Source organism: Pristiophorus japonicus, chromosome 6, assembly GCF_044704955.1.
Source record: "Pristiophorus japonicus isolate sPriJap1 chromosome 6, sPriJap1.hap1, whole genome shotgun sequence".
Classification (NCBI taxonomy): domain Eukaryota; kingdom Metazoa; phylum Chordata; class Chondrichthyes; family Pristiophoridae; genus Pristiophorus; species Pristiophorus japonicus.
Window position 1 is genome coordinate 192,499,020 of NC_091982.1, and position 144,179 is coordinate 192,643,198.

Here is a 144,179-nt window from a genome sequence, read left to right on the forward strand (position 1 = left end):
CCAGAAGATTTGTCAAGCATGATTTCCCTTTCATAATTTGGACCGATCCTGTCACTGCTTTTCAAATGTGTTGTTATTTCATCTTTAATAAATTGATTCCAACATTTTCCCCACTACTGATGTTAGGCTAACCGGTCTGTAATTACCCATTTTCTCTCCTTCCTTTTTGAAAAAGTGGTGTTACATTAGCTACCCTCCAGTCCATAGGAACTGATCCAGAGTCGATAGACTATTGGAAAATGATCAACAGTGCATCCACTATTTCTAGGGCCACTTCCTTAAGTACTCTGGGATGCAGACTATCAGGCCCCAGGGATTTATCGGCCTTCAATCCCATCAATTTCCCTAACACAATTTCCCGCCTAATAAGGATATCCTTCAGTTCCTCCTTCCCACTAGACCCTCGGTCCCCTAGTACTTCCGGAAGGTTATTTGTGTCTTCCTTAGTGAAGACAGAACCAAAGTATTTGTTCAACTGGTCTGCCATTTCTTTGTTCCCCATTATAAATTCACCTGAATCTGACTGCAAGGAACCTACATTTGTCTTCACTAATCTTATTCTCTTCACATATCTATAGAAGCTTTTGCAGTCAGTTTTTATGTTCCCGGCAAGCTTCCTCTCATACTCTAAATTCCCCCTCCTAATTAAACCCTTTGTCCTCCTCTGCTGAATTCTAAATTTCTCCCAGTCCTCAGTTTTGCTGCTTTTTCTGGCCAATTTATATGCCTCTTCCTTGGATTTAACACTATCCTTAATTTCCCTTGTTAGCCACGGTTGAGACACCTTCCCCGTTTTAATTTTACTCCAGACAGTGATGTACAATTGTTGAAGATCATCCATGTGATCTTTAAATGTTTTCCATTGCCTATCCACCGTCAACCCTTTAAGTATCATTCGCCAGTCTATTCTAGCCAATTCACGTCTCATACCATCGAAATTACCTTTCCTTAAGTTCAGGACCCTAGTCTCTGAAATAACTGTGTCACTCTCCATCTTAATAAGGAATTCTACCATATTATGGTCACTCTTCCCCAAGGGACCTCGCACAACAAGATTGGTAATTAGTCCTTTCTCATTACACATCACCCAGTCGAGGGTGACCAGCCCTCTAGTTGGTTCCTTGACATATTGGTCCAGAAAACCATCCCTAATACACTCCAGGAAATCGTCCTCCATCTTATTGCTACCAGTTTGATTAGCCCAATCTATATGTAGATTAAAGTCGCCCATGATAACCACTGTACCTTTATTGCACGCATCCCCAATTTCTTGTTTGATGCTGTCTCCAACCTCACTACTACTGTTTGGTGGTCTGTACACAACTCTCACTAGCGTTTTCTGCCCTTTGGTATTCCGCAGCTCCACCTATACAGATTCCAGTTACCCTCTTCAAGCCTTGCTTGGTGGTTTGCACTGCTCTCTCTGCCTGACCATTGGACGCTGGTTTAAATGGGGCAGATGTGACATGTTTGATCCCGTTATGGGTCATGAATTCTTTGAACTCAGCACTGGTAAAACATAGCCCGTTGTCGCTCACCAGGACATCAAGGCGGCCGTGTGTGGCAAACATGGCCCGCAGGCTTTCAGTAGTGGCAGCGGACGTGCTAGACGACATTATCTCACATTGGAGTACGCGTCTACAACCACAAGGAACATTTTACCCAAGAATGAGCCTGCATAGTCGACGTGTACCCTAGACCACGGTTTGGAGGGCCAAGACCATAAACTTAGCGGAGCCGCCCTGGGTACATTGCATAACTGTGAGCATGTATTACATCTGTGAACGCAGGACTCTAAGTCCGCATCAATACCGGGCCACCACACGTGGGATCTGGCTATCGCTTTCATCATTACGATGCCTGGGTGGGTACTGTGGAGGTCATTGATGACGGTGTCTCTGCCCTTCTTGGGGATCACTCCTCGACTGCCCCACAGAAGGCAGTCTGCCTGTATAGGCTTTTCATCTTTGCGCCGCTGGAACGGCTTTCTCTCTTCCTGCATTTCCACTGGGACACTGGACCAGCTCTCGTGAAGCACACAGCTTTTGACGAGAGATAATAAGGGGTCCTGGCTTGTCCAGGTTTTGATCTGCCAGGCAGTGATGGGTGATTGCTCACTCTCAAATGCTTAACCATGGTTAGATCTGCGGGCTGCGCCATTTCCAACCCCGTGGTGGGCAATGGCAGTCTACTGAGAGCATCGGCGCAGTTTTCTGTGGCGGATGGCGTAGTTGTATGTGGACAACGTGTGCGCCCATCTCTGGATGCGGGCCGGTGCGTTTGTATTTATCCCTTTACTCTCAGAGAACAGGGATATAAGTGGCTTATGATCAGTTTCCAATTCGAATTTTAGCTCAAACAGGTATTGATGCATTTTCTTTACCTCATAGACACACGCTAACACTTCTTTCTCAATCATGCTGTCGGCCCTTTCAGCCTTGGACAGACTCCTGGATGCATAAGCAACCGCTTGCAGTTTCCTAGAATCATTAGCTTGTTGCAATACACACCCGCGCCATATGACGACGCATCACATGCTAGTACCAAACGCTTACATGGATCATGCAACACAAGCAATTTGTTTGAGCATAAAATGTTCTCGCTTTTACAAGGGCATTTTCTTGGCTTTTGCCACAAATCCATTCGTCCCCTTTTCATAGTAAGACATGCAGTGGTTCTAACAGTATGCTGAAACCCGCTAAGAAGTTAGCAAAGTAGTTCAGCAGTTCTCGAAACGACCGTAGCTCCGTCACGTTCTGTGGCCTCAGTGCGTTCTCGATTGCCTCCGTCCTCGCGTTGGTGGGCCTGATGCCGTCCGCCGCAATCCTCCTTCTCAGGAACTCCACTTCAGGCACCAGGAAAACGCACTTTAAGCATTTTAACCGGAGCCCCACGCAGTTGAGTCGACTAAGAACCTGCTCCAGGTTCTGCAGATGCTCGACTGTGTTCCGACCTGTGACCAAGATGTCGTCCTGGAAGACCACGGTGTGCAGGACCGACTTCAGCAAGCCTTCCATGTTTCTCTGGAATATCGTCGCCAATGATCAGATTCCAAACGGGCATCTGTGATAAACAAAAAGACCTTTGTGCATGTTGGTGCAGGTGAGGGCCTTCGATGATTCCTCCAGTTCCTGCGTCATGTAGGCTGAAGTCAGATCCAGCTTCATGAACGTCTTTCCTCCCACCAGCATTGCAAAGAGGTCATTGGCCTTTGGTAGTGGGAGCAGGAAGGGCTCACACACACCCAGTGGGAGCAGACCCACTGCTGGGACGGGGTCAATGGACAGCACAGCCACCACCATTGACAACCTGCCCCAGATCGGCCTTACACCCCCTGGCCACCAGGGCCAACACCAGGAGCGAGAGGCCAGTACCCTCCAGCTTTCCTGGCGGACCCTGGGATGACCAGACTTTCTTCACAAATGGAGGACAAGGAGCCCACACAGTCCTGTGGCCCTGTCCACCACCACACACTTACACACTTACCCACTCTACAGAGTATGTACCCTACCCACTGCTGCACTGGCTCCCCCACTGAGCGATCCCACAACAGTGACACCCACATGGTCTGTGTGTGGCGGGGGCGGGGGAATGTATGAGGCCAGCGTCAAGCACAGGGATCACACCTGGCACCCACACAACCCTCACCACAACCTCCCACAGCCCACTACTGATCACCTCCCCAGGTCATGGTCATAAGGACTTGAAAAATGCTTAGCGGGGAGTGTTGTTATGTATGCATGCCTTCAATGTTATGATGTAATGTTATGATGTACTGTAACACTGAATGTACCTTCACCCTGTACACACCTTACCTGTACACCAGAGGGTGCTGCTGCTGGAGACCGAAGGGTCACCTGCACACTGCAGGTAACCCAATATAAAAGGGAGCTCACCTCTTAGTGTCCTCACTCTAGGAGCTGCAATAAAGGACTACAGTCTTCACAGTTTAAGTACCATGCTCCTGCCTCGTGGAGTCATTAACAAGGTGCCTACATACACAATAACCGTGGAATGCAAAGATAAACCCCGGCTTCTCTTCACCACAAACTGTCGTTTCGTGCCGCTTCCACCCTCACTTCCAATAACAGGTGTGAGTAGCTCATGGACTTTTTTGTCACTAAGATTGAGACCATCCATTCAGCTGCCTCTGCCACTTCCCTCCCTTCCCCTAATGTTCCCTGCTGCCTTATCGCTGAACTCACATCTTTCTCTAGATTCTATTCCATCTCCCGTCATGCTCTCTCCGAGCTCATTTTGTCCACGAGACCTACATCCTTCTCCTTCGACCATATTCCCACCAAACTGTTGACCACCCAACTTCTCTTCCCGGCCCCCATGTTAGATGATGTTGTTAACTGTTTCCTCCCCTTGGGTACTGTCCCCCTCCCCTTCAAATCTGCCGTCATCACCCCTCTCCTCAAAAAGCTCACCCTTGACCCCTCTGTCCTTACAAACCAACGGCCCATATTCAACCTACCTTTCCTCTCCAAAGTCCTTGAACGTGTTGTCACTGAAATCCATGCCCATTTTCCCTGCAATTCCATGCTTGATTCCTTTCAATTAGGTTTACGCCCCGCCACAGTACTGAAGCAGCCCTTATCAAAGTCACAAATGACATTCTATGTGACTGTGGTAAACTATCCCTCCTCATCTTTATCAACCTATCTTCAGCCTTCAACTAGCTAACTACACCAATCCTCCCGCAATGCTTCCCCTCCATTATCCAGCTGGGTCATGGACTTTTTTGTCAATAAGATTGAGACCATCCATTCAGTTACTTCTGCTGCTTACCTCCCTTTGCCTGGATCCATTCTTATCTATTGAGAATCACCTACAATAGCTTCTCTTTGCACTCCGCCACCATTATCTGGAGTCCCCCCAAGGATGTATCCTTTGCTCCCTTCTGTTTCTCATCTACATGCTGTCCCTTGGCAACATCACCCGGAAACGCAAAATCAGGTTCAACATACATGCTGATGATACTATCTCACCACTGCGCCTGTTGATCCCCTCCAATGTCTCTGATTTGTCACACTGCTTGTCTGACATCCAGTATTGGATAAGTAGAGAAGACCAAAGCCATTGTCTTTGGTCCCAGCCACAAACTCTGTTTCCTAGCCACCGTTTCCATCCCTCGCCCTGGCAATTGTCTGGAGTTGAGCTAGACCATTTCCAACTTTGGTGCTGTGTTTGACCTCAAGATAAGCTTCCGACCACATATCCGCTCCATCACCAAGACTGCCTACTTTCACCCTTTGTAACATCGCTCAACTCCAACCTTGCCTCAGCTCATCTGCTGCTGAAACCCTCATCCAAGCCTTTGTTACCTCTAGACTAGATTGACGACTGTGAAGTGGGCGACTGGATTGGACGTCACCATAATCCAGGTCGCTGATTGGAGCGTGGGCAGGTACAGCAGGAGAGGCGGCAAGCATCAGAGGAGCAGCAAGATTGAGGCGAAGGGGTGGCGACAGATTGCAGAACGACGTGATCGGGGCCCCGGAAAGGCGTGAGTTTGGGGCTCAGGGACAGCACGGGCCAGTCCACACTGTGATATGTGTGCGCACTAGGTCTGTGCAGTAGAGCTAGTCTCCAGTCGTCTTGATTAATCCTTGCCACTGGAATAAGACCTAGCTCTGTCAAGCCCATGTGGTGGCTGGTATGCAATGGCCACCACACGTTAAAAAAATCCATGCACAGGTATTTTCCACCCTTCAATATGCAGTTCGCGACCTGAAACACCTGTGAACGCATCCCTTTTTGGTGGGAGCATGTCATCCTCGATATGAAGGACTGCCGAAGAAGACGACGACTTGACTATTCCAACACTCTCCTCGCCGGTCTCCCATCTTCCAGCCTGGATATACTTGTGCTCATCCAAAACTCTGCTGCCCATATCTTAATTCACACCAAGTCCTGCTCACCCATCACCTCTGTGCTTGCTGACCTACAATGAATTCTGGTCTGACAGCACCTCAGTTTTAAAATTCTCATCCTTATTTTCAAATCCCACCATGGCCTCACCCCCATCCCTATCTCTGTACCCTCTTCCAGCCCAGATGCCCTCAAGATCTCTGCGCTTCTCCAATTTTGGCATCTTGCACATGCCCAATTTAATCGCTCCACCATTGGCAGCTGTGCCTTGGCCTAAGTGCTGGAATTCCCTTCCTAAACCTCTCTGCCTCTCTCTCCTCCTTTAAGATGGTCCTTAAAACCTTTTTCTTTCGCACCGCTTTTGGTCATCTATCTGTTCTGTGGCTCGGTGTTATATTTTTATTAATAACGCTCTTGTTAAGCGCCTTGGGATGTTTTGCTACATTAAAGGCGCTATGTAAATGCACGTTGTAGTAGTACTTGCCCCAGTACTCCTGCACATACATTTTCAGTTGTTCAGGTGACAGCAACATGCTCCGGATTTTCTTCCTGATTGTTTCTGCAAAATCCTGCTCTGGCACATAATCATGATTGATCTTTAGTGTGTATTTTTGTTTACCATTATTTGGAGATACTATCACCCAAATCACCACAATTCTTTGAGCTGAAAATAAAGTGACAACAAAGTTATTTTACAATAGACCCTGTTTTTAGAAACACTTAAGGGGCATGTGTGTATTTGTGTGTTTGCATTTTTAAAAAGTACTACGCATAGTCATACATGTACTATTGAAAGAATAGCCACCTCACTTTACGACCCAAGAGAAAAAAAATGTATTGGAAGTTGATAGAATCTATGTGTAACTTTCTACCTGAAGGATGGTGCATCTAGTAGTAAATATAAATGCAATCACTCCATTAGACAAAGCAAAGATGAAAAAAATAATTACTTCGCCAAAACAAAAACACTCATCATCACAGATCAGTAGTGACACTAATCCCTTTCCTGAGTACTGGAAACATCTTTTTCTTCTGCTGCTCAGAGACAGAATGGAGCAGAGCCAGGAAAGAACATACAACACTTCTACCAACACTAAGTGTCATAGTTACTTAAGGAGCTGGGTGGCATCATGCAATGGAATGGTGTCTTTTATGTCTTGGAATCAAACCAACCCAAAACTGATGGGGTGGAAGTCTATCTATGTTGGCTGTATCAGCACCAAGGGAAACCAATCTAGTGGTTGTATGTCCACACTGATAATTCAGCACAAAATGCATATCAAATAGAAAATATACAATATACAATGACTGGTGACCAGTGAACTGGAAATACCAAACTGAGCTGATAGGGGAAGGGCTGCTCCACTCCGACTGAGACAACAGAATGATTCTGCATCAGACCCATGCAATACATGATCTTCAAGTATATAATACTGCTATCAGCCGCAAAAAGTTGAAGAAAAGTTTGTTGCACCATGAGCACAAAATTTAGAAAACAAAAACAAAAGGCTTGGGATAGTTTCATAATTTTTAAAAATTACATAGTATGGCAATTTGCCCAACTAACTAATGGAGAAGCAGGAGGATGAGAAAGGGAGAAGAGGAAGAATGAATAATGGTACCAAGGTTAGTTTAAGAATTTGACAGAAGTGGGGAATTAGCTATATGGCTCTTCATTATTAGTCTGTATAAACAGCACCTCCTCTGGATGGACAGTCATAACAAAGAGAACACAAAAAGTATGAAAACTAATTATCTCATTTGGAAAACATATAAGGTCAATAACAAGAGGGTGATTGGTAAAAGAACCAGAGACGACATGAAGAAAAACGTTTTAATGCAATGAGCGGTTAGGATTTGGAATGCACTGCCTGATAAGGTGGTGGATACAGATTCCATAGTAGCCTTCAAAAGGAAATTGGATAAATACTTGAAGGAGAAAAAATTACAGGGATATGGGGAAAGAGCGGGGGAGTGAGACAAACTGGATTGTTCTTCGAAAGAGCTGGTGCAAACTCTATGGGCCAAACGGCCTCCTTTTGTGCTGTACATGATTCTATGAAATGATGAAACAAGATGCCGGATGTTGAGAGTTTAGCATTTGGAAAGTGCTTTAATTTGAAGAATAGGAAAGACTCCAAGTCTGCAACTTTCTTCTAAATTTGGCACTTTCAGACAGTATATAATTACTGTGCCTCTCCGCCATACTTCAGTGCCTCAGCAGGGATTCCATCCGCTCCTGTAGCCTTGTTGTTTTTTTAGCTGTCTTATGGCTTTTTCTACCTCATGCAGTGTTGGGGTCTCACTGAGGTGGTAGCGGGTGGCATGCTGCAGTATGTTACAGTACGCGGACGACGCCTGCGTCTATGCACACAAAGAGGCTGAACTCCAGAACAGTCAACGTATTTACCGAGACGTATGAAAGCATGGCCTTACGCTAAACATCAGTAAGACAAAGGTCCTCCACCAGCCTGTCCTCGCCGCACAGCACTGCCCCCCAGACATCAACATCCACGGCGCAGCCCTGGACAATGTGGACCACTTCCCTTATTTCGGGAGCCTCCAATCAACAAGAACAGGCATTGATGACGAGATCCAGCACCGCCTCCAGTGCGCCAGTGCAGCCTTCGGTTGGCTGAGGAAAAGAGTGTTTGAAGACCAGGCCCTCAAAACTGTCACCAAGCTCATGGTCTACAGGGCCATAGTAATACCCGCCCTCCTGTATGGCTCAGCGACGTGGACCATGTACAGTAGACACCTCAAGTCGCTGGAGAAATACCACCAACGATGTTGCCGCAAGATCCTATAAATCCCCTGGGAGGACAGACACATCAACATTAGCGTGTTCGTCCAGGCCAACATCCCCAGCATTGAAGCACTGACCACACTTGATCAGCTCCGCTGGGCAGGCCACATAGTTCGCATGCCAGACACAAGACTCCCAAAGCAAGCGCTCTACTCGGAACTCGTCCACAGCAAACGAGCCAAAGGTGGGCAGAGGAAACGTTACAAGGACACCCTCAAAGCCTCCCTGATAAAGTGCGACATCCCCAGTGACACTTGGGAGTCCCTGGCCAAAGATCGCGCTAAGTGGAGGAAGTGCATCAGGGAGGGCGCTGAGCTCCTCGAGTATCGTCGCCGAGAGCATGCAGAAATCAAGCGCAGGCAGCGGAAGGAGCGTGCGGCAAACCAGGCTCCCCGCCTACCCTTCTCTTCAACCACTGTCTGTTCCACCTGTGACAGAGACTGTGGTTCTCGTATTGGACTGTACAGCCACCTAAGAACTCATGTTAAGAATGGAAGCAAGTCTTCCTCGATTCCGAGGGACTGCCTATGATGATGATAATTACTGTGCTGGTCATTCTGAACAGGTAGGTGAATATATAGGACATAGGAACATAAGTGTCATGTATTTCATCATCTTGCAATGACAATAGTTATGTAACTGTAACTCATGCACACTGTACCTGTACCCTTGAAATGCACACCCTGACCACAGGGGGTGAGCTTGCGGGAGACATTCCTCACCTGGGTTTCCAGGTATAAAAGGGGAGGTCCCATCCAGGGTCAGCACTCTTTGGTCCTGTGAATAAAGTGAAGGTCACAGAGTGACCGTGTCTGATATATACATGCCTCGTGTGAGTTTGTAACAAGGTGCAGAGACACTACATCTGGCGACGAGAAACGGGAATCACCGAACCACGAGGATGGCCACCGGTGGCAGAGGAACTGTGTGGATGAGGACTGGGACAACTTTGTGGAAAGACTCCAGCAGAGCTTTGTCACAAAGGACTGGCTGGAAGAGACAGCGGCTGACAAGCGGAGGACGCATCTACTGACCAGCTGTGGTCCACAGACATATGCGCTGATGAAAGACCTGCTCACACCCCAAAAGCCAGCGGACAAGTCTTTCGAAGAGCTCAGCCAGCTGATCCGTGAGCATCTCAAGCCGGCAAGTAGCGTACACATGGTCTGGCACCGGTTCTACTCTCACCGGCGTCGGGAGGGTCAAAACGTCTCGGACTTTGTGGCGGAACTGCGGCGTTTGGCCAGTCTCTGTAAGTTCTCCGATGCCTGCAGGGGGGAGATGTTAAGGGACTTTTTCATCGAGGGCATTAATCATGCCGGCATTTTCAGGAAGCTTATAAAGACCAAGGACCTGACTTTAGAAGGGACAGCGTTGATAGCTCAGACCTTTATGGCAGGGGAAGAGGAGACCAAGCTAATTTACGCACGCAGCCCTGGTTTTAACGTTGCGATGAACCAGGGAGTTAATGTTGTAAAAGTGATACAGAACCAAAACCGCAGGCAGGCAAGGGCAATTCGACACCGCCCAGGCAGCAACAAGCTCCAGGGTGGGCCCGCAACAGGGACAATGGAAAGGGGATCGGCAATTCACGCCATCACGAGGAACAATGCATCCCGTGATGGGACCAGAGTGCTTAGAAACAGCCAAACGGGCCATCAGCGAGGAATGCCTGGGAATAGTCTTTTTGTTAACAGCAATCTCAGCTCATGCTGGCGGTATGGGGGTAGACATACTGCCAAAAGCTGCAGGTTCCAGCTTTACACCTGTAGGGTTTGTAATGTCAGTGGACACTTGGCCTGGATGTGCAAAAAGGCAGTAGCGAGGCTAGTCTGCGAGACAGAGGAACAAGACGAGGGGTCTACAATGCAGGATGAGGCCTGGGGAACAACCATGGATGCGGAAGTTCAGAGAGTTCATGTGGCTGACGTCCACAGCTCATACACCAAAACGCCACCCATGATGATGAAAGTCTTACTGAATGGCATCCCGGTGCACATGGAGCTGGATAAGGGAGCTAGCCAGTCTCATGAGTGCCCAACAGTTTGAGAGACAATGGCCACACAGAGCTAGCAAGCCCAAACTGGAACGCATTGAGACGCAGCTACGTACGTACACCAAAGAGATCATCCCAGTGCTGGGCAGTGCAAACTTGGTGGTAACGCATAATGGATTACAGAACCGGCTGCCACTCTGGATTGTTCCGGGAAATGGCTCCGCGCTTTTGGGGAGGAGTTGTCTAGCTGAGATGAATTGGAAATGGGGGGATGTGCACGCCATTTCATCCGTGGAGCAAAGTTCATGCTCGCAGGTCTTGCAAAAATTCGAGTCACTGTTTCAACCCGGTGTCGGTACGTTCAAGGGCACTAAAGTAGTGATATGCATCACTCCGAATGCCAGACCAGTGCACCACAAAGCCAGAGCGGTGCCGTACATGATGCGTGAGAAAATTGAAAGTGAACTGGACAGGCTACTCAGAGAGGGCATTATTTCGGCCATTGAATTCAGCAATTGGGCAAGTCCCATCGTTCCAGTCCTCAAAGCAGATGGCTCGGTTAGGATTTGTGGCAACTACAAAGCCACCATCAACTGAGTGTCGCTGCAAGACCAATACCCGCTTTGCCACGTTGGCAGGTGGAAAGCTGTTCACGAAGCTGGACCTCACTTCGGCCTACATGACTCAGGAACTGGTGGAAGATTCCAAACTTCTGACTAGCATCACGACGCACAAAGGATTATTTGTCTTCAACAGGTGCCCGTTTGGCATTTGTTTGGCAGCGGCTATCTTTCAGCGAAATATGGAAAGCTTGCTCAAGTCCATCCCTGGAATGGTCGTATTCCAAGACGACATCCTTATAATGGGTCGAGACACCGAGGAACACCTCCGCAATCTGGAGGAGGTGCTATGCCGATTGGATCGGGTAGGCTTGCGGCTGAAAAAGGCCAAGAGTGTGTTTTTGGCCCCAGAGGTCGAGTTTCTGGGCAGGAGGGTTGCCGCAGACGGGATCCGGCCCACTGAATCAAAAACTGAGGCGATTCGCCGGGCGTCCAGGCCCGGCAACATGTCGGAGTTGCGATCATTCCTGGAACTTTTGAACTATTTTGGGAACTTTCTGCCGAACTTAAGCGTATTGTTGGAGCCGTTACACATGCTCCTCCATAAAGGTTGTGAATGGTTTTGGGGGGATTGTCAAGAACGGGCTTTCATTAAGGCGAGGAACCTGCTGTGTTCCAACAAACTGTTGACTTTGTATGACCCCTGTAAAAAAACTGGTTTTAACATGTGATGCGTCATCCAAGGATTGGGTGTGTATTGCAGCAGGGTAACGATGACGACCGACTCCAACCGGTGGCTTACGCCTCCAGGTCGCTCTCCCAGACAGAGCGTGGATACGGCATGGTCGAGAAGGAGGCACTCATGTGTGTGTGTGTGTGTGTGTACGGTGTGAAAAAGATGCACCAGTACCTTTTCGGCAGACAGTTCGAGCTAGAGACAGACCACAAGCCGTTAACAGCAAGGCTGTCAACGCTAACGCGTCAGCTTGCATACAGCGATGGGCCCTCACGCTGGCTTCGTATGACTACACCATATGGCACCGGCCAGGCACCAAAAGTTGTACTGACGCACTCAGCAGGCTCCCACTGGCCACCACTGAGGGGGCGTCGGAGCAGAGCGCCAAGATGGTCATGGCCGTTGAGGCTTTTGACACTGCGGGCTCTCCATCACAGCCCGACAGATCAAACTCTGGACCAACAGGGACCCCCTCCTATCCATGATAAAGAAATGTGTCCTGACTGGGAATTGGGCGCCCGCACACAGGGCGTGCCCCGAGGAAGTCAGGCCGTTTCAGAGAAGGATGGATGAACTCTCCATCCAAGCCGACTGCCTGTTATGGGGCAGCCAGGTAGTCATGCCCCAGAAAGGAAGGGAAGTGTTCATCAGAGAACTTCACAGCGAGCACCCTGGCATCATGTTAATGAAGGCCATTGCCCGGTCACATGTATGGTGGCTGGGGATTGACTCAGACCTGGAACACTGGGTTCGCAGGTGCACGACATGTGCCCAGCTGGGCAATGCCCCCAGGGAGGCTCCAATCAGCCCGTGGCCTTGGTCCACCAGGCCATGTAGACTATGCGGGCCCGTTCATGGGGAAAATGTTCCTGATCGTAGTCGATGCATACTCGAAGTGGATCGAGTGCATCATATAGAACTCGTGCACAACATCCACCACAGTGGAGAGTCTGCGTACGGTTTTCGCGACCCACGGCTTGCCGGACATCCTGGTCAGCGACAATGGCCCGTGTTTTACTAGCCATGAATTCCAGGAGTTTATGTCGGGCAATGGGATCAAGCACGTCCGGACAGCACCGTTTAAGCCGGCTTCCAATGGTCAGGCGGAACGGGCGGTCCAAGTCATAAAGCAGGGCATGCTACGCATCCAAGGACCCTCCATTCAGTACCGCCTATCGCGCCTCCTGCTGGCCTACAGGTCCCGGCCGCACTCGCTCACGGGAGTCCCGCCAGCGGAACTCCTCATGAAACGCATGCTCAAGACGTGGCTGTCCCTCATTCACCCAGACCTGGCAGACATTGTTGAGGGCAAGCGCCAGTCCCAAACCGAGCTCCATGATTGAGGCTCAAGGGGAAGGTGTATAGAAATAGATGACCCGGTATTTGTTCTTAACCATGCTTTGGGACCCAAATGGCTTGAGGGCACCGTAATTGGCAAAGAAGGAAACAGGGTCATGGTGGTCAGACTAAACAATGGGCAGATATGCTGCAAACACTTGGACCAAGTAAAGACAAGGTTCAGCATAGACACGGAGGAACCGGAAGAAGAGCATGATGAGATAGCACCCACAGCACTGCCAGCGTACGAGCAACAAAGACAGCCCTCAGCATGCACAGTCCCTGCGGCCAGCCCGGACAGGCCGGAATCATCTCAAGTAACAGAGACGCCCGCTGAAGCTCAGCCACCAGAGCCACAACTGCAGAGCTCCACGAGAGAGCGTCGACCACCCGATAGACTTAACCTCTGGAACTAAAAAGACTCAAGGGGAGAGGTGATGTCATGCATTTCACCATCTTGCAATGACAATAGTTATGAAACTGTAACTCATGCACACTGTACCTGTACCCTTGAAATGCACACCCTGACCACAGGGAGTGAGCTTGCGAGAGACACTCCTCACCTGGGTTTCCAGATATAAAAGGGGAGGTCCCACCCAGGGTCAGCACTCTTTGGTCCTGCGAATAAAGTGAAGGTCACAGAGTGACCGTGTCTGGTATATACATGCCTCGTGTGAGTTTGTAACAAGGTGCAGAGACACTACAATAAGTAAGTCCCTCGAGCCTGTTCTGCCATTCAATGAAATCATGGCTGATCTGCAACCTAACTCCATATACATGCCTTTGTCCCATATCCCTTAATACCGTTGGTTAATACAAATTTATCATTCTCAGATTTAAAATGAACACTGGATCTAGCATCAGTTGCTCTTTGCGGAAGAGAGTTCCAAACTTCTACCACGCTTTGTGTCCCCATCCCCCACAGAGACGGAAATCAGTGAAACTGATGAAAACTTGTGATTTTCCACGGTAAATATCTCTTAAATACCCCATTAAATGCTAAGCCTTGTTAGAATAAATGTAACTGAAATTTTTACAGCATATTGACGGGTAAACAAACATTCTGGCCCTGAAAAACTATTTTTTATATTTGTGGAGTGTCAAATTTCTCCATTATGATAAAAATTAAACATTTTTAAAAACGTCTAAATTTTAAAAAGTTTGTTCATGATATTTCAGCTTCTACCTCTGTGAGGGGCCCAATCTTTATTTCGTTCTCTGCCACATTTTTTTTAAAGTTCGTATAAAAGCAGCTTCTCACTTCTTGGTTTACTGTCTGTGAGAATTCTGCAATGTGATTGGCTGCTTAGACAGCTTGTTGACACGGCAGCATTGCACTGAAATCAATTGAACGTGGAAAAAAGCAAACTTCTCGCCACATCTTTGGGGCCAGCAGTGACTCCTTTGCTTCGCAGCTGACCGCAAATTACGGGCCACTGAACGGACAACACTGGGGAAATGAAAGTGAGATTTGACTTATCAAAAACAAGTCCTTACACTTGTGTTTGACAATATGCTTTGCTTTATATTCAAAAGGGTGTTGTACGCATATAAATGACACTCGCACTACTGCTGCTATAATCTGACATTGGTGCAGTCACTTAAATTCCCCAAACTGCCTTACTGGGGAAACTGATGCACTTTGTAAGACTGTGTGTGAACGAGTGTAGTTATGGGTTAGAAGCTAAATAATAACGTTAAACAAAATAATAACCATCTTTTCTCCTCTCTATCCCTTCGCTCGAGGATACTGCGGAAGAAACGCAAAATCGAGCACTGCCAACATTGGCTCAGGTGTGCCGGCGCCTCGCCGCCTTCTGCTGCTTGGATTCTGTAGATCCAAAGCCACAGAAACCACGTCCCCGCGGTCGACGCTTTTTGCACGCACCTAAGTTGAACTCGCCCTCATTCACTCACAGACCCCAGGCCGCACTTCCTCGTCCCAGCCTCAGGCTCCAATGGATCACGTCGGTCACCAGGGCTGCCCTGCAGGCACTGCTTCACCATAGCAACCGTTGGAGCCCGGCGTTCACCCGCGATGCGGGAGATGGCAGCGCCTGACGTTCATCCGCGATGCCGTTAGTCCAAACTCCGGCGCGCGCTCGCGCCTCGAGCCCAGACAAACACTTTGAAACGAGGAGAATCTGGAACCCTGACTGCGCGGACACTCTGTCAGGGACTTCCCATCATGCTTCGGCCGGCCCAGCATTACCAACACAGTGCCGGGGGTAAGTGGCAAGGCAATGACGGTGAAATATAAATCCGTATCCGCCACAATCCCGTCTACCTGAACGCCTTGTTCTTTAATTATTCGCTTTCTACACCGCCTACCCCCATTCGTTCGCAGTAAGCCAGCGTGTTGAAGTGTGCTGTGCGGAGAATGGGGTTTCAGCCCTTTCCCTCCAATCTGCGCTGCTGATGGTCTGTTGGAAGCTGTAAACAGTTTCTCCGAGGGGACGGTATAGGGGAAAAGGCAGGGGAAAATGGCGATGAGTCTGAGACAGTGGAGGCGATCACCAAAATAACTGCAGAAATTACAAGCCGCGGCTACCAGCTAACAGTGGCAGAACTATGTGTGCACAAAGATTTGCAGCAGGTAAGGTAAATGGAAATATCTGAGGGCTCCTTAGAAAAATCTAGCGCATATTTTTGTAGAATAGTTAGTACTGTAGGATGTTCAAAGCTCTCCCGTTAACTTTGATGATGGTACTTGGGAAGGTTATTTGCAGTGGATTTTTACTGTATAGGGACGTTGACATTAAAAGCACTGATGCTAGAACAATGCGATTTATTTTTGTTTTAGTACCCCATTGATCCCAGAGTTAGTTACCTGTACGTTGATTCTGAGTTGCAGACCTAACGTCTCGCTTATTTCCAATGGGAACATTCTAATGGTAAGGGAGGCTGCTTCCAATAATTGGGGATGGGAAAATACAATATATTTACCCGTTTCTATTGGTTTTGTAATATGTTACCTTTTCCTTTTTAAAAAAAACTCTGGAAATACTGGGATAGATTAAATGATTTTGTCACCTTACTCACGCAATGTTTCTTTCTAAAATTTTATGAGATCTCTATCTGCATATGTACTTAGCTAATGTTCCTTGGCACTGCTCACAGCGTCATAGGATATTGCGAGAATGTGACACTTCTAGGAAGTGGGTGCCATTCAAAATACTTTTAATATAAATGGGATCTCCGATGCCTGTGTTGAAGTGAATTGGATTGTTTTGGAGCAACTGAGTTAATTAAATAATACAAGAGCTCGATAGAACAACAGGTATCCTCGGAGTTAATGAAGTAAACAAATAATATTGGAGTGAATTAAATAAACAATTAATACCAAAATAAGTGAATGAAATATAGGAAGTCAGGAATTAATTTTGCTTACTTATCAGAATCACATAATTAAATAAATAAGTACAGTGCCGAGCCCGTCTGCAGTATCAGAACCACATTGGGGCCAGGAATGAAATAAATAAAAATGTCAAATCAGTAATTAAATAAATCATTACCGTGATGGTTGGGACTGTCGGCAGTTAGTTAGATGTGGAGTTAGCCACGTTTCCCATTGGAAGCAGAGGAATTAATTAAACAAAAAACAACAATGACTGTATTAAATAAAAACAAACAACAATTACTGAATTAAATAAAACTGCCAGCAATGACAAAAGCAGAAACAATAACTAAATGATTTTTTAATTAAAAAAACCAGAAATTACTTAATTAAATTAAAACTTATCAGATAGAGGGAAAAATGGTGGGCTGACCTGGTAAACTCTCGCCACATCGCACCTAATGACAGTGTGACTACAATTACAGTATGATAAGCAGATAGGCTTTTCTATTATAAAAATGTTGATGTGCCTTTTATTGCCCATGCCTATTTGCTGTGAGAAGGTTGTGGGGCATTTTAGAAGGCATTAATAGTCAACCACATATTGTGAGACTGGAGTCACTTGTAGGTCAGACCTGGTAGGAGTGGCAGATTCCCTTCTTTGGAGGACATTAGTGAAACAGTTGGTGTTTTGCCACATCTGATTTTATTTATGGGATGTCAAATAATACTATTTCTCGTTCCCCTAGCATTTCCAAACAGATGCTGCTGTAACAGTATGACAAACTTTGGCAATTGTGGTTTTACTATAATATTCAGAATCATTTATTTTCTTTAATAGACAAATTCTGCTTGGATACTGGAGGATGAAACATTGTTGAAGGTTGCAGTAGAAAATATTCAAATCAGATACATTCAGATAAGTTGCAGTGCTGTCCCTCACATTTCCTTGTGAATATATTTCAACCTACACTTTGGAAAAACACATTCTCCTGCATCAGAATGATACTTTCATTCTCTGTGCACTATTTCTGGTGATATCATAGGATTAAGCTGCTATGGATTTGCAAGGCTGTTAATGTCATAAAACAGCCCTCTGAAGCTCAGGCATCGAATAATGAATGCTTTATTCTGCCAAGTTCAAAATCCTGACCAAGGACACTCCTTTGACCCTCTGAAGCTGCTATTGCCACCTGAAAAATAAAGAGATAAGAATTGTACTGCCCAAAGGATACTCCCCATATCCGATCCCAAGCTGGCAACAACTCCATGGACAGAAACCCAGTTAAAACAAAAACACCCCCTCCTTTAGGACCAAGGTGAACTGTAGCACTAATTACCCAGTCACACTGCAACATCCCTTTTGGAAGAACCCAACCATAGATTTCAACACACTATCAGGACAACAGGACCACCCCCAAGAATCCTCCAGTGAATAAATACAACATGTTCAGCCTACAAACTTAAAGATTGTCTCTCCAAGGTCCTTTCTCCATGATGTTGAGGAACTGTGACATCTGTCTTCCAAGTGTTACAAATCTTTGATTGTTTCATACACAGTGCCCTGAGAGCAGGTAAAAACCTATCAACAAGCTAGTGAATGGTAATGAAAAATTGCAACAAATATAAATAGGTGGCTGGGGAACCTTGCACTTCATCAGCCACTTCATGAAGCTTGTGTATTTAGCTCGCATGCTGAGCCAGGTGGGAAGGAGGGGGAGCTAGTTGACCTTCAGCTACAATGCACTGGTTGTCTTTCTAAGTGATTTTTCACCTAACCTGTACCCCTTTGTCACAGAGAGCTGCAGCTATTGAGGGAGGTGAGGGAAATCAACCATGCACATGATAATTTAGGAATGCTCAACACGTCCTTGCAGATGCAGAGGCAATCTAGCAAGTCATGAGGAAGCCTAGCCTGCAAAATAGAAGAGAATGACACGCCCTGGACAATTATGGAATCAAATCCTAATTTGGCCAACATTAAAATAATATCCCTAAATGTTAGTAGACTGAATTACCCAATAAGAAGGAAACAAATCTTGACATACTGAAGAAAGAACAGTGTGGGAGAAATTTGGGAGTGCCTCATTTGGGGCGCTAACTTTTAAAAGTTGAAAAAATTAGAGGCAGGCACTAATGTTTTTTAACTTTTTAAAAAATGTTTTTTTTGCGCTCCAGGGAGGAAGTGGAGTGCTAAATCAAGTGCTCCACTTCCTTTCTGGAGCGCTAGAGGCAGCAGGTGGGGCAGTAGGTGTGTAGCGCTGCACAATGGGTCATGCAGCGCTGCCACATTGAAAGGCTCCTCCCCTCCCTTAAAGGGAAGGGCCATCGCTGCAGGCTCTGCAAAAGCAGAACTTGCCTGCTCCCTGACGCAGCCATGATCCGGCCCGATCAGCCCAATGCATTGCAGCAGAGAGCCGGGCTGATCGGTTGCGGGACAAAAGCAGCGAAACAAATTCAAAGAGAGCATTTGAGAATTTTTTTTACTTACTTCAGCCACCTTGCCTTTAAGCATCGTCCTCGAAGCGTTCAGCCTCTCAATGAACACAACCTGCAACTGCCGGTGTTTCCGCCCGGCGATGCTGCAGGGGGCGGAACCGAAATATGGGTGTGGGATGCTACTGGAGCGATGCACACGACGATGACATCACGATTTCCTGGCGAAGGAGCTCAGGGCGCAACGCCATACCGCTGCTGCAAACGTCCCACCAAATATAGCAGGAGTTGATCTTCCCGCCGCGCCCGGTCGGCAAATGCTTAGTGCCCCATTATCGACCCCCCCGGAGACTATGTCTGAATCACAAAAATTTCCACATTTCTTAAGAACATACAAAATAGGAGCAGGAGTAGGCAATCCGGCCCCTCGAGCCTCCTCCACCATTCGGTAAGATCACAGCTGATCTTCTATCTCAACTCCACCTTCCTGCATTATCCCCACGTCCCTTGATTCCCATAGTATCCAACGATCTATCGATCTCTGTTTTGAATATACTCAAAGATTGAGCATCAACAGCACTCTGGGGTAGACAATTCCAAGGATTCACAACCCTTTGAGTGAAGAAATTTCTCCTCATCTCAGTCCTTAATGACCGACCCCTTATTCTAAGACTGTGATCTCTAGTTCTAGATACCCCAGCCAGGGGAAACATCCTCCCAGCATCTACCCTGTCAAGCCCTTTAAGAATTTTATCAGTTTCAATGAGATCACCTCTTATTCTTCTAAACTAGTCTACTCAATCTCTCCTTATAGGACAATCCCCTTATCCAAGAATCAGTCTAGTGAACCTTCATTGTGCTCCCTCTAAGACAAGTATATCCTTTCTTGGATAAGGTGACCAAAACTGTGCACAGTAGTCCAGGTGTGGTCTCACCAAAGCCCTATATAATTGCAGTATGGCTTCTTTACTCTTGTCCTGAAATCCTTTTGTAATAAAGGCTAACATACTATCTGCTTTCCTAATTGCTTGCTGTACCTGCATGTTAACTTTCTGTGATTCATGTACAAGAACACCCAGGTACCTCTGAATACCAACATTTCCCAGTCTCTCACCATTTAAAAAAAATATATATTGTGCTTTTCTATTTTTCCTACCAAAGTGGATAACTTCACACTTCTCCACATTATATTCCATCTGCTATGTTCTTGCCCATTCAGTCAACCTGTCTATATTCCTTTGCAGCCCCTTTGTGTCCTCCTCACAGTTTACTTTTCCACCTAATTTTGTATTGTCAGCAAACTTGGATACGTTACACTTGGTCCCCTCATCTAAGTCATTGATTTCTGTTCCTTAACAAATCCTTAATCCATGCTAATATATTACCCCCAATCCCATGAGCCCTAATTTTGTTAATAACATCTTGCGTGGCACCTTATTGTATGCTTTTTGAAAATCCAAATGCATTACATCCACTGGTTCCCCCTTGCTGGTTACAACAATAGATTTGTAAAACATGATTTCCCTTTCATAAATCTTTGTTGACTCTGCCCAATAATATTATGATTTTCTAAGTGCCCTGTAACCACGTCTCTAATAAGAGATTCTAGCATTTTCCCTACGACTGATATCAGGCTAGCTAGCCTATCTCTCTCTCTCTCTCTCTCTCTCTCTCTCTTGAAAAGCAGTATTATATTTGCTGCCTTCCACTCCACAGGGACCATTCTAGAATCTAAGGAATTCTGGAAGGTCAAAACCAATGCATCCAATATCTCTGCAGCTACCTCTTTTAAAACCCTAGAATGTAGGCCCAGGGGATTTGTTGACTTTAGTCCCATCAGTTTCTCCAGTAAAATTCCTTTACTGATACTAATTTCTTTAAGTTGGACCCTTGTTTCCCCACAATTTACAGAATGTTATTTGTGACTTTTACCATGGCAGTTTTGTGTTCTGCATGGGGGGGGGGGGGGGGGGCACAGTGATAATGGGAGGTGTGTTCTATCCCCAGGCCTCAACAGGGTTCCTGCAGGCCTAAGACACTCTGAGCAGACAGTTATGACAGTCTGAGACTGGTGCTATGACCTGAGCCTTGTAAGTGTATAGCCCAGGTCTAAAAAAGCAGTCGTGGGCCCACAGTTTGGTAAAGCTCCAGGCTCAGTGGATCTGCTACTGAATTCTATAAAGCTCTATTTGCTGCGTGCTGGCACCGTGCATACGGAATCCCCATAAGCATGAATGGCGATTCCCTTCTTTGGTTGGGCCAGCCCACATGATCCCAGGGGAGCTTGCGAACCGCATGTGTCCCTGGGATACGTGGGCTTCTGCGCAGACCTATGCGTAGAGGCCCAAGAGTGCAAGTCGCCATGAATCCTGTGGCAGAAGGTAAGTATATAGACTTTTTGCTGGTCAAGGCATCAGCCCGCAGGAAGTCTCCGACCGCACATTCAGCCCCAATATATATTATATTTAACTTTACTCTTTTGTTTAGCCCCAGAAACAAAGATAAAGTCTACTTCTGGATCTCCAATGTGCCAACAGCCATACCAGCATACAACTTTATCCCAGACACTGAAGCCTCCTGCTATCCAGCCTCTGCTCTCAAAGCAACATCAGAACCTTCAGTCTACCTCACCTGCAATGATGCCACCATCCTCACAGTTGTTACCAGCACAAATGTTTAAACCATCTCAGTCAGAGCTTGTTCTATTGCCACAAGAAAAAGCATCATCCTTTGAAGTAGACCAAGATCCCATTTTAGCAGATCTCTGTAGGCCACTACTTTGTAAACTCTGCAATGTCTCCCTGAATTCAACACAGCAAGCACAGGCACATTACCAGGTGAGTGGGCCAGCAGGAAAATGTGTATGTGTGCATCTGTGTATACATTATAATGTTGAATCATACTATAGAAATAGAGATGAATTCTGAAAAAAAATTGTTACTCTAAGCCTAAATTTTCTGACTGGCATTATTTGTTTAAAATAAATGGGTTAATGGCACCATTGAAATAACACCAATTGGAAAATCTAGATTTAGAGCCTAATCTGGAACTGTGATTAGAAAGAAGAAAGAGAGACTTGCATTTATACAGCGCCTTATCATGACCACTGGACGTCTGAAAGCGCTTTACAACCAATTAAGTACTTTTGAAGTGTAGTGACTGATGTAATATAGGAAATGTGGCAACCAATTTGCACACAGCAAACCCACAAACTGCAATGTGATAATGTTTTTGTTATGTTGTTTGAGGGATAAATATTGGCCAGGACTCCAGGGATAACTCCCCTGCTCTTCTTCAAAATAGTGCTATGGGATCTTTTACGTCCACCTGAGAGAGCAAACGGGGCCTCATCTGAAAGATGGCACTCTCTGTACTGGAGTGTCAGCCTAGATTTTTGTGCTCAAGTCCCTGGAGTGGGACTTGAACCCCACAATCTTCTGGTGAGTGTGTTACCCACTTATCCACAGCTGACACTATCAGTCCCACATCTTGGAAGGTATTGTTTTTGCCCAGCTACCTTTCTTGACGTAGTAAGGCTTCCTTCTGTGCCTTAAGATTAAAAATTGCTTCTTTTAAGGTTGATTTGCATTTTTAATGGAAAACATTCATTAATTCTGAAGAAATCATAATCCAGTTAAGGAACTGTGAATGTAACCAGTTCTGATGAAGGTCTTCGACCTGAAACGTTAACTCTGTTTCTCTCTCCACAGATGCTGCCTGACTGCTGAGTATTTCCAGCATTTTCTGTTTTTATTTCACATTCCAGCATCCGCATTATTTTGCTTTTGTGTTTGTGTGAATGTAATCTTGCCTGATATCTATGCATATGTGAACATGCACACCAAAATACCAAGCTACGATTTGAAACTCTCACCGCATCCTGAGATGCACACTCAAAGCCATGTGCCGTCACATGCATGCTCTCGACCTCTCTCTTCAACAGCACTGACTCACAATCTCTAGGCTGTATTGGTCTGCAATTTCATTTTATCCTTCGCCTCATCCGGTGCTTTAACAGAAAACTTTTTTTCTTCCTTTCAATGTCAAGAATCGTAATCTTTAACAATTCTAGGACACCAACGCCCCTCTGAAACCTTCTTCCCCCTTCACTTTCCTCTGATCCCATCTCTTCTTCCAATCTCAACCCTGCTGTGTTTTCACTATCCCCTCTGACCTTCTCTTCTCTGACCCTGAACGATTAGTCCTCAGCAAAGGCCTAAGCTTCATCTCCTCAATGAATTTCGAGCTCGGCACAACGCTGAGCTCTTTTTCCATCGCCTTCGCCTCCGTGCCTACTTCTTTGGCCACGAGTCTCCCGCACCCCCCCTGCACAGCTGACCCTTTCTCCCGTTTTCAGAATTCTCACTCTACCTGGATGCCTCCCTCTGGCCTCTTACCCTCTCTAGATCTTTTCATTGCAAATTGCCAGTCTCAATTTCTCTGCTCCCCTCACTCCAACCTGCTCCCCTCACTCCAACCTACCCCCCCAAACTTGCAGCACTCAGATTGTCATTAAACCTGCTGACAAGGATGGTACTGTTGTTTGGTGAACCGACTTCTATCTTGCGAAGGCTGAATGCCAACTCTCTAACACCCCCTCCTACCTCCCCCTGGACCATGACACCACTACCGAACATTAAGCCATCATTTCCCAGACCGTCACTGACCTCATCTCTTCTGGAGATCATCTCTCCACAGCCACCAACCTCATAGTTCCCCAACCCCACACAGCCCACTTTTACCTTCTTCCCAAGATCTACAAAAAGCACTGTGTTGGTAGACCCATCGTTTCAGCCTGTTCTTGTCCCACGGACCTGATTTCTCCCTATTACGACTCTCTTTATTTTTTTCTCCCCTTGTCCAGTCTCTTCCCACCTACATCCACGGCCAGTTCTGACGAAGGGTCATCAAACTGAAACGTTAACTCTCTTTCTCTCTCCACAGATGCTATCTGACCTGCTGAGTATTTCCAGCATTTTCTGTTTTTATTTCAGATTCCAGCATCCGCATTATTTTGCTTTTGTGTTTATGTGAATCTTGCCTGATATCTATTCATATGTGAACATGCACACCAAAATACCAAGTTATGGTTTGAAACTCTATTTCTTTTCAAATGTGCTAGTAGCATACATGTTAAATACTGGGAGTGAATTTATAGATAAACAAGCCAATCGCCCATGGTGTTACACACAGGGAATCAAGACCAAGTGTAGTCTTCAGGTGAAGTTGGACTAGAGGGCGGAGATAATTGGACTACAGCAGCAGCAGGTGTAATTTAGTCATTTAAAGTAAAAAAAATTTGGCCTTATTTTTATAATACTTTGACTTTATATTGGGCCGGATTTTGCTGTAGAAGGAGGGAGAGAGAAAACAGGGAATTATAGACCGGTCAGCCTGACATCGGTAGTGGGTAAAATGATGGAATCAATTATTAAGGATGTCATAGCAGTGCATTTGGAAAGAGGTGACATGATAGGTCCAAGTCAGCATGGATTTGTGAAAGGGAAATCATGCTTGACAAATCTTCTGGAATTTTTTGAGGATGTTTCCAGTAGAGTGGATAAGGGAGAACCAGTTGATGTGGTATATTTGAACTTTCAGAAGGCGTTCGACAAGGTCCCACACAAGAGATTGATGTGCAAAGTTAGAGCACATGGGATTGGGGGTAGTGTACTGACATGGATTGAGAACTGGTTGTCAGACAGGAAGCAAAGAGTAGGAGTAAATGGGTACTTTTCAGAATGGCAGGCAGTGACTAGTGGGGTACCGCAAGGTTCTGTGCTGGGGCCCCAGCTGTTTACACTGTACATTAATGATTTAGATGAGGGGATTAAATGTAGTATCTCCAAATTTGCGGATGACACTAAGTTGGGTGGCAGTGTGAGCTGCGAGGAGGATGCTGTGAGGCTGCAGAGCGACTTGGATAGGTTAGGTGAGTGGGCAAATGCATGGCAGATGAAGTATAATGTGGATAAATGTGAGGTTATCCACTTTGGTGGTAAAAACAGAGAGACAGACTATTATCTGAATGGTGACAGATTAGGAAAAGGGGAGGTGCAAAGAGACCTGGGTGTCATGGTACATCAGTCATTGAAGGTTGGCATGCAGGTGCAGCAGGCGGTTAAGAAAGCAAATGGCATGTTGGCCTTCATAGCAAGGGGATTTGAGTACAGGGGCAGGGAGGTGTTGCTACAGTTGTACAGGGCATTGGTGAGGCCACACCTGGAGTATTGTGTACAGTTTTGGTCTCCTAACCTGAGGAAGGACATTCTTGCTATTGAGGGAGTGCAGCGAAGGTTCACCAGACTGATTCCCGGGATGGCGGGACTGACCTATCAAGAAAGACTGGATCAACTGGGCTTGTATTCACTGGAGTTCAGAAGAATGAGAGGGGACCTCATAGAAACATATAAAATTCTGACAGGGTTAGACAGGTTAGATGCAGGAAGAATGTTCCCAATGTTGGGGAAGTCCAGAACCAGGGGTCACAGTCTAAGGATAAGGGGTAAGCCATTTAGGACCGAGATGCGGAGGAACTTCTTCACCCAGAGAGTGGTGAACCTGTGGAATTCTCTACCACAGAAAGTTGTTGAGGCCAATTCACTAAATATATTCAAAAAGGAGTTAGATGAGGTCCTTACTGCTAGGGGGATCAAGGGGTATGGCGAGAAAGCAGGAATGGGGTACTGAAGTTGAATGTTCAGCCATGAACTCATTGAATGGCGGTGCAGGCTAGAAGGGCCGAATGGCCTACTCCTGCACCTATTTTCTATGTTTCTATGTTTCTATGTTTCTAACTAAGGGAGAAGCTAACGCCACTCACCGTCAATGTTCACTGTAATTTTTCTTGGTGCGAGGCCACATGGGTCATTCAAAATACTGCGCAAGCCAGCTGCGCGGGTTTCCTGGAGCGCTGCGCGGCTGCGCAACTTAAAGGGAACATTGGTCATCGTTATTAAAGTGCAAATCTGATAGCAACTTCTTGTAACTACACACACGCAGTTAAATGCAGAAATCAGGAAGTTACTGTTTTGAGTTACCCTGCTCCTCCAGAAGCCGCACTATACCGGTATCTTGCCAAGGGACTCAACATTGAAATACATGAAACGGCGTGAGGTTGGGTACATATGTGATATAGACCCACTAAACATGCCAGACAAAGTTAGAGCTTGTCCATTCCAGTGTAAGTACATTTTTAATGATGTGATATGCTTTAATTACTGCCAAACAACCTCTTTGGCACTGAAAATTAACTTTTACAAGTGTGGAGTCTCATACCTTCAGATTTGAATTATTGTTGGAGATTTAAAAAAAACATTTTCTTTCTGTCTCCTTCATCTCTCTTAATCCCATCTTTCTTTCCTTTCCCCTTATTTTGTTTTCTGTACATGATTTGGTATTGAATTCAATATCTTAACTGACTACCAGGTTCAGACTCTGCACTGCTCAATAACGATTCTTCAATCTGATTGGTTAAGGAGGTACACAGTTGCTTGTTCATACAGGGCCCAGATCCCCTGTATAAACCAACATTTCAAGCTTCTGGAGCCCAAAATAATGAGCAATAGTTTCACATATATATAATATATGGATGTATCTATACCCTCCCACACATGCTGATCAGATGATAGTACATAGTTTTCGCTAGCCTTTACCTAGTCCACAGGGGCATGGGGGGGGGTTAACATTGCTGGACCTCCTAGTGCATCCATTCTTGAGTGATGGGAGGAGTAGAGGAGATTGAGGGGCAGAGAGACAATGCAAAGGGGTTTAGAGAAGGTGAAGGCGAGATGAAAGGGAGGGGATGAGGGAAATGTTATGTATTGTCCATGTACATTAAATGTATAGTTACAATGGTGCGCCACAAGGGGCACTGTGGTGGGAGACCCGAAAGTACCTGCAAGACATAGTATAAAAGGCTGACCACCACACTTGAAGGGCACTCTGGAGTTACACAATAAAGGACCAAGGTCACAGCAGTTACTACAACACTAGACTGTGTGGAGTCAGTGATTTGAGTGCTACATAAATTACAAATTGGCGACAAGGACACGGACAAGCTCTTCACGCAACCATGGCTACTTTGGGCACGCTAAAGGATTTCACAGAGGGTAATGACTGGGATGCCTTTACGGAAAGGCTCGAGAACTATTTTACAGCAAACAACCTGACAGGACACGAACGCACTGATAGAGAAGCATAAGGCGATATTGCTGTCCAGTTGTGGCGAGGAGGTTTACCGTCTCGTCAGGGATTTGCTGGCAACCGCGAGCGCCAAGGACAAGTCATATGAGGAGCTGATTGAACTCATTCGTAACCAACTGAAACCGAAGGAGAGCATCCTCACGGCCAGGCACAAATTCTACCACCACTGCAGACCTGAGGGCCAGGATATCACAAAATATGCTGCGGACATCAGGAGACTTGCGGCGCCGTGCGATTTTGGCACACGCCTTGACGAGGCGTTGCGAGACATCTTTGTTATGGGGATTGGACATGAGGGTCTCCTTCACAAGCCGCTATCTACTGAACCTACAGTCAGCCTGCAGCAAGCCATCAACATCAGCCGGGCATTTATGACCTCGACTTGCAGCACCAAGCAGATGATCCACACAGTCTCGAACCCGGCAGGTACTATTCACAGGATAGCGCCTGTCACGGACAAAACTGCAGAACGTGGCTCTGCCCAGGGCAGAGAGCACGGACCTCCGGGTCCTGGAACTCAGAGTCCGTCGAGGGGGGCTAATCGAGAAGCACCATGCTGGCGCTGTGGAGGAAGCCATGGGTCTCACCGGTGCAGGTTTGCGGAGTATACGTGCAATACGAAAGGCCACCTTCAGCGTATGTGCAAAAGAGACACGACTCACCGTGTGGCTGAGGAGATGGTAGATGATCTGCTATCCAGCAAGGAGCATTGAGGATTGGCTCGACGGGCATCCCAGCCCCAGGTAGAAGATGATGATGTGTTTGGACTGTATACGTGTACTGACGATTCGGCCCCAGTGACTATGGAAGTCAAGATTAACGGAGTCCCAGTGAGTATGGAAGTGGACACGGGATCGGGTCAGTCGCTGATGAGTCAGGAAACTTTTGATAAACTGTGGATCAACCCAGCTGCACGACCCAAGCTGGTCCCAGTCACGGCAAAGCTGCACACCTACACCACGGAACTGATACCTGTTCTTGGCAGAGCGGATGTGCAGGTATCTCACGGTGGCCAGGCGCACGGTTTACCTTTGTGGATCATTGCAGGCGATGGGCCGACGCTACTCGGCAGGAAATGGGGAAGGTCCGTGGGAGCTGGGAAGACTTCATTCCTCCACAGACCGCTGTCTCCCGTGTTCACAGGCAGAGCAGGCCACCACCTTCGGATCGGATGGCAGCGAAGGAAGCGTGTGTGGGGTTGGGCAGAGCAGCGGCGGCTGTCGACTCTCCCCTGCAAAGTCTGAGTGAGAAAGAGGCGCTGGAACCAGCAGCAGTGCCGACCAAGCTGGAGAATAAAGAGGGAAAGCAGGCAGCAGCTTGGTGGATTTCTGGTAGCGGCGAATCTCCCTCAGATCCACGGTGCCGGGTCTGTAGCGATGAGGCTTCTTCACTCCGCCCGTGGCTGGAGTGCTCTTCTGGGCCGTTTTGGTGCCAGCTGTTTGCGGGGAGAGAGAGAGGGAGAGCAGGCAGCAGCACAGCGAGTTCAAGATGGAGGCGAGCCTCGTGGCAGCAGAGAGAGGCAGGCAGGCACCAGCAGAGCACCTAAAATGGCGGCATCCAGTAGAAACCTTGTGGAAAAAATCAAAATGGCGTCTTAAAAGGGAAATTTACCCGGGAGTCTTAAAGGGGCCTTACACCGTTGGTGGTCCCCACAAAGAGACTTTTGTAAGGGCAAGAGTGAGTCAAAATGATTACTGTGATTTGTATGATGACGTGATTTATGACGAGTTAATATTTTGATGCTAAAATGATTACTGTGATTAAAATGATTGGTGAAAAGAGTTACTATCACAATGCACAGTTAAAAGGGTTAATGGATCTGTGACTAACATGACTAATGGATTAACGCGATTTCTGATTTTGTGTGATTTATGCAATTGTTCAGCGGCTGCAGACAAGCCGCAAAAGGCAACTATTTTCTGAGAACGGAGGCAATGCACCAGTTGCCATACCCTGTCTCAGCGCAGCCCATTACCTCGGGCAAAAAGGGGCAGTATGCCGCCACCACACCTCACCCAGTGGAGTTGAGATTTAATAACTGTTCAGTGTACCTGCAACCTTTTGATATAACTCTTCAACACATACAAATGTACTGTCCATGTGTACCTACTTTCTACTGGAGATTATGTTTGTGTACTTGTATCACCCATGTAAGGCATGCACCGGATCGCAAGCATAATCTCTATATGGGGGGGTGGGAAGAGAGGGAAGTGGATGGTCATGGATTCTCACTCACAAATCAACCAAGACGAACCAGGCCGAGGTCACCGGCAATTTGCTTTTGGAACTGGGGGGGGGGGGGGGGAGTGAGATCTGATGTATTGTCCATGTACATTAAATGCATAGTTACAATGGTGCACCACAAGGGGCACTGTGGTGGGAGACCCGAAAGTACCTGCGAGACAGAGTATAAAAGGCTGACCACCACACCTGAAGGGCACTCTGGAGTTACAACACCAGACTGTGTGGAGTCAGTGATTTGAGTGCTACATACATTACAGGATTACAGGAAAAATGTTTCAGAAGAGCAAAAGGGGAAAAATGAAGGCAAGGAAAGGAGGGCGAAGGGTGAGTTAATGAGGAGGAGGTAGGAGAAAGGAGGAGAGAATTGAGTAGGGGGGGAGGTGATGAGGGGTGCTGAGGAAAGGAGGAATATTAAAATAACTTCCCATTTCCCCTATTCTACCCCCTACCCTTTCCCTCACTGCCTCTCCTTCCCTCCTCCCCACTGCACCTGATGCAGGGCTTGACTTTGCCTGGTGCAACACCCCAGGTTATTGACCAGCTTATCGTTAAATAGCAAAACTTTAGGTAATTTGGGAAGGAGAGAAGTAAGAGTTGCTTGGGGCATACGAGTTTCTCTAGTCACAGCTTAGGAGCAGTAGGATGTAATTACAGCCTGACCAGCTCGGATAGAAGATTTCTGTTATAAATGTGAAAATGCAATTTTATAATTGAAGTGTGTGCAAATTTTAATATATAATAGATAGATATTCTTTGCAATCGCACAACAATTCTAATAGCTGCAAAGTTGGGTGCAGTGTTACAAGAGCTTTTTTAGTCTCTATGTTAGATCTCTTAATTCCCAATGAAATACGAACTCCAGTTGTAGTTTTAATGTAACTTTATTCTGGCAGCAGCAACAAGCTTCTGGCTTTAAGTCCTTCTGAGACCACATGGCCAAAATGGCTGTACTTATACCTGGTTCAATTTACAGAAAAGAACTCGCCTTCTTTGACCTTATTGGCTCAATTGATAGTCTGTTAACCTTTAATTGGCTCGCTACCCAAGGTCCTAAAATGTCAAGTTGATTGATGACTTAATGCAATGTGGTCTGTGTTTTCTCAAAACTGCAGCCAGGCTGCAGAGCTTGAATTCTCTATCACTCTACATTGGACAATCTTAATAAGTCACTTAATTACTGAAGAATCATGGATTATTTATATTGTGTCACAAAAGCATGGTTAGTTGAAATGTTACTGTAAAAATAAAGCACAGATTTTGTACCTGAATACTAAAGTTTGTTCGCAACTATAAAACTGTTGGCATGCAAGAAAGTCATCATTTGCATTCTCAAATAGCAGACGGCTTCCTAAACGAGCCAAGTGAAAGAGCTATAGAATGCAAATCCTGAAGGCTTCTGTCTGATTTCACATGAAGGAGGCCAATTAGCTTCCATATCATCAGCTACATATATTGTTTCCTAGTAACCTGAAAAGTACTGAGACACCATCCACAGGTTCAAAATAGTTGTTACAGATTTTTAATTTTAACAGTTTCTTTCTATTTTTATTTTATGTGTCACCTTTATCTTGTCTCTCAACTGGAAATTAATTGAATAACCATGAATTTTTTCACATCAGTGGTACTAGTGCTGTGTCATAGATAGTGATGGGTGTGGTTATTGGGTGAAATACAAGGGGCCATGCTCTGACTTTGTGCTGCAGGCAAGAAGCCTTACCCAGCAGAAGTGTGGGTGTGCTTTATATCTATGAATCATGCACCTTAATTTTCAATATTTGGCTATGAAAATTATCCCAATGACATTTTTCTGTAAGCAAAGCATACTGCATTTTCATAATAAAAACAGAAAATGATGGAAACACTCACGAGGTCGGGCAGCATCTGTGGAGAGAGAAACATCGGGTTAACCTTTCATCTGAACTCGGCAGTTAGGACAAAAGATCATTGATCTGACATTACTTTGTTTTAATTATATAAGAAATGCCTTGTCATCTTAGTCTCTGTCTTAATTTGTCTCTTTCAAATTCATTTTGGAGACAATTGGAGATAAGCATAAGGAGGAAAGGGTGCAAGAGAAAAGAAAGCCATCCGTGGCTAACTAAAGAAATAAAGGAAAGTATCCGATTTTAAAACAAGGGCATACAAAGTAGCCAAAACTAGTGGGAGGACAGAAAATTGGGAAGCTTTTAAAAGCCAGCAAAGAATGATTAAATAAATGATTAAGAAAGGGAAGATAGACTATGAAAGGAAACTAGCACAAAATATAAAAACAGATAGCAAGAGTTTCTATAGGTATATAAAAAGGAAAAGGGTGGCTAAAGTAAATGTTGGTCCCTTAGAGGATGAGACCGGGGAATTAGTAATGGGGAACATAGAAATGACAGAAACTGTAAACAAGTATTTTGTATCGGTCGTTACGGTAGAGGACACTAACTATATTCCAACAGTTGATAGTTAAGGGGCTATAGGGGGAGGAGGAACTTAACACAATCACAATCGCCAAGGAGGTGGTACTCAGTAAGATAATGGGACTAAAGGCAGATAAATCCCCTGGACCTGATGGCTTGCATCCTAGGGTCTTAAGAGAAGTAGCGGCAGGGATTGTGGATGCATTGGTTGTAATTTACCAAAATTCCTTGATTCTGGGGAGGTCCCAGCAGATTGGAAAATTGCAAATGTAACGCCCCTATTCAAAAAAGAAGGCAGACAAAAAGCAGGAAACTATAGACCAGTTAGCCTTACATCTGTGGTTGGGAAAATGTTGGAGTCCATTATTAAAGAAGCAGTAACAGGACATTTGGTCAGGCAGAGTCAGCATGGATTTATGAAGGGGAAGTCATGTTTGACAAGTTTGCTGGAATTCTTTGAGGATGTAACAAACAGGGTGGATAAAGGGGAACCAGTGGTTATGGTGTATTTGGACTTCCAGAAGGCATTTGACAAGGTGTCACACAAAAGGTTACTGCACAAGATAAAAGTTCACTGGGTTGGGGGTAATATATTAGCATGGATAGAAGATTGGCTAACAAACAGAAAACAGAGAGTCAGGATAAATAGTTCATTCTCTGGTTGGCAATCAGGAACGAGTGGGTTGCCGCAGGGATCAGTGCTGGGACCCCAACTATTTACAATTTATATTAACGACTTGGAAGAAGGGCCTGAGTGTAACGTAGCCAAGTTTGCTGACGATACAAAGATGGTGGGAGGAAAAGCAATGTGTGAGGAGGACATAAAAAAGCTGCAAAAGGACATACAGGCTAAGTGAGTGGGCAAAAATTTGGCAGATGGATTATAATGTTGGAAAGTGTGAGATCATGCACTTTGGCAGAAAAAAAAATCAAAGAGCAAATTATTATTTAAATGGAGAAAGATTGCAAAGTGCTGCAGTACAGCGGGACCTGGGGGTACTTGTGCATGAAACACAGAAGGATAGTATGCAGGTACAGCAAGTGATCAGGAAGGCCAATGGAATCTTGGCCTTTATTGCAAAGGGGATGAAGTATAAAAGCAGGGAAATCTTGTTACAGCTGTACAGGCCACACCTGGAATACTGTGTGCAGTTTTGGTTTCCATATTTACGAAGGATATGCTTGCTTTGGAGGCAGTTCAGAGAAGGTTCACTAGGTTGATTCCGGGGATGAGGAGGTTGACTTATGAGGAAAGGTTGAGAAGGTTGGGCCTCTACTCATTGGAATTCAGAAGAATGAGAGGTGATCTTATCGAAATGTATAAGATTATGAGGGAGCTTGATAAGGTGGATGCAGAGAGGATGTTTCCACTGGCGGGGGAGACTAGAATTAGAGGGCAAGATCTTAGAATAAGGGGCTGCCCATTTAAAACAGAGATGAGGAAAAATGTCTTCTCTGAGGGTTGTGAATCTATGGAATTCGCTGCCTCAGTGAGCTGTGGAAGCTGGGACATTAAATAAATTTAAGACAGAAATAGACAGTTTCTTAAACGATAAGGGGATAAGGGGTTATGGGGAGCGGGCAGGAAAGTGGAGCCGAGTCCATGATCAGTTCAGCCATGATATTATTGAATGGTGGAGCAGGCTCGAGGGGCCGTATGGCCTACTCCTCTTCCTATTTCTTATGTTCTTATGAAGGTTATCAAAATGTGGAGAAAGGAAGAAAAGAGTTTGGAAAATAGGCATAGGCCAAAAAGCTAAAGAAAAGCAGGGCAAAGTTAAGAAAGGCAGCACAATTTTTATTTCTTGTGCGAGATACCAACCATATTTTGCTACTTGCTGGTGCGCATATTTTTGTACTTGTAGTGCAGAGTATCAAAATATATAAGCTTACTATGCAGAGTGTATATGTTCTCTCAACCCAAATAATTCAATAAAATGTATTTTTTTAGGGTAAAAACCACTCAAAGAAACTACGTAATTATTATGCTGGGCATCAGTGTGTGGCTACTCCAAAAGTGATTCATCCTGTAGATCAGCCAACCACACAACTTCATCCACCGGCATCCCAGGTAACATAAATATATGGTAGTATTGGCAAAGATCCAGATTTGGAGAAATTACTGAAAATTGTAGCTATTATTTGTTTCCTGCATAGCTGTATAATTCAATTGGTACTACTGTAATTGAATATTAACGGTATGTAAATAATACTGTGTTCGTATAGTGAATTTTCCAGCACTCACTGCAACTTGAAAAAGTAAACACTTGCATTCATATAAAGCACCCATTCATTTATATTAACCCTGGTTCACATAGAAACATAGAAATTTACAGCGCAGAAGGAGGCCATTTCGGCCCATCGTATCCACACCGGCCGACAAAGAACCGCACGGCGCTTGGTCAGCAGCCCTAAAGGTGACATATAAACCTATGAACAATAACGGAAAGGCAAAGAGCACCCAGCCTAACCATTCCGCTTCTCACAACTGTGACACCCCTTATACTGAAACATTCTACACTCCATCCCCAACCGGATCCATGTGATCTCCTGGGAGAGGAAAAAAACAGATTTAAAAACCCAGGCCAATTTTGGGAGAAAAAATCTGGGAAAATTCCTCTCCGACCCATCCAGGTGATCGAAACTAGTCCAGGCGATCACCCTGGCTGTATTCGATTCCCTGTAGTACTTTATCATTATACCTGCGCCATCCAACAAAAGGTCATCCCGTATAATCCCAGTTACCAGCTCTAGGTCCGTAACCCTGCAGGGTACTGCACTTTTAAGTGCCCATTCAACCATCTCTTGAGGGTGAGGGTTTCTGCATCCACCACTCTTCTAGGCAGCGAGTTCCAGATCCCCATAACCCTCTGCGTAAAGAAGCACCCCCCCAAATCCCCTCTAAACCTTCCACCAACCACCTTAAAACTATGCCCCTTCATAATAAACCCTTCCACCAATGGAAATAGGCCCTTACTATCCATTATGTGCAGGCCCCTCAAAATTTTGTACACCTCAATGAGGTTTCCTCTCAACCTCCTCCCAGCCTATCTAATCTGTCCTCATAACTAAGATTCTCCATTCCAGGCAGCATCCTAGTAAACCTCCTCTGCACCCTCTCCAGTGCAATCACATCCTTCCTATAATACGGTGACCAGAACTGCACGCAGTACTCCAACTGTCACCTAACCAAAGTATTATACAATTTAAGCTTAACCTCCATGCTCTTATATTCTATAACTTGGTCAATAAAGGCAAGCATTCTTAACCACCTTATCCATCTGGCCTGCTACTTTCAGGGATCTGTGGACAAGCACTCCAAGGTCCCTTTGTTTATCTACACTATTAAGTGGCCTACCGCTTAATGTGTATACCCTTTCCTTTTAGCCCTCCCAAAGTGCATCACCTCACACTTCTCTGAATTAAATTCCATTTGCTACTGCTCTGCCCACCTGACCAGTAGGTTGATATCCTCCTGCAGCCTATGACTTTCCTCTTCATTATCAACCACGCAGCCAATTTTAGTGTTGTTTGCAAACTTCTTAATCATACTCCCTATATTCAAATCTAAATCGTTGATATATATCACAATATATAACACAGAAACATCCTTCCAGTCACACAAACATCCATCAATCATTAGCCTTTGCTTCCTACCTCCAAGCCAATTTTGGATCCAACTTGCCACTTTGCTCTGGATCCCATGGGCTTTAACCTTCATGACCAGTCTACCGTGCGGGACCTTATCAAAAGCCTTGCTAAAGTCCATATATACATCGTACGCACTACCCTCATCGACCCTCTTGGTTACCTCCTCAAAAAATTCAATCAGGTTAGTCAAACACGATCTTCCCTTAACAAATCCGTGCTGACTCCCTAATTAATCCTTGCCTTTCCAAATGTAGATTTATCCTGTCATTTAAGGATTTTTTTCCAATAATTTTCCCACCACTGAGGTTAGGCTGACAGGCCTGTAATTACTCGGCCTATCCCTCTCTCCCTTCTTAAACAAGGGTGCTACATTAGCAGTCCTCCAATCTTCCGGCACTATGCCCAGATCCAAAGAGGACTGGAAAATGATGGTCAAGGCCTCTGCTATTTCCTCTTTTACGTCGCTCAACAGCCTGGGATGCATTTCATCCGGGCCTGGGGATTTATCTACTTTCAAAGCTGCTAAACCCCTTAATACTTCCTCTCTCACTATATTTATTTCACACCCCAGACAAATTTGCTAACCTTACACCAAAATCCAATTAGAGGAGATAAGTCCACTATTTTTTACTCTTACAAATTCTTAACAATTTGCAGTACAGTTAAAATTGGGTATCAACAAGAAATTTGATTATCTGTTTTTTAGTGATGTTGGTTGAGGGATTCGGCTCTTGAAATAGCACCATGGGATCTTTAAAATCCGTCTGAGAGGACAGACAGAGCTTTGATTTAATGTCTCATCTGGTAAACAGCACCGTTCCCTCAGTACTGCACTAAAATGTCAGCGTAGATGATGTAGTCATGTCTCTGGAGTGGGGCTTGAATCCATGACCTTCTGACTCAGAGGTAAATGTGCTACCACTGGGCCAAGGCTGCTACTTAAATATTGCTATTGTTTCAGACACCGAAGAAATAGTAACAACATAAAAGGTAAAATGCAAAACTTACGGGCCTTGCTTGGAGCAAGAACTACCTGAATCTTGCAGACTTTCATGCACATTGGTATTGCTCTGCCTCCACTAAAGCTGTTTGAGAAAACAGATCACTTTAACTCAGTTACAGTGACATGACATCCCCATAGCTGCATAAACAGCTATTTTTAGTTCATCTGTTGTGGATTCCTCACAAATATCTCATGGGCTAAGTGTGCAAGTTGTCATCCTAGCTAGGATCCTTGTGGCCTCAGTGAAAGAATCCAGCCAATTTAATTTTTGAAAGAAGATTATGTCCAGAATGCATTACAAACAAAAGCCTGGCTTATTACTCACAATAACGTAATGCAGATTAATGTCATTCATAGGGGCAAGTTTATACTAATTGCAAAGCTCTTGCAGCAAGGTATGGGGTTGGATATTCAAGAGATTCTTAGTTGCACAGGGTACATCTAGCTTAATTTTTGGTTTCATTATGAACCACAAAATGAAGCTGCTACAGACACCCTTTTTGAAGGAAACATCTGAGAAGGAGATGGAAGAGATGCTGGATATGCTTATTAGATATGCCAACAGTGCCTCAAAGCATGGCACCTAAAATGGCCTGCCCTGCCAATCATCTTTTAATGGAAAGTACAATTCATTTCATTACAGAAGAGGCTCCACATCAGAGCTCAAAGAGCTCAGATTTAAAAAAAAAATCTTTGACAAATTGGTAAGACTGTAGATAGACTAGAGAATTTTGTAAACACATGAGAAAAATATTTACTCCCAACTCCTGTGACTCTGTTTTGCAAATATAATATTGGTGTTGTCAGAACTTACTGCTTAATGTTAACTTGCTCAGGATCTATCATCTATTATGGTGAGGATCAACTTGGCAACCATTATAGCCTGTCATCCGCCTTTGGTGGGAAATTCAGTTTATGAATATCGATGGTTGTCCAAGGTCTTTGAGGGGCATCTGGAAAATTAAATAGTTTGTGCGACTAGTAGTAACATGCATGGAGTATTTTTAACTTATTTTTAGAAATTGCCCAAACATTCAAAATCATGATTTCTTAACATGTTTTTAACTTTTCAGATGGACTGCTCTACTTTTGGCTTTGCAGCTTCATATTGTGATGGTAAATCCATCTTTAATGGTTTGACATTAGGATATGGCAATCTTAAGACCACATGTAAAATTTATACCTAAAATAATGTCTGTCAGGTACCTTAGGAAATGGTACCACAGCTTTTCTGCCACCATATGGATTCTTCTTAGATTTTTTTCTCATGGTGTTAGAGCTTTAGTATTCTCTGCAGACAAGACCAGGGGCATTCATCTATCTAGGCAGTTGCTTGTTTTATTTATGGACAAAGGTTTAGGCAACCATTACTAATCTATACTGACTAAACTGGGCTGTGGAATATACCTTCTTGTGACATCTTTAAGAAGGAATGAACTTGCATTTATGTAGTTCCTTTCCTGTTCTCAGGACAACCCAATACATTAATAAACAATACATTAATAAACAATACATTACTTTTGAAGTACAGTCACTATTGTTATTTAAGCAAACATAGTAATACTTTCCACACATTAACATCCCACAAACAGCAAATAAAATAAATTACTGGCTAACTTATCTTGGTCGTGATGAACTGAGGAATAAATGGTGGCCAGGACACCATTTCATGTGTATAAACAGATTTGGTTTAAATACTTTTGAAGTAAAATCAGTCTTGTTTTGTAAGCAAATGAGGTTCCAGAAACACAACTACTTGTATGTATATAGCACCTTTAACATAGTAAAACGTCCCAAGGTGCTACACTGCAGTATTATAAGACACAAAATTTGATACCGAGCCAATAAGGAGAAATGAAGGCAGATGACTAATAGCTTTGTCAAAGAGGTAGGTTTTAAGGAGTGTCTTAAAGGAGGATAGAGTGGTAGAGAAGTGAAGAGTTTAGCGAAGAAATTCCAGAGCTTTGAGCCTCGGCAGCTGAAGGCATGGACACCAATGGTTGAGCGATTAAAATTGGGGATGCTCAAGAGGCCAGAATTAAAGGAGCACAGTTACCTCATGGCGTTTGTGGGGCTGGAGGAGATTAAAGATAAGGAGGGGCGAGGCCATGGAAAGAAAGAAAAACTTGTATTTATATAGCGCCTTTCACAACAACCGGATGTCTCAAAGCGCTTTACAGCCAATGAAGTACTTTTTGGAGTGTAGTCACTGTTGTAATGTGGGAAATTGGGGGAATTGAAAACCAGGATGAGAATTTTAAAATTGAAGCGTTGCTTATCCGGAAGCCAATGGAGGTCAGCGAGCACAGGGCTGATGGGTGAACGGAACTTGGTGCGAGTTAGGACACAGGCAGCAGAGTTTTGGATGGCTTTAAGTTTACATAGGGTAGAACGCAGGAGGCCAGCCAGGAGTGCATTGGAATAGTCAAGTCTAGCGGTAACAAAGGCATGGATGAGGGTTTCAGCTGCAGATAAGCTGGGGCAGAGACAAGCGCTATTACAGAGGTGGAAATAGGCGGTCTTAGTTATGCCGTGGATATGTGGTCGGAAGCTCATTTCAGGGTTCAATATGACATCAAGGTTGTGAACAGTCTGGTTCAGCCTCCAACAGATGCTAAGGAGAGGGAATGGAGTTTGTGGCGGAGACCGAAGACAATGGTGAGGTAGAACTGGGTGTCGTCAGCGTACATGTGGAAACTGATGCTGTGTTTTCGGAAGATGTCACCGAGAGGCTGCATTTAGATGAGAAATAGGAGTGGGCCAAGGATTGATCTTTGGGGGACACCAAAGGTAACAATGCTGGAGCAGGAAGAGAAGCCATTGCAGGTGATTCTCTGGCTATGGTTAGATAGTTAAGAATGGAACCAGGTGAGTGTAGTCCCACGCAGCTGAACGCCGGTAGAGAGGCATTGGAAAGGATGGAGTGGTCAACTGTGTCAAAGGCTGCAGACAGGTTGAGAAGGACGAGGAGGAATAGTTCACCTTTATCACAGTCACAAAGGATGCAATTTGTGACTTCGATGGCAACTGTTTCGGTACTGTGGCAGGGGTAGAAACTTGATTGGAGGGATTCAAACACGGAGTTGCAGGAAAGGCACCGATTTGGGAACCAACAATGGGGCAGAATTTCCGAAGTCCCGGGCCGGTACGAAGTTTCTACGTACCTGGGAAGGCATCGGAAAAGACGGTTTTCAATGCGCACGCACTGAAACCAGCTTTTCCGATCTGTCAAGCTGGAGTTTGATAGATCATCCACAGGCTATGCGTCTGCTTTTTCAGGCGCAAGAGTTTTGAGGACATTTGTACATGGAAGTTTGGGATATTTACCCAAATGTCCTCAAAACTCTTGCGCCTGAAAAAGCAGACGCATAGCCTACTTTTACAGGCGTAAGAGTTTAAAAACATAGAAAAAAACATGATTAAAATAAAAAAATTTAAATATTTATGTTAAAACCCTGCCCACTCCGATAATGTTATTTTAAACGCTAACCCTAACTTTTTTTTAAAATCGGCAATTTTTTTTTCTTTAAAAAAACATGTGTAACATTTTTAAATTCTATTAGTTTATTGTGTGAGGTGTTTTTTAAATGTTTTATGTATTTTTTGAGAATTTTGGGGTTTTTCTCCTTCATTGTAATAGGAGTTTTGTAAGTTACGAAACTCCTATTACAATGAATGAGAAAATACTTACCTGTGATTGGTTGTCCAGGCACACGTGACTCCTGCGGATGTCCCGACGTGCACACGCTGCGCGTCGCAGGGAGAGGAGGCCGGTGGATCGGGAGTTCCAGCGGGTGCAGCAGCTTCAGGTAAGTGCGCATTTTATTTCTATTCTTTATTGATTTGCCCGTGGGAAGTCCCCTTCGGAATTTTTGCCCCATTATGTTTAAGGACTTTGGAGAGGAAAGGGAAGTTGGAGATGGGACAACAATTTGCAACGACTCAGGGATCAGGGGTTGTTTATTTAAGGATTGGGATAATGACGGCAGATTTGAAGGAGAGGGGGACAGTACTTGAGGAGAGAAACCATTAACAATGTCAGCTAACAAGAGAGCCAGAAAAGGAAGTTGAGCGATCAGCAGATTCGTTGAAATAGGGTCGAGGGAACAAGAAGTGGGTCTCATGGACAAGATGAGCGCGGAGAGGTCATGGGGGAGATCGTAGAGAAACTGATGAAAGATGTGATTCAGGCTAGGGCAGGAGGGAAACTTAGAGGAAGTTTGGCTCGGTGGGCTAGGGGAAGAAAGGGAAGTGATAGAGACAGCTGATCGAATGGTCTCCATTTTAGAGACAAAGAAGTCTATGAACTCCTTGTACTTGTTGGAGGTGATGGTGGAGGAGACAGGGGAGAGAGGGGTTTAAGAAGACAGTTAGCAGTAGAGAAAAGTAGCCTGGGGTTATCTTTGCCTTCCAGAATGATCCTTGAAAGTGAGCAGTTTTGGCAGACGCGAGCAAGACCCAATAATGCTTTATGTGGTCCGTGAATCTGGTGATGAATGGGTAAATCAGTTGTCTGCCATATCCATTCAAGTCTGTGCCTTATAGAATTATAGAACGGTTATAGCCATCATCAACCCTCTCTGTTACCTCATCAGAAAACTCAAATCAGGTTATTTAAACACGATTTGCCTTTAACAGATCCGTGCTGGCTTTTCTTAATTAATCTACACTTGTCCAAATGACTGTTAATTTTGTCCCGGCTTATCGTTTCCAAAGGCTTCACCACCACCGAGGTTAAACTGACTGGCCTGTAGTTGCTGGGTTTATCCTTGCACCCTTGTCCAATGAAGGGTGTAACATTTGCACTTCTCCAGTCCTCTGGCACCACCTCAGTATCTAAAGAAGATTGGAAGATTATGGCCAGTACCTAAGCACAGAAGAAGCCCATTCGGCCCATCGAGTCTGTGCAGCCTCTCTGCAACAGCACTTCATCTATCCACGTAACTGAAGTCCCTTATCCCTGGAACCATTCTTGTAAATCTTTTCTGCACCCTTCCTAAAGTGCAGTGCCCAGAATTGAACACAATACTCCAGTTAAGGCCGAACCAGTGTTTTATAAAGGGTCATCATAACTTTCTTGCTTTTGTACTCTATGCCTTTCTTTATAAAGCCAAGGCCCCATATGCTTTTTTTTTAACAGCGTTCTCAACCTGCCCTGCCACCTTCAATGATTTCTGCACATATGCCCCCAAGTCTCTCTGTTCCTGCACCCCCTTTAGAAGTGTACTCTTTAGTTTATATTGCCTCTCCTTGTTCTTCCTACCAAAATGTATCACTTCTCACTTTTTGCGTTAAATTTCATCTCTACGTGTCCGTCCATTCTACCAGCCTGTCTATGTCCTCCTGATGTCGGTCACTGTTCTCTTCATTGTTCACTATACTTCCAAGTTTTGTGTCATCTGCAAATTTTGAAATTGTGCCCTGTACACCCAAGTCCAAGTCATTAATATATATATAAAGAAAAGCAGTGGTCCTAGGACTGACCCCTGGGGAACACCACTGTATATCTCCCTCAAGTATAAAAAACAACTGTTCAACACATACTTTCTGTTTCCTGTCACTTAGACAATTTCATATCCATCCTGCCACTGTCCCTTTTATTCCATGGGCACCAACTTTGCTGACAAGACTTTTATGGGCCACTTTATCAAATGCCTTTTGGAATTCCATGTACACCACATCAACCGCATTGCCCTCATCAACTCTCTGTTACCGCATCCAAAAACTCAGTCAAGTTATTTAAACACGATTGCCTTTAACAAATCCATGCTGGCTTTCCTTAAGTAATCTACAATTGTCCAAGTAACTGTTAATTTTATCTCAGATTATTTTTGCACCCATGTTCAAAAAAGGGTTAACATTTGCAATTCTCCAGTCCTCTGGCCCCATCCCCGTATCTAAAGAGGATTGGATGATTATGGCCAGAACCTCCGCAATTTCCATCTTTACTTCGCTCAGCATCCTAGGATGCATCCCATCTGTTCCTGGTGACTTATTAAGTACAGCTAGCCTTTCTAATACCTCTTTATCCCATCCAGTATCGCAACTACCTCCTCTTTCACTATGATTTTGACAGCATCTTCTGCAAAGTACTCATTTACAACCTCAGCCATGCCCTCAGTTGCCATGCGTGGGTCTCCTTTTTGGCCCCTAGTTGGCCCCACCCCTCTTACTACCTATTTAGTATTTATGGGCCCAAGTTTCCACATGATTTGCGCCTGATTTTTAGGAGCAACTGGTGGAGAACGGACTATCTTAGAAATCGCAATTCTCCACATTTTTTTTTCTGCAGTTCTAGTGAGGTAGAACAGTTCTACTTTGGAACAGAATTTTTTCTTCAAAAGGGGGCGTATCCGGCCACTGACGCCTGATTTCAAAGTTTCCACAGTGAAAACGTACTCCAAACTAAAGTCGAATGGAGCAAGTGAAGATTTTTATAGAACTGAAAAAACCTGTTCTACACATTAAAAAATCAGGCGCAGGTTACAAATTAGGCGTCCAGAACGAGGTGGGGGGGGGAAGGGAAGTCATTAAATTCTACAATCAATCCTTATTTATACTTCTACAAATATTATACAAATAAATCCAACCTGAATAAACATTTATAAGCCAAGAAAAGATTAAATAAACCATCTTCCTACCTGTGTGAAAGTGCTTCAGCCATCGTTCGTTGCCGCGGGGGGTGGGGAAGGAAACCGCTGTTTGTTGCCGCGGAGGGGAAGGAGACAGCGGTTTTTTGCCGCCGCGGAGGGGAGGGAGGGGAAGGAGTCAGCGGTTTGTTGCCGCCGTGGAGGGGAGGGAGGGGTAGGAAACCGCCGTTTGTTGCCATGGAGGGGAGGGAGGGGAAGGAGACAGCGGTTTGTTGCCGCCGCGGAGGGGAGGGAGGGGGAGGAAACCGCCGTTTGTTGCCGTGGAGGGTGGGGAGGGGAAGGAGACAGTGAGAAGGCTGCAAGAAGCCTCAGTGCTGATGTGCTGATGGCAATGTGCTTTTATTAAAAAAATGTTCAAAAATTAAACAGCTACAAAGAACTACAAAAATGGCTGAGTGCCAATGTTTCCTTCACACTGCGCGTGCGCGAACGCTCCAACGCGCACGCGCAGCGTTGCCGGCAGGAAAAAAACTAATTCAAATAGTACCCGGCCCCTCCCACTTACAAAATCGACGCGAGTGTAGACTCCGCCCCCCTGGGCGCCGCGCCAAACAGACAAGGAGCTGCAAAGCGCTCGAGAATAGCGCGTTTTTTTCTGGCGCCGTTTTAGGCGCGAAAAACGGGCGCCCAGCTCGGAGGGGCGCCCGTTTTTTATCCTGTGGAAACTTGGGCCCTATATGTCTACCAATGCCGTAGCCTGCGTCCCGGGGACCAGAGTCAGGCACCACAAAGTGTGGCCACAAGCAGCCAACACACACGAGCTGCGAAGCAGGCGACCTCAGCAGGGCAGAGGCACCGGTAGTGATACCATGCCCTGATCGGCTCCATCTCTCAGGCAACCGACAGCACCAACAGCCACGAGCCTGAAGGAGCAGACTGCCCCAAGGCCATACCCCCAAAAACCCATGGTCACCCGCCACTGTTCCCCCAGAGGAAACAAGCATCAGCCAGGTGCTTTGGATTCCATTTTATGTTAGCTGCCAGTCTATTCTCATACTCTCTCTTTGCCCCGCTTACTTCCTTTTTCACTTCCCCTCTTAACTTTCTATATTCAGCCTGGTTCCCACTTTGTATTCTCAACCTGACATCTGCAATACGTGCCCCCCTCTTTCCCCCCCCCCCCCCCCCCCCATTTTCTGCTTCAACTTGCTCTCTCTTTCATCATCCAGGGAGCTCTGGCTTTGATTTCCCTACCTTTCCTCCTCGTGGGAATGTAGCTTGACTGTACCCGAACCATCTCCTCTTTAAAGGCAGCCCAGTGTTTGATTACAGTTTTGCCTCTCAATCTTTGATTCCAATTTACCCGGGCCAGATCTGTCTCAACCCATTGAAATTGTCCCTTCTTCAATTGAGTATTTTTACTCTAGGTTACTCCTTGTCCTTTTCCATAGTTAATCTAAACCTTCTGATACAGTGATCATAGTTCCCTAAATGTTCCCCTACTGACACTTGCTCCACTTGACTCACCTCATTCTCCAGAACCAGATCCAGCAATGCCTCCTTTCTCAATGGGCCGGGAATGTACTGATCAAGAAAGTTCTCCTGAACACACTTCAGAAATTCTTCCCCCTCTCTACTCTTTACACTATTAATATCCCAGTCTATATTAGGATAATTGAACCCCCCCATTATCACTTTATAGTTCTTGCATCTCTCTGTAATTTGCCTTCATATTTGCTCCTCTATCCTTCCCATTAGTTGGTGGCCTATGGAATACACCGAGTAGTGTAATGCCATTTCCTTGGACTTAAGAGAGCGGCGATCAGGGACGTACCAGGTGGGAACGGCCAGGGTAAGAGAGTGAGTAATGGTTTTCATAGTAACTAGGGCATCAAAGGTGGTGGTGAGGCTGTGGTTGAGCAGATCGGTAGTTGCAGAAATGTTGTGATAAATGGTGGGCCAAAGGTTGAACACTTGGAATTTCGTAAGTGCAGTTGTACATGAGTTGGGAGCAGCAATGAGATGTATGACTTGTTTAATTTTATGGTGGTGTTGATTAAATATGAATGTTGACCAGGACAACGGAAGAACTCCCTGCTCGTTTTGAGAAAAAAAGTCTCATTGCCTTGTATACATCCAGCTGAACAGACAGATGGGGCATTAATCCAATGTCTCATCCAAAAAACGGCACATCCTGCACTGAAGTGTCAGCCTAGATTACATGCTCAAGTGCTCCAGTAAGGTTTAATTCATTCTTATATCAATTTGGTCTTTCTACTGTTCTCTCCTTCCAAAAGAATTCAGACACATCTCAGTTACCAGAGATAAAAACAAAATTCTGGAAATACTCAGCAGGTCAGGCAGCATCTGTGGAGAGAGAAACAGAGTTACTGTTTCAGCTCGATGACCTTTCGTAAGTTACTTGAGATGTTGGCCTAGATTTTAATCCCCTTCCCCCTCCCCACCCCCCCTCCCCTATTGGGAAGGATAGGGTCAGATGAGGAGTTAAAATTCTAAAAATCGCGATCCTAACTCTACGCCGTCATGATCCCGGCCACCATAATATTTATGGTGGCAATTTAGGCCCTGCATAAGACTCCTGCTAAAAGCCTACTCAAGATTCAAAAGTCACGGCCCTTCTGTTGACTGATGGTTTGGATTTGTTTTGACTGCGTCTGTTCCTTGTGCTTACTTCCTTTGGACATCCACATGTTCATTCCTCCAGATGAACTCTTGGGTCCCGAACTTGTGCCTTGCCTGGGCCCCGATCACATCGCTCTGCAATCTCTCGCCGCTCCTTCGCCTCGACCTCGCAGCTCCGGCTGTACCTGCCCACGCTCCAATCAGCAACCTATCCTCTACGATAGCCCTCTAGTAAAATACTCTGCCACACATAGTGGGACTCACTGGGGAACTGATCGCATTCACTGAACCACGCACTGGTATCTTCAGACGTTCAAGGCCAGCCCAGTAATGTGCCTTAGCCAAAACCCAGGGAAACCCCACTAATGTTAAGTACATCACCTGTCTGTGGGGCCTCGGAGAAACCAAATAGTTCAGACTCCAATCAGAAATGTCCTCTTTAGCAGACATCAGCTCAGTTACACAAGGGATCCTTACTACATTGTGCTGCTAAAACGCTAAATGAGAGCACTCTCTAAATAAAATGAGGTGAACTAAATATACATTCATAAAGCAGGAAGAATTAACCCAACCTTGCCCCTAGGGAGCCCATTGGTGCACTTTTTAAACCGGACTTGACACCACATGACTTTATTTCACACCGTAATATAGTCATATCATTTTCTTAACAGAAGTGGCTGCATTGTGACACAAAAGTGGTATTATAACTGCACCCACAACATAATTCTGTTAACACTGCAGTTTTAAATAACTAGAGTACTTAAATATTGCCTCTTTTGGTCTTTGCTACAAATACAGTGCAAGGATAGCAAATAGCTATTTCTGTGGTTATTCTTTTGTCTACTGAGAGCTCTCTGGGGACTTAACATTCATTACCTGCCTGCTTTATGTTTGTGAATTATTGATGAGTGTTATTTTCCATTCAGTCAGGGTCCACCAAGACAGCAGGTCGTGTGATTCTGGCCACAGCAAATGATTACTGCAAACTCTGTGATGCTTCTTTTAGCTCCCCAGCTGTGGCACAGGCACATTATCAAGGAAAGAACCACGCGAAAAGACTGCGGCTCGCAGAGGCTCAGAAATCCAATTCACTTTCGTATGTATGCTAACAGTTAAGAATTCTATAACAAGATTTTTAATGTGTTAAGTTTTTGTACAACATCTACTTTCTGTTATAGTACCATCATAATTTTGAAAAATGTAAATGGATGTTTCACCTCTAAACATAGAAACCTAATTACATTTTGTTTCAATGATAGGCATCTAAATATCAGTTGTTTCTTTTACTGTCTACAGACAAAGGTGATTCTTCCTCATGCGTTCATCCTCTACATACCTTAGGACAGGACCATCATCCAGCCAACAGTCAATCTTTGGAACAGTGTCCTCTCGGGAGTTTTGAACCTTTTGACATTTGATCTTCCCCCAAACACACATTGCACAGAAAATCATTCCACAGCAACTTTTCTCTCATTGCTGGTAGCAGCGTCAGAGCTTTTACCCTGTCAGTAGGAAAGGTTTTTATGAAGTATTTTCTGCTTTGTTATTCGCCATTTCCAATTTTTGAAGCTTTGGTTCAGTTCTCATCTCCGATATCTTCAATGGAACTTTTTTCACATGAAAATTATACTGGTACTTTCCCCCATACTAGGCTTCAAATTTTGAGTGTGCTGTAATGGACCTTTTCCCCTGAAGACAGGAAAGGTTTATATGATCTTTTCGCTCACCAGGAGTCAAATCTTGAGAACCAAGATCTCTGCAATCTAATTCTGAAGAGAAGCATAGGTAATTAATGCTTGAGAGAGCTACGTCTTTCAAAGAAGACGTTGAACTTAATTGTGGGGCTGACCCATTTTAAGACCATCGGTTGTGTTGAGGTCTGCATGATTGGAAAGGAAGCCAGAACCAGTTTTAAATTAAGGCAGCTTTCCTCTAGCTTATTCACTAAACCTTAATGTCAGGGGAAGCCAAGGAGTGTCCAGTACAATGTAGTTATGGGCTATCTGTCTTGAAGATATCATAGATTAATTCTTGAGCTATTTTGATTGATTTCTTATAGAGGCAGAACTCAAGAACTTTTTCTGACCCAAGAACTGCGATTACTCCAATCTACACTCATGATTCAAACATCTCTTTGAATACCACTGATCTCATTGACATACATGGATTTAAAAAAAAATCTTATGTGGATGACATAGGAAAGAATGCATTTATTACCCATCTCTAGTTGCCCTGAGAAGGTGGTGGTAGGCCTTCTTGTGCATCTGCAATAGTGTTAGGTAGACAATTCCAGGATTGATGTGAAGGAACTGCAGTATATTTTCAGGTCAGTGTGGTATGATTTGGAGGGGAACGTGGAGGTGGTGGTTTTCCCATAACATTGCTGATCTCATGCTTCTCAGTGCTAGAGGTCACAGAGGAGGGAGGTGCTGTCGAAGTAACCTTAGTTAACTGTTTAGAGGTTATCAGTATCTCCATTTCCAAGAAATTTTTCAGCTGAAGTACTGCTCCAAGACCACAGAAAGCTAGAATTAGCTGCAGTGAGTTGTCTGGCAAATACAACTCCCACCTACATTCATCATAGAAAGATTTGCTTCTTTGGTGAATGTTGGCTTCACAAATGTCATATTGGTTTCAGCTGCTGTTCCAATATATTCCATGCTATCACAATAGTTCAGTTTGCTTCACTTGATTTACTTGGAGGTTTTGAAGACCTTATTATCCCTTGTAGTCTTCTGATTTACAAAGCAATACAAAGAGATGAGCATAAACTGCCTCTTGACAGTAATAGATTACCCAAATACTTAAAATTTTTGATATACCCTTGCTTACTATACCTACAATTTCATATCATGGGTTAAAAATTTGTCTTGGGCAATATCGCATGGGTCACTTATTATGCTCCCCTCCTAATATTCAGTTCCGTTGAAGTCAGTGATATGAATATCTGGCATGGCATATAACAGGTGGCTGATGCAATACCGCCAGTTTTGCACTACCGCCCAAGACATATTTCTACCTCTACGTCTCAATCTTGAAACTGTTGGAATTATCAACCTCCCACAAATTTTAATGGATTTCTCTTATGTCAAAAAACTCCTCTTTGGGAAGTAGTTTGAAGAAATGCAGGAGTATTTTAAAAACAAGATTGCATACCTGTCAGTGGAAGACTGGCTTCTGCTTCATCTTTTTTCCACATTATAGAAATGTTTCCTGATGTAATCGGTACTTCTACCACAATGATTGATTCCTCAGTGTTTGGGAAACAGGTTTTTATGAATTCTTTCTACTGCTTCTCAAACCCCTCTCCTCTGTCTCCTCCACCCTCACCTCCAACAACAAGTGTGAGGAGCTCATCGATTTCTTTGTTTCTAAGATTGAGACAATCCGTTCAGCTGCCTCTGCCACTTTCCTTCCTTCTCGTCGTCCACCAGGCCAAATTTCCTCTAAGGTTGCCCCTGCCCTATCCCTGAACTCACATCTTTCTCCAGTTTCTCCGATCTCTCCTCATGACCTCTCCGCGCACATCTTGTCCATGAGACCTACTTCCTGCTCCCTTGACCCTATTCCCACTAACCTGCTGAACACCCATTTATCTTCGTGGCTCCCATTTTAGCTGACATTGTTCACGGTTCTTTCTCCTCGGGTACGGTCACCCTAACCCTCAAATCTGCCGTTATCACCCCTCTCCTCAAAAAACCAACCCTTGACCCCTCTATCCTTGCAAACTACTGCCCCATCTCCAACTTACCTTTCCTCTCCAAAGTCCTTGAACGTGTTGTCGCCTCCCAAATCTGTGCCCATCTTTCCCGCAACTCCATGTTTGAATCCCTCCAATCAGGTATCCTCCCCTGCCTCAGTACCAAACCAGCTCTCATAAAAGTCACAAGTAATATCCTTTGTGACTGTGACAAAGGCAAACTATCCCTCCTCGTCCTTCTTGACTTGTCTGAAGCCTTTGACACGGTTGACCACTCTCCTCCTCCAATGCCTCTCCACTGCCATCCAGCTGGGTGGGACTGCACTTGCCTGATTCCATTCTTATCTATCTAATCAAAGCCAGACAATCACCTGCAATGGCTTCTCTTCCCGCTCCTGTATCATTACCTCTGGTGTCCCCTAAGGATCCAACCTTGATTCCCTCCTATTGCTCATCTACATGCTGCCCCTTGGCGACATCATCCAAAAACACAGTTTCAGTTTCCCTATGTATGCTGATGACAGCCAGCTCTACCTCACCACCACTTCTCTCGACTCCTCCATGGTCTCTAAATTGTCAGACTGCTTGTCCGACATCCAGTTCTGGATGAGCAGAAATTTTCTCCAACTAAATATTGGGAAGACCGAAGGCATTGTTTCCAGTCCCCGCCACAAACACTGTTCACTAGCCACTGACTCCATCCCTCTCCCTAGCATCTATCCATCCCTCTCCCTAACATCTATCTGAGGCTGAACCTGATTGTTCGCAACCTTGGTATCATATTTGACCCTGAAATGAGCTACTGACCACATATTCGCGGCATATCCAAGACCGCCTATTTCCACCACCATAACATCCTCCATCTCCACCCTTGCCGCAGCTCATCCGCTGCTGAAATCCTCATCCATGTCTTTGTTACCTCTAGACTTGACTATTCCAATGCACTCCTGGCTGGCCTCCCACGTTCTACCCTACGTAAACTTGAGGTCATCCAGGAGTCGGCTGCCCGTGTCCTGGCTCGCACCAAGTTCCGTTCACCTATCACCCCTGTGCTCTTCCAGTTAAACAACGCCTCGATTTCAAAATTCTCATCCTTGTTTTCAAATGACTCCAAGGCCTCACCCCTTCCTATCTCTGTAATCTCCTCCAGCCCCACAACCCTCTCTCCCCTAAAATATCTGCGCTTCTCTAACTCTGCCCTCTTGATCATCCCTAATTATAATCTCTCAACCATTGGTGGCTATGCCTTCTGTTCCCCTGGCCCTAAGCTCTGGAATTGTCTCCCTAAATCTCTCTGCCTCTCTACCTTTCCTTCTTTAAAAGACTCCTTAAAACCTATCACTTTGACCAAGCTTTTGGTCATCTGCCCTAATTTTTCCTTATGTGGCTTGGAGTCAAATGTTCTGTCTTATAATACACCTGTGAAGTGCCTTAAGATGTTTTACTATGTTAAAGGCATGATAGAAATACAAGTTGTTGCTGTTTCTGTGCCATGGCTCTGAAGTTTATGGGGATGAAATTGCCCTGCGGCCCGATTAGGGCAGTAACCTGCTCGTAAATCCTGCCCCGGTTGCTGAATTGAGCTTACTGCCCCTCAAAGGAAATGGAACGCAATCTCATGCGCTAATGTGGCGCGATTGGAAACGCTATGTGGATACTCCGCATAGCGCTGATGCGCTTAAACGCCCCTCCCCTTTGCTTAAAGGGGAGGGCCGTTGCATACTTTGCAAGGCCTCTGATGGCCATCACTGGACCACCAGGGCAGCATGGTACCGGGGCTGCAGCCCGGCACCCAAAATGCCAGGCTGCATGATGGGGGCCCGGACCACGCTACGGAGCAGTTCTTCGAGCCGACCCGAGAGCCGGTAAAAATTCACAGATGGTGACATGGGGCGCTGGTGACCTCCCCTTTAACCCCGCAAGTGGATGTCGACCAGCTTCGCGACACGCGAAGCTGGCACTGACACCCGCTCGTGCCAGCCTCATGGGCTGCGGGGAAATATCCCCTGTGGGGTGGAAAGGTGTCGGCACGTGGCGCAAAGAGATCGCCACGCACGGCGATGACATCATTGCCAGTTGCGTGGCGCTGCCATGACAGCACCTCCACAAACTCCCGGAAGCCGGTGGCGGCCCCATCCCCCGAGTGAAAAGTGTTTGCACCTCATAGGGGCACTAACAAGCATTGCAAAAAGGGACAATTTCGCCCCTATGATTACATTAGAGCTAAGGACCAGTTTTTTTTTAATGTAAGATTTAAAAAACTAATTTCAAGCTTGGATAGGTGGTAAACTGTGGTACTTGTGGCTCTGCTGCGATTGGTTCATAAAACTTCACAGACAGCAAGTATTGTGAGCTTCTCAAAAACATTATATAATTGCTGCATGACGTGAATTGTTTGCTTTGCACAAACAATTCTTCTGTTAGGGCTTTTAATGGCCAACACCTCAAAATTGATCCTTTTTCTACCTAATTTTTCATAAGCTGTGCTCATTATTTCAGAATGTCAGTTAAACTCATCACTTTGCATGATCTGACACAGTTGTTAAGAGAAACAAACTAAAATAGAAGTCTTCTGCCTGTAGTGGTTAAAAATACTCTCAAATCATATAGCACCAAATAGATGACAATTGTTTCATGGTGTAGGATTTTACAGCCAAATATTATGATATTCCAGCAAAATATATTTGCAACCTTTATTTTTTTTCAAGCCTCAAAACTGGTTATCAGAGTTTATTTCAACAACCGCAATCACCAATGATTGAAGACATATTTTCTATGTAAGCTTCATTATTGCTTTTATGTCTTGTAGGATTAAAAATTATACAAAGCAAAATAATTATTAGTTTTATATTCTAGCAATAAATCTTCAGGCTACCACTTAAAGCTAAGGACTGTGGAATGTATATATTTATGTATGAAAGGCCAGTTAATGACACAACTATCCTCATGAGTTAACATTAAGAGGGGTGCTTTAGATTCTGTTTTTGAGAGAACACACTTGATTAATCTTGACGCCTTTACTAAATACTATTCTTCATAAGGCAACCTTACCCTCAAATCAAAATAACTCAATTCCCAATTTTTGGCATAACTTTAGAAAATTGCAAGAGTATTTTTCGTTGTTCTTGGGCTGTGGGGCAATGCTGACAGGACTACATTTATTGCCTATCCTTTGTTGTCCTTAGAGGGTGGTGGTATCCTCAATTTTTTTTAACCACATATGATATTCTCATGGTGACATTAGTTAGGGAATTTCAGGATTTTGACCCAGCCACAATGAAGGAACATTGATATATGCCCAAGCCAGGATGGTATGCGACAGAGGGGAACTTGCAGGTGATAATTTTCCCACGACATTGCTGCTTGGTGGTAGAAGTTACAGGGTTGGGAGGTGCTGTCAAAATAAGCTTGGTGAGTTATGGCAGTGCAGTGGGCTGGTGGTGGATATTAAGTCCAATGGAAGGGAAGTTGATCAAATGGGCAACTCTGTTCTGGATTGTTGAGCTTTTTGCATGTTCCTACAGCTCCACTCATCCAGGAAAATGGTCAGTATTCTATCACATTCCTCATTTGAGTCTTGATAGATAGTGGCGAGGCTTTGAGGGGTCAGGAGATGAACCACTTATAGCAGTATACCGGCTTCTGCTCTCTTGTAGCCATTGTGTTGATCTGACTAGTCCATTTAAACTTCTGAGTAGTGGTGATCCTCAGGATATTGATGGTGCGGGGATTCAGCAGTGGTGGTGCTGCTAAATGTCATGGAGAGATGGCTGGACTTTTTATTGTTGAAGATGGTAATTTCTGGTATTTATGTGGCACAAGTGTTGCCTGCACTTATCAGCCCAAGCCTGGATGTTGTCCAGGATCATACTGTAGGCTAGCATGGGCTGCTTCATTTTCAGAGGAATTGTGAATGGAGCTGAATGAACATTGTAGAATCGTCAGCAAACAGCCCCACTCCTGACATTATAATGGAGGGGATGTCATTGATGAAACAGTTAAAGATGGTTAGTCTGAGGATGTAAGGTATATGAAGGAAAAACAAATAAGGAAGAAAGTAAGACCATACCTATCTTCTATGTGATCTTCCTCATTCTTTGAATGTAATTTATCTTCGACATATCTTGCACCCATCCTCCTCCACCACTATTTCTAACTCTTATTTCAAGTGTATTTATTATTATTTAACTTTTTTATTATTTCCTTCTCTAAATAACGATGCCTTCAGTTCAGTCTGCTTCTCAAAAAGAACTGACTAGTCTGTGGGCAGGCCTTTTATGTTTTAGAGGATTGAGGGAAAATCAGTTGATTCGCTCATGATTTCAATGAGTATAAAACCCCTTCAAAGGGGCACTGGTCTATTGATTTTTGCCCCCTCCCAGAAAAAAATAGGCATATCCTAAGGTACATGGTGGATAAACTACATTTGAAGAATAAGGAAGACCATATCAAAGGTAAATAATCTTACTTTATATTTCTGTACAGCAACTTGAAGGTCTAAAACAATAAAATGGGTATTTTTGTTACCTTGTCACCTTGATATAATCACTCATAGTTACTGATGTATCCATATTAATTGTTATGAAGGTTTACATTTCAATAACAACTCCACAGTTTAATTATAACTTCTAAGTTGATCTTACTGCTGGAATAAGATGATTTTTGCTGATTTGTAACAGATTCAAGTATCAGAAGAAAATCATGTAATCTAGTGTGTAAAATGATGTCATCAAAACTTTAATTACCCTTGTTGGTATTCTAAGGCTAGAGTTGTATTATACTCAGTGTAAGACAGCTTCCTGGAGGTGGTATCTCACCTTTGGGCTTTAGAGTGCTTCATAGTCTCTGGCATTGATCTGCTATTTCTATAATGATGCACTCCCAAAAGCACTTTATAATCATATGAAAATGGCAATCAGAATCAATTCTAAATTAATTATCAATTAGTACAGAATTATTAGTTCAAAAATACACAGGAAGCTTAAAATAAATGTTGAACCATCCTGTTTTTTTAAACCTTATAAGTATAGGGGAGTAACTTGTATACCTCTGAAGATACACAACAAACACACATGGATGATGATGGGAAATGAGAATGATAATGCACTAGGATGTAAATGCTGCTCGTCAACTGCTTTAGACTATGAATTCTATGCTGCGCTTTGGAGGATGTTATATTTTATAAGGTTGTGCATTTATTTAAATTACATCAGAAAGTATTTTATAACCAAATATCTCAGCCGAAACAAAATTTACCATGTCAGCTGGCTCAGTGGTAGCACTCTTGCTTCTGGGTCAGAAGGTTGTGGGTTTAAGCCCCTCTCCAGGAATTGAGCAGATAATCTAGACTGATGCTACATTAGAGCACTAAGTGCTGCATTGTTGGAAGTATCATCTTTCAAATGGGACATGAAACTGAGGCCCCGTCTATTCAGCTAACCATAAAAGATACCAAGGCAAGGGAGCTCGCTAAGGGCTGGATTTTCGAGGGGTTTGCGACTGGGTTTTCGGCGCTTTTTGACCCTCTGCAGCGAAAAGCCTGGGCAAGACCCCCGGCTCCTTGTTTGTACTGTCGGGGAGAGATGTGCTGAACGTGTAACGTTGCGTTACCGTCTGAGTTTCGGCACTCTCCCGCCCCGTACGCCGCACCCAGAATAGCAACGGGTAAAATCTGTCGGTGCAGCCCTTCCAGCAGTGGTAAGTTAGAAAACCTGCAAAAAAGGTAAGTTAAAGTTTTTATTTTTTAATTTTTTTGCAGCGATTAGTTAAGGATCTTGGTAACGTTTTTTGAATTTTTTTTCTCCTCCTCCCAAGGCCTCTCTTGCAGCGCAAATGATCCCACACTAAAGTTGGCAAAACTTGCGTTTTGCTCTGTGAATAATCGTGGAATGCCTCCCTTTGCGATGTGCCTCGCATACCCCAAAAGCTGAAAGTTCGACCTAAAATTGGTAGCGCAGCGAAAACGGTAATTTTCACGTATCGCTACCGTTTTCGCCCAGAAACCACAAAACCCGAAAATCCAGCCCATAATGTCCTGCCCAGCATTTAACCCTTAACCAACATTACTAGAAAACTGATTAACTAGTCATTGCTGATTGTGAGACCAATGGAACTACATAAATGGAAGTTCTTTCTAAGATTTATCAATAAGATCAACTTTACCACAATTTCTTTTTAAATATAGAACTTAAAAAATATAATTGAATCACTTCCTCCTGGACAAACTGCAAAATCCATGGGGCTGGAATCAGCAGATCAGGAAACATTTTATTCAAACCTGCTTTACTGCTGTTAAATCAGCCTTAAATTTTTGACTCAGTTTGAAAGAAGAGGAGACAGGGTAACTAAAACATAAGGGCCTTGGCATTAAGCAATGGGATTAATCATACACTAGTACAGCACAGAATGAGGCCATTCGGCGCATCAAGTCTGCGTCGGCTCTTTCGAAGTGCAATCCAGTTAGTCCCACTTCTTGGCTCTTTCACGATATCCCTGCATTTTTTTCTCCAAGTACTTATCCGATTCTCTTTTGAGAGCTACTATTGAATCTGTTTCCACAGCCCTGTCAAGCAGTGCATTCCAAATCCTAACCACTCGTTGCGTAAAAACATTTTTCCTCATGTAGCCTCTTGTTCTTTTGCCAATCATCTTAAATCTATGCCCTCTGGTTAATGACACTTCAACCATTGGAAACAGTTTCTCTTTATTTACTCTATCTACACCCTTCATGATTTTAAACATCTCTATCATATCTCCTCTTAGCCATTGCTACTCTAAGAACGAAAGACTTGCATTTATATAGCACCTTTCACGATCTCAGGACATGCCAAAGTGATTTACAGCCAATTAAATACTTTTGAAGTATAGTCACTGTTGTACTGTAGGAAACGCAGCAGCCAATTTGTGCACAGCAAGCTCCCATACACACCAATGTGATAGTGACCAGATAATCTGTTTTATATTGATTGAGGGATAAATATTGGTCAGGACATCAGGGATTACTCCCCTGCTCTTCAAAATAGTGCCATGGGATTTTTTACATCCACCTGAGAGAGCAGATGGGGCATTGGCTTAAAGTCTCATCCAAAAGACGGCACCTCCGACAGTGCAGCGCTCCCTCAGGACTGGACTGGAGTGTTAGCCTAGATTTTTGTGCTCAAGTTTCTGGAGTGGTACAACCACAGCTTCTCATGGGTTCTTCATGCCTCTGTTAAAATGGTGGAGAGAATTTTTAGGCAAACATGTTACAGGTACGTGTTTGTATCCTAGTATCCCACTATATAATTTCAAGGTCCAGAAAATTTGCCAGAAGAGTACAGTAATCCTTCCAGTGGCTGAGATCTATTCCAGTCATAAGGAAGGTGCCAGCTTTGATTCTTAATCTGTACTGTTTTAACTCCTCTCAGCTGAGGTACTCAAGTGAGTGAGCGAAAAATTAGTCAGGTTTCTTGGTTTTAATTTTTAATCCATGCTGCATAGAAGTCATATGGGGACAGGATCACACTTTACACTGATGTACCTGTGGTCAAATAGCCTGCCAGTATTCACACTCATACCGTGGACTCCTCTACCTGCAGTACGGGGGTTCCTTAATAGTTCCTATGGGGATAAAGGAAGAAGATAACAAAACATAATAACAGTCTTTCTATACAGTTTATGGTTTGGCTAGAAAAGCCAGGAGACAGATATAATGGTGGTTCTTCCTTCCCTCATTTAAATTACTTCTGGTTTGTATGGATTGCTAATTCTTTTTGAAGTGTGCATAATAGATTTCATACAATTATACGTTTGATTTGCAGAAACTCTCAAATTTCGGATCTTTCCAGTCTACATGTTAAACTCTAATGAGTTATTGCCTGGCTTGAGCTTTTGTATTTGCAATTTGTACATCTCACTTCATCTGAAGGGATGTTGAACATTTAGGAAGGATAGACAGAAAGGAAAAGGAGGCGGGGTGGCGTTGCTGGTTAAAGAGGAAATTAATGCAATTGTAAGGAAAGACATTAGCTTGGATGATGTGGAATCGGTATGGGTGGAGCTACGGAATACCAAAGGGCAGAAAACGTTAATGGGAGTTGTGTACAGACCTCCAAACAGTAGGAGTGATGTTGGGGAGGGCATCAAACAGGAAATTAGGGGTGCATGCAATAAAGGTGCAGCAGTTCTCATGGGTGACTTTAATATGCATATAGATTGGGCTAACCAAACTGGAAACAATGCGGTGGAGAAGGATTTCTTGGAGTGCATAAGGGATGGTTTTCTAGTCCAATATGTCGAGGAACCAACTGGAGGGAGGCCATCTTAGACTGGGTGTTGTGTAATGAGAGAGGATTAATTAGCAATCTCGTTGTGCGAGGCCCCTTGGGGAAGAGTGACCATAATATGGTGGAATTCTACATTAAGATGGAGAATGAAACAGTTAACTCAGAGACCATGGTCCAGAACTTAAAGAAGGTTAACTTTGAAGGTCTGAGGCGTGAATTGGCTAGGATAGATTGGTGAATGATACTTAAGGGGTTGACAGTGGATGGGCAATGGCAGACATTTTGAGACCGCATGGATGAACTCCAACAATTGTACATCCCTGTCTGGCGTAAAAATAAAAAAGGGAATGTGGCTCAACCGTGGCTATCAAGGAAAATCAGGGATAGTATTAAAGCCAAGGAAGTGGCATACAAATTGGCCAGAAATAGCAGCGAACCCGGGGACTGGGAGAAATTTAGAACTCAGCAGAGGAAGACGAAGGGTTTGATTAGGGCAGGGAAAATAGAGTACAAGAGGAAGCTTGCAGGGAACATTAAAATGGACTGCAAAAGCTTCTATAGATATGCAAAGAGAAAAAGGTTAGTAAAGACAAACGTAGGTCCCCTGAAGTCAGAATCAGAGGAAGTCATAACTGAGAACAAAGAAATGGCAGATCAATTGAACAAGTACTTTGGTTCGGTATTCACTAAGGAGGACACAAACAACCTTCCGGATATAAAAGGAGACAGAGGGTCTAGTAAGAAGGAGGAACTGAGGGAAATCCTTATTAGTCGGGAAATTGTGTTGGGGAAATTGATGGGATTGAAGGCCGATAAATCCCCAGGGCCTGATGGTCTGCATCCCAGAGTACGTAAAGAGGTGGCCTTAGAAATAGCGGATGCATTGACAGTCATTTTCCAACATTCCACAGATTCTGGATCAGTTCTTATGGAGTGGAGGGTAGCCAATGTAACTCCAATTTTTAAAAAAGGAGGGAGAGAGAAAACGGAATTATAGACCGGTCAACCTGACATCGGTAGTGGGTAAAATGATGGAATCAATGATTAAGGATGTCATAGCAGCGCATTTGGAAAGAGGTGACATGATAGGTCCAAGTCAGCATGGATTTGGGAAAGGGAAATCATGCTTGACAAATCTTCTGGAATTTTTTGAGGATGTTTCCAGTAGAGTGGACAAGGGGGAACCAGTTGATGTGGTGTATTTGGACTTTCAGAAGGCTTTCGACAAGGTCCCACACAAGAGATTAATGTGCAAAGTTAAAGCACATGGGATTGGGGGTAATGTGCTGACGTGGATTGAGAACTGGTTGGCAGACAGGAAGCAAAGAATAGGAGTAAATGGGTACTTTTCAGAATGGCAGGCAGTGACTAGTGGGGTACCGCAAGGTTCTGTGCTGGGGCCCCAGCTGTTTACATTGTACATTAATGATTTAGACGAGGGGATTAAATGTAGTATCACCAAATTTGCGGATGACACTAAATTGGGTGGCAGTGTGAGCTGCGAGGAGGATGCTATGAGGCTGCAGAGTGACTTGGATAGGTTAGGTGAGTGGGCAAATGCATGGCAAATGAAGTATAATGTGGATAAATGTGAGGTTATCCACTTTGGTGGTTAAAAACAAAGAGACAGACTATTATCTGAATGGTGACAGATTAGGAAAAGGGGAGATGCAACGAGACCTGGGTGTCATGGTACATCAGTCATTGAAGGTTGGCATGCAGGTACAGCAGGCGGTTAAGAAAGCAAATGGCATGTTGGCCTTCATAGCGAGGGGATTTGAGTACAGGGGAAGGGAGGTGTTACTATAGTTGTACAGGGCCTTGGTGAGGCCACACCTGGAGTATTGTGTACAGTTTTGGTCTCCTAACTTGAGGAAGGACATTCTTTCTATTGAGGGAGTGCAGCGAAGGTTCACCAGACTGATTCCCGGGATGGCGGGACTGACCTATCAAGAAAGACTGGATCAACTGGGCTTGTATTCACTGGAGTTCAGAAGAATGAGAGGGGATCTCATAGAAACTTTTAAAATTCTGATGGGTTTCGACAGGTTAGATGCAGGAAGAATGTTCCCAATGTTGGGGAAGTCCAGAACCAGGGGTCACTGTCCAAGGATAAGGGGAAAACCATTTAGGACCGAGATGAAGAGAGACTTCTTCACCCAGAGAGTGGTGAACCTGTGGAATTCTCTACCACAGAAAGTTGTTGAGGCCAATTCACTAAATATATTCAAAAAGGAGTTAGATTTAGTCCTTACTACTAGGGGGATCAAGGGGTATGGCGAGAAAGCAGGAATAGGGTACTGAAGTTACATGTTCAGCCATGAACTCATTGAATGGCGGTGCAGGCTCGAAGGGCCGAATGGCCTACTCCTGCACCTATTTTCTATGTTTCTATGAATAGAAAATAGCGATATCAAATTACTAAAATTGAAAACTGATATTGTTAGTGGCAACAGAACAAAGCCTGATGCTTTGCACTTGCTAAATATTTTGACTAATTCCAGAATAAAATAACGAGGATTACTATAAATCATTTAAACATATTGTACAATCATTATATATTTGAATAACAAAGAATCTTAATTTTGCAGAGAAGCAACAGAGCTCACAAAGAAGAGACAAAGGAAAGAAGGGAATGAATTTAAAATTGTGCCTAATCGTCGCAACCTACATGGAGTTCAAAATACACTAGGTATCTATTATTTTCTGTTTGTAAACATGTTAAATATTTGCAACATGAGTGTGCAGCAATGAGACAAGTGTTTTTAGTAATGTTGGATGAGGGATAAAATGTTGGCCAGGAGAACGCTCCTCTGTTTCTTCAATAGTGCTATGGGATCTTGTACAGCCACTTGAGAATGCAGATGGAGCCTCGATTTAATAGTTCGCCTGAAAGACTGTACCTCTGACAGTGCCGCACTCCCTTCGTACTAAACTGAAATGTCAGCTTAGCTTATGTGCTCAAATATCTGGAGTAAGGTTTGAACCCTTGACCTACTGATTCAGAGATGAGAGTGCTACCACAGAGCCATGGCTGTCACCCAATACTTATATTATTCATTTGACAATGTTGTACATTTTAATTTGGTATTGTTGATGGCAAGATTAATCATATTTTAATTATTTTTAATTTGGCAGGCTGTTAGTTGTAAATTTGAAAAATATATTACTGCTCTGATTCCATTTTATGACTCCGACCCCGCTCTTGTCATCTCCATCCCGGCTTCCCACACGACTTTCCCCTGATTGGGCTTGTTAAGCCCATCCAGTGTGGTTTCTGGCCAATTAAAAGGAAGCAGGTCTGATGATGTCATTTGATGATGTGTTATCAGCCGGTTTCTTGTTTGACTGTTGTACTGTCAGTGCTCCAAAGCATTGAGGTGCTGCAAACACTGATGAGCACTGCACAGAGGTGCACGGCTGCACCCAGGCTCTCCCATAACTCCCTCCACATACTTATGGAGGGAGTCACAGCATGCAGGGAGGTTGTCTTCCCTTCCAGTGGGCGGAAGAGAACTCCCCAGGAGACCAAAGCAGGCAGCCTGATTGCACAGGAGGGCACAAGTAGGGATGCTATGGCGGACCTGGCTGCAGTGGCACAAACCTTTCAATCATCTCAGTAGATCATGAAACATTACTGCAATGCCACACTCAACCTCATCCTGCAGTGCCACTCATCACTCTGCCTTCCCTACCCTACTCCTGCACGTCCTTACTCACACCAACTTATCTTGCACCTCCATCCATCCCTCTCTATCTATCTACATTATCACATCCCCATTTCACTAGCCACCCTCACACTCACCCTCATCCTAGTGCAAGCATACAAACTAACAATACACAAGAGTAGGCACTTGGGTGTTTCAGCCAATGTTCAGGTAAAGTTTTTGTTAATGTGTTGTCAAACATTGAAATCTTTATTGTCAACACTTTGCCTTCGTGGACAGATTTGTGTGCACTTTTGGAAGTGGCTTAGTGAGTTGCAGTGAATGGTAAGACATAACAGTATGCTCCGCAATGGTGATGAGTGTGAAAGGAATGGCTTGGGCATTCTTGAGATGCTTTATGTTGATGGTGTGTGGTGGTGCCAACGTGGCAGCCAGGGTGTACAGTGTCAATAGAAGTAAATCTGGCCATGATGAGGCCATCCCTGGCGTCCTGGGCAGCAATGTGGTCGAGTGCTGATGCCCTGTGTCCTGTCCAGCATCATTTAATTGCGGAGAATGTTGATGTTGGTGCTACTGGTGTGCCTGGTGCTGGGGCTGATTGTGGTGGCGTGCCTTCAGCTGCCAAGGCCCTAAGCTCCGGAATTCCCTCCCTAAACCTCTCGCCTCGCTACCTCTCGCCTCGCTACCTCTCTACCTCTCTTTCTTGCTTTAAGACACTCCTTAAAACCTACCTCATCTGCCCTAATATCTCCTTATGTGGCTCGGTATTAAATTTTGTTTGATAACGATCCTGTGAAGTGCCTTGGGATGTTTTATTACGTTAAAGGCGCTATATAAATACAAGTTGTTATGCTATCAAGGATAGTCGTCAGTAGTCTTAAATGAACCTTGACTAAATTTATGACAATTCTTATTCGGGAGAGGAATTAATATTGTGCGCTCGATGAAGTTACACAAAATTAGATTATTTCCCCAGAATTACAGGAATATGTAAATGAAGCTATGTTACGTATAATTACATAGGGCTGGAAATTCATCAGCTTACCGCCCGATTACCGCCGGAAAATAGATTATGGACTGAAATACTGCCCAAATCGTAAGTTACTGTCCAAATACCATCTCTAGTTGTCTTGGTTAATCCTTGCCACTGGACCAAGATCTGGCTCTGTCAAGCCCGTGTGGTGGCTGGTGTGCAACGGCCACCATGCATTAAAAAAAATTCACGCACAGGCATCTTCCACCGTTCAGGATGTAGTTCGGGATCTGGAATATTAGGTCCTTCATTGAAACACCTGTGAACTCATCCTTTTTGGTGTGGAAGCGGGTCATCCTCGCTTCGAGGGACTGCCTATGATGACTGCTGGCGGTAAATTCATTAGTCAAGATCTCAGAAAGCCATCGTAATAAGATCATATTTGGCAAATAAGGTGTAACACTAAGCCTACCTACATCAACATGTATCAGATTTACATTGTAAGTAATAAAGGAATGCGTGAATAAAATTACTTACTCTCGCAGCCGAAACTAAGTCACTCCACCTCTTCCTGCACTGATTACCCCCACCCCGATGAACACGAGCCACTGAGGACACCGCCTCCAATATTTCCACCCAGATCCTCTGGTATACAGCTGGGGGTGGTTTTCCACGCCCACCCCTGGTCAATTGGCCCCATCTTGCCTCCACCTCTTGGGCATCAAGAGTAAACCTTTGTGCTCTCTTCCTCATTAGATCTTGTTGTTGCTGCATTTTAAAACTTCCAGTAGTATTATTGAATGCACCTTTGTGTATGTGTCTCTCTCACTCTCACTCTCTCAGTATTGTATTATCTGCTTTTTCCAGTCTCCTTTTCCTCAACTATTCTCTCCTCTCTCTCTCTCTCTCTCTCTCTCCCTCTCTCGTTGCTCTACACATGCACGGGCGACCCCTGACCCTGAATCGTGGAGGAAAAAAGACATCGAGGAAAAAAAAGAATTGCTCACACGCAGAAGGTCTGTTTTTCTCGGCCTCCCCAAAAAAAAGTCTTCCATGACTATGAATACCGCCACCGCTGGTGAAATACCACTATTACCGGTCAACTTTTGACTAAACTAGCAGCCTTCAGTCATAGCAGTATTCCGGCGGTAAAAAAAAATGTGATCCGCAATTACCGCCAGAATACTGCCGAAAAATCGGCGGTCGCGGTAATTGACGAAATTCCAACTCATAGTCGACAGCACAAACAGCCCATTCGGATCAACTGGTCTATGATCAACATGGGCCGCCTGCCACTCCTCTGCATCTAACCCTATCAGCAAATCCTTCTGTTCCTTTCTTCATCACGTACTTACCTATTTTCCCCTTCAGAAGGTAAATATTCCCAGTAGTTCTTATGAATTTTGTGCCTTTGTTTTCAGTTACTGTATTTACTTCAATTTAATATCATGAAGTAGCTTTACCTTATCCCATGAGTCAACCTATAATTAATTTTGTAACCAGTCAGTTTATTTCAAATTGCTACATTGGAATAAGTATGATGGACATAGTGTCAGATCTGGACCATTGCTACTGGATTGTAAAAGTTTGTTGGACATATTTGAACATCAGGGTCTTTAATAAAAAAATGGAAAATCTTATGCAAGGTAGATATAATAATTTACAATTTCTTTCAATCATCATGATGCTTGGAATTAGGGGCCCAGATTTCCCCAGGAGTTGTTTTATCTTTTGTGGAGCAACTTGATTTTCCTGGAGTATCTTTTTAGTTGCAATTCTGGCCATTTAATTTGCGCCAGTGTAAGTGAATTAGTTAGGTTTTTTATTAGTTCAGTTTTTTTTTCAAAAGGAGGCGTTCCCAGCCATTTACGCCTGTTTTAGGTGTTTGGCCAGCAAATAGTTGCTCCAAACTAACTTAGGCTAACGTATGTTGCCACTTTTGCCGGCACAGAAAAACCTTACCTAGTTAAGGAATCTGTGCAAGTAACTACATTTAAAGCATCACCAAGCATCAAAGCACAAAAAGTAATAAGCATTCGATAAAAAATAAAGAACTAAAGTAAATAATTAAATTAACAAATAAAGAACTGAAGTAAATCCTACCTTCAACTAAACTCGGCAGCGGCCGGCCGTGCGGGAGTCCCTTCGGCCTGGGTTAGGTGCAGGATAACGCGGCTGCTGCCCCACTGACTTGCAATCATTTTCAGGCGGGAATTTTTTCCCTTTTTGCCTATTTTTCGGGTTTTTGGATGGGCTTTAAAAACGGCAGCCTGAAAACTGGCAGAGGCATGGGGCTTCAGCTCCCTCACGTGAAGGATGGCAGACGACTCCATTTAGCCCCGAAAGGAGTTCGGAGATCGGCCGACACACCCGAGTTCAGCCCTGGGGTCGTAGGTCATAGATAGAAAGATATTTTGTCGTCACCTGCCGGCATCTCCAGAACAACAACACTCACACCGCTGTCCTCAAGACCAACCCGGGCAGGCTATTCAGGCAGACGGACAGGGGGGGTGGGGGAGGGAGGTGGGTGCACGAGTGCGCTGGAGCCCGGGCTCGGCTCTCACAGTTCTGGAATCCCGATTCAGAGAGAGAGAGAGCGAGCGCCAGAGGGACAGGTGACATCGGAGCGAGAGTGATAGAAAGGCCAGAAGCAGTGGCTGGTCAGCGTGGAATGTCGGAGGATAAAAGCAGGCAGCAACGACGGCGGCGAGACGTATGGGGACTGACTTGGGCGCACGCTCAGCGGTCGGCAAGTGTGCTAGAGCCAGGCGGGCTACGTGTGGAAGGACACTAAGGTCCAGTGCAACACACAGCACTGCAGAGACTCTTTGGCAAACCGCCATCCAACCAAACGAACGCAAAGCCAGCCCAGCATGACAAGCGACGTCACTACATGACAAGCTATCCTTGGTCCAAACCACTAGACTGCAGCCAAAGACGACCAACCTCTCCCCCTCTCTCGCCCCGATCAAAACTCCGTCGCACCAACCTGTTTCTTGCAGCCCTCAGCGGCAGGCCTGTGCGGCAGGCCATTCGGCCTGGGATAGGGGCGGGATGCGTTCTGCAGGCATCATCATCGCAATCATGGGAAGGAGTTACTGCGCATGTGCGACCGCTCTACTGCGCATGCGCGCAGCTGCCGGCACTGTTTTCGGCGCAGGGCTGTAGCTCCGCCCCCCATTCCATGAGGAGTGCCGCGCCAGGACCCGGGACACACAGCAGAGCGGCCAGAATCGTGAGTATGTTTTTCGGCGCCGTTTCCAGCGCACAAAGTCAGCGCGAAAAAAGGGGTTGGGGAAATTTGGGCCCTAGAACTCCATTGCAAGTTTGTGGAGATCTTTTATGACCTTGTGCAAGATGTCTGACCTCATGGAAAAGGCTAGTACTTGTTTGAAAGGATCTATGACATTGGAATTTCTCAGAGATTTAAAATACACTTGTTTGTTTCAAATAGAAACCACGGTGTGTCATTCGGCCTCATTTATTTGCATAAATCTACTTAAATGACTTGGTACTGAAACCAATTGTAAGTTGGTTAAATTTGTTGATGACATAAAAGTAAGGAGGCAATAGAAACAAAAGCTGCAGCAAAAGATTTGCAGAAAGACTTGGATTGGTTATGTAATTCGACAGACTCGTGGCAAATTAAATTTTTATCAATATTACATTTTAATGTTTTACATGTTGAAAAAATGTGGAACACAAGTACACAACAAATAGAATTGAATTATCACAGGGACATAGAAACAAACTTGGAGGTAATAGCAGATATGTCAATGACACCCAACTTGGACATATATTGTGTTCAATTTTGGTTACTGCACCATACCACTAAATAAATAAACTCATAATAATTAACACGTTTGATTACAACTGTAAAGGGGAAAAGGAAAGATTAAAGATCTTAAACATTATAATTCTAGAAAAAAGGTTGTTGGGGGGACCTTATCACTATTTTATTACAAAGTATTTACAGCACAAAAACATGCCATTTGGCCCAACAAGTCCATATTGGTGTTCATGCTCCACATGAGCCTCCTCCCATCTAATCCTATTAACATATCCTTCGATTGCTTTCTGCCTCAAGTGCTTATCTAGCTTCCCCTTGAATGCATCTATACTATTCGCCCCAACTACTCCTTAAGGTAGTGAGTTCCACATTTTATCCACTCTCTGGGTAAAGAATGTAAAATATTAAATGGTATGGATAGGGTAAACAACAGCAAACAAGCAGGGTAACAAGCAAAAACATTAGGGTTCTTCAAAATTAGATACCATGATGGGAGAGTTAAGTACTCGAAGAATGAACTTGGATCATCCAAAATGCCTTTTCTCATTTCTGATTTTTTTAAGCTGGGGAGAACCTTGGGTCTGTAAGGAAGCTTTGATTGTTCTTTCTGCTTGCTTTATTAATTAGAGGAGAAGTTCCAGATACAGAGAATTATATGTCAGGGCATTTCTGCAGCCTAAAAGAGGCAAAATAAAGTAGAAACAGTGCACCCTGAAGTGTTTACAGTTCTGTTTTTTAATGGTGTACTGCCGGTATTGTAATGCAATCCAAGATACAAAAAGCATTAATCTTTCCAACAGGTCAAAAGTCTCATTATACATGTTTTGTTCTGCATCCTGAATGCATAGAATGCCTAAATTCCACCAGAGGTCATGTGCATTCTTTGATGGCCATTTTTGGGAGCTGAGAGGACTATTCAATAATGTTTCATATTACAGTATTGTATATGTGACTTTATAGAAACCACTATAGATAAATTGTTACTGTAAATATACTGTAAACTAATGGACAATAATGCAATTTTTGGGTCTAAATTAAGATATAAAATAGTACGCTGCTATTTATATAGTTTGTGCATCTGTTAATGTAGAAGATATACCAATTGATGTACCCATCTGAAATACTTATTTATCTCCGATCCTACATGCTATTTATTTTCGAAATAGGGTTTTTTAAATGAAATGAGTTAATGTATCAGCTAATTTATGAGATATAATGCCGCGGCGGGGAGCAGCTGTTTGTACGTTTTTCTTCTAATAAATTTGGGACTGAGTACATATGGCAGATTACTACCACATTGGTTAAAGAAACAAGTATTAGGGGTAGCATCCCTGCTCAGCTGCACATGGTGATGATGACGTCATCGCCATGCACATCGCTCTCTTACCATCCCAGACGTTAAATTGCCCCACGCAATCTACCATAGTGCCTGCCGATGTCCACGTCAGTTTGAGCTGTCGACTTGCAGTAGGGAACTGGATGCGCCAGTGCTATTTAAATGCGCCATTTTGAAAAGTATAATTTGTCGGCCATTACTTATTTTTGCTTTCCAACAGTTAGGCAGAGTGGCTGGTGGACCAATCGCAGTGATTTTTAGCTCAAACATTCTTCTGCCTCCTTCCTTTTCCCCTGTATCACTCACGGCACCTTCGATGTTCAACCATTTCTGTCACTTCATGGAGGGCTGTGCTGGCACTCAACCGCCTGCACCGACTTCACCGTCGGGATGCTTCGCCGAAGAGAAAGGCGCCACTAATTACAGTGGGAAAGGCATTGAGAGAGGGAGAGAGAAAGGCTACGAAAAAGAGAGGGAGCACCACAGGGACAGGCCCATGGAGAAGTCCATGGAGTGTGCCACAGACAAAGGGACAGGCACAGACAAGCACTGACAGCAGCACAGGGAAAAGCACTTGCAGCAGCACAAGGACAAGCACAAGCACAGTCAGCAGCACAGAGACAAGCACATCAACATGTGCCAGAGGAAGACTGCGCCACTGGGCTGCCAACAGGAAGCCTTACTCTCCCAGGGTATTCAGGCAGCAGTTCTCCTATATCAATTTCACTGAGGAACAGTGTGTGCGAAGGCTGCGTTTCAGGAAGGACGTGGTCACAGAGCTCTGCCATCTGCTGCAACCTGACCTCGAGCCTCAGACCAGGGTGAGGACGGCTCTCCGTGGCAGTCATGGTCACCATCGCTCTCAATTTCTACGCCATTGGATCTTTCCAGGGAGTAACAGATGCTCTGTACAGAAGGAGGAAGGACTACATCTCTTTCTCCATGAGCAGAGAGAAGCAGCATGAGCGTGCATGTGGCTTTGTCAGGATAGCAGGCTTCCCCATGGTGCAGGATGCCATTGACTGCACCCATGTCGCTTTGAGGGCAGTGTAAGTTACTGAGCGAGATGCACTTTTAAGGGAGAGAGACATGTAACGAAAATAAAAGAAAGGAAAGGGAAACAGAAAAAGAGGGAAGAGGTGGAGAAAAGTAGACCTCAACGGTAGCGAGGAAGTCAACAACATTCAGAGCAAAAATTTGTCGCCAGCTGATAGAAATATGTGAGATCATTGAGAAGACAGTGGGAGACAGAAATGAAACATTTAGAAACCGATAATCTGATAGTAAATGAGAGAGGAAATCCAAAAGCTGCAGCCAGAGCAACATTGTAGTGAAACAATGGCAAAGAATCACTATATCCTCACATTACTGTATGAGAATATTTTTTCTTTCAGTGCATTTTATAAGAACAAATAATCATTTATGATGACACTAAACATCAGGGAATGTAATTATCATGTTTCTTTAAATAAGTTGGTCTTGAATCATTCAATTTAAACTTGTCATTATATAGGTCCTTACTTTAATCCACGTTCCCGTCAGCGGATTCCACGCGATCTAGCAATGTGTGTGACACCAAGTGGACAGTTCTACTGTTCCATGTGTAATATTGGGGCCAGTGAGGAGCAAGAATTTCGGCTGCACCTTGAAAGCAAACTGCATAAGAGCAAGGTGTCAGAGCAGCGGTACCGCAATGAAATGGAAAATCTTGGATATGCATGAAGCTTTAGAAATAAATGCATCTTGAAACTTTAGGAGAATGCTTATAATTGTCTGTTAATGATACATTCACAATATCTGTATAGAAAGTTTAAAGACTTGATAATTAAGAAAAAAATCATAGAATCCATTGATTTTTAATTGTACAGAATTTTGTTGTTTAATGTCAAAATGTACATTTTGTTCTCTTAATATTATTTTAATTTAATGTTGCTACTTTGTGTATAGAGAACCTCATTTAATTGTTTTGTTTTTAAGTTTTGTCCCTTAAAGGGATGAATGTGTAACTGGTCATATGCTGCTTCTGCAAATGATTTAGAAGCATTTAAGTGATTTAATCATTTGTTTTTCTTATACAATATCTTCTAACAAAATGTTCAACTTAAAATTTAGTTCCTTTAAAATTCTACTTCATTTTGATTTGTGATCTATATTGGTCATCCGAAATTGATCCAAAAGGTAATATCTTAAAAAATGTTGAACTCTGAATCATTCATATATTGTTTAAGGATCTTTCTAAAGAGAGTCTCACCATCAGGCTTAGAAAATAATTACCGGTAGATACAAAAACCTATAATATGTTAACACCTGTTTCTTCTGTCTATTTCAGTTAATTTCTAAGATATTTTTGTTTGAAAAATGTGTTAACACCACCATTGTGGAGAGGTGCTGACTTGGAAGAGCTTGATGATGTGATACTGCTAAATTAACAAAATTGAAGCATTCCTGGGTTTATGTCTTGTCATATACACACACCTTATAGGGCTCAGTATTTTAGCCAGTATTTAATGGCATTGTCGACATGCACTGTTTAAACAATCAACAACAGAAAAACAGAAGGATGTTAATGTTCATCTTGTGAATCTTGAAAGTACTTGATTCTTTAAAAAGGATCCAAATTGTGATATCCTCCTTTAAGACTGGTTTCACTGTACCAAAATCTTATGAAAATAATCCACTAGTGTAATTTTTTAAAAAATAGTCAAGGTCAAAATTGTGAGAAAGTTATATGTGCTACCCTTTTGCAAGCTGGCCAATTCGAATTTCAGCATCTGACAGATAAAATCCTTTCAAAACCTGAGATAGATGACTGATTATGAGTTTGTATGTCAGAGCTTAGAGTGATTACAAGTAATCTGTGAATTACAAAGTGGAAAATAATATAAATTGATAAACCTAGTATAGCCAAGACAAATTACATTGTGTTGAGGGGTATATTTGCACAGGATATACTGCAAGTTTTCTATTTTAATGATAGAAAATGGCTATTTTCATGATCTCCGTTCTACTTGTTTTATATTCTATGAAATCTATGTCCCTTTTCACTGGGCTGCCAAGGCTATATTTAAGAACCGTTGCCACAGGATCTTTTTAATAAATGCTAGCCTTTATGAATGAACGTTCTTTATCAAATTATAGTTTATTTTTTATAATTTTTTTTACAGATGTAAAATTGTGCTGAATTTTTCTATCATTGTGCTCATTGGTATATTTTTCTCTGCACTGGATTTAACATGAAAGGTGATGATCAGTTTCTGTGTCTACGTTTTAAAAAATAATCAAATTGAGCCTTTTAGGTTTCCATAATAGATGTTGATACTAAAAAAAGTGCATTTATAAACTTGTGGTTCAAACTATGCCCACTGCATGATTGTATTTGTTTTGAATCTTAGATGTAACCAGTGGTACAATCTACATGCTAACAATTCCATTTCAAACATGGAGTTACTTCAGGACTTATTTTTTAACGTTCTGTCTCACTAATAATTCAGTTTAACAAGAATAGTTACAAAATTCCACATAGAATGGGCATAAAATAAATTTAAAAGCCACTGACTTTTTGATGCTGACTCAGTGAAATATATAATATATTATAATTTTTTCATTATAGATTATTGCCATGTTAAATCGTGGAAATAAGTGACTGAATTACCTGAATGTACCTTTTGAGTTTGTTTTTATTTCACAGAGCTTTACAATATGCTTCTCCTGTAAATTTAAATTTATGGAATAAAATAATTTTTTGATTTATATAAAAAAAAAGTTTTATCTTTGTGGTTCTATTTAATGCTAATGTTAAAACAAACTGTCATTGACCATTTTTTGCCTAAAATAAAGTCTAAGTACTTCCTTATTGCTAAGTAAACAAGCAAAAGTCCACAATCTATATCCAATCCTATATCGCCACTATTCAGCCCTGGCTAACTGTATTCCATAGACAATACATCACCTCATCCCTACCTGCACAGGAACCATCACATCCGATGGAGTATTTGATCAATTCAGTCAAAACCCATCACTACAGTCTCCAATTCTAATCCCATTCCCAATCTGTATTCAGTTCCCTTTTAAAGGAATTATTGGCACAGCTTCAACTAATTTTGCTCAAAGTCTGTTTTACATATCTATTACTTGGGGAAATCTTGAGGCATACTCAAAGTTCACCTCTTTATAAAAACTTAGAAATTTACAGCGCAGAAGGAGGCCATTCCGGCCCATCGTGTCCGTGCCGGCCGATATAAACCCATGAACAATGACGGAAAGGCAAAGAGCACCCAGCCCAACCAATCCGCCCCACCACAACGGCGACCACCCCTTATACTAAAACATTCTACACTCCACCCCAACCGGAGCCATGTGATCTCGTGGGAAGAGGCAAAAACCAGTTGAAACCCAGGCCAATTTAGGGAGAAAAAATCTGGGAAAATTTATCTCCGACCCATTCCAGGCGATTGAAACTAGTCCAGGAGATCACCATGGCCGTATTCTATTCACTGCAGTACTTACCATTATATCTGCTCCGTCCAACAAAATGTCATTCAGTCTAATCCCAATTACCAGCTCCAGGTCCGTAACCCTGCAGGTTGCTGCACTTTAAGTGCCCATTCAACCACCTCTTAAAAGTGGTGAGGGTTTCTGCATCTACCAGTCTTCCAGGCATCGAGTTTTACATCCTCAAAACCCTCTGCGTAAAGAACCTCCACCCCCCCCCCCCCTCAAATCCCCTCTAAACCTTCCACCAACCACCTTAAAACTATGCCCCCTCGTCATAGACCCCTCCACCAATGGAAATAGAGCCTTACTATCCACTTTCAGGCCTCTCAATATTTTGTACACCTCCGTGAGGTCTCCTCTCAACCTCCTCTGTTCCAATGAGAACAAACCTAGCCTATCCAATCTGTCCTCATAACTAAGGTTCTCCATTCCAGGCAGCATCCTAGTAAATCTCTGCACCCTCTCTAGTGCAATAATGTCCTTCCTATAATACGGCGACCAGAACTGCACGCAATGCTCCAGCTGTGGCCTAACCAAAGTATTATACAATTTATGCATAACCTCCCTGCTCTTATATTCTATGATTCGGCCAATAAACGCAAGCATTCCGTATGCCTTCTTAACCACATTATCCACCTGGTCTGCTACTTTCAGGGAATCTGTGGACCAATGTTGGAGCTTTGGTGGCGTGGCCTATTCAGTTGGAGCCTGGAGCAGTGAGAGAAGGAGCTCCGTGCTGTTGCTCCTGTCTGGGAGGCCTTGAGTGAGCCCTGTGAAACAGCCCAGGAAGAGGAGGAAGGGGGCTTTCTACATTCCAATCCATCCAGAGGGAGAGGAGGAGAGTGGAAAATTCAACAACCTTTAATACTGCTGCAGAGAGTTGGAGAGAGGGGGAAAAAAGAACAACTATCCAGTGTGGAAGGAGGGAGAAACTTCATCAAGCAAAGGTGGGTGCGTTTTGGTGCATTCCCCTAAAGACTTTGTTGTATCGGTGGGGGGAGGAAAGAAGTTTTGCTAGAGGGCCGGAACATCGCGGGGTGTGAGTGTGTGTGGGGGTCTTGCTTACAGCTAGGCCCCACACACCACTGAAGCACCCCTCCCCCATTGCCTAGCCTGGGATAGCTGGAGCTACCTGGCTGAAGAACTATTAATCACCTATTTAACATCGTTGGGAGTGTGTGCCTGGGTGGCTCCAGCTGTCCCAGGTGAAGACATCTTCTCCCCCCACCGAAGACCATCTACAAAGACTGTTTGTTTTGCCATCATCTGGGGAGTGCACCCCAAGAAAAACACCCACCCATCGCTGTGAGGGGAGACCTGCCCTCACAGCTTTCCTCTTTCCCCCCCCCCACTCTCTGTCTCTCTCTCTCTGTCTCTCCCCTCTCTCTCTGAGAACCCCTTTCCTCCTAATTAAAAACCAATTAAGACAACTGAGCAGAGGGAGCAAGGCCCTCCCCAATTGTCAACTAGGGAAGAGGTGTGCCTCTTTTAGAGCTCCCTCTGTTCAAACACCAACGAGGCCATTTAAGACCATTAAGGCCTGTGACTTTGGGGTGGGTGTAGCCCTTAAAGGGACCCCGTGATGGCGACCCCATCCACGCCGGTGGCAGGGCCAACAAAGACATATGCGCAGGCGGCGTCCACATTCACGGCGCCTCTTGCTGCCCTGCCACCTTTCAGACTTATAACAAAAAAACACGGGGTCAAGAGCTACACTCAGCCCACAATGAGCATCGAGGAGTGCGTGCGGGCGATGGCTGGGATAGTCGGCCCCTCGGCCATTGTCGCAGCCTCCAAGATGTCTGGGAAGGCTGTATTCTTCCTGGGGTCGGAGCGGGCGGTGTCCCTGGCCCTTGAAAAGGGGCTCACGGTGGGCGGGACGTTCCTGCCGGTGTACCCTCTCGAGGCCACTGTGCAGAGGGTCATCCTTTCTAACGTCCCGCCCTTTGTTCCTGCTGAGCTCCTCCTCCCTCACCTACACCAACTGGGGGAGGTAAGGTCGGGGATCAACCCCATACTGCTCGGCCTCAGGGAGAGCTGCCTGCGCCACGTGTTCTCCTTCCGCCGCCAGCTCTTTGTCCGGCTGGCGCGGGAGGAGACGACGGAGGGATCGTTTAATGTGGTGCACGAGGGGACTGCCCACCGCATCTTCTGGACGTCGGACAGCGTGCGGTGCCATGCCTGTAGGGAGGTGGGGCACGTTCGCAAGAACTGCCCCGCCTCCAAGGCCGCCAAACCACCGAGGGCGGTCAAGGCTGGCACCGCCGCCACCCCTCCCCCTAGTTGCGTCCATGTGCCGGGAGCCGTAGGTGCGCAGGCATCGTCGGGGGCCTTTGTTTTCATGGCCTCCGGCGGGGGGGAGGGAGAGCGTCCGATCGGAAGGAAGGCGCGGAAGAAGGCGAAACATCTCGAGGCGGGTCCCCTCAGTGCGCCAGACAATTTGTTTACCGCGCTCATCCCAACCCCGTCACCAGCGAGCGCGGGGTTCCCTGAGCCCGTGCCCGAGCCCTTGACCCATACCGCAGAGGGATTCGGGCGCGGGCAAGATAAGAAAAAGGGGGGAGTGGAGCGGGAGGCCTCGGCAGACATGGAGGTCTCCCTGCCTCCGCACCCCCCCAGGAACAAAAGGAGGCACCGTTCCAATGAGGCGGAGGGGGAACAACATCCCTCCGTGGAGGAGTCGGTGCCCGCCGCGTGTCCCGCGTCCCCCACCAGCACCCCCAAACTGCGCCGTAGGCAGGAGGAATCTGTCCCCCGGGAGGGTGAGGCAGTCGAGGCTGCCCAGCCTCTGCCTCCCGGGGATGGCGTGGAAGATCTGCCTGTCGTGGGGGGCGCGGGGCCAGCGGAGGAATGTGTTGCCGCTGGGTCGAGCGTCCCGGGGACTGAGGCGGGCGGGGCCGAAAAGGCCGAACCTGAGTCCACCCAGCTATTAACCAACTTCCCCCGGGAGTCGCTCGGCCCGGAAGAAACAGAAAATATGAACAATTTTAACGATTCTCTACACGCTGGGCCAGGGGGTGGCAGCGGGGAGGGGTAAGACCACCAACCCTCGCCCCCTACTTTGGAGCTGGGGTACTTGGAGGACCTGGAGAATTACTTTGACCAGGTCTCTCCGTGTTCCCCGGTTCCTGGGGCGGAGGAGGAACCCCTTCCGCTGTCGCTTCCTGACCCAGCACCTCTTTTAAAAGAGCCCAGTGGGGACTCCTCTGCCGACGATCCTGGGGGTGGGATCGGGGCAGAGCCAGGGTCGGATGGAGCGTCCAGGCCGTTTGTCGTACCTCGTGCGGTCGACGGGCCGGCTGCTGGCGGCGACCTCCCGGAGGGGGATGCGGACTCGGTGGGGGACGAGGGAGAAGATCTTGAGTCCATCGCCAGTGAGGCGGTGGATCTCCTCGTGCCCGCCGCTGAGTCCCCCCTCATTCCTGTAAAGGAACTCCGGGACTTTTTGGCCCAGAGCCAGGGTCGCCGCAACCGAGCCCATCTGGCCGGGGAAAAATGGTCCGAGCCGGGGCTGCTCATCGCGTCCGTCCGCGCCGCCGCTAAAACCATGGCCGCGGGCGGGCCCTTATCAAAGGCGCAAAGCCTTGAGCTGCGCCGGCTCAAAAGGTTCCTCGCTGGGCTGCTGAAGGAGTGGAGGTCAACAAACTACTCCACTCCCCCCCCCCCCCCCCACCACAATAGGTTAGGTAGAGGTTGCACTGTGCTTTTGTCATGAAGATAACCATAGCCAGCCTCAACATCAACGGCGGCAGAGAGGCACGCCGTAGATTTAACAAATTTTCGCTCCTGCGGGAGGGGAAATATGCGGTGTGCTTCCTGCAAGAAACCCACACCGTTCCGGGAGACGAAGCCACGTGGCTCCTGGAATGGCAAGGATAGGTCCGCATGAGCCACCTCACCGCCACTTCTTGTGGGGTGGCCATCTTGCTGGCCCCGCATTTTCAGCCGGAGATCTTGGGGGTCGAGGAGCCTGTGCCAGGCCGCTTGCTGCACGTCACGGTTCGCCTGGGGGACGTGCCGCTCCATCTCGTGAACGTGTACGCCCCTCAGCCCAGCCCGCAGCAAGCGCGCTTCTTCGAAGAAGTGTCCGCTCTTCTTGGCTCCGTTGACGTCGGCGACTGCATTGTCCTCGGGGGGGATTTTAACTGCACCCTCGAGGCGAGGGACCGCTCCGGTGCCCCGCAGAGCATGACGGCGATCGAGAAGTTGAGGGACCTGATCGGGTCCTTCGACTTGGTGGACGTCTGGCGAAATCTCCAACCCGACTCCAGCGCCTTTACTTGGGTGAGGCCTGGAGTAGGATGGTCCAGAATCGACCGCCTTTACGTGTCTCAGGCGTACGTTTCCTGTGTCCCGGCGGCCTCCATGTGGCCGGTGCCGTGTTCGGACCACCACCTGGTGTGGGCGGAGCTCGCTTTGCTCCGCGCGAGGACGGGGTCCGTGTACTGGCATTTTAACAACCAGCTGCTGGAGGACGTGCGGTTCCAGGATTCGTTCCGTCGTTTCTGGGCTGACTAGAGAAGGAAGCAGGGGGGCTTCCCCTCCTTGAGGCTATGGTGGGACGTGGGCAAGGCTCTTCTGTCAAGAGTACGCGAGGGGTTCGACCAAGAGGCGGGCGGCCAGGGTCGGGCGCCTAGAAAAAGAGGTGCTCGACCTGGAGGCCCGTCTCGGTCAAGTCGTCGAGGACTCGGCCCTGCGGACGGTGTACGAAGTGAAGAAGGCCGCGCTGAAGGACCTGCAGCTCGTCGGGTCCCGAGGCGCGTTCGTGAGGTCACGGATCCGGTTCCTGCGGGATCTGGACCGTGGCTCCCCCTTCTTCTACTCGCTGGAAAAAAGACAGAGTGTCCGTAAGCAGCTCTTGACGCTGCTGGCCGACGACGGCTCTCTCGTCTCGGATCCGGAGGGCGTCAACAACAGGGCCCGTGAATATTATGGGGCTCTGTTCTCTCCGGAGCCGTCCAGCGAGGAAGCGCGCAGAGTTTTGTGAGAGGACCTGCTGAAGGTCAGCCCGGAGGGCGCCGAAAATCTGGAAGCTCCGCTAAGCCTGGCGGAGCTGACCGGCGCCCTTGACCGGCTCTCGAGGGGAAAAGCCCCAGGGCTGAACGGGCTGACTGTGGAGTTCCACAGGGCGTTCTGGGATGTCCTGGGGGGCGACTATGCACGGGTCCTGGGGGAAAGTCTGGCGACCGGGGAGATGCCCCTCTCTTGGCGCAGGGCATTCATCGTCCTGCTGCCGAAGAAGGGCGATCTCCGCCTCCTTAAAAACTGGCGCCCGATCTCCCTCCTCAGCACGGACTACAAAATCTTCGCCAGGGCGATGTCTGCTCGCCTTGGCGTGGTGCTGGACCACATGATCCACCCCGACCAGTCCTACACGGTCCCGGGCCGGACAATCCACGATAACATCCATCTGGTCTGGGACCTCATCCATCATTCCCAGGAGGCTGGTCTGTCGGTCGCCTTCCTATCTCTCCACCAAGAGAAGGCGTTCGACAGGGTGGATCACGACTACCTGTTCGGGACTCTGCGCGCTTTCGGGTTCTGGACGCATTTCGTCGCCCGGATCCGACTTTTGTACGCCGCCGCGGAGTGTCTGATTAAGGTTAACGGGTCCTTGACAGCGCCCCTTTGCTTTGGGAGAGGGGTGCGCCAGGGATAACCCATGTCCGGCCAGTGAAATGCCATCTGCGTGGAGCCTTTCCTGCACCTCCTGCGGACGAGGTTGACGGGACTGGCTCTGCAAGGGCCGGGCGTGGAGGTCGTCCTCTCGGCTTACGCCGATGACGTGCTCCTCGCGGTAGAGGATCCCGCTGACCTGCGGAGGATGCGTGAGTGCCAGGAGATTTACTCGGCCGCATCCTCCGCCAGGATCAACTGGGAGAAATGTTCCGGACTCCTGGTGGGTCAGTGGCGGGTGGACTCCCTGCCGGAGGAGCTCGGGCCTTTTGCCTGGAGCACGACCCATCTCCTCTATCTGGGAGTCTTAGCCCCGACGAGGAAGCCTGGCCGGCGAACTGGCAAGAGCTGGAGGCCAAGGTCGCCGCTCGCCTAGGGCGCTGGACAGGACTGCTCCGAGTGCTGTCCTACAGGGGTCGAGCGATAGTCATAAACCAGCTGGTGGCCGCCATGCTGTGGTACCGGCTGGTCACATTGACCCCTCCCCCTGCGTTTTTCACCAAGATACAGAAGAAACTGGTGGACTTCTTCTGGAACAACAGGAAGCACTGGGTCTCTGCTGCGGTCTTGAGGCTCCCGCTTGGGGAGGGCGGTCAGTCGTTGGTGTGCGCCAGCACCCAGCTCGCGACTTTCCGTCTTCAGACCCTGCAGAGATATCTTTACGTCGAGCCCCCTCCTAGGTGGTGTGCTCTGGCGACGTATTTCTTCCGCCAGCAGCATGGCCTCAACTACGACACGCAGCTCCTGTTTGTGAGCATGGGGGGGCGTCAGGACCGCCTTCCAGGAGCTGCCTGTCTTTTACAAGGAACTCACCAGGGTCTGGAACATAGTCTCCATCAAGCGCAGCTCTCCACCGGCTGGAGTGGCGACTGTCCTGCACGAGCCGCTGCTCGGGAATCCGTACCTCCACGACCGAGGTTTTAGGTGGCAGTCGGACGAGAGGGCTGTGGTTGGTAAGGTGACTAGGGTCAGGGACCTGCTCAATGGCGGAGGAGCGGGCTGGATGGCGCCAGACACGCTGGCGCAGCGCCTAAATACGGCCGACATCCGCCGCGCGGCCGATGCCATAGAGTCGCTAAAAACAGCTCTGGGCCCTGACTCCATTAGGTGCATCGAGGAGGCTCAAGCACATGGGGAGATCCCGTCCGAACTGACCCCCGTCCGGACGGAATTCCTCATCCGCGCCAAACCTCGAAACCTCCCTCGGGAGCCGGCGCCTCACAACTTGAGCCGCCTCGGGGAAATCCCCTCCGTGCCTTTCAGTTCCGCGCGGAGGGGTTTCCTGTACGGGCTGCTCCTGCACACCCTCAATTTTGCCATCTTCGCCTGCCGTCCGGACACGCCATGGCGTACCATCTTTCCGTCCGGAGGAGGCGGGGGTCCCAGATGGAGGGCACTCTACGCGGGAGTCCTCCCAGTATTTATCGGGGACTTGGCCTGGAGGGTGGTGCACGGAGCAGTGCCGTGCAATAAATTTTTAAGCCGGTTCACGGGCTCCCAGGCCGCCTGCAATTTCTGCGGTCTGGAAGAGTCCGTGTTCCATGTTTTTATCGAATGCACAAGGTTGCAGCCCCTGTTTTATTATTTAAAGGGGCTGCTCCTGAAATTCTGGCTGCACTTCAGTCCCACACTCCTGATCTTTGGGCACCCTCTGCGGAGGGGAGCGGGTAGGTCCGAGGGCCTCCTCGTAGGACTGCTCCTGGGCACGGCCAAGGGTGCCATCAGCCGGTCCAGGCAGCGGGCGGTCGAGGGGGTCGTTCAACCTGACTGCCTGCCTCTTTTCCGTGCATACATCCGCGCCAGGGTGTCCTTGGAGATGGAGCACGCGGTGTCCACCGGTACACTCGCGGCCTTCTGCGAGAGGTGGGCACCGGAGGGACTGGAGTGATTTTATGTTTTAAAGTTTAATTTGTTTTAATTGCCGGTGTTTTTAGTGTCCCCTTCCCCTTTTATAGGGGGCACTTGGAGAAAAAATATGATTTTAGTGCCCAAAAAAAAAACTTTAAAAAAAACACAAAAAAACCAAAAAAAACAAAAAAAAAACAAAAAAAGAGCCTTGTAAGTGTTTGGTGTGTCCCCCAGATCGGGGGGGGGGGGGGGGGCACGATTTAATGTTTTCGGTTCCTCCCAAAAGAATTCTGTGGACAAGCACTCCAAGGTCCTTTTGTTCATCTACACTATTAAGTGGCCTACCGCTTAATGTAAATAGTCTTTCCTTATTAGCCCTCCTAAAGTGCATCACCTCACATTTCTCTGAATTAAATTCCATTTGCCACTGCTCTGCCCACCTGACCAGTCGATTGATATCCTCCTGCAGCCCATGACTTTCCTCTTCATTATCAACCACACAGCCAATTTTAGTGTCTTTGCAAACTTCTTAATCGTACTCCCTTTATTCAAATCTATATTGTTGATATATACCACAAAAAGCAAGGGTCCCAGTACTGAACCCTGCGGAACCCCACTGGAAATAAAAACATCCATCAATCATTACTCTGCTTCCTACCTCCAAGCCAATTTTGGATCCAACTTGACACTTTTCCCTGGATCCCATGGGCTTTAACATTCATGACCAGTCTACCATGTGGGACCTTATCAAAAGCTTTGCTAAAGTCCATATATACTACATTGTACGCACTACCCTCATCGACCCTCTTGGTTACCTCCTCAAAAAATTCAATCAGATTAGTCAGACACAATCTTCCCTTAACAAATCCATGCTGACTCCCTAATTAATCCTTGCCTTTCCAAATGCAGATTTTTCCTGTCTTTCAGGATTTTTTTCCAATAAATTTCCCACCACTGAGGTTAGGCTGACAGGCCTGTAATTATTCGGCCTATCCCTTTCTCCCTTCTTAAACAAGGGTACTACATTAGCAGTCCTCCAATCCTCCGGCACCATGCCCAGATCCAAAGAGGGCTGGAAAATGATGGTCAAGGCCTCTGCTATTTCCTCTTTTACTTCGCTCAACAGCCTGGGATGCATTTCATCCGGGCCTGGGGACTTACCTACTTTCAAAGCTGCTAAACCCCTTAATACTTCCTCTCTCACTATTTATTTCATCCAGAATATCACTGTTCCTTGATAGCAGTATCTGCATTGCCCCTTTCCTTTGTGAAAACAGATGCAAAGTATTCGTTAAGAACCCTCCCAACATCTTCCGCCTCCACACAAAGATTACCCTCATGGTCTCTAATAGGTCCTACCCTTTCTTTAGTTATCCTCTTACTCTTAATATATTTAAAGAACATCTCAAGGTTTTCCTTAATTTTACTGGCCAAGAATTTCTCGGTGCTCTCAGCATTCTTAATATCCTTTTTAATTTTGCCTCTTAACTTTCTATATTCCTCTAAAGATTCTGTAGTATTTAGCTGTTGATATATGACGTAAGCATCCCTTTTTTTCTTAATCCTCCCCTGTAAGTCCCTAGACAGCCAAGGGGCTCTAGAATTATTTTCCCCAGCCTTTTTCTTTAAGGGCACATGTTTGGCCTGAGCCTTACGGATCTCCTTAAATGCCTCCCACTGTTCAGAAACTGATTTACCCACAAGTAGCTGTTTCCAGTCCAACATGGCCAAATCACTCCTTAACTTAGCAAAATTAGCTTTTCCTCAATTCGGAACTTTTATCCCAGGCCTATTTTGTCCTTATCCATAACCAACTTGAATCTGACTGAATTATGGTCACTGGCACCCAAGTGCTCTCCCCCATAATACCTCTTCAACCTGCCCAGCTTCATTTCCTAAAACTAAATCCAAGACTGCCCCCTCTCATGTTGGGCTTACTACATACTGACTAAAAAAGTTCTCTTGAATGCATTTCAAGAATTCCGCACCCTCTATAACCTTCACACTAAATTTGTCCCAATCAATATTTGGATAGTTAAAATCCCCTACCATTACTACCCTATGGTTTTTGGACTTCACACCAATTTGTCTACATATTTGCTCCTCTATCTCCCTCCCACTGTTTGGGGGGTCTATAATACACGCCCAGCAGTGTGATCGCCCCTTTTTTATTTTTCAATTTGACCCATATGACCTCATTTGATGATCCCTCTAACATATCATTCCTTCTCACCGCTGTAATATTTTCTTTAATCAGTACCGCAACCCCCCCCCCTTTTACCCCCTCTCTATCTTGTCTAAAAATCCTGGAATATTAATCTGCCAGACCTGCCCCTCCAACAGCCATGTTTCTGTAATGGCTATAATGTCATTCTCCCAAATGTCTACCTGTGGTCTTAGCTCATCCGCCTTATTTACTATACTCCTTGCATTAAAGTATATACCATTCAGCACAGGAAGACCTTGCTTACTACATACTAAACCCTGTTTCCTCTGTCTTTCAGATTTGCTTTGTAGATTCTTGCTATCCAATTTCAGCTTTACTTCCTTCCCTTTTGAATTCATCCTCCGGTTCCCATCCCCCTGCCAAGCTGGTTTAAACTCTCCCCAACAGTACTAGCAAAACTCTCCGTGAGGATATTGGTCCCAGCGCTGTTGAGTTGCAACCCGTCCAGTTTGTACAGGTTCCATCTCCTCCAGAAGCAGTCCCAATGCCTCAAGAATTTAAAGCCCACCCTCCTACACCAACTTTCCAGCCACATGTTCATCCACTCTATCCTTCTATTCTTATACTCATTAACACGTGGCACCGGTAGTAACCCGGAGATTATTACCTTTGAGGTCCTACCCTTTAATTTTCTTCCTAGCTCCCTGAATTCTTCCTGTAGGACCTCATCCCTTATTTTACCTATGTTGTTGGTCCCGATATTCTCAAGTTCTGCACTCAATCCAAGACAAATAACTCATTTACTTCATAAACAACATTACACATAACAAATCACATTTACTTCATCTGTTACTCTTGGCATTTTAACGACCTTTAACATACCATCTGTTATATATGCAGAGTATAGATATACTCTCTGTAGTCACAGTATAGTTGCATAAGATGAAGACTTGTTTACCTGATGTACTATCAATAAGGTTTACACTGTGTGTATATATACTATGCTGGCACCACTAGAGGCTGCAACTGGTGGAGACTGGGTTTCCTGCCCTGGTGGCAAGGGCTGTATAAAAGGGGAGCCACCATGTGGCTGCCTCACTCTGGAGTTACGAATAAAGGACCAAGGTCACTACAGTTTGAGTACAACACATTACCTCGTGGAGTCATTCATAAGTAAATTACAGACATAATACCATCCTTCAATAGTTTTGCGAATAAGTTTAGTTCCATGAGCTTTTCCTCATAGCTTTGAGTCTAAAGTCTCCCAATAATCAAATGCACCCCACTGGATCTTCCAATACATCAATATCTCACTGAAGGTAAAGGGGGTGAAATTGTTCTTGGGCAGAAGTGCAAAAATTGGCAACAGCAAACCAGCAGCCCATTTTACATCCTATCATAGAAAGATAGAAAATAGGTGCAGGAGTAGGCCATTCGGCCCTTCTAGCCTGCACCGCCATTCAATGAGTTCATGGCTGAACATGCAACTTCAGTACCCCCTTCCTGCTTTCTCGCCATACCCCTTGATCCACCTAGTAGTAAGGACTTCATCTAACTCCCTTTTGAATATATTTAGTGAATTGGCCTCAACAACTTTCTGTGGTAGAGAATTCCACAGGTTCACCACTCTCTGGGTGAAGAAGTTTCTCCTCATCTCGGTCCTAAATGGCTTACCCCTTATCCTTAGATTGTGACCCCTGGTTCTGGACTTCTTCCTGCATCTAACCTGTCTAAACCCTCAGAATTTTAAACGTTTCTATGAGGTCCCCTCTCATTCTTCTGAACTCCAGTGAATACAAGCCCAGTTGATCCAGTCTTTCTTGATAGGTCAGTCCCACCATCCCGGGAATCAGTCTGGTGAACCTCCGCTGCACTCTCTCAATAGCAAGAATGTCCTTCCTCAAGTTAGGAGACCAAAACTGTACACAATACTCCAGGTGTGGCCTCACCAATGCCCTGTACAACTGTAGCAACACCTCCCTGCTCCTGTACTCAAATCCCCTCGCTATGAAGGCCAACATGCCATTTGCTTTCTTAACCGCCTGCTGTACCTGCATGCCAACCTTCAATGACTGATGGACCATGACACCCAGGTCTCGTTGCACCTCCCCTTTTCCTAATCTGTCACCATTCAGATAATAGTCTATCTCTCTGTTTTTACCACCAAAGTGGATAACCTCACATTTATCCACATTATACTTCATCTGCCATGCATTTGCCCACTCACCTAACCTATCCAAGTCACTCTGCAGCCTCATAGCATCCTCCTCGCAGCTCACAGTGCCACCCAACTTAGTATCATCCGCAAATTTGGTGATACATTTAATCCCCTCATCTAAATCATTAATGTACAGTGTAAACAGCTGGGGCCCCAGCACAGAACCTTGCGGTACCCCACTAGTCACTGCCTGCCATTCTGAAAAGTACCTATTTACTCCTACTCTTTGCTTCCTGTCTGACAACCAGTTCTCAATCCACGTCAGCACACTACCCCCAATCCCATGTGCTTTAACTTTGCACATTAATCTCTTGTGTGGGACCTTGTTGAAAGCCTTCTGAAAGTCCAAATATACCACATCAACTGGTTCTCCCTTGTCCACTCTACTGGAAACATCCTCAAAAAATTCCAGAAGATCTACTGGAAACATCCTCAAAAAATTCCATTTCGTTTTCCATTGCTAGGATATCTGTCCATATTATAATTATCTCTGGCCATACCCTATTGTTATATCACCTAATACACATCAAAGAACTGTGCAGAACATTTCCCTAAACAATCTATATTCTGGGTTTAGGTATCGCTGTGCATGTGCTAAAACCTGGAACTTGAGTTTTTGTCAAGAATCTGCTGCAATTTGAGGCCCATTGTTTCTTCTAAAATCATGACATGCTTAATGCTTATCAGATGGAAAAAGTGCATCATGCATGATGGCCTGAACCTTCAACTTTGGCAGGGACGTAGAATGGATGAGATAGGTTCGGGCACTTGTTATACACTATGCCCGATTTTTCTTTCCATTGTCTTTAAACAGGATATGATGGGGCCAGTTGATCTCACCTGTTTTATGTTCCCGCCAAAGTTGAAAGTTCTGAAAGCATGATAATACATTTCACAGTAAAGCGTATTCATTACAGGAATTAGCTGCATTTCCGTAAAGTCATTCAGTAACCAGTAGTTGCTGTTGGTGATTTAAGTGGATGACTAGTAGATCTCATTTAACTTCCCGATTTTCATTCATTTTGTGTCTCACTCCAGTAATTCTTGCATGATCCAGTGTATGGGACCATTCTCCTTTAATGGATGGATGGGTAGAGTCATTTTTATTAGAAAATCATTGGAAACAACTGCCTAGTATAGATCAATAGGTGAACAATTATCTTGGGAAATATTTTCAATGTAAAGTGTTCTCCCTGTACATGGTGTAACCACGTTTCACATTGTTGTATCTTTAGATGCTCTAACAATGACTCCACAAGGCAGTGTGTTGTACTTGAACTGTCGTGTCCTTGGTCCTTTATTAGTTAACTCCAGAGTGAGGATCACATCTGGTGGCCTGCCTTTTATACTAGGCCGGGCACACCTGTACAGGTAACCTATGAGTCTCCCACTGCTGTGCCCTCTGGTGGCACACCTTGATATAGTACCAACCGTGGCCATGCAAGATACATGACATCACTCCCGCCTGAACCCTCAGTGCCAATCGCCTCTACATTGACAATGCTCTGGGCTTAGCTCTATATGGGTTCTGTCAGGTGGACCACTGACGGGCCGGCTCAACCTTGGGGGGTAGTTGGTGCAGCAGCATGCTGGTGGTTGCTGTTTGTGTGTGTGTGTTCCTGACCACTCCATTCTCCCCCCACCCCTCTCACATTGCTGTGGCGGGGGCTTCTGGCATTCATGTACACACAAGTTCAGGTAAGTGGGTTTAGCATTTTTTTGTGTGTGTGGTTCCGTGGTGCGACAAGAGCGTTAGATGCTTTGTCGATGCAGTGACCAGTGCGTAAGGACAAGCTAGTTTCAGTGCTGCTGGATTGTGTCCCTGCAGTGTGGTGGCGGTTCAGTGCCTGGTGCTGGCAGTGGGAAGCCGGTTGGCTCGTGTAGCCTGCTCTCGGGGCGGTTACCGTGGTCCCTAGCGTCAGGCAGGTTCACAGATATCTGTGACCACCCCCGTCCTTTCTTTACGCCCTGGGTCCTAGCTGCTCCCTGAGGAGCTGTCGTCTAGCAGTGCAAAGGGAACCGCTGACTCGCTGGCCTGAGCGTCGCTTGGTTTGAGATCCTGGCTGATGCATGTTTCCTCTGGGGAAACAGTGGCGGGTGACCCTACATCTAGGGGTGTGGCCTTAGTGCAGTTTGTGTAAAGCCCTGACCCTGCAGTACAGACTTACACGAGGCACATGCTGAAGTCAAGGTCACTCTGAACCTGCACCTTTATTTCACAGCTCTCGAGTGCCACACTTGCCTGAGACCTGCCTTTGTATACCTGTGTGGAACAGGTATGCAGTGTCTCCTGCAAATGCACCCCTCGTGGTAAAGTATGCTTGTGGTTACAGGTCATATCTAGTTACAGTCATGTACAGCATGGTAAGATACAGTTATATACAGTAGTGTGAGATACATGACATCACCCACCCCCAAGGTCTTATTGTCTTTATAGATTCAGTCTCTGAGGTGGTCTACGCTCTCACGTGGAGCATCTTAGTTGTGGTTCAGTTGTTTGCCTTGGTGCCTGTTTTTCTTTCGGTGTGATTGCTGGTATCTCGCCTGGGCTGTCTGTTTCGTTCAGTATGATTGCTGGTATCTCGCCTGGGCTGTCTGTTGAAACTGCCCTTTCCTCAGGTTGTTCCCTCTGTCTGTCCACCAGGTGTGGTGCGAGTTCCACATTGTAATCTGCCTCTGTTCTGCAGTGTTGTTGGTGAATCTACTTTTTACTTGGTCTACTTGCCTCCGGCAGGTTTGGCCATTGTCCATTTGTACAACCAGTAGCCTGTTTCCTTCCTTGCCTGTTACTGTCCCTGCAAGCCATTTGGGACCCCTGCCATAGTTTAGCACAAACACTTTGTCCCCTATCCCATTCCACCTCCCCCTCGAATTTCGGTCATGCTACTCAGTAAGCTTCCGGCGCTTTGCCTCAACAATTTCATGCATGTCTGGGAGGATTAACGAGAGCCTAGTCTTTAAGGTCCGTTTCATCAATAGTTGCGCGGGAGGAACCCCAGTCAACGAATGCGGACGAGATCTGTATGCCAGCAGCAGTCGCGACAGGCGGCTCTGTAGCGTGGGGCCTTGGATTTTTAGCATGCTTTGTTTAACGATTTGCACTGCTCGCTTCACCTGGCCATTGGAGGCCGGCTTGAACGGTGCCGTCTTAACGTGATTTATGCCGTGGTCAACTATAAAATCTTGAAATTCTGCGCTGGTGAAGCACGGACCATTATCACTGACCAATATGTCAGGAATTCCGTGCGTTGCAAACATGGTTCTAAGGCTCTCCACAGTGGTGGAGGTGGTGCTCGAGTTTAAAATGGTGCACTCGATCCACTTTGAAAATGCATCTACAACTACGAGGAACATTTTGCCCATGAATGGGCCCGCATAGTCTACCTTACCCACGACCACGGTTTGGTGGGCCAGGGTCAGGGGCTTAGGGGGGGCCACCCTGGGGGCATTACTGGTTGGGCACAAATGGTGCACCGCCGGACGCAGAGCTCCAAGTCTGCGTCAATGCCAGGCCACCAGATGTGGGATCTGGCTATGGCCTTCATAAGGACGATCCCCGGGTGCTCGCAGTGGAGCTCCCGGACAAACGCCTCTCTGCCTAGCAAGGGCATAACTACTCAGCTGCCCCACATCAGGCAGTCTGCCTGTAGTGATAATTCATGCATGCGCCTAAGGAAAGGTTTGACCTTCTCGGGGCAGGCATCGCGGGCCTCTGCCCAGTCACCAGTTAAAACACATCTTTTGACTAAGGATAACGTGGGGTCGCTGGTCGTCCAGGTTCTGATTTGGCGAGCCATCATGGGCGAACCTGTGGATTCAAAGGCATTGATTGCCATGACCATCTCACAGTCCTGTTCGTCGGACCTTTCCGTGGTCGCCAGGGGTAGCCTGCTAAGCGCGTCGGCACAGTTGTCTGTGCCTGGTCTGTGCCTTATTGTGTAGTCGTAAGATGCCAGCATGAGTGCCCACCGCTGAATGTGCACCGAAGCGTTGCCGTTGATTGCCTTGCACTCGGATAGCAGGGACGTGAGAGGTTTGTGGTCGGTTTCTAATGCGAACTTGGCCCCGAAAAGGTATTGGTGCATCTTTTTGACACCGTACATGCACGCGAGCGCCTCCTTCTCAACCATACCATACCCGCGCTCCACCCGCGAAAATGACCTGGAGGCATAAGCAATGGGTGGCAATTTACCCGCATCATTGACGTGCTGTAAAACGCACCCGACCCCGTACGCTGACGCATCACATGTAAGGACTAGCTTTTTACCTGGGTCAAAAAAGGCTAAAACACTGTTGGAACATAGAAGGTTGCGTGCCTTATTGAAGGTGCGTTCTTGGGCGTCCCCCCAAAACCAATCGCACCCCTTTCTGAGTAGCACATGGAGAGGCTCCAGTAGCGTGCTCAAGTTCTGCATAAAGTTCCCAAAGTAATTGAGTAGCCCGAGAAAGGCGTGCAGTTCCGAGACATTCCGGGGCCTGGGTGCCAGACGAATTGCTTCGGTTTTGGATTCTGTTGGGCGGATTCCATCAGCGGCAATCCGTCTGCCCAAAAATTCAACCTTGGGCGCGAGAAACAAACACTTAGATTTCTTAACTCTTAGGCGATCCAATCGACTTAGTACTTCCTCTAAATTGCGGAGATGAGAGTCGGTGTCCCTGCCCGTGATGAGTATGTCATCTTGAAACACAACCGTCCCCAGGATGGACTTGAGCAGACTCTCCATGTTGCGCTGGAATATAGCAGATGCCGAATGGGCATCGATTGTACCTAAAAAGGCCTCGATGTGTGTTGATGGTGGTGAGTAGCTTAGACTCTTTGGTCAGCTCTTGCGTCATGTACGCAGATGTGAGATCTAGTTTCGAGAAAAGTTTTCCTCCAGCCAATGTGGTAAATAGGTCCTCCGCACTGGACAGCAGGTATTGGTCCTGTAGGGAGAATCTGTTTATGGTAGACTTGTAATCTCCACCAATTCATACGGATCCATCAGGCTTCATGACGGGGACGATGGGACTTACCCAGTCGCTAAATTCCACGGATGAGATAATGCCTTCCTGCAGAAGCCGGTCCAGTTCGTGTTCAGTCTTTTTCCTCATCACATAAGGCAGAGCTCTAGCCTTGTGATGGACCGGTCTGGCATCCTGTGTGATGTAGATTTTAACTTTAGCCCCTTTGAAGGTGCCCACACCTGGCTGAAAGAGATGTTCAAAATGACTTAGAATTGTTGAGCAGGAGGTCTGTTCCTCTGACGACATGGCGTGAACATTATCCCATTTCCAATTTAGTTTTGCCAGCCTACTTCTCCCCAATAGTGCTGGGAGATCCCCGGGGACAATCCACAGGGGAAGTCGGTTCACCGTCCCTTTGTGTGTGACTGAGAGCATGGCGCTGCCAAGGACTGGGAAGATTTCTTTGGTATAGGTCCTTAGTTTGGTGTCGATCCTTGTGAGTTTTGGTCTGTTGCTTTTGTGCAGCCACAGCTGTTCAAATTGTTGGACGCTCATGAGAGATTGACTAGCTCCCGTGTCCAGTTCCATGTTGACGGGTATCCCGTTGAGTAGGACCCTCATCATTATTGGAGGCGTCTTGTTGTAAGAACAGTGGACATTGATTGTGTTGACCCGCTGTACCCCGGCGTCCCGGGCACTGTCTCCACCTTCTTCTGGTCCGCTTTCTGACCCTTCCGATTCGTATACCAGCCGTGCTGCTGTTTTTCTGCACATGCGAGCCAGATGCCCTATATAGTTGCAGTTTCTGCAAACAACATGCTGAAATCAACACCCCCTTGTTGAGTGCCTTCCCCCACATCTCCAGCACAGACCGCTTCCATTGTTTCCGAAGGATGAGCTGCGTCTGGCTGATCTCTCTTGAGCTTCTCTCAGTCTGTAATTAATTGCTTGCATTGTGGGTTGATGAGGTGTGAACGGCCGTTCATGTGGCCCTTGATGGCTTCTGGCACCACTGCCTGCTGTTGAAGGCCTGCTCTCCTGCCTTTGTCTGTGTGTGGAGGTAGTGACTCATTTCATGGTGTGAACCCCTTGTTCCGATGTTTCATTAGTTGTCGGACCCGCAGTATAGAACAACCTTGTTTCTTCTTCTCCTGCCAAGAATGTCTGCGACCAGTGCTGCTGCCTCTAGGGTCAAGTTCTTGGCCTCGATAAGCTTTCGGAATATGCCTGCATGGCCTATTCCTTCAATAAAAAAGTCTCTCAGTACTTCTCTCCTTAGTTCATCGGAGAACTCACATAAACTAGCCAGCCTCCGAAGTTCCACCACAAAGTCGGGTATGCTCTGGCCCACACAGCATCTGTCGTTGTAGAACCTGTGTCTGGCCATGTGTAGGCTGCTTGCTGGCTTCAGGTGGTCTCTCACCAGTATGCTCAACTCCTCAAACGACTTGCTTGCTGGTTTCTCGGGTGCCAGCAGGTCTTTCATTAAGGCGTATGTTTTCGAGCCACAGCTGGTCAAGAGATGGGTTCTTTTCTTGTCTGCCTTATCATCACCCAACCAGTCTTTGGTTACAAAGCTTTGCTGGAGCCTTTCTATAAAGTCCTTCCAATTGTCTCCAGCATTGTATTTCTCATCTGAGCCGTTGGTAGCCATTCTGTGGATTCTGTGATCCCGTAACTCATCGCCACTGTAAAGTCCTGACCCTGCAGTACAGACTTACACGAGGCACATGCTGAAGTCAAGATCACTCTGGACCTGCACCTTTATTTCACAGCTCTCGAGTGCCACACTTGCCTGAGACCTGCCTTTATATACCTATGTCGAACAGGTATGCAGTGTCTCCTGCAAGTGCACCCCTGGTGGTAAAGTATGCTTGTGGTTACAGGTCATATCTAGTTACAGTCATGTATAGCATGGTAAGATACAGTTATATACAGTAGTGTGAGATACATGACAGTTTGTTCCTTCAGGCTCGTGGCAGTTGGTGCCTTCGATTGCCTGAGAGATGGAGCCGACCCAGGGCATGGTATCACCACTGGTGCCTTTGCCCTGCTGAGGTCGCTTGCTTCGCAGCTCGTGTGTGTTGGCTACTTGTGGCCACACTTTGTGGTGCCTGACTGGTCCCCGGGATGCAGGCTACAGCATTGGGTAGCTCGCTGGACCTGTGTGCACCCGATGGATATTTTCCCGCTGCACTGGCTGCATGCGGTGGGAATCCTGCATCGCACAGCTTTTCCTTGCTTATGATGAACACTCTGGGGCTCCGATCATTATCGCGCGACTTTTTCTCGCTGGTTGCATGTATACAATTCCGATTATCAGTTACACATTTTACATGGTCAGTTAACACTTTACATAGTCCGTTACACTTTTAGTCTCCAACTTACAATTCTTGTTACATTGCTTAATTGTGTGGAACTGTCCCTTTAATTGTAGTGGGTTACCGGCCTTCTTTAAGAGAGCCTTGCTTGCTTTACCCCAATCTGCTTCTCCGTTTGGTGCCACGTGTTGCTCCATCAGCGCTGCACCTCGTGGTCTGGCCACGGCCATCTTTGTCTTGAGCTCATCATCTCGGGCGCCATATTTTCTTCGTCCACGATGTCGACTGCGGTGATCCTCTTCTCCCCGGGTTCTGCCTCCACAGTTGAGAAGTCGCTGCTGGATCCGATTTTCTCCCTCCCGAGTCCTGCCACTGGAGCCTGGAAGGTGCATTCGGGGCGTCTCTGCTGGATCATCTCCACTCGTGCTGAGTGGTTTGTGTCTCGGGTGCCGTGCTGGTCAGCTCATCGGTGCCGGGTCCACCCTCAGGTGAGGGCTTGCTTTGCCTCTGAGCGCAGAGGGCTTCGATCGCTGGAGGAGTGAAATCTTCCCACTTCCACTGGATCTTCTCCATCCACCTTCTGCCGAGCAGCATTGGTCCATCACCTGCAACAATCCACAGAGGTAACTTGTGCACCGTGCCATCACGGAATAACGACATTCACATTACCAATGACTGGGATGATTTCATTAGTGTAGGTGCGCAGTTTTGCCTGAACCGGGGCCAACTCGGGTCGCTAAACTGGATTGTCCCATAGCCTCTCAAAGACTTCTTGATTCATCACTGACTGGCTCGCCCCCGTGTCCACTTCCATGAAGACTGGACTTCCCTCTATCTCGACTTCCATTTTCAGCGTGGAGCACTCGGTGGTGCAGGTAAACATGCTATGTACCTCCCCGTGGGACTGGGCTGCCTCTCTGTCTAACAATTCATAATCCACACTGGATTCATGGCCATCTGCGGACTTCTCATCAACACAGTGGGTCCTATTTCTCTTACACATTCTCTGGAGGTGGCCCTTTGTGCCGTAGCCTTTGCAAACATGGTCTTTAAAGCGACACTGGTGAGCCCTGTGATTCCCTCCGCAATGCCAGCATGGTGCTACTCGATTGGCCCCCCTCGGCAGACTCTGAGTTAAGGGGCTCGGGGACCTGTTCTCTCTTCCCTGAGAGGATTCATGCTCGACAGTCCAGCTCCTGAACGGCGCCACTCTGTGCAGAGTACCTGCTGGGCTTGAGTCCTGAGGGTGAGACATCTGCCTCGAGCTGCAGGTCAAGGTCATGAATGACTGGCTCACAGAGATGGCCTTCTGCAGGGTGACTGTGGTATCTGCTGACAGTAGCTTGTGAAGAAGGCCCTCATGGCCAATTCCAATGACAAAAATGTCCCGCAGCGCTTTGTTAAGGTGAGTGCCGAACTCGCACGGTGCTGCCAGCCTCCCGAGGTCTGCAGCGTACTTCGCGACTTCCTGGCCTTTGGGCCATCGGTGGGTATAGAACCGGTGTCTGGCTGTGAGGATGCTCTCCTTGGGCTTGAGTCGCTCCTGGATCAGGGTTATGAGCTCCTTGTACGACTTGGTCGTTGTCTTCGCTGGTGCCAGCAAGTTCCTGACGAGGCCATTGATGTTGGGCCCACAACGGGTTAGCACTCCCTCAATGGCAAGAATGTCTTTCCTCAGATTAGGAGACCAAAACTAACACAGTATTCCAGGTGAGGCCTCACTAAGGCCCTGTACAACTGCAGTAAGACCTCCCTGCTCCTATACTCAAATCCCCTCGCTATGAAGGCCAACATACCATTTGCATTCATCACCGCCTGCTGTACCTGCATGCCAACTTTCAATGACTGATGTACCATGACACCCAGATCTCATTGCACTTCCCCTTTTCCTAATCTGCCACCATTCAGATAATATTCTGCCTTCGTATTTTTGCCCCCAAAGTGGATAACCGCACATTTATCCACATTGTACTGCATCTGCCATGCATTTGCCCACTCACCTAACCTGTCCAAGTCACCCTGCAGTCTTTTAGCATCCTCCTCACAGCTCACACTGCCACCCAGTTTAGTGTCATCTGCAAACTTGGAGATATTACAGTCAATTCCTTCATCTAAATCATTAATGTATATTGTAACTAGCTGGGGTCCCAGCACTGAGCCCTGCGGCACTCTACTAGTCACTGCCTGCCATTCTGAAAAGGACCCATTTATCCCAACTCTCTGCTATCTGTCTGCCAACCAGTTCTCTATCCACGTCAGTACATTACCCCCAGTACCATGTGCTTTGATTTTGCACACCAATCTCTTGTGTGGGACCTTGTCAAAAGCCTTTTGAAAGTCCAAATACATCACATCCACTGGTTCTCCCTTGTCCACTCTACTAATTACATTCTCAAAAATTCCAGAAGATTTGTCAAGCATGATTTCCCTTTCATAAATCCATGCTGACTTGGACCAATCCTGTCACTGCTTTCCAAATGCGCTGCTATTTCATCTTTAATAATTGATTCCAACATTTTCCCCACTACTGATGTCAGGCTAACCAATCTATAATTACCCATTTTCTCTCTCCCTCCTTTTTTAAACAGTGGTGTTACATTAGCTACCCTCCAGTCCATAGGAACTGATCCAGAGTCGATAGACTGTTGGAAAATGATCACCAATGCATCTACTATTTCTAGGGCCACTTCCTTAAGTACTCTGGGATGCAGACTATCAGGCCCCGGGGATTTATTGGCCTTCAATCCCATTAATTTCCCTAACACAATTTCCTGCTTTATAAGAATATTCTTCAGCTCCTCCTTCTCACTAGACCCTCGGTCCCTTAGTATTTCTGGAAGGTTATTTGTGTCCTCATTCGTGAAAACAGAACCAAAGTATTTGTTTAACTGGTCCGCCATTTCTTTTTCCCCATTATAAATTCACCTGAATCTGACTGCAAGGGACCTACATTTGTTTTCACTAATCTTTTTCTCTTCACATATCTATAGAAGTATTTGCAGTCAGTTTTTATGTTCCCAGCAAGCTTCCTCTCATACTCTATTTTCCCCCTCCTAATTAAACCCTTTGTCCTCCTCTGCTGTGTTACAACATTCTCCCAGTCCTCAGGATTGCTGCTTTTTCTGGCCAATTTATATGCTTCTTCCTTGGATTTAACACTCCTTAATTTCTCTTGTTAGTCACGGTTGAGCCACCTTCCCCGTTTTATTTTTACTCCAGACAGGGATGTACAATTGTTGAAGTTCATCCATGTGATCTTTAAATGTTTGCCATTGCCTATCCACCGGCAACCCTTTAAGTATCACTTGCCAGTTTATTCTAGCCAATTCACGTCTCATACCATCGAAGTTACCTTTCCCCAAGTTCAGGACCCTAGTTTCCGAATTAACTGTGTCACTCTCCATCTTAATAAAGAATTCTACCATATTATGGTCACTCTTCCCTAAGGGGCCTCGCACAACAAGATTGTTAATTAGTCCTTTCTCATTACACATCACCCAGTCTAGGATGGCTAGCCCTCTAGTTGGTTCCTCGACATATTAGTCTAGAAAACCATCCCTGATACACTCCAGGAAATCCTCCTTCACCACATTGCTACCAGTTTGGTTAGCCCAAACAATATGTAGATTAAAGTCGCCCATGATAACTGCTTTATTGCACGCATCCCTAATTTCTTGTTTGATGCTGTCCCCATCCTCATTACTAGTGTTTGGTGGTCTGTACACAACTCCCACTAGCGTTTTCTGCCCTTTGGTATTCCGCAGCTCCACATACAGATTCCACATCATCCAAGCTAATGTCCTTCCTTACTATTGCATTAATTTCCTCTTTAACCAGCAACTCCACCTCACCTCCTTTTCCTTTCTGTCTATCCTTCCTAAATGTTGAATACCCCTGGATGCTGAGTTCCCAGCCTTGGTCACCCTGGAGCCATGTCTCCATGATGTCAATTACATCATATCCGTTAACTGCTATTTCCGCAGTTAATTCGTCCACCTTATTCCGAATACTCCTCGCATTGAGGCACAGAGCCTTCAGGCTTGTCTTTTTAACACCCTTTGCCCCTTTAGGATTTGGCTGTAATGTGGCCCTTTTTGCTTTTTGCCTTGGGTTTCTCTGCCCTCCACTTTTACTTTTCTTCTTTCTATCTTTTGCTTCTGCCCCCATTCTACTTCCCTCTGTATCCCTGCATAGGTTCCCATCCCCCTGCCATATTAGTTTAACCACTCCCCAACAGCACTAGCAAACACTCCCCCTAGGACATTAGTTCTGGTCCTGCCTAGGTGCAGACCGTCCGGCTTGTACTGGTCCTATCTCCCCCAGAACCGGTTCCAATGTCCCAGGAATTTGAATCCCTCCCTTCTGCACCACTCCTCAAGCCATGTATTCATCTGAGCTATCCTGCGATTCCTACTCTGACAAGCACGTGGCACTGATAGCAATCCTGAGATTACTACTTTTGAGGTCCTACTTTTTAATTTAGCTCCTAGCTCCATAAATTCGTCTTGTAGAACCTCATCCCGTTTTTTACCTATATCGTTGGTACCTATATGCACCACGACAACTGGCTGTTTACCCTCCCCCTTCAAAATGTCCTGCATCCGCTCCGAGACATCCTTGACCCTTGCACCAGGGAGGCAACATACCATCCTGGAGTCTCAGCTGTGGCAGCAGAAACGTCTATCTGTTCCCCTTACAATAGAATCCCTTATCACTATAGCTCTCCCGCTCTTTTTCCTGCCCTCCTGTGCAGCAGAGCCACCCACGGTGCCATGGACTTAGCTGCTGCTGCCCTCCCCTGATGAGTCATCCCCCTCAACAGTACCCAAAGTGGTGTATTTGTTTTGCAGGGGGATGACCGCAGGGGACCCCTGCACTACCTTCCTTCCACTGCTCTTCCTGTTGGTCACCCATCCCCTATCTGGCTGTGTAACCTTTACCTGCGGTAAGACCAACTCGCTGAACGTGCTATTCACGTCATTCTCAGCATCGTAGATACTCCAGAGTAAATCCACCCGCAGCTCCAGTGCCACAATGTAGTCGGTCAGGAGCTTCAGGCGGATGCACTTCCCGCACACGTAGTCATCAGGGACACTGGAAGCATCCCTGACTTCCCACATAGTACAGGAAGGGCATAGCACATGTCCGAGCTTTCCTGCCATGACTTAACCCCTAGATTAATTTTATTTGACAACAATAATGCTAAAGGTTACTTACTTATAAAGAAAAGAAAAAGAAAAAACTACTCCCCAATCACCAGCCAATCATTTACTCCCTTCTTTTTTGCCTTCTCTCTCTGCTGCAGCTGCACCAGCTGGGCCTTTGTAGGCCGCTCCGACGTCTCCAAACCGCTTGCTGTGATGTCACATTTGGTTTTCTTTTCCTTCCAGGTCGGGGAGTCAGCACGAGTGGGGAAAACAAGACAACGCAACACCTGCCGCTCCCACTTGCCCGAACTCTCCCACTTACCAAACTCTTACCTTTGCACTCTGACCTGCCGCCGCACTCCGAGCAAAACTGCACCAAGCCTCCTCTTTTTATACTGTTCCTGGCTGACTTACCACTGGCCTGTTTCGGGAACCAGTTTTCACTAGCTGTCCAATTAACTAAGCTAGCTTCTTTGTTTGTCTCTGCTTAAACCTACAAGAATCCTATCTGTTTAATATTGCCGTTTTACTTAAACTTGTAATCTTATTTTACCTTGAGAAGCTACTAGAAATTGTCACTAGTAATTTACACCAACCTTGAATTGTTTTGAAAGGGATTAACCCGTAAAGTTCTCCCATTTACCAAACATTTACCTTTGCACTTTGACCTGCCGCTGCACTCCGAGCAAGACTGCACCAAGCCCCCTCTTTTTATACTGTTCCTGGCTGACTCACCACTGGCCCGTTTAGGGAACCAGTTTTTATTAGCTGTCCAATTAACTAAGCTAGCTTCTTTGTTTGTCTCTGCTTAAATATAGGAGGGCGGGTATCACCACAGCTCTGTACACCATGAGCTTGGTGCCGGTTTGAGATCCTGGTCTTCGAACACTCTTTTCCTCAGGCGGACAAAGGCTGCACTGGCACACTGAAGGCGGTGTTGGACTTAGTCATTGATGTCTGCACTTGCTGATCGTAGGCTCCTAAGATATGGAAGGCGGTTCACATTGTCCATAGTCTCATCGTGGATCTTGATAGCCAGGGAGCAGTACTGTGTGGCGGGGCTGGTTGGTAGAAGACTTTTGTCTTACTGATGTTTAAAGTGAGGCCCAGACTCTTGTACGCTTCAGTGATGGTGTCAACGCTGTTTCGGAGTTCGGACTCCGAGTGGGCACAAGCACAAGTGTCATCTGCATATTGTAATTCAATGACAGAGGTTGGAACAACCTTGGATCTGGACTGGAGGCGTGGAGGTTGAACAATTTCCCACTTGTCCTGTAGATTAACTCCACTCTAACGCGGAGCTTGTTAAGGATGAGATGAAGCTTTGCAGCGAGGAAGATTGAGAAGAGCGTTAGTGTGATGACACAGTCTTGCTTGACCCCGGTCTGCACTTGTATTGCGTCTGTGGTGGATCCATTGGTAAGAATCACGGCTTGCATGTCATCGTGAAGCAGGCGGAGGTGATGATGAATTTTTGAGGACTGACGAATTTGAGAAGGACTCTCTATAATCCCTTGTGGATTACAGAGTCGAAGGCCTTTGTGAGAGATTGGGTCGACTTGGCCTGTATTCAGTAGAGTTTAGAAGATTGAGAGGGGATCTCACGTATAAAATTCTTAAGGGGTTGGATAGACTGGATGCGGGGAGGATGTTTTTCCCTGGCTGGGAAGTCTAGACCAAGGTGTCAGAGTCTCAGAACACAGGGTAGGAAATTTAGGACCGAGATGAGGAGAAATTTCTTCACTCAGAGTGGGGTGATCCTGTGGAATTCTCTACCACAGAAGGCTGTGGAGGCCCAGTCAGTTAAAATATTTAAGAGGGAGATAGCTAGATTTCTAGACAATAAGGACATCGAAGGGTATGGGGGGAAAGCGGGACTATGGTGTTGAGGTAGAGGATCAGCCATGATCATATTCGCCATCAAAAACGAGCTGGTTGACCGCCTCAAAGACTCCCCAAGCGGGGTTAATGAACATCTCATGATTCTCCGACTCACCCCATCCCGGAATCAATCATCAGTGCGATGCGACAGATGAGACCAAAATGGGTTTTTACTTCAATCTCTCAAAATCCCTGTCCTGCGTCCCTGCAGACGACAAACTGATCCTCCTCGGTGGCTTCAAAGCCAGGATCGGCAAGGACACAACCCTCTGGGGAGGCATGATCGGCAGAGAGGGGGTAGGGAAAACCAACTCCAGCGGTACCCTACTCCTGACAAAATGTCTAGAACATGACCTTGTCATCACCAACACCTTGTTCCGCCAGAGGGATAAGTACAAGGCATCGTGGCAACATCCTTGCTCCAAACACTGGCACCTGCTCGACTATGTTATCGTCCGAGCCAGTGATCGCAAAGATGTGCGCATCACCTGCACCATGACAGGAGCCGACGACTGTTGGAAAGACCACTGCCTAATCCAATCCATCATTGGGAAGATGTTGGAGCCCATTATTAAAGAAGCAGTAGCAGGGCATTTGGAAAAGCAAAATTCGGTCAGGCAAAGTCAGCATGGATTTATGAAGGGGAAGTCATGTTTGACAAATTGCTGGAGTTCTTTAAGGATGTAACAAACAGGGTGAATAAAGGGGAACCAGTGGATGTGGTGTATTTGGACTTCCAGAAGGCATTTGACAAGGTGCCATAAAAAAGGTTACTGCACAAGATAAAAGTTCACAGGGTTGGGGGTAATATATTAACATGGATAGAGGATTGGCTAACGAACAGAAAACAGAGAGTAAGGATAAATGATTCATTCTCAGGTTGGCAACCAGTAACCAGTGGGGTGCCGCAGGGATCAGTACTGGGACTCCAACTATTTACAATCTATATTAATGACTTGGAGGAAGGGACTGAGTGTAACGTAGCCAAGTTTGCCGACGATACAAAGATGGGAGGAAAAGCAATGTGTGAGGAGGACACAAAAAATCTGCAAAAGGACATAGGTTAAGTGAGTGGACAAAAATTTGGCAGATGGAGTATAATGTTGGAAAGTGTGAGGTCATGCACTTTGGCGTGAAAAATCAAAGAGCAAGTTATTATTTAAATGGAGAAAGATTGCAAAGTGGTGCAGTACAGTGGGACCTGTGGGTACTTGTGCATGAAACACAAAAGGATAGTATGCAGGTACAGCAAGTGATCAGGAAGGCCAATGGAATCTTGGCCTTTATTGCAAAGGAGATGGAGTATAAAAGCAGGGAAGTCTTGCTACAATTGTACAGGGTATTGGTGAGGCCATACCTGGAATACTGCGTGCAGTTTTGCTTTCCATATTTATGAAAGGATATACTTGCTTTGGAGGCAGTTCAGAGAAGTTTCACGAGGTTGATTCCAGAGATGAGGGGGTTGACTTATGAGGAAAGTTTGAGTAGATTGGGCCTCTACTCACTGGAGTTCAGAAGAATGAGAGGTGATCTTATCGAAATGTATAAGATTATGAGGGGGCTTGACAAGGTGGATGCAGAGAGGATGTTTCCATTGATAGGGGAGACTAGAACTAGAGGGCATAATCTTTGAATAAGGGGCCGCCCGTTTAAAACTGAGATGAGGAAAAATTTCTTCTCTCAGAGGGTTGTGAATCTGTGGAATTCACTGCCTCAGAGCTGTGGAAGCTGGGACATTGAATAAATTTAAGACAGAAATAGACAGTTTCTTAAACGATAAGGGAATAAGGGGTTATGGGGAGCGGGCAGGGAAGTGGACCTGAGTCCATGATCAGATCAGCCATGATCGTATTAAATAGCGGAGCAGGCTCAAGGGGCCGTATGGCCTACTCCTGCTATTTCTTATGTTTTTATGTTCTATCATTGACATCAACATAGCCCCAAAGCAGCGTGGGCAGCAGAAGCAGTGCCGCAAGAAAGTCAATGCCGGGGCACTCAAAGACCCAGCTAAGAGAGCCCTATACAGCCTCACAACTAACCTGGCGTGCCTAGATGACCCCGAGGTGCAGAATGCCCACAACGCTTGGTCTGCCCTCCAGGCCTCCATTACCAGTGCCTGCGAGGAGATGCTCAGTCACTCAACCAGGAAACACCAGGACTGGTTTGATGACAATGACCAGGAGATCCAAGAGCTAATAGATCGCAAGCGCAGGGCATTCCTGAGCCTTAAACAACAATCCAACTCGGGGCAACAAGGCAGCATTACAGACGGCTTATGGCCGAGATCCAACAAAAAACTCGGGACCTAAAGAACAGATGGTGGATGGAGAAAGCACAGGAGATACAACAACTGGTCGACAGCCACGACACACGAGGATTCTTCATTGCAGTCAAGGCCACCTACAGTCCAAACTCCCAAGGCCAAGAACAGGGAAACACTCATCAAGGCCACCGAGGCAGTCAGGGCCCGCTGGAAGGAGCACTTTGAAGATCTCCTCAATCAAGACTCTGCCTTTGACTTGCGTGTCCTCGACTCCTTCCCACAGCATGCTACCCGCCACCACCTCAGTAAAACCCCAGCACTGCATGAGGTTGAAAAAGCCGTAAGACAGCTTAAGAATAACAAGGCTACGGGAGAGGATGGAATCCCCGCTGAGGCACTGAAGTATGGTGGAGAGGCACTGTTGGCGCTAATGCATAACCTCATCTCTCTCATCTGGAGGGAGGAGAGCATGCTGGGAGATCTCAGAGATGCAGTGATCATGACTATCTTTAAAAAAGGGGACAAGTCCGACTGCGGCAACTACAGAGGAATATCCCTGTTTTCAGCCACTGGGAAAGTCGTTGCTAGAGTCCTCCTCAACCATTTTCTCCCTGTGGCTGAGGAGCTCCTCCCAGAATCACAGTGCGGATTTCGTCCCCTACGGGGTGTTATGTCTCAAATAAAGCAATGTGACTGAGTACTGTAGTCTTGAGTAAGTGTGACCTAAGTCTCTTTATTCTGACTCCAGAGTGCTGGCACAGCATGGGAGGCCTGCTTATATGCCATGCTCCCAAGGGATTCTGGGATCCCTTAGGACTCCAATAGGTGCATGCTCTGGTGGCGGTAGAATTCTGGTTACAAGGTGTTGCATACATAACATGGGGCACAACGGATTTAGTGTATGAAATGATACAATGAACTCCATACTGTGAGCCAGTGACTAGTTGTCTCGGGAACCTCCGAGCAGGCATTGATGACGAGATCCAACACCGCCTCCAGTGCGCCAGTGCAGCCTTCGGCCGCCTGAGGAAAAAAGTGTTTGAAGACCAGGCCCTCAAAACTGTCACCAAGCTCATGGTCTACAGGGCCGTAGTACTACCCGCCCTCCTGTATGGCTCATGTGGACCATGTACAGTAGACACCTCAAGTGCTGGAGAAATACCATCAGCGATGTCTCCGCAAGATCCTGCAAATCCCCTGGGAGGACAGATGCACAAATGTTAGCGTCCTCAACCAGGCCAACATCCCCAGCATTGAAGCACTGACCGCACTTGATCAACTCCGCTGGGCAGGTTACGTATTTTGCATGCCAGATACGAGACTCACAAAGCAAGTGCTCTACTCGCAACTCATCCACGGCAAATGAGCCAAAGGGCAAAGGAAACATTACAAGGACACCCTCAGAGCCTCCCTGATAAAGTGCGACATCCCCATTGACACCTGGGAGTCCCTGGCCATAAACCGCCTTAAGTGGAGGAAGTGCATTCGGGAGGGCGCTAAGCTCCTCGAGTATCGTCGCCAAAAGCATGCAGAAATCAAGCGCAGGCAGCGGAAGGAGCGTACGGCAAACCAGGCTCCCTGACCACTCTTTCTGCCGTGTATTCAACTGTCATTGTAACCTATGTATAAACTGACCTAAGTTGTACACCGTGAGAACACTGACCACTAGGTGGTGAACTTGTGGGAGACACTCCTAACCTGGACTTTCAGGTATAAAAGGGGAAGCTCCACCCACCTTCTGCACTTCAGTGCTGGCTATAAGGTTACTGGTCACAGAGTGACCTTCTCAAGTATGAGCCTCGTGTGCATTTATACTGTATAGTAAGGACATAATATTGGCAATGAGAAACTGGGATTTAAACCAAGCGAGCATGGCCACTAGCAGCACAGAAGAGAGGTACTGTGTTGCCGATGATTGGGACGATTTTATTGAGAGATTACAGCAAAGTTTCGTCACTAAGGAATGACTGGGACAGGATTCGACCGACAAACGAGGGCTCATCTCCTGACGGTTTGTGGATCCAGGACGTACTTCCTGATGAAGGACCTTCTGGCACCAGAGAAGCCGGCGGACAAGACTTTTGAAGAGCTCAGTAAATTGATCAGGGAACACTTTAAACTGGCAAGCAGCATGCACATGGCGAGACACCGGTTTTACACGCACCGGCGGCGAGAAGGGCAAAACGTTCCAGACTTCGTGGCAGATCTCCGGTGACTGGTGAGCCTATGTAAGTTCCCAGATGCATGCAGAGCGGAGATGCTGTGAGACTTTTTTTATTGAGAGCATCGGGCACGCTGGGGTTTTAGGAAACTGGTTGAGACCAAAGACTTGACCCTGGAAATGGTGGCTTTGATGGCCCAGACATTTATCTCAGGAGAGGAATAGACCAGAATGATGAATGACAAAAATCTTGGTTTAAATGCAGCAAATGGACAGGGAGTCAACATTGTTAACACGGCACACAGTTCTCCAGGCAGACAGGGGCAATCGGACATGCCCGAGCATGTAGTTGAACCCAAAGGGGGAATTCAACAGAGACAATGGCTAGCTGAACAGCGATTCATGCCATCGCAAAGGACAATGCGGCCAGTAATGGGGCCATCAACACCTGTCAATGGTGCGCTTAAGGACAGTTACAGAGACAGTCAGAGACAATCGACTGGTAATGGACCTTTTGTTTCCAACAACGGCTCATGTTGGAGGTGTGGAGGCAAACACACAATCAACACTATACCTGCAGAAACTGCAACGTCAGCGGTCACTTGGCGTGTATGTGCAGGAAGTCTGCAGCTAGGTTGATGTACGAGGAGGACGGGCCCGATGTAAGCCCCACGAGGCCAAATTGACACTGGGGGAAATCGTTGGAAGATGAAGTTCAGCGAGTTCATGTGGAGCACATGTACAGTTCATATACCAGGACGCCACCGATAATGATGAAAGTGCTCCTCAATGGCATCCCATTATCAATGGAGCTAGACACGGGGGCCAGCCAGTCCCTGATGAGTGTCAAACAGTTTGACAAGTTGTGGGTGTCCAAGGCCAGGAGGCCAAAATTATTGTTGATTGACGCACAGTTACGGACATATACAAAGGAGATCATTCCAGTGCTAGGCAACGCCACGGTAGTTGTGACCCACAAAGATTCGGAGAACAGGTTGCCACTCTGGATCGTCCCGGGGGATGGTCCCGCACTGCTGGGGAGGAGTTGGCTTGCTGTCATGAACTGGAAATGGGGCGATGTCAATGCAATTTCTTCTGTGGAGCGAATATCATGCTCACAGGTCCTGGACAAATTTGACTCATTATTTCAACCCTGCATTGGCACTTTCATGGGGACCAAGGTAAGGATTCAAATAAACCCGGACGCCAGGCCAGGACACCACAAGGCCAGAGCGGTGCCGTACGTGATGCGGGAAAAGATAGAATGCGAATTGGACCGCCTGCTGAGGGAAGGCATCATCTCGCCAGTCGAATTCAGTGACTGGGCGAGCCTGATTGTGCCGGTGCTCAAGGCGGATGGGTCGGTCAGGATATGTGGTGATTACAAGGCCACCATCAATCGGGTGTCACTCCAAGACCAGTACCTGCTACCGAGAGTGGAGGACCTCTTTGCTATCTGTTGGCAAACATTTTTCAAAATGGGACCTGACCTCAGCTTACATGACCCAGGAGCTGGGGAGTGAGTCGAAGAAGCTGACCACCATCACGAGACACAAGGGGTTGTTTGAGTACAACAGATGTCCGTTTGGGATTCGCTCGGCCGCCGCGATCTTTCAAGGAAATATGGAAAGCCTCCTCAAGTCGATTCCAAGGACGGTGGTTTTTCAAGACGACATCCTCATCACGGGTTGCGATACTGAAGAACACCTCCACAACCTGGAGGAGGTGTTACGCAGACTGGACCGGGTAGGTTTGCGACTGAAAAAGGCAAAGTGCATCTTCCTAGCTCCAGAGGTAGAATTCCTGGGGATGAGGGTAGCAGCAGATGGGATCAGACCTACTCCGTCCAAAACGGAAGCGATCCAGAGAGCACCCAGACCCCGTAACACGACGGAGCTGCGTTCGTTCCTGGGGCTCCTGAACTATTTTGGTAACTTTCTCCCAAATTGAGCAAACTGTGAGAGCCGCTACACATGCTCCTACGCAAAGGTCGCGAATGGGTCTGGGGGGACAGCCAGAGAAGGGCTTTTGATAGAGCATGCAATTTGTTATGCTCCAACAATCTGTTAACGCTATATGACCCATGTAAGAATCTTGTTTTAGCATACGATGTGTCGTCCTATGGGGTCGGGTGTGTGTTGCAGCATGTTAATGCCCAAGGGTCAGTTACAGCCGGGAGCTTATGCTTCCAGAAGTCTATCCCAGGCAGAAAGGGGCTACCGGATGGTTGAAAAGGAAGCGCTTGCATGTGTATATACAGTAAAAGAAAATGCACCAGTACCTGTTTGGCAGGAAATTTGAGCTGGAGACAGATCACAAACCCCGAACGTCCCTTTTGGCTGACAACAAGGCCGTAAATGCAAATGCATCGGCCTGCATACAGAGGTGGGCACTCACGTTAGCTGCCTATGACTATACAATTCGGCACAGTCCGGGCACTGAAAACTGTGCCGATGCACTCAGTAGGCTCCTACTAGCCACCACCGAGGGGGCAACTGAGCATGCTGCTGAGATGTTCATGGCTGTTGAAGCTTTCGAAAGCGAAGGCTCACCCGTGACAGCCCGTCAAATCAAAGTCTGGACAAATAGAGACCTGCTGCTGTCTTTAGTCAAGAAATGTGTCCTGAATGGGGACTGGGCAGCCACGTACGGAGCATGCCTTGAAGAACTTAAACCATTTCACAGGCGCAAGGATGAACTGTCGATTCAGGCCGATTGCCTACTATGGGGAAACTGAGTAGTCATGCCCCAGATGGGCAGAGAGGTGTTCATCAGAGAACTCCACAATGAGCACCCAGGCATTGTCATGATGAAAGCTATTGCCAGGTCACATGTTTGGTGGCCAGGAATAGATGTAGACCTGGAACTTTGTGTTCACAGGTGCAACACGTGTGCCCAGCTGGGCAATGCGCCCAGGGAAGCCCCCCTTAGCCCCTGGTCCTGGCCCGCCAAGCCATGGTCACGCATCCATGTGGACTACGCAGGTCCTTTCATGGGAAAAATGTTTTTGGTTGTAGTAGATGCCTACTCCAAATGGATCGAGTGTGACGTTCTTAATTCAAGCACATCCTCTGCCACGGTAGAAAGTTTATGGGCAATGTTCGTCGCCCATGGTCTTCCGGACGTCTTGGTCAGCGGCAATGGTCCGTGCTTTACAAGCATTGAATTCCAGGACGTCATGGCAGGAAATGGTATCAACCATGTCAGAACGGCACCATTCAAGCCAGCCTCCAACAGCCAGGCGGAATGAGCAGTGCAGACAGTCAAACAGGGGATGCTCAGAATCCAAGGGGGTTCCCTACAAAGCCGTTTATCACGCCTCCTGTTGGCCGATAGATCCCGACCACACTCGCTCACAGGGTTCCACCCGCAGAGATGCTAATGAAAAGGATGCTCAAAACCAGGTTATCCCTCATACACCCCACCATGAAAGAAATTGTTGAGAGCAGGCGCCGGTCACAATGTGACTACCATGACGGGAATGCGAGGGCGCGATGTATTGATGTCAATGACCCTGTCTTTGTCCTCAACTACGCTGCAGGGCCCAAATGGTTCGCAGGCACTGTGATTGCCAAAGAGGGGAATAGGATTCTGGTAGTTAAACTTACCAATGGACAAATCTGCCGCAAACAAGTGGATCAAACAAAAAGGAGGTTCAGCAACCCCATAGAAGAAGCAGAAGAAGAACACGATGTAGAGTTCAGTCCACCACAGGTGACCAAACACCGGAACCAAGTGGAGGAGAGCCCAGTCACTGTGGGCAGTCCGGACAGGCCTGAGGCACCGCAAACAGCAGACACTCAGGCCAGCGCCCAACAACCGGAGCCTATCTCAGGCGCTCTACAAGGGAGCGTAAACCACAAGAGAGACTTAACCTGTGATCCCAATAAGACCTTGGGGGAGAGGTGATGTCATGTATTCAACTGTCATTGTAACCCATGTATAAACTGACCTAAGTTGTACACCGTGAGAACACTGACCACTAGATGGTGAACTTGTGGGAGACACTCCTAACCTGGACCTTCAGGTATAAAAGGGGAAGCTCCATCCACCTTCTACACTTCAGTGCTGGCTAATAAAGGTTACTGGTTACAGAGTGACCTACTCAAGCATGGGCCTCGTATGCATTTATACTGTATAGTAAGGACATATTACTTTCCCTCAACAACTATCTGTCCCACCTGTGACAGAGACTGTGGTATTCGACTGTACAGCCACCTAAGAACTCATGTTAAGAGTGGAAGCAAGTCTTCCTTGATTCCGAGGGACTGCCTATGATGATGATGGTAACTGTCTTGTATTTAACCATCTTGCAATGACATAGTCATGTAACTGTAACTCATGTACACTGTACCTGTATCCTAGAAATGCACACCCTGACCACAGGGGATGAACTAGCGGGAGACACTCCTCGTCTGGGTTTCCAGGTATAAAAGGGGAGGTCCCACCCAGGGTCGAGACTCCTTGGTCCTGGCAATAAAGGTAAAGGTCACAGAGTGACCGTGTCTGATATATCCATGCCTTGTGTGAGTTTTTAGTAAGGTGCAGGGACACTACATTTGGCGACGAGAAACGGGAATCACCGAAGCACGAGGATGGCCACCGGTGACACAGAGGAACGTTACTGTGTGGGTGAGGACTGGGACGACTTCGTGGAAAGACTTCAGCAGAGCTTTGTCACAAAGGACTGGCTGGAAGAGACAGCGGCTGACAAGCGGAAGGCGCATCTACTGACCAGCTGTGGTCCACAGACATATGCGCTGATGAAAGACCTGCTCGCACCCCAAAAGCCAGCGGACAAGTCTTTTGAAGAACTCAGCCAGCTGATCAGTGAGCATCTCAAGCCGGCGAGTAGCGTACATATGGCCCGGGACTGGTTCTACTCTCACCGGCGTCAGGAGGGACAAAACGTCTCGGATTTCGTGGCGGAACTGCGGCGCTTGGCCAGTCTCTGTAATTTCTCCGATGCCTGCAGTGGGTGATGTTAAGGGACTTTTTCATCAAGGGCATTAATCATGGCGGCATTTTCAGGAAGCTCATAAAGACTAAGGACTTGACTTTAGAAGGGGCGGCGTTGATAGCTCAGACCTTTATGGCAGGGGAAGAGGAGACCAAGCTAATTTATGCGAACAGCCCTGGTCCAAAGGTGGCGACGGACCGGGGAGTTAACATGGTGAACGCAGCTCGGCACCCCGCAGACAGACAAGGGCATTTCAAAACCGCCAGGCAGCAACAGGCTCTAGAGTGGGCCCGCAAGAAGGACAATGGAAAGGGGATCGGCAATTCATGCCATCTCAAGGAACAATGTGTCCCGCGATGGGACCATTAATACCCACCATCAGAGTGCTTAGAAACAGCCAAATGGGTAATCAGAGAAGAATGCCTGGTAATAGTCCTTTTGTTAACAGCAATCTCAATCTCAGCTCATGCTGGAGGTGTGGGGGTAGACACACTGCGAAAAGCTGCAGGTTCCAGCAATATAGCTGTAGGATTTGTAATGTCAGTGGATACTTGGCCAGGATGTGCAAAAAGGCAGCAGCGAGGCTAATCTGTGAGACAGAGGAACCAGACGAGGGGTCTGCAATGCAGGATGAGGCTTGGGGTAAAGCCATAGATGCTGAAGCTCAGCGGGTTCATGTGGCTAACGTCCATAGCTCATACACTAAAACGCCACCCATGATGATGAAAGTCTTACTTAATGGCATCCCGATGCGCATGGAGCTGGATATGGGAGCTAGCCAGTCACTCATGAGTGCCCAACAATTTGAGAGACTATGGCCACACAGAGCTAGCAGGCCCAAACTGGAACGCATTGAGACGCAGCTACGGACGTACACCAAAGCGATCATCCCAGTGCTGGGCAGTGCAAGCTTGCTGGTAACACATAATGGATTACAGAACCGGCTGCCACTCTGGATCGTTCCGGGAAATGGTCCCGTGCTTTTGGGAAGGTGTTGGCTACCTGAGATGAATTGGAAATGGGGGATGTGAACACCATTTCATCCGTGGAGCGAAGTTCATGCTCACAGGTCCTGCAAAAATTCGGGTCACTGTTTCAACCTGGTGTCGGAACGTTCAAGGGCACTTAAGTAGTGATGCACATCACTCCGGATGCCAGACCAGTGCACCACAAAGCCAGAGTGGTGCCGTATGTGATGCGTGAAAAAATTGAAAGTGAACTGAACAGGCTGCTCAGAGAGGGCATAATTTTGGCTGTTGAATTCAGCGACTGGGCAAGCCCCATCATTCCCATCCTCAAAGCTGATGGCTCGGTTAGGATTTGTGGCGAGTACAAAGCCACCATCAACCGAGTATCGCTGTAAGTCCAATACCCACTCCCGAGAGCGGAGGACCTTATTGCCACGCTGGCAGGTGGCAAGCTGTTTATGAAGTTGGACCTCACTTCGGCCTACATGACTCAGGAACTGGCTGAAGAATCCAATCTTCTGACCACCATCACGACGCACAAGGGATTATTTGTCGACAACAGGTGTCCGTTTGGCATTCGTTCGGCAGCGGCCATCTTTCAGAGAAACATGGAAAGCTTGCTCCAATCCATTCCTGGAATGATCGTATTCCAAGACGACATTCTCATAATGGGTCGAGACACTGAAGAACACCTCCACAACCTGGAGGAGGTGCTATGCTGACTGGACCGGGTAGGCTTGCGGCTGAAAAAGGCCAAGTGTGTGTTTTTGGCCCCAGAGCTCGAGTCTTTCGGCAGGAGGGTTGCTGCAGATGGGATCCGGCCCACTGAATCAAAAACGGAGCCAATCCGTCAGGCGCCCAGGCCCGGTAACACGTCGGAGTTGCGATCATTCCTGGGACTTTTGAACTATTTTGGGAACTTTCTGCCAAACTTAAGCACATTGTTGGAACCGTTACACATGCTCCTGCGTAAAGGTTGTGAATGGTTTTGGGGAAACTGTCAAGAACGGGCTTTCAATAAGGCGAGGAACCTGCTGTGTTCCAACAAACTGTTGACTTTGTATGATCCCTGTAAAAAACTGGTCTTACCCTGCTGCAACATACACCCAACCCCATAGGATGACGCATCGCATGTTAATGATGACGGCCGACTCCAACTGGTGGCTTACGCCTCCAGGTCGCTCTCCCAGACAGAGCGTGGATACGGCATGGTCGAGAAGGAAGCACTCGCGTGTGTTTACAGTGTAAAAAAGATGCACCAGTACCATTTTGGTAGACAGTTCGAGCTATAAACGGACCACAAACCATTAACATCCTTGTTGTCCAACAGCAAGGCTGTCAACGCCAATGCGTCAGCTCACATACAGCGCTGGGCCCTCACGCTGGCTGCGTATGACTACACCGAAAATTGCGCTGACACGCTCAGCAGGCTCCCACTGGCCACCACCGAAGAGGCGTCGGAGCAGAGCGCAGAGATGATCATGGCCGTTGAGGCTTTTGACACTGCGGGCTCCCCCATCACAACCCGCCAGATCAAACTCTGGACCAACAGGGACCCCCTCCTATCCATGATAAAGAAATGTGTCCTGACTGGGGATTGGGCGTCCGCACACAGGGCGCGCCCCGAGGAGGTCAGACCGTTTCAGAAACGGATGGATGAGCTCTCCATCCAAGCCGACTGCCTGCTATGGGGCAGCCGGGTAGTCATGCCCCAGAAAGGAAGGGAAGCGCTCATCAGGGAACTCCACAGCGAGCATCCTGGCATTGTGTTAATGAAGGCCATTGCCCGGTCACATGTATGGTGGCCGGGGATTGACTCGGACCTGGAACACTGGGTTCGCAGGTGCACAACGTGTGCCCAGCTGGACAATGCCCCCAGGGAGGCACCACTCAGCCCGTGGCCCTGGCCCACCAGACCATGGTCACGTATTCACGCAGACTATGCGGGCCCGTTCCTGATCGTTGTCGATGCATACTCGAAGTGGATCGAATGTATCATATTGAACTTGTGCATGACATCCATCACCGTGGAGAGTCTGCGTACGGTTTTCACGACCCATGGCTTGCTGGACATCCTGGTTAGCGAAACTGGCCCGTGTTTCACCAGCCATGAATTCCAGGAGTTTATGTCGGGCAATGGGATCAAGCACATCTGGACAGCGCCGTTCAAGCCGGCTTCCAATGGCCAGGCGGAACGTGCGGTCCAAGTCATAAAACAGGGCATGCTACGCATCCAAGGACCCTCCCTTCAGTACAGCCTATCGCGCCTCCTGCTGGCCTACAGGTCCCGCCCGCACTCGCTCACAGGAGTCCTGCCAGTGGAACTCCTCATGAAACGCACGCTCAAGACGCGGCTGTTCCTCATTCACCCAGCCCTGGCAGACATTGTTGATGGCAAGCGCCAGTCACAAACTGAGCTCCATGATCGAAACTCAAGGGGGAGGTGTATAGAAATAGATGACCCGGTATTTGTTCTTAACCATGCTTTGGGACCCAAGTGGCTTGAAGGCACAGTAATTGGCAAAGAAGGAAACTGGGTCATGGTGGTCCGACTAAACAATGGGCAGATATGCCGCAAACACTTGGACCAAGTAAAGAAAAGGTTCAGCATAGACACAGAAGAACCTGAAGAAGAGCATGAGATGGCACCCACACCACTGCCAGCGGACGAGCAACAAAGACAGTCCTCAGCATGCACAGTCCCTGCGGCCAGCCCAGACAGGCCGGAATCACCTCAGGTGACAGAGACGCGTGCTGAGGCTCAGCCACCAGAGCCACAACTGCAGCGCTCCAGGAGAGAGCATCGACCACCCGATAGACTTAACCTCTGAAACAAAAAGACTTAAGTGGGGAGGTGATGTCATGTATTTAACCATCTTGCAATGACGTAGTCATGTAACTGTAACTCATATACACTGTATCTGTACCCTAGAAATGCACACCCTGACCACAGGGTGTGAACTTGCAGGAGACACTCCTCACCTGGGTTTCCAAGTATAAAAGTGGAGGTCCCACCCAGGGTCGAGACTCCTTGGTCCTCGCAATAAAGGTGAAGATCACAGAGTGACCGTGTCTGATAATATCCATGCCTCATGTGAGTTTGTAGTAAGATGCAGGGACACTACAGTAACCTGGTCAGTCTTTAATGGCTTCCAGAAATGAAGATACAAAGGTAAATTTCAGCTTATATACCGGGCCCAGCACGAGTGTACCTATGACCCTAGGACCTCCGACGGTAGTGCCCCCTGTTGGTGGGCAGACCTTATATACATACATTACACCGGACATAGTTTTTACAGCGCGACAGCTGCAAGGAAAATGCAGGGAACAGCACCAGCCCTTATACATGGCCTTCTTCGACCTTATAAAGGCCTTTGACACCGTCAACCCCAAGAGTCTATGGAGCGTCCTCCTCCGTTTCTGATGTTCCCAAAAGTTTGTCACCATCACCTGCCTGCTCCACGACGACATGCAGGCTGTGATCCTTACCAACAGATCTATTACAGACACAATCCATGTCCGGACCGGGGTCAAGCAAGGCTGCGTCATCGCCTCAACCCTCTTCTCAATCTTCCTTGCGACCATGCTCCACCTCACAGTCAACAAACTCCCCGCTGGAGTGGAACTAAACTACAGAACCAGTGGGAACCTGTTCAACCTTTGTCTACTCCAGGCCAGGTCCAAGACCACCCCAACCTCTGTCGTTGAGCTACAGTACGTGGACAACACCTGTGCCTGCGCACATATAGAGGCTGAACTCCAAGTCATAGTCAACATATTCACTGAGGCGTACGAAAGCATAGGCCTTACGCTAAACATCCATAAGACAAAGCTCCTCCACCAACCTATCCCCGCCGCACAGCACTGCCCCCCGGTCACAAAGATCCACGGTGTGGCCCTGGACAACATGGACCATTTCCCATACCTTAGGAGCCTCTTATCAACAAGAGCAGACTTTGAGGACAAAATTCAACACCGCCTCCAGTGCGTCAGTGCAGCCTTCGGCTGTCTGCGGAAAAGAATGTTCGAAGACCAGGCCCTCAAATCTGTCACTAAGCTCATGGTCTACAGGGCTGTAGTAATAACCCCCCTCCTGTATGGCTCAGAGTCATGGACCATGTACAGTAGACACCTCAAGTCGCTGGAGAAATACCACCAACAATGCCTCCGCTAGATCCTACAAATCCCCTGGGAGGACAGACGCACCAACATTAGCGTCCTCGACCAGGTCAACATCCCCAGCATTGAAGTACTGACCACACTTGATCAGCTCCGCTGGGCAGGCCACATCATTTCCATGCCAGACACGAGACTCCCAAAGCAAGCGCTCTACTCGGAACTCCTTCATGGCAAACGAGCCAAAGGTGAGCAGAGGAAACATTACAAGGACACCCTCAAATCCTCCCTGATGAAATGCAACATCCCCACTGACACCTGGGAGTCCCTGGCCAAAAACCGCCAGGAGGGCGCTGAGCACCTCGAGTCTCATTGCCGAGAGCATGCAGAAATCAAGCACAAGCAGCGGAAAGGGCGTGCGGCAAACCAGTCCCACCCACCCTTTCCCTCAACGACTATCTGTCTACCTGTGACAGGGACTGAGTTTCTCGTATTGGACTGTTCTTGGATGTATGCTAGAAGGCATGTGAATGAGGTTCGATGGAGCATGGTTTAAAGTGAACCGGGAGTGCATGGAATGCCATTCTCATTTTTGATACCAGGAAGTGCTTCTAAAGACATTAGCAGTTTCCAGAAAGCTAGCTAACAGTGCTGCAGTAGATGCTTTGCTCAGGATACTTTCACATGGCTTCTGAGACCTGATTGGGTCTATTCAGATGGTGATGACACCGACTTACAGTACCGCGGAGCCTGTGCTCAGCACCAGTGAGTTACCAAGAGTGGTCACAGAAGTTGCTGTCTGTCCCGAGAATGGCAATGAGCATACTTCCTTAAGACCCTCTCCAATGTCTATAGAAGAGGGAGCTTCAAACATGGAAGTGACTTTCTGCAGGAGAAAGGCTGTAGGAAGCTGGTTTCTCTGGGACATCAGCTTCATTGAGCTGAAAGGTACGTCAGGCCTCTCTGAGGGAGCCAGTCCAACCTCCAACACTCAACCACACCTCTCTCAGGAAGCACCTCATGGTAGTAGATAAGGAGCTAGAACCAGAAAATTAGCTGGTACAAAGGGGAGATATTGTGGTAAGAAGTAGTTATAAATAGTGAGTGTTTTTGTTAGCACCCTTTGATGAATGTTGCTGCGCAAAATAAACACTCTTTGACTGCAGGGTTCAGAGTTCATTTCTTTGTATGCTTGCTTACTTTTAGAACAGATGAGGGCAGCGGAATGGCGAAACTTCTGTCTTATGAAGGAAACAGGCTAAAGTCTTTACCAGTGAAGGAGTTTGTGGAAGGGGAGAGGGGTGGCAGGGTAAGCAGGCAGGTTGCTTTACAATTTTTATTAATTGAAATCATTAGGTTGTAAGTGGCATCCTCTATCTGGCTGCAGGCTGTCTACTTCATATCTTCCTGTGCATCCTCCTCATGCTGCTTCCAGAAACAGTAAGTATTCATTGTGATCTTATGCAGTACGCAGCAAGCATAGAGAGAACCACATGCAGCAGCACAGGGACAACCACAGGGAGAAGCACATCACATATTGCCAGAGGAAGAAGGCGCTACAGGGCTGGCAACAGGAAGCCTTACTCTCCCAGGGTATTCAGGGAGCAGTTCTCCTACATGAATTTCACTGAGGAACAGTGTGTGCGAAGGCTGCGTTTCAGGAAGGACGTGGTCACAGAGCTATGCCACCTGCTGCACACCTTGAGCCTCAGACCAGGGTGAGGACAGCTCTCCGTGGCAAACAACGTCACTATTGCTCTCAATTTCTACGCCATTGGATTTTTCCAGGGAGCAACAGGAGATAGATCGATAGATAGATAGATTTCTAGAAACAAAAGGCATCAAGGGGTATGGGGAAAAAGCGGGAATATGGTGTTGAGATAGAGGATCAGCCATGATCATATTGAATGACGGTGCAGACTCGAAGGGCCGAATGGCCTACTACTGCGCCTATTTTCTATGTTTCTATCTCCCAGTTTGGTGTCCATATAGCCATCCGCGAAGTCACAGATGCTCTGTACAGAAGGAGGAGGGACTACATCACTTTGTCCATGAGCAGAGAGAAGCAGCACAAGCATGCATGTATCTTTGCCAGGATAGCAGGCTTCTCCATGGTGCAGGGTGCCATTGACTGCACTCACGTCGCTTTGAGGGCACCACATCACAATCCAGAGATCTTCCGTAACCGCAAAGGCTACCACTCACTGAACGCCTACTTGGTGTGTGACCACACACGCAGAGTAATAACCGTGAATGCCCGCTATCCTAACGGCAGCCATGATGCCTTCACCCAAGCCAGACTGGTGTGCCAGCTCTGATCCAGCCCGCGCCTGGCTGCTCGGAGACCATGGCTATCCACTATCCACCTGGCTCATGACTCCCCTCTGCAACCCCACCACTCCTACCCAGTACTCATACAATAAAAGCCATGCCACCACCAGAAATGTTATGTCTGTAATGCACTTATGAATGACTCCATGAGGCAATGTGTTGTACTCAAAATGTAGTGACCTTGGTCCTTTATTTATAACTCCAGAGTGAGTCACAAGCATGGTGGGCAGCCTTTTATACTAGGCCCTGCACACCTATGCAGGTGACCCTCACATCTCCCACCGCAGTGCCCTCTGCCACAGGGGCAGGAAACCCTGGTCTCCACCAGTTGTACCCTCTAGTGTTACCAGCATAGTATATACACAGTGTAAACCTTATTGATAGTACATCAGATAACACGTCTCCATCTTATACAACTATACAGTGACTACACAGAGAGTATATCTATAGTCTGCATATATAACATCACTCTCCCCCAAGTCCTTTGTGCCAATTACCTTTGCACTATGTGCTATGGCTTAGCTCTCCCCAGACTTAAGTGCCAATAGCCCTTGCACCTTGGCAGTGCTTTGGCTTGGCTCTCTCCCTGTTAAACCCCAAGTCCTTTTGCCACAACATTGGTAGTGGTTACCAGTTTGGATGGCTCGATGATGCAGTGGAGGTTCCAGTGGTTTCTGGGTGTGATCCATGTGTGTGTCCATGACTACATACATCCATTCCCCCCCCCCCCCCCACCCACAGCAAGATCATGCAGCTGGCCCGTTACATTAACATACTGGATCAGACACAGTGCAAGTACAAAGAAAGTTTGTTACAGTTAGTATCGTGACACCTTGGTTCAGTGACTTACATTCGTTATGTTTTGCAGTCATGCACCAGGATTGGGTAGATTGCATTCATGGTTCAGTCATGGTCAGTACTGAGGTAGCAGTACAGGTGTGCAGGGATGCAGGTTCCAGAGCAACTGGACGGGGTTCTAGTTATCTGATAGCGGCGCTGCACCCCCTGCTGGCGGGATGGGCTTGGTTTGCTCACCTAGCCAGGACTCAGGGCCTTTGCCGTTGCCTAGTGGTGGGCAGAGCCACAGATGTGTGTGGCCTCCCTGTCCTCCTTTGAGGACTACAGAATCTTCTGCCTGCTTTCTAACGGTGTTGGGAACCTGGCTGTTCCAGGTCCCGTTTGGGGAACTCGTTGATACTGACCTTTCACTCCTGGACATGGCCGAGGTAGTGACTGGGTCTGGGGGCTGCACCGTCTCCACCCGGGTGGTGGGCAACGGAGGCCGACTGCGTGTATTGGCGCTGTTTTCGTTTCCAGGTCCGTGGTGAATAGTGCCATCGAGTGCCTGCAACGTGGGATAGACCTGGGGCAGGGTATCAGCATCAGTGCCTTCACCTCCTGAGGTCACTGGCCTATAACTTATGGGGACACCTGGGCAAGGCATCAGGATCAGCGCCTTTACCCTCCCGAAATCGCTCGCTTGCTACTTTTGGGGACACTCTATTCCCGACATCTCGCAACAACATTTTGTTCACAATCTTAATCGGTTTGATACATTGATTGCCATGAATACAATGTCTCTTCAAGTTCAGTTGGTTGCAGGTCTCTTTTAAGAGAACCCTGCTGGCTTTACCCCAATCAAATCCTTTGTTAGACACCACGTGTTGGTCCCTCAGTGTTGCACCTCGTGATATGGCCGCGGCCATCTTGTTTTTCAGCCACGCTGCACCTCGCTGCAGCGGGGACGCCATCTTGCCTCTGTCCTCGAGGTCAACTGCCTTGATCCTTCTCTCCCATGATTCTGCCACAAAAGCTGGAAGAATGCCTGTGAATTCGATCTTCCTCCCCAGAAGTCCTGCCACTGGAGCCGGGAAGGTACTTTTAGGTCGTTATGGTCAGATCATTGCCACACAGTCGTGATGGATGGTCTGTGCCTCAGGTGCTGCGCTGGTCTGTTCTCTGGTGCCTGACCCAAGTGAAGGTGAGGTTTTACTCTGCCTCTGAGCATAGGGGACATCGATTGCTGGAGTGAAGAGGTCTTCCCATTTCCACTGGATCTTCCCCATCCACCTTCTTCCGAGTAGCATTGGACCATCACCTGCAACAATCCATAGAGATAATTTGTGCACCACGCCATTATGGATTACACTTACATCTGCGCTACCAAGGACTGGGATCAGCTGCTGCTCCATCCTGTTGTGTGCCATCTTGGTCTGCAAAAGAAAGGAACCTGTGTGTGTTAGTGTTATGTATTGATGTGTGTATCGTCCTGGTACCTTAAATGTAATGTAAGCACAATGCTACATCACAGAGGGCGCTGTGGTGGGAAACCTGGAAGTACCTGCAACAGGCACTATAAAAGGCTGACCACCACACCTGAGAGACACTCTGGAGCTGAACAATAAAGGACAAAGGTCACAGCAGTTAGATTTACACCAGACCGTGTGGAGTCAGTGAGTTGTGTGCTACATACACCACAGTTAGAGTCCAGTTATGTATGTGGAAGATATGTGTGTCATGGTTAAATAGCTGTGAATATAGGCAAGATGTGAAATGAGGCTATGACTGTGAGTAAGCACAGATGGTTGGTGGTTGTCTGCTGGGTTAAGTGCTGGTTTGCAGAGTGTGCACAGACAGAGGCTCAGAGGGTGGAATGTAAGAGTTGTGGAAACATGTACTCACCTTGACCACCCGACTGAGGTCATAGAATTTCTTGCGGCACCATGTAGGGCTTCTATCCACCACGGTGCTGGCTGACACCTGCGTAGCTACCTTTGCCCTCATGGTTCTAAAAACCTGTGGCATTGGCCTTCTCCCAGTTGGAGGGAACAGTGCCTCCCTCCTTCTCTCCACTGTCCCAATAATGCCAGGTCATTGAACTGAGTGGCCCTTGCATGAGGTCATGGAGCAGCCATCGCAGACCTTCCTTGCAGCTCTGCAGAAATGATGAAAATGACCAGGTGCTGCCTGAAACAACAGCCCCTTTAAGAACTGGAATGAACCGCAGGCTGATTATCACTGAATGAAAGACAACTGAAATTGGGTGCACCCCTGGTAATAGCACCCCTGCAGCGTCCCACTGAGGTCATTAATGCCTCAGATACTGCCTCGCTGCATTTCTGAAGGAAAAGTGCCCAATTTCCCACAATTTTGCAGCCCATCTAACCGGGCGCTAAATGATCAAACAGATAAAACCACCCCAAACGCGGCGCAACCAAATTTCACCCCCTTAGTCTTTATATCACCAGAACAGCTACTAGCCAGTCAGTAACAGGTATGTATAAATTGGTTCTTCTTCCCCAGTGTATCCTGAATTCACTTTTTTTGAACTAGTTGAGAACTGAATTTCTGTGTAACGCTTTTACTTCATTTTAATGTTAACTTAATAAGGGCCCTCACACAATTCAGTATATTAATGTGTACATAGAGTATGGCAACAAGTGGATTTTTTTTCTTATTAACATTTCTAAATCTATTCAAAATACTGGGAACAGTACCTGGCAACCTCAGAAGGCCTAGGTTGAAGTAACTAGTGATGACATTTTCATACAAAATAAAATTTGGCTGCCAAGTTATATAATGCGTGGAGCAAACTGGAAGATTTTACTGACATTGGCGGATGGTCGCTGAAGTCTTGTAGTTCAGTGTAACTGAGCGAGATGCACTTTTAAGGGAGAGAACAGAAATAAAATAAAGGAAAGGGAAACAGAAAAAGAGAGAAGAGGCTGAGAAAAGTGGACCTCAATGATAGCAGGAAGTCAGCAATATTGAGAGCAAGAATTTGTCACCAGCTGGTAGAAATATGTGAGATCATTTCAAGACAGTAGGAGTCATAGAAACATAGAAAATAGGTGCAGAAGCAGGCCATTTGGCCCTTCGAGCCTGCACCACCATTCAATATGATCATGGCTGATCATGCAACCTCAGTACCCCATCCCTACCTTCTCTCCATACCCCCTGATTCCTTTAGCCGTATGAACTGGACTCCACAACTTTCTGTGGCAGTGAATTCCACAGGTTCACAACTCTCTGGGTGAAAAAGTTTCTCCTCATCTCAGTCCTATATGCCTTACCCCTTATCCTTAGACTGTGTCCCCTGGTTCTGGACTTCCCCAACATCGGGACCATTCTTCCTGCATCTAATCTGTCCAGTCCCGTCAGAATTTTATATGTTTCTATGAGATCCCCTCTCATTCTTCTAAATTCCAGTGAGTATAAGCCTAGCTGATCCAGTCTTTCCTCATATGTCAGTCCTGCCATCCCGGGAATCAGCGTGGTGAACCTTCGCTGCACTCCCTCAATAGCAAGCATGTCCTTCCTCAGATTAAGAGACCAAAACTGCACACTATACTCAAGGTGTGGCCTCACCAAGGCCCTGTACAACTGTAGCCTACCTTCAATGATTGATGTACTATGACACCCAGGTCTCGTTGCACTTCCCCTTTTACTAATCTGTCACCATTCAGATAATAATCTGCCTTCCTATTTTTGCCACCAAAGTGGATAACCTCACATTTATCCACATTATACTGCATCTGCCATGCATTTGCCCATTCACCTAATCTGTCCAAGTCCCCCTGCAGTTTCTTAGCATCCTCCTTGCAGCTCGCCCTGCCACCCAGCTTAGCGTCATCTGCAAACTTGGAGATATTACATTCAATTCCTTTGTCTACATCATTAATGTATATTGTAAATAGCTAGAGTCCCAGCACTGAATCCTGCAGCACCCCACTATTCACTGCCTGCCATTCTGATAAGGACCTGTTTATTCCCACTCTTTGCTTCCTGTCTGCCAACCAGTTCTCTTTCCACGTCAATACATTACCGCCAATACCATGTGCCTTAATTTGCCACACTAATCTCTTGTGTGGAACCTTGTCAAAAGTCTTTTGAAAGTCCAAATACACCACATCCATTGGTTCTCCCTTATCCACTCTACAAGTTACATCCTCAAAAAATTCTAGAAGATTTGTCAAGCATGATTTCGCTTTCATAAATCCATGCTGACTTGGACCGATCCTGTCACTGCTTTCCAAATGCGCTGGTATTACATCTTTAATAATTGATTCCAGCATTTTCCCCACCACTGATGTCAGGCTAACTGGTCTATAATTCCCTGTTTTCTCTCACTCTCCTTTTTTTAAAAGTGGGGTTACATTAGCTACCCTCCAGTCCATAGGAACTGATCCTGAGTCCATGGAATGTTGGAAAATGACCACCAATGCATCAACTATTTCTAGGGCCACTTCCTTAAGTACTCAAAACCTTAGATATGCATGAAGCTTTGAAAATAAATGCATCTTGAAACTTTAGGAGAATGCTTATAATTGTCTGTTAATGATGCATTCACAATATCTGTATAGAAAATTTAAAGACTTGATAATTAAGAAAAAAATCAAAGAATCCATTGATTTTTAATTCTACAGAATTTTGTTGTTTAATGTCAAAATGTACTTTGTGTTCTCTTAATATTATTTTAATTTAATGTTGCTACTTTGTGTATAGAGAACCTCATTTAATTGTTTTATTTCTAAGTTTTGTCCCTTAAAGGGATGAATGTGTAACTGGTCATATACTGCTTCTGCAAATAATTTAGAAGCATTTAAGTGATTTAATACTTGTTTTTCTGATACAGTATCTTCTAACAAAATGTTCAACTTTTGTGGAATTTTAATGTCATTCTAATTTAATTCCTTTAAAATTCTACTTCATTTTGATTTGTGGTCTATAATGGTCATCCGAAGTTGATGCAAAAGGTAATATCTTAATAAATGTTCAACTCTGAATCATGCATTTATTGTTTAATGATCTTTATAAAAAGAGTCTCACCATCAGGCTTAGAAAAAATAATTAGATACAAAAAACCTATAATGTGTTAACACCTGTTTCTTCTGTCTATTTCAGTTAATTTTTAAGATATTTTTGTTTAAAAAATGTGTTAACACCACCATTGTGGAGAGGGGCTGACTTGGAAGAGCTTGATGATGTAATGTTGCTAAATTAACAAAATTGAAGCATTCTTGGGTTTATGTCTATCATATATACACACAAAATATATATATATTTATATATATAATTGGGCTCAGTATTTTAGCCACTAATGGCATTGTCAGCATGCACTGTTTAAACAATCAACAACAGAAAAACTAAAGGATGTTAATGTTCATCTTGTGAATCTTGAAAGTACTTGATTGTTTAAAAAGGATCCAAATGGTAATATCCTCCTATAACATTGGATTCACTGTACCAAAATCTGATGAAAATAATCCACTGAAGAGTAATTTTTTAAAAATAGTAAAGGTCAAAATTGTGAGAAAGTTATACGTGCTATCCTTTTGCAAGCTGACCAATTCGAATTTCAGCATCTGACGGATAAAATCCTTTCAAAACCTAAGATAGATGACCGATTATGAGTTTGTATGTCAGAGCTTAGAGTGATTACAAGTAAGTCTGTGAGTTACAAAGTGGAAAAATATATAAATTGATAAACCTAGTATAGCAAGATAATTAACATTGTGTTGAGGGATATATTTGCACATGATATATTGCAAGTTTTCTATTTTAATGATAGAAAATGGCTATTTTCATGATCTCCGTGCTACTTGTTTTATATTCTATGAAATCTATGTCCTTTTTCACTGGGCTGCCAAGGCTACATTTAAGAACAGTTGCCACAGGATCTTTTTAATAAATGCTAGCCTTTATGAATGAACGTTCTTCATCAAATTATAGTTTATTTTTTATAATTTTTTTACAGATGTAATATTGTGCTGAATTTTTCTATCATTGTGCTCATTGGTATATTTTTCTCTGCACTGGATTTAACATGAAAAGTGATGATCAGTTTCTGTGTCTACATTTTTAAAGATAATCAAATTGAGCCTTTTAGGTTTCCATAATAGATGTTGATACTAAAAAAAAGTGCATTTATAAACTTGTGGTTCAAACTATGCCCACTGCATGATTGTACTTGTTTTGAATCTTAGTTGTAGCCTGTGGTACAATCTATATGCTAACAATTCCATTTCAAACATGGAGTTACTTCAGGACTTATTTTTTAGTGCTCTGTCTCACTAACAATTCAGTTTAACAAGAATAGTTACAAAATTCCACATAGAATGGGCATAAAATAAATTTTAAAGCCACTGACTTTTTGATGCTGACTCAGTGAAATCTATATATAATTATATAATTTATTCATTATATATTGCCATGTTAAATCGTGGAAATAAATGACTGAATTACCTGAACTCACATGTAGGAATGAATTCATTGAACGTATCTTTACATTTGATTTTATTTCACAGAGCTTTACAATATGCTTCTCCTGTAAATTTAAATTTATGGAATAAAATAATTTTTTGATTTAAAATAAAAAATTTTCTTTGTGGTTCTATTTAATGTTAATGTCAAAACAAACAGAAATGTAATTGTGAGTGGTCATTGACCATTTTTTGCCTAAAATAAGACCTAAGTACTTCCTTATCTCTAAGTAAACAAGCAAAAGTCCACAATCTATATCCAATCCTATATCACTACTATTCAGCCCTGGCTAACTGTATTCCATAGACAATACATCTCCTCATCCCTACCTGCACAGGAACCATCACATCCGATGGAGTATTTGATCAATTCAGTCAAAGCCCATCACTACAGTCTCCAATTCTAATCCCATTCCCAATCTGTATTCGGTTCCCTTTTAAAGGAATTATTGGCACAGCTTCAACTAATTTTGCTTGAAGTCTGTTTTACATATCTCTTACTTGGGGAAAGGGAGAAATCTTATAAATCTTGAGGCATACTCAAAGTACACCTTTTTATATCCTCAAATTCTGCACTCAATCCAAGACAAATAACAAGATCACATCTACATCATCTGTTACTCTTGCCACTTTAACGACCTTGAATCTCTGTCTGATTTTTTTTCCCATTGTCTTTAATGGAAAGGAACATCAGACAGGATGTGATGGGGACAGTTGATCTCACCTGTTTTATGTTCCCACCAAAGTTGAAAGTTCTGAAAGCATGATAGAATGAATCACAATAAAGCATATTCATTATAGGAATTAGCTGTATCTCTGTAAAGTCATTCAGTAACCAGTAGTTACTGTAGGTGATTTGAGTGGAAGACTGGTAGATCTCATTTAACTTCCCTATTTCCATTCATTTCATATCTTCAGTAATTCTTGCAAGATCCAGTGTATGAGACCACTCTCCTTTAATGGATGGATGTGTAGAGCTTTTTTTATTAGAAAATCATTGGAAACAAATTGCCTAGTATAGATCAATAGGTGAACAATACCCTTTGGGAAATATTGTAAAGTGTTCTCCCTATACATGGCGTAACCACGTTTCACATCTGAAAGGAAATTTTCCAAAATAGGTCTCTAAGCCAGAAAAGACTCATCTGGGGAATATTTGCAATGGGCTTGGTAATTTGCTGGCTCTTATTATGTGATTGGTCACCCTCAACACTTTTGGCCTTAGATGTCAAATCTGAATTCTAAAATATAATTAAGTTAAAAGCAATTCTTGGAAAAATAAGATTCCAATATAATAAAATATTCTTTAAGGATATCCTATTTGAAGCAGACTGACTTTCACTTCCATCAAATAAGTTTATACAAGATTTTGGTCCCATTTCACTAATGAAATGTTAGACGAATCTATTTTACCATTGCTAAAAAAAAATGACAGAAATATTCTTAACACCAATGGAGAAATTATGAAAGGCACTGCTGCTCCAATTGGTTCAGAAATGTCCACCGTGGCCAGAGTACCCATGTAGTTCATAAACGAGTCCTCCTCCTTTGATATTGCCAGATCTCACTAGAATCCAGCATGATTTCCCACTCATTCTTCTCGTCCAGGTAGCACAGCTACAGAGGCACATAGAATGGTACCCCCGTGATGGCTTCTGGGCTTGTCTAAAAGCAAGCTAGCAAAATGATGAGCCCCTTTTAATCAGCCAAAACCTTTTAAAGTAAGCTGCTGCTGAAATGGGACAAAATCATTAATGGTTTGCTCAATGTCAGCAATTAAAATGCTAATATCCCTGGCTCATAGCACTCTGTTTAACTTTGGGAAAGTAGCACTTGACCCGAGACGAGCGGAAGTGCAGAAAAAAAGGACACAGAGCAGCATGATGTCATCTGAAACTAATTTATATGAAATGTCAAAGCTAAGGCTACCCTAGGGAACTATTATGTGCAAGACATAAAATATTGGACTGGAAAAAGGGGAAGTGCTTTTTTGGGCACTAAACTGCCGTATGAATTACTGCCCAATTTTCTATAGGAAATGGGAGCTGATCAGATGCTATATGCAGGAAAATCTACTCTCATAATTTATACAGTTCAAAACATTCCAGATCATTGGTGTAGAAAATAGGTAAAAACTTGCTTTCCATTCAACTTAAAATAAAATGATTTAATTATAGAGTAAGTTATTTATAAATTTTCTGCAAAAAGGCTAAGACAACAGGATTCCTTTCTCAAACACTAAAGCAAAATACTGTGGATGGTGGAATCTGAAATAAAAACAAAAATGCTGGAAGTCTCAGCAGGTCAGACAGCATCTGTGGAGAGAAAAAAATAGAGTTAACGTTTCGGGTTGATGACCCTTCGTCAGAACTGGCGAATGTTCGAAAAGAACACATTCTTAAGAAGCACTGAAAGGGGGAGGGGAAGAAAGAACAAAAGGGAACATAGAAACATAGAAAATAGGTGCAGGAGTAGGCCATTCGGCCCTTCTAGCCTGCACCGCCATTCAATGAGTTCATGGCTGAACATTCAACTTCAGTACCCCATTCCTGCTTTCTCGCCATACCCCTTGATCCCCCGAGTAGTAAGGACCTCATCTAACTCCTTTTTGAATATATTTAGTGAATTGGCCTCAACAACTTTCTGTGGTAGAGAATTCCACAGGTTCACCACTCTCTGGGTGAAGAAGTTCCTCCGCATCTCGGTCCTAAATGGCTTACCCCTTATCCTTAGACTGTGACCTCTGGTTCTGGACTTCCCCAACATTGGGAACATTCTTCCTGCATCTAACCTGTCTAACCCCGTCAGAATTTTAAATGTTTCTATGAGGTCCCCTCTCATTCTTCTGAACTCCAGTGAATACAAGCCCAGTTGATCCAGTCTTTCTTGATAGGTCAGTCCCGCCATCCCGGGAATCAGTCTGGTGAACCTTCGCTGCACTCCCTCAATAGCAAGAATGTCCTTCCTCAGGTTAGGAGACCAAAACTGTACACAATACTCCAGGTGTGGCCTCACCAATGCCCTGTACAACTGTAGCAACACCTCCCTGCCCCTGTACTCAAATCCCCTTGCTATGAAGGCCAACATGCCATTTGCTTTCTTAACCGCCTGCTGCACCTGCATGCCAACCTTCAATGACTGATGTACCATGACACCCAGGTCTCTTTGCACCTCCCCTTTTCCTAATCTGTCACCATTCAGATAATAGTCTGTCTCTCTGTTTTTACCACCAAAGTGGATAACCTCACATTTATCCACATTATACTTCATCTGCCATGCATTTGCCCACTCACCTAACCTATCCAAGTCGCTCTGCAGCCTCACAGCATCCTCCTCGCAGCTCACACTGCCACCCAACTTAGTGTCATCCGCAAATTTGGAGATACTACATTTAATCCCCTCATCTAAATCATTAATGTACAGTGTAAACAGCTGGGGCCCCAGCACAGAACCTTGCGGTACCCCACTAGTCACTGCCTGCCATTCTGAAAAGTACCCATTTACTCCTACTCTTTGCTTCCTGTCTGACAACCAGTTCTCAATCCATGTCAGTACACTACCCCCAATCCCATGTGCTCTAACTTTGCACATCAATCTCTTGTGTGGGACCTTGTCGAACGCCTTCTGAAAGTCCAAATATACCACATCAACTGGTTCTCCCTTATCCACTCTACTGGAAACATCCTCAAAAAATTCCAGAAGATTTGTCAAGCATGATTTCCCTTTCACAAATCCATGCTGACTTGGACCTATCATGTCACCTCTTTCCAAATGCACTGCTATGACATCCTTAATAATTGATTCCATCATTTTACCCACTACCGATGTCAGGCTGACCGGTCTATAATTCCCTGTTTTCTCTCTCCCTCCTTTTTTAAAAAGTGGGGTTACATTGGCTACCCTCCACTCCATAGGAACTGATCCAGAGTCAATGGAATGTTGGAAAATGACTGTCAACGCATCCACTATTTCCAAGGCCACCTCCTTAAGTACTCTGGGATGCAGTCCATCAGGCCCTGGGGATTTATCGGCCTTCAATCCCATCAATTTCCCCAACACAATTTCCCGGCTAATAAGGATTTCCCTCAGTTCCTCCTCCTTACTAGATCCCCCGACCCCTTTTATAACCGGAAGGTTGTTCGTGTCCTCCTTCGTGAATACCGAACCAAAGTACTTGTTCAATTGGTCCGCCATTTCTTTGTTCCCCGTTATGACGTCCCCTGATTCTGACTGCAGGGGACCTACGTTTGTCTTTACTAACCTTTTTCTCTTTACATATCTATAGAAACTTTTGCAATCCGTCGTAATGTTCCATGCAAGCTTCTTCTCATACTCCATTTTCCCTGCCCTAATCAAACCCTTTGTCCTCCTCTGCTGAGTTCTAAATTTCTCCCAGTTCCCAGGTTCGCTGCTATTTCTGGCCAATTTGTATGCCACTTCCTTGGCTTTAATACGATCCCTGATTTCCCTTGATAGCCACGGTTGAGCCACCTTCCCTTTTTTATTTTTATGCCAGACAGGAATGTACAATTGTTGTAGTTCATCCATGCGGTCTCTAAATGTCTGCCATTGCCCATCCACAGTCAACCCCTTAAGTATCATTCGCCAATCCATCCCAGCCAATTCACGCCTCATACCTTCAAAGTTAGCCTTCTTTAAGTTCTGGACCATGGTCTCTGAATTAACTGTTTCATTCTCCATCCCAATGCAGAATTCCACCATATTATGGTCACTCTTCCCCAAGGGGCCTCGCACAACGAGATTGCTAATTAATCCTCTCTCATTACATAACACCCAGTCTAAGATGGCCTCCCCCCTAGTTGGTTCCTCGACATATTGGTCTAAAAAACCATCCCTTATGCACTCCAGAAAATCCTCCTCCACCGTATTGCTTCCAGTTTGGTTAGCCCAATCTATGTGCATATTAAAGTCACCCATGAGAACTGCTGCACCTTTATTGCACGCACCCCTAATTTCATGTTTGATGCCCTCCCCAACATCACTACTACTGTTTGGAGGTCTGTACACAACTCCCACTAACGTTTTTTGCCCTTTGGTGTTCTGCAGCTCTACCCATATAGATTCCACATCATCCAAGCTAATGTCCTTCCTAACTATTGCCTTAATCTCCTCCTTAACCAGCAATGCTACCCCACCTCCTATTCCTTTTATTCTATCCTTCCTGAATGTTGAATACCCCTGGATGTTGAGTTCCCAGCCCTGATCATCCTGGAGCCACGTCTCCGTAATCCCATTCACATCATATTTGTTAACATCTATTTGCACAGTTAATTCATCCACCTTATTGCGGATACTCCTTGCATTAAGACACAAAGCCTTTAGGCTTGTTTTTTTAACACCCTCTGTCCTTTTAGAATTTTGCTGTACAATGGCCCTTTTTGTTCTTTGTCTTGGGTTTCTCTGCCCTCCACTTTTCCTCATCTCCTTTCTGTCTTTTGTTTTTGCCTCCTTTTTGTTTCCCTCTATCTCCCTGCATTGGTTCCCATCCCCCTGCCATATTAGTTTAACTCCTCCCCAACAGCACTAGCAAACACTCCCCCGAGGACATTGGTTCTGATTCTGCCCAGGTGCAGACCGTCCGGATTGTACTGGTCCCACCTCCCCCAGAACCGGTTCCAATGCCCCAGGAATTTGAATCCCTCCCTGCTGCACCATTGCTCAAGCCACGTATTCATCTGAGCTATCCTGCGATTCCTACTCTGACTATCATGTGGCACTGGTAGCAATCCCGAGATTACTACTTTTGAGGTCCTACTTTTTAATTTAGCTCCTAGCTCCTTAAATTCATTTCGTAGGAACTCATCCCATTTTTTACCTATGTCATTGGTACCAACGTGCACCACGACAACTGGCTGTTCTCCCTCCCTTTTTAGAATGTCCTGCACCCGCTCCGAGACATCCTTGACCCTTGCACCAGGGAGGCAACATACCATCCTGGAGTCTCGGTTGCGGCCGCAGAAACGCCTATCTATTCCCCTTACAATTGAATCCCCTATCACTATCGCTCACCCACTCTTTTTCCTGCCCTCCTGTGCAACAGAGCCAGCCACGGTGCCATGAACTTGGCTGCTGCTGCCCGCTCCTGATGAGTCATCCCCCTCAACAGCACTCAAAGCAGTGTATCTGTTTTGCAGTGGGATGACCACAGGGGACCCCTGCACTACCTTCCTTGCACTACTCTTCCTGCTGGTCTTCCATTCCCTCGCTGGCTGTGGACCCTTCTCCTGCGGTAAGACCAACTCGCTACACGTGATACTCACGTCATTCTCAGCATCGTGGATGCTCCAGAGTGAATCCACCTTCAGCTCCAACTCCGCAACGCGGACCGTCAGTAGCCGGAGGTGGACACACTTCCCGCACATGTAGTCGTCAGGGACACTGGTGTTGTCCCCGTGTTCCCACATGGTACAGGAGGAGCATATCACGTGACCGAGCTGTCCTGCCATGACTTAACCCTTAGATACACTGTGATAGAGTGGAAGGCAGGAGAGATTAGAGAGACAAAAGGGATGATGGGCCAACTTGAAATGGTAATGGCAGGAGTTAGAAAAAGGTTAATGTGGATAGGGTGTGAATGGTGGAATAATGACCAGCTGCCATTTGGAGACAAAGAGAAAAATAAGAGAAGAGAAAAAGAAAAAAAACATAAGATGGGGGGACTGAGAGGGGGAGGAAGGGAACCAAAGATGGCCAGAGGTTATGCTCTGAAATTGTTGAACATGATGTTGAGTCCAGAAGGCTGTAAAGTGCCTAAACGAACGATGAGGTGCTGTTCCTCGAGCTTCCATTGAGCTTCATTGAAACAGTGCAGGAGTCCGAGGACAGAGATATCAGAGTGGGAGTAGAGTGGAGAATTAAAGTGACAGGCGACCGGAAGCTCAGGGTCACACCTACGGACTGAACGGAGGTGTTCCGCAAAGCGGTCACCCAACCTACGCTTGGTTTCCCCAATGTAGAGGCGACCACATCGTGAGCAGCGAATGCAGTATACTAAATTGAAAGAAGTATAAGTAAATCGCTGTTTCACCTGGAAGGTGTATTTGGGGCCCTGGATAGTGGGAAGAGAAGAGGTAAAAGGGCAGGTGTTGCATCTCCTGCGCTTGCACGGGAAGGTGTCGTGGGAAGGGGAGGGTGTGCATGGCGTGACTGCAGAATGGACCAGGATGTCATGGAGGGAGCGGTCCCTTTGGAATGCTGAGAGGGGAAGGGAGGGGAAGATGTGATTGGTGGTGAGATCGCGCTGGAGGTGGTGCAAATGGTGGAGGATGATCCGTTGAACGTGGAGGCTGGTGGGGTGAAAGGTGAGGACAAGAGGAACCCTATCGTGGTTCTGAGAGGGAGGGAAATTGGTGAGAGCAGAGGTGTGGGAAATAGAACAGACATGGTCCTTTCTTGCAGTTTCATTAAGGGAGAACTACACATTTTTTTTATTGCAAATGGAGCAGTTATTTAATAATCAGACATTCCCGGAATATTAGGTTAATGCAATTTGTTTTCTGGGGAGAAACCTTTCAGTCAAAAGATGAGCTGCATTTTATGATGGAATTAGCAAAATGGACTTTGCTGAAATTAATTTTTATTAAATAAGCTTACTGGAGTAATACGAATCTTCATGCTTGACAGAAATTCCAAAAACCACATTCCCAGTTTTGCGTTCTTTATTTTGACTGATCTTTGAGGTTACACGGCCTAATACTATGTTTTGTTCCTATTTTACTACTCTTGGTTGTCCTCATATATCTATAAGATTCCCAGCCTTTAGTCAGTTCTGTTCTTGGATGCATGCTAGAAGGCCTGTGAAAGCTGTTCGGTGGATCATGGTTTAAAGTGAACCTGGAGTGTATGGAATGTCATTCTCGTTTTTGATACCAGGAAGTGCTTCTCAGGACATTGGTAGTTTCCAGAGAGTTAGCTGACAGTGTTTCAGTAGATGCTTTGAACAGGATACTTTCACAGAGCTTCCGAGACCTGATTAGGATTATTCAGATGGTGATGAGTACCTCGGAGCCTGTGCTCAGCACCAATGAGTTACCAGGAGTGATCACAGAAGTTGCTGTCTGTCCCGAGAATGGCAATGAGCATACTTCCTTTAGACCCTCTCCAATGTCTATAGAAGAGGGAGCTTCAAACCTGGAAGTGACTTTCTGCAGGAGAAAGGCTGTAAGAAGCTGGTTTCTCTGGGACATCAGCTTCATTGAGCTGAAAAGTACTTCAGGCCTCTCTGAGGGAGCCAGTCCAACATCCAACACTCAACCACACCTCTCTCAGGAAGCACCTCACGATAGTAGATGAGGAGCTAGAACCAGAAAATTAGCTGGTATAAAGGGGGAGATATTGTGGTAAGAAGTAGTTATAAATAGTGAGTGTTTTTGTTGGCACCCCTTGATGAATGTTGCTGGGCAAAATAAACACTCTTTGACTGCAGGGTTCAGAGTTCATTTCTTTGTATGCTTGCTTACTTTTAGAACAGATGAAGGCAGCGGAATGGCGAAACTTCTGTCTTATGAAGGAAACAGGCTAAAATCTTTAACAGTGAAGGAGTTTCTGGAAGGGGAGTGGGGTGGCGAGGGAAGCAGGCAGGTTTGCTTTATCAATTTTTAATAATTGAAAGCACTGGATTATAAGTGGCATTCTTTCTTTGGCTGCAGGCTGTCTATTTCACATCTTCCTGTGCATCCTCCTCATGCTGCTTCCAGAAGCAGTATGTCTTTATTCATTGTGATCTTATGAAGTACACAGCAAACTACAATGATGAAAGCATCTTAGCAGCTTCCTGGGTCATGGGCATTCATGAGCAGGATAAGATAATTGGGGTCACTCACGAGATGCACATTAATGGAATAACATTTTTCCATATAATGCTAGGGAGAGGAGCAATCCTGGGCGGAGGAGTATTCGACAAAATAGCCCTGAAATCCCGGCCTCCCCGGGTCCGTACAAAATGTTTACAGACCTCGGAAGGCATCGCAAAAGCCGGTTTTCGGCGCATGATGCGCATGCGTTGAAAACTGGCTTTTCCGATCTGTCAAGCTCTGGCTTGATACATCCTCCATATCCCCACAGCCAGGACATTCGCATGGGCAAGATTGCGGTAGTTCCCCAGCGAATGTCCTGAAAATTCTTGTGCCTGGTAAAAGCAGGCGCATAGCCTACTTTTACCAGCGTAAGAGTTTTAAAACATACTAAAACATATAAAAATAAAATTTAAAAAACACATATTAATGTTAAAAACCCTGCTCACTAAGGTAAGTTTATTTTAAACCTTAATTAAAAAACTTTAAAAAGAAATTGGAAAAAGATATATTTTTTCTAAGACATTTATTAACTTTAATTTAAATTAATGTTAACTATGTGATTTTTTCCCCCTATTTTTAATTCGTGTTTTGGTGTTGGTGGGGGGTGGTTTGGGGGTGGGGGGGGGGTGTTTCTCAAACATAATAATGAGAACTCCAACTTATGGAGTTCCCATTATTATGAATGAGGAAATACTTTACCTGGATTGGCTGCCCAGTGCCTCGTGACTCCAACTTCAGCTCTATGTCCGTCCAGACGTGCACGCGCTCCGATGCACAGGGAGAGGAAGCCTCAGAACTGGGATCTCTGGTGGGCGCAGCAGGAAAAGGTAGGTGCGGATCTTTTTAGCCATTTTCTGGCGAGGGCCCGTGGGAGGCAGAGGACCGGGATTTCAGGGCCATTATAACCCCCACCCAAGCTGAGCAGGATCTCCAAAAAGCTGTGAGCATCGTGCAGAGAGAGATTGTTTGCCTATTACGTATATTCCTTCATTCACCTCAGCAAATTGCACATTTAGCCAGCTTGACAACTTCAAGCTACATTCTGCTAATCTGCTAATAGTCAGCCTCCCAGTGCTATCCGAATCTTGTCTCTTTTTTCTTTCCTTTAAATCCTTCTCAGCACTTAGACCTTGCAGAAGAAGCTACATCTAAAGAGGACAATCCTCCTGAGCATGCATTCCATCCTTTCCAAGCATCAGCACAGACATTAGTACTTTGCATGGTTAAAAACAAAAGAACATAAGAAAGAGGAGCAGGAGTAGGCCATATGGCCTCTCGAACCTGCTCTGCCATTTTATATGATCTTGGTTGATCCAATCATGGACTCAGGTCCACTTCCTTGCCCACTCCCCACAACACCTTATTCCCATTGTCGGTTAAGAAACTGTCTATCTCTGTCTTAAATTTATTCAATGTCCCAGCTTCCACAGATTTACATCCCTCTGAGAAAATAAATTTCTCCTCATCTCAGTTTTAAATGGGCAGCCCCTTATTCTAAGATTATGCCCCCTAGTTCTAGTCTCCTCCATCAGTGGAAACATTCTCTCTGCATCCACCTTGTCAAGCCCCCTCATAATCTTATACGTTTCGATAAGATCACCTCTCAATCTTCTGAATTCCAATGAGTAGAGGCCCAACCCACTCAGCCTTTCCTCATAGATCAACCCCCTCATCTCCAGAATCAACCTTGTGAACCTTTCCTGAAATGCCTCCAAAGCAAGTATATCCTTTCTTAAATATGGAAACCAAAACTGTATGTAATATTCCAGGTGTGGTCTCACCAATACCCTGTATAACTGCAGCAAGACGTCCCCGCTTTTATACTCCATCCCCTTTGCAATAAAGGCCAAGATTCCATTGGCCTTCCTGATTACTTGCTGTACCTGCATACTAACCTTTTGTGTTTCATGCACAAGTACCCCCAGGTCCCGCTGTGCTGCAGCACTTTGCAATCTTTCTCCATTTAAATAACAACTTGCTCTTTGATTTTTTTTCTGCCAAAGTGCATGACCTCACACTTTCCAACATTATACTCCATCTGCCAAATTTTTTGCCCCCTAACTTAGCCTGTCTATGTTCTTTTGCAGATTTCTTATGTCCTCCTCACACATTGCTTTTCCTCCCATTTTTGTATCGTCAGAAAACTTGGCTACGTTACACTCGTTCCCTTCTTCCAAGTCATTAATATAAATTGTAAATAGTTGGGGTCCCAGCACTGATCCCTGCGGCACCCCACTAGTTACTGATTGCCAACCAGAGAATGAACCATTTATCCCGACTGTCTGTTTTCTGTTCGTTAGCCAATCCTCCATCCATGCTAATATATTACCCCCAACCCCGTGAACTTGTATCTTGTGCAGTATCCTTTTATGTGGCACCTTGTCAAATGCCTTCTGGAAGTCCAAGTACACCACATCCACTGGTTCCCCTTTATCCACCCTGTTCGTTACATCCTCAAAGAATTCCAGAAAATTTGTCAAACATGACTTCCCCTTCATAAATCCATGCTGACTCTGCCTGACCGAATTATGCTTTTCCAAATGTCCTGCTACTACTTCTTTAATAATGGACTCAAACATTTTCCCAACCACAGATGTTAGGATAACTGGTCTATAGTTTCCTGCTTTTTGTCTGCCCCCTTTTTTAAATAGGGACGTTACATTTGCAGTTTTCCAATCTGCTGGGATGGTGGGTTATAGGGTCTGCATGTGATGAAACACCAAGCATGAGTAAGCAGTAGCAGTTACAGGTGGCAGAGACAATCCAGGAGACAGCTCACTCTGATGGGGGGTGGGGGGGGGGGGGCAAAGTCCTCTCCCAGCTCTACTAAGGGCAATATGGATGAGGGCTTCAGGGCCCCAGCTATGAAAAGAAAATTGTTTGCTTCTCACAAGTAATTATACTAGGTATTGGAAGAGCTGTCTAGAATTTCAGGACCGTGTCTAAAAGTATGGAGGAGTCCACTTCCAGCCTGTGTGACATCATCTTGCATGGCATTAGGACTCTGCAGTCTACCTTGGAAAGTATGGCCATCTCCAGGGACTGCAACCAGGCTCAAAAAAGGCGGCAATCGTACCAGCTTCTTGAATAGGAGTGACTCATCTTCACAGTCTGCTCTCCCATAGATCAATGGAAGTGAAGAGGCACAGCCCCACGAGATTGGTAGTGGCCCTATGGGATGAGTATGTGTTGTCCTCTATCTTGATGTCAGTACAGCTGCTCCTTTGCACCCTCTCAAACGTTACCTGTCATGGTGCCAAGTGATCAACTGGACCAGACTGCTTGACAGCAGCCGAAGTGCAGCAGTCTGCTGCTCGGTCCTCACAGGCTCGAACATCCAGAAGTTAACGGCTACAGGCATTAAAAAAAAAAATCATTCCTGGGATGTGGGTGTTGCTGGCAAGGCTAGCATTCATTGCCCATCTCTGAGTTCCCTTGAGGAGGTGCTGTTGAGCTGCCTTCTTGAACTGCTGCAATCCTGTGTCAGCTGTGGCTCAGTGAGTAGCACTCTCGCCTCTGAGTCAGAATGTTGTAGATTGAAGTCCCATTCCAGAGTCTTGAGCACAAAAAATCTAGGCTGATGCTTGAGTGCTGCACTGTTGGAGGTGCTGCCTTTCGGATAAGATGTTAAACTGAGGCCACGTCTGCCCTCTCAGGTTGACGTAAAAGATCCGATGGCCTTATTTCAAAGAAGAGCAGGGGAGTTATCTCCAGTGTCCTAACCAATATTTATCCCTCAATCAACATAACTAAAAACATATGTTCTGGTCATTATCACATTGCTGTTTGTGGGAGCTTGCTGTGTGCAAATTGACTACCGTATTTTCCACATTACATAGAAACATAGAAAATAGGTGCAGGAGTAGGCCATTCGGCCCTTCGAGCCTACACCACCATTCAATAAGATCATGGCTGATCATTCACCTCAGTACCGCTTTCCTGCTTTCTCTCAATACCCCTTGATCCCTTTAGCCATAAGGGCCATATCTAACTCCCTCTTGAATATATTTAACGAACTGACATCAACAACTCTCTGCGGTAGATAATTCCACAGTTAAGAAGATTCTCCTCATCTCGGTCCTAAATGGCTTACCCCTTATCCTTAGACTGTGACCTCTGGTTCTGGACTTCTTCAACATCGGGAACATTCTTCCAGCATCTAACCTGTCCAGTCCGATCAGAATTTTATATGTTTCTATGAGATCGCCTCTCATTCTTCTGAACTCCAGTGAATACAGGCCCAGTCGACCCAGTCTCTCCTCATATGTCAGTCCTGCCATCCCTGGAATCAGTCTGGTGAACCTTCGCTGCACTCCCTCAATAACAAGAATGTCCTTCCTCAGATTAGGAGACCAAAACTGAACACAATATTCTAGGTGAGGCCTCACCAAGGCCCTGTACAACTGCAGTAAGACCTCCCTGCTCCTATACTCAAATCCCCTAGCTATGAAGGCCAACAGGCCATTTGCCTTCTTCAAAGCCTGCTGTACCTGCAGGCCAACTGTCAATGACTGATGTACCATGACACCCAGGTCTCGTTGCACCTCCCCTTTTCCTAATCTGCCGCCAGTCAGATAATATTCTGCCTTCATGTTTTTGCCACTAAAGTGGATAACCTCACATTTATCCATATTATATTGTATCTGCCATGCATTTGCCCACGCATCTAACCTGTCCAAATCACCCTGCTGCCTCTTAGCATCCTCCTCACAGCTCACACCGCCACCCAGCTTAGTGTCATCTGCAAACTTGGAGATATTACACTCAATTCCTTCATCTAAATCATTGATGTATATTGTAAATAGCTGGGGTCCCAGCACTAAGCCCTGCGGCACCCCACTAGTCACTGCCTGCCATTCTCAAAAGGACCCGTTTATCCTGACTCTCTGCTTCCTGTCTGCCAACCAGTTCTCTATCCACATCAATACATTACCCCCAATACCATGTGCTTTAATTCTGCACAACAATCTCTTGTGTGGGACCTTGTCAAAAGCTTTTTGAAAGTCCAAATACACCACATCCACTGGTTCTCCCTTATCCACTCTACTGGTTACATCCTCAAAAAATTCTAGAAGATTTGTCAAGCATGATTTCCCTTTCATAAATCCATGCTGACTTGGACCGATCCTGTCACTGCTTTCCAAATGCTATTTCATCTTTAATAATTGATTCCAACATTTTCCCCTCTACCGATGTCAGGTTAACCAGTCTATAATTCCCCATTTTCTCTCTCCCTCCTTTTTTTAAAAGTGGGGTTACATTAGCTACCCTCCAGTCCATAGGAACTGATCCAGAGTCGATAGACTGTTGGAAAATGATCACCAATGCATCCACTATTTCAGGGCCACTTCCTTAAGTACTCTGGGATGCAAACTATCAGGCCCTGGGGATTTATCGGCCTTCAATCCCATCAATTTCCCGAACACAATTTCCAGACTGATAAGGATTTCCTTAAGTTCCTCCTTCTCGCTAGATCCTCGGTCCCCTAGTATTTCCGGAAAGTTATTTGTGTCTTCTTCGTGAAGACAGAACCAAAGTATTTGTTCAATTGGTCTGTCATTTCCCTGTTCCCCATTATAAATTCACCTCTTTCTGATTTCAAGGGACCTACGTTTGTCTTCACTAATCTCTTTCTCTTCACATATCTATCGAAGCTTTTGCAGTCCGTTTTATGTTCCCAGCAAGCTTCCTCTCATACTCTATTTTCCCCCTCCTAATTAAACACTTTGTCCTCCTCTGCTGGATTCTAAATTTCTCCCAGTCCTCAGGTTTGCTGTTTTTTCTGGCCAATTTATATGCTTCTTCCTTGGATTTAACACTCCTTAATTTCTCTTGTTAGTCACGGTTGAGCCACCTTCCCCGTTTTATTTTTACTCCAGACAGGGATGTACAATTGTTGAAGTTCATCCATGTGATCTTTAAATGTTTGCCATTGCCTATCCACCGGCAACCCTTTAAGTATCACTTGCCAGTTTATTCTAGCCAATTCACGTCTTTAGATTTTTAGATGATACGCACCAGCTATGTTACGCCGGTGGTGGAGGGAGTGAATGTTTAAGGTGGTGGATGGGATGCCAATCAAGTGGGCTGCTTTTTCCTGGATGGTGTCGAGCTTCTTGAGTGTTGTTGGAGCTGCACTCATCCAGACAAGTGGAGATTATTCCATCACACTTCTGACTTGTGCCTTGTAGATGGTGGAAAGGCTTTGGGGAGTCAGGAAGTGAGATACTTGCCACAGAATATCCAGCCTCTAGCCTGCTTTTGTTGTCAGTGATAATGTGGTTGGTCCAGTTAAGTTTCTGGTCAATGGTGACCCCCAGGATGTTGATGGTGATGGATTTAGCGAAGATAATGCCGTTGAATGTCAAGGGGCTGTGGTTAGACTCTCGCTTGTTGGAGATAGTCATTGCCTGGCACTTGTGTGGCACAAATGTTACTTGCTACTTATCAGCCCACGCCTGAATATCGCCAGGTCTTTCTTTGCCTTTGCTCAGTCCTCCAAGTGGTGTTCAACATGGAGGAGTACAGATTCATCAGCTGAGAAAGGGTGGTATGTGTAATCAGCAGGAGGATTCCTTCAGCATGTTTGACCTAAATTCATGAGACTTCATGGGGTCCAGAGTCAATGATGAAGACTCCCAGTGCCACACCTTCCTGACTATACTACTGTGCCGCGACCTCTGGTGGATCTGTCCTGCCAGTGGGACAGGACATATGCAGGGATGATGATGGAGGAGTCTGGGACATTGGCTGAAAGTTATGATTCTGTGAGTATGACTATGTCAGGCTGTTGCTTGACTAGTCTGTGGTACAGCTCCCTAAACGACATTAGTGAACCACATGGTTTTTTATGACAATTCGATAGTTTAATGGGCCTCAATTTTGGCCAGGAGTGCTCTGTTTTTTTTGGAGTAACTTGGTTTTTCTGGTGTAACTTAAAAATCCCCATTTTCCACAATCAATTTGCACTAGTGTAAGTGAGTTAGTTTCGATTTTTTTAGTTCAGATTTTTTTCTCAAAAGGGGGCGTTACCAGCCACCTCCGCCAATTCAGTCCATTTAGGCAATTTGGCCAGCTAATAGTTACTCCAAATCCACTTAGGCCAGCGTATGTGGCCACTTCAGAAAACCCTTGCGGAGAGTTAAAGAAATCGGCGCAGGTAGGTACCGCGGAGGCCATTCGGCCTGGGATAGGGGAGGGAAGCGGAGTGGACCTGCCTGCACCCAAACCACCAAGCCTTACAAACCACCAAACCTTGCAAACAAAAAGTAATAAGAATTCAATAAGAAATAAAAAATTGAAGTAAGTCCTACCTTCATCTTCAAACTCGGCCTGGGAGGCCACTCCGCCAGGGCTAGGGGCGGGCAAGAGAATGGAAAGTGCTCCTGCCTATCAATTCTATTCAGTTTCTAAGAGATGGATTGCACCAGGAGGCCACTCGGCCAGGACTAGGGGCAGGTGGGCAGGAGAACTAATAGAAATCATCCAGGCAGGGGTACTATCAGTTCTCCTGCCCTCCCGCCCCAGCCCTGGCCAGTGGTCTCCCAGTGCGATATAGATGTGAGCCAATGAATTACATTTTACTTTTTTAGCAATTGCTTCACCTCGTCACACTACTTTATTCATCTGCTGAAGGATTAAAAGCCCACCTGTCTCAAAGGTTTTAAACGAGGAATGTACGAAAGTTCAGACTTCCAGTGTGACAGTGTGCCATTGTTTTTTTTCTGTAAGCTACGAAAGGGCCGACTACTGCAATGACCCTGCCCACTTGTGTGTGTATGTGTGAGAATGAAGTGCTCACAGCTGAACTGCTTTCCCTGTGTGCCCAACATTTAGTGCAGCGTTACACTCACGAGAAAATGCAAGATCATCCAGGCAAGAGCACTATCTGTTCTCCTGCCCGTCCGCCCCAAGCCCTGGCCGAGTGGCCGAGTGGCCTCCCAGTGCGATCAATCTCTTAGAAATCGCACCGGGAGGCCACTCGGCCTGCGCTAGGGGCGTGAGCGATTCTCGTGTCCGGCATCGTGTCCCACAGAGCGGCTGCAGCAAGACATGGAGAGGCTGGGGGCGAGGAGCGATTCCAGTGGCCAGCATCGGGTCCCACAGAGCGGCTGCAGCAAGACATGGAGAGGCTGGGGGCGAGGAGCTACTGCGCATGTGCGAACACTCCACTGCGCATGTGCAGACGTCCCGGCACAGTTTTCGGCGCAGGACGCTGGCTCCACCCCCGACTCGACTGGCCACGCTGCGCGACCACAGGGAAGAGGCCGGACAGTGGTCAAAGTGGGAAGGAAATTTTTCGCCGCACTTCTAAACGGAGAAAAGTGCCGCATCTCCGGTAAGTGCACCAAAAAACAGGCTGGGCCAAAATTGAGCCAATGGTTACCATTGATACTAGCTTTTTATTCCAGATTTATTTAATTAACTGAATTTAAATTCCCCAGCTGCCATGATGGGATTTGAACTCACGTCTCTGGCTCATTAGTCCAGGCCTTTGGATTACTAGTCCAGTAGCATAACCACTATGCTTCCAGTCCTGGTATCTTAAAGGTTCCAACATGAAGAGCAGCAGTCTGCCACCAGCTTTGCTGTGGCCACTAGGGAACGCCTCGTAGGAGTAGTAGAGTTAGTGAACCTTCATTTAAACCGTGAGCTCTCTCACATTGACTGATTAGGTCAATGGGGAAGATGATTTCCTGGTTAGGCCTGGTTAACAGGGCATTGGTGACGTGCTTAATGCAGGTGTGTACTTCAGACTAGGATATGTGGGAGATGTCCTCTGTAAAAGCCTGGAATAAGCTATTGGCAAAGAAGTTAAGGGCTGTGATGACTCACAGGCACTGGCAAAGAATACACCGTGGTGCAGCAGGTCTTGTTGCATGAGATTGCAGAAGTCTGCAAATGCCAGCCTGGAAAAGCACAGCCTCCTGATGAAGTGCTACTTAGGTAGATCCAGGAAACTCACTGAGTCTGCACACTGTGTGCTGGTTATGGCCTTCTGTGAACAACCTCCCTCACCTGCTGTCTTCTAATATGCCCAACTTCTGCTGATACTGCTGCTCCTCTTGCTCCACCATTTCCTCCACTCAAATCAAAACCGGCAATAATCGTACCCCTGATAAGCAGTAAATCACCCTTAAAGTAGCTATGTAAGATATCAGCCATATCTTGGAATTCTAATCAAATCTGCCCTGTAGAATCCCTCAATGACTCTATACATTTCTTCATGGCCCTTTGGCTCTTAACATAGCTGAAAAAAACCTTGCTATCACTACTGCCATTCTCTTCTTCACTGCTCTTTTAGCTGATCTTGCACCCTAAGTTGAGTCCAATATTTATCCCTATTCTATTTTAAGTTATTTGCTTTACACTGGCTAAAATATGTCTGCTTCAATTTAATTTGTTTAAGGACATGACTAGTTAGCCATTTTGGTTTCATTTTACCATGTGCCTTTCTTTTGCCTCTAGGGACATATATGGCTGCAAAAGAATGCTTTTAAATTTATTCCAATTTTTTTTTCAGTGCTGCATTATTTCCACCTAGTTAGAGTTCTACAGAAAGGAATGAATGGGAAGTAGTCCACAATGCTACAACTGCATACAATAAGAATGAATGATAAGTGGTTCAGCAACATTGGGATTCTATACAATGAGAACGATTGGGAAATGGTTCAGTAATGTTGGAATGCTGGGGATGATTTTAACCATGCCCATCTGGCAGAAACTTGCCCGCCAACCTCCCTCTCACTTCCTGCAGTCTTCCATTTTAACTTGCTATTCTGAGCAGGCGGGAAGAACACCCACCGGAAACCAGCGGTGTTCTTCTTTAAAAATGTAGATTGGTTCCAATTATGTCATTGCTGTTTTAACCAGGAGGGAATCCAATTATCCTATCCTATGTCACCAATGTGATATCTTCTTTACGACATCACTAAAGCACATACACTCAAGATGGCTTCAATCTGGAACTTTCTTTTATTGTAAACACCAGTGGTTGCATTACCACAGTAATCCACTAGGTGGAGCTATATATTACAGCCCTCCCACTTGGTCAACCGAGCAGGACAAAGCGCCTGAGCTAGATGAGGTGCAAACACACAAATTTAAAAAAAATCTTTCCTTGAGGGGTCAGGAGGAGTTGGAGAGCTCCTCCGGGCCCCATAAGGAAAGTTTAGACCTCCCCTGACCTGGGCTCCCCCACACCCTCCACCTCGAGGCCCCTTTCAAAATCCTCTCTCTGTGACTTACCTGAATGGTGGGGAGCAGTCGTTCAATCCCCAGTGGTGGATTCCTGCCGCCCAACATTCCGTTCTTGACCACTGACCAGCTGCTCCTTTTAGCTGATTTTGTGCCGGCAGCTGACTGAGGGCTTGCCACCCTTGTGCATTTCCATATAACCCCTCTTACGCGTGCCAACTCTACTACTGCACCTCAGTGTCTCCCCTGTGGGTGCCTCATGGATCTGGGAAGGCTGCTGTGATCCCTGCGTGGAAGCTGCAGCTGTCCTTCTAGGATGCCCTCGACCAGCTTTGTGCCTGGAAGGCCCGGCTGCAGACTGGTCAGCACCCTCCTGGGTGGGTTCAGTCTGGCTTGGCTCAGACGAGGCCATGCATGGAGGCACTGGCTGAGTGACAGGTCTGGGGCCCGGAATGCTGCGATCCTGAGGGAGCGCATCATCCGTATCCTGGTCCGAGGAGCCTGAGTCACTTACGGGGGTCGGCATGATACCACCACCACCAATCTGAGATGTCGGGTGGCATCTAGCTGAGACTGCATAAGAACAGCCACATTCTCAAAGCCACCAGGTATGACAGCACTTAGACACTCCACAGAGTGCATAAGAGCATTCTGAGCTTCCAGGGCCACGGCCATCCTCTCCTCACCAGCACCAATGCACTCATTCCCTTGCGCCTGTGCTGAAATGGTAGCTGCCACATCACCTGCAAGTTGCGGCCTCACATCTGGATCCACACGGTCTCTCTGGGAGTCCACCATCGCCTGCACATTGGCAATGATGGAGTGTGCAGAGCTGTCGATTACGTGGGAGGCGGACTCCTCCACGCTCCTTACCACTTCTGACAACCTCTCTGGCACCCTTGCCAGTGCCCCCAACATCTGGGAATGATGGCCTCCACCCTTCTGTCATAAGCCGCTACATCGAAGGCCTCGTCTGAGTCCTCCTCAGCAGAACTCCGGTGTGGACTCTTGCCCCGGAGAGATCACACCTGAGGTTGCCTAGCCCCATCTCCATGCTGCAGCCCGCTAGACCTCTGTACTTTCTGAACTAGATCGGACCGCATACTCCCAGTATCTGAGCTGGCGCGTATGGGTGGAAGCAGTGATGGGGTGCTGCCAGCAGTGTCCTTCTCTTCTTCCTCATGGGAGAGGTTTCCAAAAGATGGACTGAGATCCAAGGTGTCAGCAAGGCTGGATACCTCAATGTCCTTAATGGTGTCAGGATGTTGATCTGTCTCATTGTCATCAAGGGTCTCCTCCAGGCCTCGCGACGGTGTCTCAGGTGGATCATCTCCCTCGCCTTGGCTGGCACTCGGCCTCTCATCCACAAGCATCAATGGGAGACGGGCTGCCGTGAGCGGGAGGTAGGGGATTGACGCATGGAGTCTGCAACCAGCACACTTTTAAAAGGAAAGGCAGAGTGTGCGCTGTCGCTTTCAGGGAGAGATAGCAGTAAAGGAAGGCCTTCACATACCTATGCTGCCCACATCGACATCGCCAGTACCGGAGGCCACAGGTGGGGGGGCTCATCTGCAAGCATAAATGGGAGATGGGCTGCCATGAGGGGAAGGTGGGGAATTAAGACATGGAGCCTGCAACTAACACTTTCAGAGGGAAAGGCACAATAGGTGCTGGAGCATTCAGGGAAAGATAGCATTAAAGAAGGCCTTTCACGTACCGTCATCGGCATCGGCAGTGCAGTAGGCCACAGGGAAGGCATCATGTCTGCCAACGAGCGCCTTGACCCTCGCCTCCAAGGGTATGAGGATTTGAATGTCGGCCTTTAAGAAGGCTAGGCAGCAGCTGGCTCGTTGGCTGGAAATCACGATAAGGGTGAATTTCCCCGTGTGAATAGCGCCCCAATCAACTCACCCACACTGCTGCAAAGTACCAATTCGGAAGGGTAATTACCGCTGGAGGCCATTTTTGTTTAAAGGTGAAAAATGATCCATTGCCCGCTGCAACCACAGCAGCGCTAATCACGGGAAAAAGTGCACCAGCTTTCTGTCGGCACTGAATTTCGGCCCCTTTATCTCAAGTTGACCAAAAACGTAAGATGTTGAATGAACAGGTGTTTTTTGTTCATTTATGGTATGTTTGTAAAGCGCGATACAAATAAATGCGATTTTTAGCCGCTAGGATCAGTGTTGCTTCGTGTCATTGCCATCTAGTGATTTATGGAGATGTTACAATTTTGATGTAATTTTCATTTTTGTTTTACATCAATCCCAGTCATCACTAAGATTGTATGTTGTAATTTTCCTGAGCAACTAAATGCTATTGTTGAGGAATTTTAATTTCTAATCATGATAATATTAAAGGAGTAGGAAAAATTAGGGAAGCACTTACTTAAGTCGCTAACCTAATGCAAAAATTAAATAAACAGAATTTGCGAAGACCAGGTAAAGCTGATATTGCTTGGAATACTGCATACTCAGCTGATACAAACTTTTCCAAATTCAGGTGCTTGGCTTAGGCATCTTGGGCAGATAAAAGTATCAATTTGCAATGAAATTAATAGAACTTCTCTGGGACACAGTGGGCTGCCCCTGTAAAATATGCCACTAGAGCAATTCAGTAAGTGAGTGTAGGCCAAAAATCAATGAGCTGCAATCCCTGCAATGACACCAGGATCATACCCTCCAGTATTGACCTTGCCAGAGTTTGCAATGACAGTGGGTGGACACTTCCTTTGTCTGGGGCTATAAGTACCGACATAGGTACTTCTTAGGGATCCACCTGTCCCATGCTACTGGAAACTCCGGTGCCTGCTATCTACCTTGGGGGGGGGGGGGTGGGGGGTGGG

General features: G+C 46.1%; 1 protein-coding gene and 1 long non-coding RNA gene across 2 annotated transcripts in view; both read left to right on the plus strand.

Annotated features, from left to right (window-relative positions):
* Positions 1 to 9,216: 9,216 nt before the first annotated feature.
* On the plus strand, positions 9,217 to 69,371 carry zmat3 (zinc finger, matrin-type 3). Its single transcript, XM_070884067.1, has 7 exons — positions 9,217 to 9,248; positions 14,644 to 14,777; positions 21,574 to 21,923; positions 33,895 to 34,014; positions 46,757 to 46,926; positions 60,386 to 60,486; positions 69,075 to 69,371. Exons 1-7 carry the CDS (start codon positions 9,217 to 9,219, stop codon positions 69,281 to 69,283), a joined length of 1,116 nt encoding a protein of 371 aa, XP_070740168.1. The 3' UTR covers positions 69,284 to 69,371.
* A 69,992-nt stretch (positions 69,372 to 139,363) lies between these two features.
* LOC139265337 (uncharacterized) overlaps positions 139,364 to 144,179 on the plus strand; it is a 33,641-nt gene continuing 28,825 nt past the window's right edge. Inside the window, exon 1 of the long non-coding RNA XR_011593535.1 lies at positions 139,364 to 139,475. This is a non-coding gene — a long non-coding RNA (uncharacterized lncRNA). The remainder of the gene's footprint in view (positions 139,476 to 144,179) is intronic.

Excerpts from the sequence above, each read along its gene's own strand:
- zmat3 (XM_070884067.1), top strand. The coding sequence starts at position 9,217 with ATGATAATTACTGTGCTGGTCATTCTGAACAG. Across the intron at positions 9,249-14,643 it reads GTGCTGGTCATTCTGAACAG|CATTGCACTGAAATCAATTG; the intron begins GTAGGTGAATAT and ends TTGACACGGCAG. Across the intron at positions 60,487-69,074 it reads TGGAGTTCAAAATACACTAG|GTCCTTACTTTAATCCACGT; the intron begins GTATCTATTATT and ends GTCATTATATAG.